This window comes from Rutilus rutilus (genome assembly GCF_951802725.1).
Source record: "Rutilus rutilus genome assembly, chromosome: 5".
Lineage (NCBI taxonomy): Eukaryota > Metazoa > Chordata > Actinopteri > Cypriniformes > Leuciscidae > Rutilus > Rutilus rutilus.
In genome coordinates this window covers 14,676,478-14,816,096 of record NC_140213.1, presented here as the reverse complement: position 1 = coordinate 14,816,096, position 139,619 = coordinate 14,676,478, and the positions used below count along the sequence as shown (strand labels likewise).

General features: G+C 39.2%; 1 protein-coding gene and 1 long non-coding RNA gene across 9 annotated transcripts; one reads left to right on the top strand and one right to left on the bottom strand.

Annotated features, from left to right (window-relative positions):
- Window positions 1-9,516: 9,516 nt before the first annotated feature.
- LOC311290842 lies at window positions 9,517-10,788 on the top strand. The gene is made up of 2 exons (XR_014627459.1): window positions 9,517-9,761; window positions 9,839-10,788. It is a non-coding gene; the product is annotated as an uncharacterized lncRNA (long non-coding RNA).
- Window positions 10,789-19,713: 8,925 nt separating this feature from the next.
- Window positions 19,714-135,161, bottom strand: def8 (differentially expressed in FDCP 8 homolog). Of its 8 annotated transcripts, none has more exons than XR_014627474.1 (14): window positions 134,993-135,161; window positions 118,958-119,077; window positions 79,287-79,384; window positions 67,855-67,872; window positions 67,570-67,719; window positions 64,874-65,015; window positions 63,853-64,017; window positions 63,473-63,600; window positions 56,642-56,755; window positions 56,310-56,390; window positions 35,305-35,445; window positions 33,478-33,587; window positions 20,419-20,609; window positions 19,714-20,270 (listed from the first exon to the last, which is right to left on the bottom strand). XR_014627474.1 is itself a non-coding variant. In XM_084409650.1 (13 exons), the coding sequence occupies exons 2-13, from the start codon at window positions 119,061-119,063 to the stop codon at window positions 20,525-20,527; spliced, it is 1,338 nt and encodes a 445-aa protein (XP_084265776.1). In that variant the 5' UTR covers window positions 119,064-119,077; window positions 134,993-135,150; the 3' UTR covers window positions 19,722-20,524. The 8 variants fall into 8 exon arrangements, 5 of the variants coding, with proteins under 5 accessions (XP_084265776.1, XP_084265775.1, XP_084265778.1 ...); XR_014627475.1 differs by having other exon boundaries at window positions 118,913-119,077; window positions 134,993-135,146; XR_014627476.1 differs by lacking the exon at window positions 118,958-119,077 and having other exon boundaries at window positions 134,993-135,146.
- Window positions 135,162-139,619: the final 4,458 nt, after the last annotated feature.

Sequence of the window (139,619 nt, the reverse complement as noted above, 5' to 3'; positions counted from 1 at the left end):
GTAGGATCCTTCAAATGCGGCCCACAAATACGTCCTTTTTTTTTTTTTTTTATTGCAGAACTTACACATAATTACAAGCTCAGGGAAGTGAAGCAAGGTTGCATCTCTTACAATGAACAAACAATGATACGAAAAAAATAAAAAATAAAAATAGGCCTAAATAAATAAATAAATAAATAACTAGGATTTGCATACAGCACATTGTGTAATTGTACATACAAGAAAAGAAAAGAAAAGAAAAGCATAACCAGATTAAGTCATATCTTTGAATAAATCATCATAATGCATTAAAAATTTTGCACTTTTTTTGTTATTTATAAGTCTAAGGGATGAAATAAAAGAATTAAGGTCAGCAAGAAAAAGAGGGAAGCTCAAAGGAGACTTAAGCCATTTTTGCTTATGGATGAAGAATTTTGCATACAAGATAAGGAAATTAACAACATGCTCAAGGGACATCATCTTTGGGTTTTCATAATAAAAGATAACCTCTTTGAGAATGAAGGTGTGAGTCATCTTTGAAGGGCCAAAAACAAAAACACTCAATTTAGCCCAAAATCTATTGGTTACATTACATTCACAAAATAAGTGGGTGAGAGTTTCACAAATACGTCCTCCTTTTCACCGAATTGGAAGGATGGGTGTGGTGGATCCTTTCCCGTCCTACCTATCCCATAATTCTTTTCGGCAGAGCGTAATGGCGGACGAAGCGAGCGGTATAGTGGAGTGGGAGAGGAGTATGCTTTTCGATGTAAGTTTTTAAAAAACTGGCTTTTCAAAAAAATATATATATTTTTTCAGTGGTTGAATTTTTTTTTTTTTTTTTTTTTTTTTTAATAAGGAATGGCCAAAGCTCAGGCTTGTCATGTATTTGGCTTTTCATTCTTGGATAATAATTGTGAACACCCCCATACTGAGATATAATTAAATTTTCACATTAAATTAAATAAAGTTTTCTTATTGTGGGAAAAGCATATTCTGTCATTGACCCGATTTTAGCAATAACAAAGATAACTGATGGATCCTTTATGGTAATACATATGATATGGTACAACTACAGTGCAATGCAAATAGTAAATATAAGATAAAGTGAGAGGTAGGCTAATAGTAAATAGTTTAGTCAATAAAATAAACAAACAGTATACAGCAAATAAAATAGTAATGAAAAGTATAATTATATAATATCATAAGTACTAATATAATAATAATAATAATAATAATAATATATTGATAATAGCATATAGTTTATGTATAATACTATAATAATAGCAATAGAATATGAAATATCAATTACAGAATATAGACAATAAAAAATAATAAGTTAAATAGTTACTATGAAGAGTAAAATAATTTAACAGCATAACTATAATAGATTGATAATCGCAAGTGGTATATTATTATAATAACAATAATAAATAATGTAAATTTATACATTTTAACATATTATTACATAGGCTATATAAAATAAAATGACGCAACCCTGTCTCTTTTTGTTAAATTTCAGTTTTTAAAAGGTATAAGAAGCTACAAGTCAAGAAATAAAGTAAACGATTCAGTCAAACATACAGCAGGCTACACCGTTAAAGTTAAATAAGCCTAAATATATAAAGTTATGAAACTTCACTTTGCCCTCAGCCACAACAATCTGCCAAGGAACAAATTATAGATTAAAGAAACCAAAGATCGCCTGTTAGATAAACACAAGACGAATTATTCTCACTAGACTGACAGCGGCGAACGTCAGAAGCACTATAGCCGAGGCAAGGCTGTTCTCGGCGGGGTACATGAGCGCTGAGCGCCCGGTGATCGCTGGCTCTCACAACTCCGAAACCGTCAGATAACATTTTTAAAATGGCGCTCTCTTTATAAATAAACCACAGATTTGAGCTTTAAACAACTACATTGTCGACTGAAAAACTCTTAAAACTACATTTCGTGACACAGTAACAGTAGTATTTTTAAATTTCGCGGCCTTTCTCCTCTGAAAATATGTGAAAGAAGGGTAGGCTGTCCAAATTCACAAACACCGACTTCCGGGCTTTGCGGTCGTCGGAGGACCCCTCCTCCTTCAACCGGGTAGGAAGGATCCTAATGAGGATGCAGACCCTGAATTTGGACACAGCCAGCTGGTGTCTGAATAGGCTTTACGCCGAGCGTCACGTGACCAAACCGGAAAACAGGTCTCATTACTTCCGCCTTTCGAAGACAGCGCGGTAACTGCAGTGTCTCTGGTAACAGTATGATTGCAGCAAATGAACTGACGGCAATTTTAAGGTTTCACTTCATCCCTTTGTTCTTTTAATTGGTTAAAATTATTCATATCAGATCATCAGCGAGAAAAATAACGTTCTGTACGAGCTACGTTGATTATGGCGCTGTTTTACTCGAGATGTCTTCAGGAGCTACCGAAGATGAGCATAACTGATGTACATCGCATATGCAGGTTGACATCTAAAACTCCTGCCACCAAAATGGATAAAGGGTTTAAGCTATACGCTTCCTCATACATATGCGACTACGAGGGTATGTACAATATATGAATGTTAGCTAACTTATGATAGCTAAGTTAGCTATAGAGCTATTTCAGGGAGGTAGCTAGGCCTATTTTAGAGCTGTATATTCGTGATTATTTATCTTCATATATATATATTTATATATAAGATCAGTGTCTAACACAAACTGCGAGACATTTAAATTCCTGTAAATGGCGGTTCTGGCAAATCTGAAATGAAATGAAAATTGAATGAATGAAGTGAAAAGTGAATGAAAATGATTATATTTAAATCAAAGCATAACTCATTGCCCTAGTTAGATCTAATCCAAAATGTAATCACCTTGTTTTAAAGTTGAGTTAATGTCAATTCTGATTTTATTCACGTAATTTAATTTGTCCTGTTATTTTTTACTTTTATTTATTACTATGCAGGGAAAGATTTAAAGTAACTCACAGTGTGTCCACATAAAATAGTTGCTTTCATATGTCATACAGTAAAAATAAAGGTAAATGAATATGAACACAACTTAGGTCTGCAACAAAGTCATAACCACAAAGGTATACAAGCTAAATATATCATATGACAAAATACGTACCTGGTATAGAATCTGATGTCATCATCCGATGCTGAAAACCTCTCCAAGCCAAACGACTGCTTCAGTGAAACCTCTTCCAGCCTCTTTTGCAGCTCCTCTATCACCAGCTGCTTGGCCTCGAGTTTCTCGCATACTGTATCCACAGCTGATGGTTCTGGTTTTGCATCATAATCGTAGCACTGAAGCAACAATTCAACATCCATCCTCTTCAATTAATTCCTCCTCTGGTCGTTGTGTCCTCTCCCAGACACTTGGTCTGGCTGCCGGTAGAGAGTAGTCGTTCCAGGCAAACAACACAGGCACAGCCCCCTCTTTCAAGCGTTGTCGTCCTCCTTGAATAACATCCGTGGTGACGAAATGTCTACTACAGACTGTCGTGGTCCTCTTAATTACTAAATCCTTACGTCTCACATTGTGTATCCATGAGTTTCTAGGTTACATCCTTTGGGAAGTGATGGAAGCTTACGGTTGAGTTGAACTTCCCTGACATTGTGCATTGCGGTACACAGCAGAATTCACTGTTTGGATTCTCCCGCTTCTGGTACTTAATTTTTTTTGACAAAGACATTTTTCCTTCACTAACATTCAGATACTATAATCTAATGAAAACGTAAACAATAAGCAATAGCTAGCTAGGTTAGCATAACGATAGCTATCGCCGTCAGTCCATTACTGTAAGCTAATAACGTGATACTGTATTGTTAACGTTATTTTTCTCGCTGATGATCTGATATGAACACAAGATAATAATTTTAACCAATTAAAAGAACAAAGGGATGAAGTGAAACCTTAAAATTGCCATCAGTTCATTTGCTGCAATCATACTGTTACCAGAGACACTGCTGTTACCGCGCTATCTTCGAAAGGCGGAAGTAATGAGACCTGTTTTCCGGTTTGGTCACGTGACGCTCGGCATAAAGCCTATTAGATAATTATATATAACTGGCCACTTCTTGTCATCCACAATCCAAAGATCGTCAGGTATTGCGTAGGGATCAAGGGATTGCTGAGAGTACGTTTTTTAATATAATCGCCACGGTCGGAGGTACTAAGGCTTCCCACATAATCCATGTCAAATCTTTGATTTACAGTAAAGTAACGTTATATGTGTGCAGTCATGAAATGTTGCAGGTCGTAAAGTAACGTAAACAAGGTTAACTTATATAAAAGCAAATTTGGGCTCTATAGATGCTGCACTGCTAACATTGGCTATTACATTACTAACTTAGTCTAACATGATAATTCATACATGCATCACAGTATGTCCGGATTTTGATTCGTAAACAGTTGGACGTTTTACATAATGCTATATTAATATGAAACACAAACAAACAGATCCAACTCTGAAATTGCCGTTTATTATTGAGTCAACATGAAATTACAAACAATGCGAAATCTACGTTAATTACAATGTTCTTTTACAGAACTCGGCATAACAGATGGCGGTTTTCTGCCTCCTGGATGCGCGCGCATCCGGTATTGTTTGTATACAAGAAGCCCATGTATAGATATCCCCCATGTAGCATGTTATGTTTTGTGGTTAATTTTTAATTAGTCATTTGTTATAAAATTATATACTTTTTAAATAGTTTATCCTTATTATTATTTATGGGCCTAACAGTAAATTCATTATAATCAACACCTGCAAGTGTACACTTTGAAGAGTAAAAATGACATAGAAGGTTAGCTAATTCAACTTTATTAAAACTGCATATGGTAATCAAATTGCACTTCCAAAAGTCATACATTTGTGAGAAGAAAAACAAACATATTATACAAAGAGTGGACTAACGTTAAAGGGTTAGTTCACCCAAAAATGAAAATTCTGTCAGTAATTACTCACCCTCATGTTGTTCCAACCCCGTAAGACCTTCGTTCATCTTGGGAACACAAATTAAGATATTTTTTATTAAATCTGAGAGCTGGATCACTCCTCCATAGGCTTCTAAGGGAATGAAACTTGCTGGCCCAGAAAAGTTATTAAAGAGATCGTTAATATAGTCCAAGTGACTACAGTGGCTCAATCTTAAGTTTATCAAGCGACGAGAATACTTTTTGTGCGCAAAAAATAAAAATAAAATAACGACTTTATTCCACTATTCATTTCCTTCTCTCTGGGCCTCGAGTCTTTTCACGTAGTGTTTTAGCGTAGCGCGTCTGTGTTGCACGTCACCAAGTAGGCTCACTATTGGCCGACGCTTGTCATGTGTGTGATGCGTGTGACGTACAACACAGACGCGCTGCGCTAAAACACTACGTGAAAAGACTCGAGGCCCAGAGAGAAGGAAATGAATAGTGGAATAAAGTCGTAATTTTTGTTGTTTTTTGCGCACAAAAAGTATTCTCGTTGCTTGATAAACTTAAGATTGAGCCACTGGAGTCACTTGGACTACATTAACGATCTCTTTAATAACTTTTTTGCACCAGCAAGTTTCATTCCCTTAGAAGCCTATGGAGGAGTGAGACTGCTCTCAGATTTAATCAAAAGTATCTTAATTTGTGTTACGAAGATGAACTAAGGTCTTACTGGATTGGAACAACATGAGGGTGAGTAATTACTGACAGAATTTTCATTTTTGGGTGAACTAACCCTTTAACTAGCATGAGCAAACATGCGACAATCTGGCAAAGAAACGAATGAGACGACAAATCAAAGGAAAAAATAATCAGGTGTGCGAGAAGCTACAAACATTTTTATTTTTCTGTGCGTTTCCAAAAAAAAAAAGTAAAAAACATTAACGTGCAACAAGTAATGTTAGGCGTTGCTGGCTGTTCAATGAGTGCTGAAATCAATTAACGTTACTCATCATTAAAGTCCTTTTGGCATAAAGTTAAATATTTGTCATACCTGACCAGAAGATGTTCAAAAAAATGTCACATCAGATAAGTAAGTTGTAGGTTGTGTTTGAATAATTACGTATCTTATTTAGCTGAAGTGAATTAAACACAATTCTCACGTATGGATTGCTTGATGAAGAATGAGATGGCCCAATGATCAGTTGAAATTTAAACGGCTGATTTTCACGCTTCAGGGCAGTGACGAGTACATATGTTTTAATTATTTAACATATGACTAATTAAAAATTAACCTCAAAACATAAAATGATAAATGGGTGATATCTATTATAGGCCTATCTAGAATAAAAACAAATTGTCAGAACGTCGTCTCTCAGTTGCTGAATGTCGCGTAGCAACGTTGCCACAGCCCTGTTGCGTCTTACAATTCTACGTTGTTACAATGTTGCGAGCACGTAGAAAGCGATGTTGCCATAGAAGAAATGCAACGTGCCACAGACGTTGCCACAACGTAAATGTTTGATTAGTTGGTGGCTGAGAGCTTCTCTTGTTATTGAAGTTTCTGCTGTTTCTGGCTGTGCTTTTCAGCACTCTGGCGAAGACTTTCACTTCTTGCTTGTACCAGCGGGCAATTGATGTCAAATAGACATCAAATTGACGTCAAACATAGTCATCAAAGAATTGGTCAAAAATGCAAATCAAATCGATGTCAAAACTTGACATTAAATTGACGTCAAGTTTTGACATTCATTTGATTTGCTTTTTTTTTTTTTTTATAACACATTGATGTCCTATTCTAGACCACAAGAATAATGACAAAACAGTATTAAGTGCAAGACGTGTTTTATTAATTATTTAATTAATGTAATTAATGTATACGTGTTAATGTAATTAATGTATACGTGTTTAATTATATTTAATGAATAATTCAGCGAACTCTATCCCAACAAAACTGTATTTGAGGTCTGTGAAACATCCCCTGAAACTGCAACTAACAGGCAGGACCAGGCCTTTGGTTCTGATACGGCTGGTAAGCTTTGCTCTGGACTCACTTTGGATCAGGCCATGCATAGAAAGACTTAGGGATGCATACTTTCTATAAAAAATACTTATTTCATTAATTCATAGGAAACCTGAATGAACATACATATCTAGAGGACATTGTGATAATGTGCGATTCAATCTGATCGTGCAACATTGTGCGATCCAATCTGACTTCTGACCTGTAATGCAGCCTGAATCATAATCATACACTGTTCGTTTGTTGGCCAGAGGAGAACTGGCCCCCGGCCCCGACTGAGCCTGGTTTCTCCCAAGGTTTTTATTTTTATTTTTTATTCTGTCACCTGATGGAGTTTGGGTTTCTTGCCACTGTCGCCTCTGGCTTGCTTAATTTGGGACACTTACAGTTTTTCTGAATTGCTGAAACTCTAAACCCCATTCTCTGAACCAAATTCTCAATAGCCTAAACCAATTTGTTGAATAAATCACTCTTTCTGTAAAACATTAAACACGTTCAGGTAGTTAAAACAGTTTGCAAATCTCATGCACTCTTTTTGCAAAACTCTAAACACATTCTCACTCACTAAAACACATTTCGCACTGTGATGCACTTATGTTTCAAAACGCTAAACACAAGCAGGCAAAAGTTAAACACAACTACAACACAGTTGTCATCGTTTACACACAACGACTCAAAATTGTTCACACTTATTTCTAATGATGTGACCAAACCAACTGTACATAATACAAGTCAGTTCAGATGTACTCAAAATGTTGAATGTTGATACCAACAATGGATGGAAACAATATAAGAGGGAGAGTCGGAAGAGTATGAGTAAGAGGTGGTGAAGAATGAGGATGAGGATGAAGAGGTGAACAAGGAGGAAGAGGATGAGAAAGAGCAAGGTGTGGAGAATGTTGTCGAGGCTGGATCTGGCACTAGGGGTTTTCCCTTTGCCTGCAGAGATGACCTTGTCTGTAAAGTGGACAAAGTCCTCCGGCCAGACCCAACATGAAGACATGATGCTGAAGCAGAATCAATCTCTCTCTTGATTTTGCAGTTGCACAACTCTTCTGAGTGTAATGTAACATGCTTTTCATTTAGAGTGTTTTTACTGTAACCTTTGCAGTTGGGTCACTGTATTTTCACAGTATGCAAGTGCTGAATATACAGACATTCAATACTGTACAATATTCATTACAAAACTATACTTGCAGTGCATACAGTATAACATTGATTCACCTTCTCATTCTCATAGTAAGTTGTCATTACTATACTTTTTTTCGTAAATGCAAAATTTGTTTATGTTGTTAAAATATACCTTTTTTTTCTGTAACTGCATGCTTTGGATTCTGTGTTCTCCATTTTTTTTTTATGTAGTGTCTTGATACTTAGTGTTTATACACTCACTGTGTGTATGATCTGAAAGCATTGTTTGATTTCGAGCACAGATAAAATAGTTGAGGCAGTTGTTTCATTTTGCCAGAAAGAGTCAAAGATTATCTGAATGTAGTTTGAAAATTTGGTTTTGTGTTTAAGGTTTTGAGAAAGTGAGTAATGGTTTCAAGATATGTGTTTTAGCAATTCAGAAAAACTGTAATATTCAACAAATTATTGATCTGACTACTGACACTGTTGTATGAGAACTGAACTGAGCTGTACGATTACATCACTGTTTTCTCCAGAGCTGCTATATAGATAAATAACTAAATTAATAACTTTTTTACAACAGAAATTAATCAACGCTGAACTTACTTAAGCTGGACAATGACGCTATTTTCTTCTGGATCTGCTGTACAGCCGAAACAAACTTTCTTGCATTATTTTCCTGTTATCACTGTTAGCTGCTTTGAAACAATCTGTATTGTAAAAAGCACTAACTTACATAAATAAAGGTGATTAAGTTAGACTTGTTCTGACACCTCTCTATCATGGGCAGTAGGCTATTACGTTTTTCAGCAATTTGAGCTCTTCTGTGTGATCAGGCCAGATAGCCTTTGCTCCCAATATAGCCAACATCAATGAGCAAATGAACACTTTTGGTATAGGCCTACTAACACACTTGTCCTTGTCAAAGTCACTCAGATCTATTGCTTGCCCATTTTTCTTGCTTCCAAACTGACAGTTCACTTGCTGCCTAATACATTCCAACCCCTGACAGTGGCACCCACTGTATATAAAATATTCAGTGTATTACTGTATATTCCAGGGGTCTCCAACACGTCGCTCGCGAGCTACTAGTAGCTCATGGCCTGATTGGAGGTAGCGTAGCGCTCGCCAAGGGTCCGTTCACATATCGGGTCTTTTGCGCGCTCAAGTTCGTTATTTCAAATGTAGACGCGCGGCAAGCTCGCGCGTTTTTAGACGCGTGAACGGCCCCTAAAACTTCCTCGTCGTTGTGGAGAGGGCAGTATTTGTATTTATTTATGAACATGCAAATGTAATTACAATATAACAAAAAACAACCAACAATAGAAAAAAAAATCAGGACATCAAAGTTTCAATCAAGTGTGACGGCATCAGGTGATTGACAGCCGTGTCAATCTATCAGCAAGTAGTACCTTGCATTTAAGTCTGATTGGCTGTTACCTGGGAGGCGTCACGTCCGATTTCCCCGTTTGGTTTGCTAGTGTCGACGGTGGCTGTAGGTAAGCGAGCTGTGTGTTAATGGGTGATCATTTTTGGAGTTTTCCTATGCATAACTTTTTAATTTATTTATTGTTAAGAGCTCGTGATATGGCGCTGAAATGGCTGTGTGGGTTTAACATTCTTTTCGGATATCAAATAGGCGTGATTCCCTGTATCCCATTGTGTAACCGGTGGGCATGACCAATCCGTGTCTATTAAGCGTGCTATCAAGCGTGATCTCCTGATGGTAAGTGTTTATACGTTACTATGACTGGGAGTGGGGATAGTATTATGATTGGTAACATCTCCGTTTGTTTGTTATAGGATTCTCCCTCTCGTTCTATGCTGTGATTGTTGCTACTGTCTTCGCACTATTAAAGGGCGGCAGTTAATACGGCCGCGCTGACGCGATCCTCACTAAAGAGAAGGGGACTGCTCGTTTGGTTCTTACCGTGGCATTATCTTTGACCCGTTTCATATTCCTGGATTGTGTGGGGGACTAGTTGGTTCCTTCCACGTGTAGGGGAGCTAGCTGCCCTCTGTGTCTTTGTGATTTGAAACCTCTTTTTGTTTGTTTCCTGTTAACTTGCTTCTCTTTTGGAAGTATAGTTTGTTTAGTTAACTTGATTTTTATTTCCTTTTCACTTCATCTTTATTATTGTAAAGCCATTTAACTGCGTGTAATATTTAATCAGGCCAGTTAATTGCTCGGTTCATGTGATCAACTATCTATAAGTACAATTCTATTTGTGTGTGTGAACCTCTACTGAGTTAAAATTGTCTTGTATTAATCAGGTGACCAACTAATTGACTTCTCTGCGCTTGAATGGTTTTTCTCTTTATTTTTGTCATTGACATTTATTGTTGTGAGGATTTGCTTTCTTGATGTCCATCTGGTAATTTTTATGAACATTGTTATAGTTTCTTATTTTTATTTTGCAGGCGCTGGGGTCCCACGGGTGGATTGCTCTTCCTCCTCCTGGTGGTGGTCCTTTATCGTGTGCAGTGTACACTGTTGAGTGTGTGATTGTGTGATTAAGTGACACGTGTGTGTGTGTGTGTGTGTGTGTGTGTGTGTGTGTGTGTGTGTGTGTGTGGAAGTGTGCTCTGTAAAATCAAATTCCACGTTGCTTCCTGCCGTTGGGAGCCTCAGGCCTGCCGGTATTTAGTTTTTGTTTCTGTATATTTTTCTTATTGTTTAGTTTAAAGTGGGTTTCAGTGTCCAATATTTTAAAAGTATCTTTCTATTAATAAACATTTGTATTTTTGTATTACTCACGTCTCTTGCCTAATTCTATGAGGGAACCGAACCTGTGTGCTTTGCTCATTGTTTGAGTATTTTCCCTGGGGCTAATCCCTAGGGTGGCGTAGTCGGACTTTCTTTATTAGGGAATAAAAACTTGCTCTGGTGTTTCAAAAATTACACCGCCCCGCCACACAAGCAAGATTAAGCAGGAGTCTCACAGAGGCACAGCATGCAGCGTAGGTTTCGTTATGTGTGAAAGCATGATGGAAGGCAGATTGCTGAGAGAATTTATTTTGAAAGAATGTATTGAGTGCATCTCTAAGGATGAACCAACTGTCTTTAGAAAAGTTTCGATGGCATTTGCTTTTCATCTTCCCTGTATAATGCCTAATAAAGACAAAGTACTGTTTATAAGAGATAGGTCTGACTGCAGAACAGCAGAACCATACGTCATAGCAGTGTGAGGACGACAGCGCCAGCCTGACAGCCTGATGCCGGAAGTGGGCGGGTTTAAAGTCTGATGCCGGAAGTGGGCGCAGCAAGGCATTTAAACGATTTAATTGAAAATGTAATATCTCAAATATGATAAAATATAAGAATTATGTTTTGTCCTATTAAAAAAATACAATATACTACTATTAACAAATGTTAATAGTTTTTTAAAAGTTCAAATGATACTTTATCCATTTGTTTTGTTGAGTCAAATGATTAACAATATAAATTGAACAAAGCTTAAAACAAAAAAATAATGATATGAAAACAAAGGTTGAGCGTTTGAACATTTGATTTAATTGCTCCAAATAAATAATAGTAATTAAATACAAATACAAAATCGAACTAAATAATAAATAAGTTATACAAAATAAAATCAAACCAAAGAAAATAAATCTTATAAAAGTTATGCAGGCACACATTTAACAATAATTCTCAAGTGAAAAATAAATCCAATAAATACAAATTGAGTTAATCCTGAGGTGCTTTTCATCGCATTTAACCCTACTCAAACTTATCCTATGTGTTTGCATGTTTAATGGGATGCATTCATAGATATGAATTATTATTATAACAAAATATAAATACAGAAATATATAATTGTTTGTGTTTTGTTAGCTTAAGTTTCAGTGTGGATTGTTTGTGTAACCTTTAGACGTTAATGAAGATAATATTTTGTCTAATTCATGCAGAAAACCATCTAATTCCAAAGGGGCTTAAATATTAAATATGTGTACCTTGAAATGCAATGCAAGTCGCTTTGGATAAAAGCGTCTGCCAATGTAAAATAATATCCACTGTATATTAAAAAATAACTCCAGATGTTCATACCTCCATGAACAACAGCCTTTTAAAAGTGGATTTTAATGTGATTAGTCAATGTCCCGTTTTGTCTGTTTAAAAAAACTACTATCACAAAAAAGGGCAGTGAACATTTCTGCAGCATGTTATGCATTGCTCCAAAGCTGTTAGCGCTGAACCATCTCTGACTTATGTGGTTCTGTAGGTGAAATAAAATACAATTAATGCAATTCTCATGGTCAGAAAATTTAATAAATGCTATAAAATACAACGCTTAACAACAAATTAAATCACAGACCATAAATATGTAACCTAACAAAGTGATACAATCCAACTGTAAAATAACAATACATGATCAAGTGCCATCATCACAATTCTCACTTAGTCACATTTATTAAGTCAAGTCACCTTTATTTATATAGCACTTTTTACAATACAGATTGTTTCAAAGCAGCTTTATTACACGGATCATAGGAAAATAATGCAACAAAGTTTGTCTCGGCAGATCTAGAACAAAATAGTGTCATAATCTATCTTAAGTAGGTTCAGTGTTGATTCATTTCTATTGTAAAAAAGTTATTCATTCAGTTAATTAATCTATATAACGTTACGTTAGCAATTCTGGAGAAAATTGTGATGTTATCATCCAGCTCAGTTCAATTCGCATATAATGTTGTCAATGACAGATCAATAGTTTTGTTGAATATTAACTTACAAAGTACTTAGAGCCGTTTTGTATAAGCGTAACGTTAAGTATGTTGTATCCAACAAAGATATAAATTATTTTTAGCTTCTTCTCTTCTTCTTTTCCTTATTCTACCATGTTAAACATGAACTCCGTCCACTTCCGGCATCAGACTGTGACCCCGCCCACTTCCGGCATCAGACTGTCAGGCTGGAGCTGTCGTCCTCACACTGTTATGACGTATGGTTCTGCGGTTCTGCAGCCGGTTATTATTGGTTTATAAGCAGCGCTGCTGTGTTTACAGAGGTTACCAGGGAAACGGCTCAATTTCTGCTGTTCCATAAGCGCCACCTACTGATGGAGAGTGAATTTACATTTTATTCAGTCTGTCTGCCTTTATTGTTCAGACCTGGTTCAGACGTTCAGACCATGTGAAAATATGACAGAATTTTTACTATTAATTATAAAAGATAAGCTAATGTGCATTGTAAATGTCAGTAAGTTATCTTTTTTGATAAAGGCTGAAATATGTGAGGTTTATCTTTTCATTAAAAAAAAAAACCTGTTAGTAGATAACATGTTGCAAGACACTCCTTTAAAATCTAAAACAGTTTGGATAGCTGATAATATGAGAGTTATGAGACATTATTTAAGATATTTAAGTATTGTATAACATGAGTAGCTCTCGGCCACTTTCAGTTTTAAAAAGTAGCTCTCAAATGAAAAAAGGTTGGAGACCCCTGGTATATACTGTACAGCGATATAATCAATGTTATTCACTTTACCTGTCAGTGGTTTTAATGTTGTGGCTGATCAGTGTATATATATATATATATATATATATATATATATATAAAAGAATGATTCATATGAAGTATTAATATATGAACTTAAATATGTGGTGCTTTTTTCTAACCACCAGACACAGAGTGAAAGTCATCAGTTTTACCATGTTTTAGTTTAAGCCTGAGGATAATAAATGTCCCATTCTAGGTTGGCCATGTACCTGGGCTGATTGAAGGCTACGTAAATTTACTATCATTCATTCTTTATGTATTTACAAAATAACAGGCTGGCCCACATTGTACAGTGGCCGGGAAATCTGGTGCTTAAGATGGCCAGCTGGCCTCTGCAGGGCAGTGTCTCTGTAGGCACAAACGTACTCGGTTACTAACGTAACCTCGGTTCTCTCTAGAAGAGGGAACGAGTACTGCGTAAGTATCTTACGCTAGGGGAAAATCCCTTTTCCGCGAGATATTGAAGCCAAAAAATTATCCTTAATTTTGTATTATTGTAAAACGCGTTGCGGCAGCATACAGACATAGGCAAGACGGCTCGTGTGCCTATTGGCTGTTCTGCGGCAACTGCAGCAGCCTATCAAACGAGGCCTAGCTGGCTCTGTCAGACCCAGACTGCTTCGCGCCCGCTGCGTCACGTCCCGCCGAAACGGGCGTGGCTTAGGCCTATAAATCCAGCTCGCAGGCAGCTGATATCTGTTTTTTCATCGCCGAAGCTAACCAGAGCGTGTGCATGCACGGCAAGATACGCAGTACTCGTTCCCTCTTCTAGAGAGAACCGAGGTTACGTTAGTAACCGAGTACGTTCTCTTACGAGAGGTCTCTCGTACTGCGTAAGTATCTTACGCTAGGGGACCCAATGTAAAACGCCGTGCGTGCTGGGATCTGACACCAAAGACCCAAGGGCGAAAGCCCGGGGTTCATATAGTGCATAATCACCAGGGGAACTCACAGGGAGTCCGGGAAGAGGGAGGGGCGGAGCCACGCTCTTCCACATATAGTAGCGTCCCTCAGACGCAAATTACATCATATAGACAGGGCGGAGTACGGCCTGAACTGATGGAAAATTGTGGGTCTTATTCGTTGCCCATAAGCATTTTGAGGTCAATCAGCGAGCAGTTCTCATCGAGCAGTGCTCAGCAGACACAGTATCCTGAACCGATAGCATCAGAACAGACAGTACTGGTATATTTAGACCGACAACAGCCTGGCCTGTAAGGCGGGAACCTCTAGGTTATAAAACCTTATAAATGTAGACGGGGAGGCCCAGCCTGCCGCCATACATATATCTTGCAAGGCAATCCCACTTGACCAGGCCCACGATGAAGCCATGCTTCTTGTGGAGTGCGCTCTGACACCCAACGGGAACTGCATGCCCCTGGAAGTGTACGCCAGCGCAATGGCGTCAACTATCCATCTGGATAGGCTCTGTTTCGACGCGGCTAGTCCCTTGGAACGTCCGCTGAACGAAACAAAGAGTTGCTCCGTCTGTCTGAAGACAGATGAGCGAGACACATAAGCTCTTAATGCCCTGACTGGACAAAGGAAGCTTGCGTCTCCTTCCTCGTCAGAGACCGGTAGGGCTGACAGGGAAATGACCTGCGCCCTAAACGGTGTGTTGAGGGATTTTGGAACGCAACCGTGCTTAGGTTTGAGTATAACTCTTGAGTCATTAGGCCCAAACTCCATGCACGTTGCGCTTACTGAGAGCGCGTGTAAGTCCCCTATGCGCTTCACTGAAGCGAGAGCCAGGAGAAACACTGTCTTGAAAGACAGGTGTTTAAGATCAATAGTCTGTAAAGGCTCGAATGGGTCACCTTTCATGGCTTCCAGCACCGTAGAAAGGTCCCATACAGGGACTGAGGGAGGTCTGGGAGGATTCAGTATCTTAGCTCCTCTAAGGAAGCGGATGACTAAATCGTTCCTTCCTATTGACTGACCAAGCGTTGTTTTTGAGAACGCTGCTATGGCCGCCACATACACTTTGAGTGTGGAAGGGGTCCTGCCCTTGTCCAACAGCTCTTGTAGGAAGGAGAGAACCTCCGTCACCCCACAGTCTGGGGGCGACACGCCACGAGCTGTGCACCAGCTGGAGAACACTGACCATTTCAAGAAATAGAGACGTCGCATAGACGGAGCTCTAGCCTGCGTGATTGTGTTTAACACTCCGCTTGGGAGGTCAGCGGGTACCCGTTGATGGCCCAAACATGAAGGGACCACAGCTCTGGGCGCGGATGCCAAATCGAGCCCTTGGCCTGAGAGAGGAGGTCCCTCCTCACTGGCACTGGCCATGGGGCAGTGCTCGCTAGCTGCATCAGAACTGGGAACCAGGGTTGGTTTTTCCAGAACGGCGCTACGAGTAGCACTGAGCATCCTTCTTCCCTGATCCGTTCTATCACCTGAGGCAGGAGAGAGACGGGAGGGAAGGCATAGAGCGGGCGGCGGGGCCAAACATGAGCCAGCGCGTCCCTGCTCTTGGAGAAAAATTCCAGACAGTGAGCGTTTTCTTGAGACGCGAACAGGTCTACTTCCGCTCTGCCGAATTTCTTCCACAGCAGCTGGACTGTCTGTGGGTGTAGAGACCACTCGCCTGTCGGAACATTGTTCCTGGACAGTCTGTCCGGTCCTACGTTTAGGAGCCCTGGCACGTGCGCTGCTCTCAGCGAGCCCACACCAGGAGGCGTTCTGTCAGCCTGTGCAGGTTTCAGGACCTGAGGCCGCCCTGGCGATTTATGTAGGACACCACTGACATGTTGTCCGAGCGGACCAGGACGTGGTGTCCTCGTATTTGGGGACAAAAACGCGTCAGCGCGTTGTCTACTGCCAACATTTCGAGGCAGTTTATGTGAAGAAGCTTCTCCCGTTCTGACCATTGGCCGAAGAACGGTCTGCCCTCGAGCAGCGCTCCCCATCCCGAGGTGGATGCGTCCGTAGACACTACCTTCACACTCGAGGAAGTCCCCAGGCTTACACCTGATTGGTTCCAGTCGTTTGCTTTCCAAGGTTTCAGAGCTGCGATGCATTTCTGATTGACCTTGAGACGAAGCAGACCGGAAGCCCACGCTCGGCGCGGTACTCGCGCTTTCAGCCAGAACTGTAGCGGGCGCATGCAAAGCAAGCCCAGCTGAAGTACTGATGATGCTGAGGCCATGAGACCTAGCATCCTCTGAAATTTCTTGAGCGGGACAGATGCGCCGCAGCGGAAAGAGCTCGCTGCGCGCTGAATGTCTAGTACGCGCTGTGGTGATAGTCGCGCTATCATAGACAGCGAGTCCAGTTCTGTGCCCAGAAAATATATTATCTGTCTGGGGAACAGAGAACTCTTCGCCCAATTGACTCTGAGACCCAGATTCTCGAGGTGATCGAGCAAAATGGTCCTGTGCTCTATGAGCACCGAGTGAGATTGAGCTAGAATCAGCCAATCGTCCAAGTAGTTCAATAATCGCATGCCCTGTAGACTGAGGGATGCGAGCGCTGCGTCCATGCACATTGTAAATGTACGGGGTGCTAGGGACAAGCCGAACGGCAGGACTGTGTACTGATATGCCTGGCCCTCGAAGGCGAATCTCAAATATCGCCTGTGACGTGACGCTATCTGTATTTGAAAATACGCGTCTTTCAGATCTATTGACACAAACCAATCTCCTCGGCGAACCTGCGCGAGGATTTTTCTGGTCGTGAGCATTCTGAACTGTCGCTTTGCAAGCACTCTGTTCAGTTGCCTTAGATCTAGTATGGGTCTGAGACCCCCGTCTTTTTTCGGTACCAGGAAGCTGCTGTATAGCCCTCCTTCGCTCTGAGCTTGAGATAACGGCTCTATGGCCCCTTTGCTCAATAGTTTAAAAATTTCGGCTCGAAGTAGGTGTGCTACTTCTGTTTTTACCGTGGTCTCAGCGCGGGCGTCGGCGAAACTGTAGCGAATAGCCTCTTTCTATAATGTCTAGCACCCACTTCGAAACCCCGGGTAGCCTTGCCCATGCATCTGCACGAATGGCTAGGGGTTGAATGCGAAGCGCGCACTGGTCGCTCAGCGACAGAGGGGCTTTGGTGTGCTGCAACATAAGCGTCGCGCTTATGACATTTGAGGCAGAGGGCGCGCTGATAACAGCGGGCAAATTGCCCGCGCTCGACGACTCTGCGGTGGTTAACTGAGAGGGGGAGGGCTGGGCGAATCCCGTAGGATTTGTCATGTCTATGTGTGGATGTGGGCGTGGGATAGCGGGCACATTTACCACACCGAGAGCATTGTCAGCCTGAGCAGAGCGAATGCACGTTGGTTTCGTTTTTACAGAAACCTCGAGACATGCAAAACGTAGTGATTGTGGGCACTGGGCAGTGGGCACATCTGCTACGTTTAATGCGCAATCGAACTGGGTCGATTTTATGTGCGCGAGCCCTGTGTGACGGGCTGTGCTTGTGTGTAGGAATGAGCACTGGGCAGTGGGCATTTTGTCTACACTCATAACACCATCGGCCGTGGCCGGGACACCAGAAAATACGCTCTTTGTGGGATTTATCTGGGTAGCCGTGAAAACGGCATTTGTGTGCAGGCAAGCGGGCAGTGGAACCGGCTTGTTGACTGCAAAATACACTGGAACAGTTACATTTCTTGGAACTGGACGAGCAATGAGTTTTGGTGGAAGTCCGGCCGCGGCGGGACTTGAACACCGTCGTTTCCCTAGGCGTGCTAGGACGACTTCGGGGCCTCGGGCTTTACCGCAATCCTGGGCCGCGGCCCACGCGGGGCGGGGCGGCGGCCAGATGAGCGAGAGCGCGGTCTCGCGCTTCGGGCCTGTCTGCGCTGCGAAGTGGCGGCGGTGGCCGGAGGCTGAGGCTGTGAGCTCTGAGCAGACGGTTTCGCACGGCCTGCTGCAGAACTGGAGCGCTTCGGCAGGAAGTGCTTCATAGCCTGTGACGCTTTCTGTACCTCGGCGAATCTTTCCGCTAAATCTTTGACGGAAGTTCCGAAGAGGCCAGCGGGAGAAAGCGGAGCGTCGAGGAAGGCGGCGCGCTCAGACTCAGACATCTCGGAGAGCGTTAGCCACAGGTGTCTCTCAGTCACAGTGAGAGAGGCCTCAAGTCTGGCATGCAAATTGCATCTGGCCCTTTCTCATCCAGCTTTCGGAGGAGATCGGCCTGGAAAATTTGCAGTGTGGCCATAGTATGCAGCGCTGACGCAGCCTGCCCAGCGGCGGAGAAAGCGCGACCGAGCAGGTTTGACGTCATGCGGCAAGCTTTTGAAGGTAGCGCCAGCTTAGCGCGCCGTCCAGCGGAGGGCGGGCATAAGTGGTTTGCTATTGCTTCTTCGACCGGCGGCAGCGAATGGTACCCTCTGTTGTCCTCAGAGTCGCCATAGGCAGTAGCTCGCAATGAGGGCAGCCGCCGTCAGCGAGCGCGAGAGCTGCATGATCCTCACCCAGGCAGGAAACGCAGATAACATGGCGGTCCCCGTCGCTGAGTGTGGCTCTGCACGAGCCGCAGGAAGGCATCTTTAAAAAGACGCGAGCTCTTTTAGACAGTGTGTGTCGTGGCGGCGAACACACACACAGCAGAGAGAGTAAAGGATATAAGCGCCGGATAGCGCAGCGGGAAGGCGATAGAAGGCGGCGCGGCCAGCGGCTTCAGTGACGACTCGTCCCGCTGTAAAGGCTTCCTCAGACGGCGCGGCTTCTCTCCGGATCCAGCGATGCGTGTGCTTCGCTGAAGAGATGAAAAATCAGATATCAGCTGCCTGCGAGCTGGATTTATAGGCCTAAGCCACGCCCGTTTCGGCGGGATGTGACGCAGCGGGCACGGAGCACCCTCATTGGGTCTGACGTCACGCTAGGCCTCGCTCGATAGGCTGCTGCAGTTGCCGCAGAACAGCCAATAGGCACACGAGCCATCTTGCCTATGTCTGTATGCTGACGCAACGCGTTTTACAATAATACAAAATTAAGGATAATTTTTTGGCTTCAATATCTCGCGGAAAAGGGATTTTCCCCTAGCGTAAGAAATTTACGCAGTACGAGAGACCTCTCGTAAGAGAACACCACAACATACTTCTAGTGGATCATAAGTAATGATTGAGAGGGATTATCATAGACTTTATTCTAAACAAAAATTAAGGTGTAGGGGTCATCTTTACCCCATACCCATAGGGTACTATTTGATTAATGCTAGAAGTGAAACTGGAGATCAACCAAACATGGCCCACTGTTCCTTTTTATTATTTTTATTGATGCTTTGTGTAAAGATATGTTAGTTATTGGACTTCATAACATGTCACAGGTTCTCTTGCACAGTTATTACAGAGGCAATTAAATAGCACTCTGCCATTTAAGCAGATTTAACACCAGGTAATTATAATATTCTTAAATAAGAAATGACTGTTGAACAAACCGTACAAAAACGTCCAATGATATTTTGGATATAACTGAAGTAGTCATTCCCCTCAGATGCATGAATAGATTAGAACATGACCATGTTGATCTCATAAAATGGGAGCACAACATAAGTTTTAGAAAATAATCAACAACATTAAGCCACTGTATATTCTGGGAATATAACTATAAAGTAAAACAGTGTTGCCTTGTAGTATTTTTGCATGATCCCAAGATGACAAGCATGTTACCCAGATTTTTGTGTTGGAATCTTTAGATCAAAATGATCTCACAGTCATCATAGTCATAGTCTTCAGCAGAACATGCCATTGTTAAACCATGGATGATTTCTGTTTGGACTGAAGACATCTAACTGTAACAAAAAATTCCATATGTATGGGAAAACAGAGGGAAACTGATTTTAAAAGCAGTTAGGTTTTCCTGCTATGCTGATCATACCAAATTTATGACAATACAGAAATTGTCATAATTTCTAAGAGTGACAGGAGCATGGTACAAACCTCAGGAACAAATAAATTACAGAGAAGATGAGACAAGACCCACATGCCAGAGTTCTGGCTCTGAAGATTTCACAGTGTTTGTGAGGCATCCATCCGTCAGGCTGATCTATGGGTTCAGAGACTCCTCATTTTTGCGTTCCAGATTTCTCGCACAGCGTGGACATGTGGTCGAGTTATCATAGTAGCAATCCCTGGGCAAGATGGCAAAATAAAAAACAAGAACAAAACTTAGAAAGAATGAATAAGGTACATGAACGCAAACGCTTCTAGCTACACAAGCTTTCAGAAATGTGCAGTTTCATTCAGCAGCACAAGTACATTGTTGTTTACCTTAAATACTCAGCATTGTCACAAGGGTAACTGTAAGGGATAGTTCACCCAAAAATGAAAATTAGCCCATGATTTACTCACCCTGAAGCCATCCTAGGTGTATATGACATTCTTCTTTCAGACAAATACAATCGCCGTTATGTTAAAAAAAATTCCTGTCTCCTCCAAGCTTTATAATGAGAGTGAATGGCTGGAGGAAATTTGAAGACCAAACAAGTGCATCCATCCATCCAAAAGTAATCCACTCCAGGGGGTTAAAAAAGGCCTTCTGAAATGAAGCCATGCGTTTGTGTAAGGAAAATACCCATATTTAAAACTTTATAAACTATAATCACTAGCTTCCGACAGACGGCCATTGATTTACAATGGAAGAATAACCCCTGACCCGACGCACAACGTAATGACAAACGCAGAAGCTCAGAGGAAAGAGCAAAACAAAACACTGGTCACGAATTATCCATTTTGAAGTGAAATGTCAGAGGCCTTTATTAACACCCCGGAGCCGTGTGGAGTATTTTTTATCATGGATGGATGCACTTTTTTGGGCTTCAAATTTTCTCCAGCCATTCACTCCCATTATAAAGCTTGGAAGAGCCAGGACAATTTTTTATATAACTCAGATTGTATTCGTCTGAAAGCAGAAAGTCAAATACACCTAGTGTGGCTTCAGGGTGAGTAAATCATGGGCTGATGTTCATTTTTGGGTGAACTAACCATTTAAGGGACATTTTCTCTTTCAGGTCAACTACTGTCATAGCAAACCAACAGCGAAGACAATATCGCTGAGCAAGTTAGGAAGAGTAAAATATGTTTATATCAATCTACCTTTAGGGCAAGGGTCCCCTGCAAACATGCCCCTGCGGGGCCCATGCTGGCTTTTTGCGGGCACAGTGGGCTAGGGCCAGCCCACACCAAACCTAAACAGGCCCAGTGTGGGCTTGCCCAGGCGAGGCCCACAGCTTTGGGCTCACCTCGGGCTAACTGTGAGCAGCCCACACTAGCGGGCTGCCCACATTAAGCCCATGGTGGCCCATTGTGGGCCAGCCCGTTCGGGCCCAGAGCAGCTTTTGTACCTTTGGGCCCATGCAAGTTTTGTTTAGGTAGCCCACTTTCATTACGTTTTGGCTGCTTTTTAAAATTGAATGTGAAATTCAATAAGACCTTCCATTTATAACTCTGCTCAGCAGGAAGAAAAAGAAAAAATCCATTATTTGCACTGGATTGTGTCTACAAGACAACACATGATCCCTTAAAAACTCTAAGAACAAATCTTACTTTAAAAAGCCTATTATTTTTACTGGATATGATGTTTGTAATGTAATCCAAAATTAACAGTGTACCATGCAATTGGTGGTAAAAATCTGGATGCCTCGTAATTTAAAAAAATCTACCAACCTAGTTAATTTTGAATCCTGCATATCAGGAATAAAACAATAGGCTTTTAATTTATTTGAGAAGGTCAACATGTAAAGTTATTGATGGTCCAGAGATATGAAGAAGTTATTACTAGTTATTATGATATCGATCACTCTGGCAGAGTTCGCTGAGTTTAAATTAAATTTTAATTTTAAAGTTTAAATTAAACTTCTCTCTTCTTTTTGTCTGTTTTTATACAATTTCCCATAGACGTATAGGCCTAATGCCATTTATATCATTCTAATATAGCTAAACATTTTCAACAATAAAAATTAGATTAAATTGAAAGAAAAGACAAGTTCACATGACTAATAACACCTCAGTCGAGTCAAATAAATGTTTATTCATTATAGTTGCTTTTCACACCATACAACACTCAAAACAACATTGGAGATCATAAGTTTAACTTTAGGCTATACACTCAATTTTTAAATATTTAGAAGGAAAATGTCTGCCGAGATAGAGATTGAGCGCTCTTTGGAGTGCTATTTTTCATGTAATTTATAGCCTATCTTTTTTGTTATTAACTTATAAGAATTATTTGTAGAGCATTCAATGCTATATATACAGTGCTATGCATAAGTTTAGGCACCCATGCTAAAGTTGACTAAAAAGAGGAATAAAAAATCATCTTTTGGAAATTGAACTTAATGCCTTAATTTAAAAAATTAGGAAAACTCCAACCTTTAAGGACACCAATTTTCTTTGTGAATGAATAATGTATAGTAAATAAATAAATGTTCTTCCTTAAAATACAGGGTGCATAAGTTTGGACATCCCTATGTTAAATTCCCATAGAGGCAGGCAGATTTTTATTTTTAAGTATTTAAAAAAATTTTTTTTTAGGATACTATGCATCCTGATAAAGTTCCCTTGGCCTTTGGAATTAAAATAGCCCCACATCATCACATATCCTTCACCATACCTTGAGATTGTCATGGTTTTTATTTCAGTTAGCCTAATAGCTAGTTTGATTTGCATTGCTCTCAATGGGAATCAAACTAGCTATTAGGCTAACTGAAATACAACCATGCCAATCTCAAGGTATGGTGAAGGATATGTGATGATGTGGGGCTATTTTAATTCCAAAGGCCAAGGGAACTTTATCAGGATGCATAGTATCCAAAAAAAAAAAAAAAAAGAATACTTAAAAATAAAAATCTGCCTGCCTCTATGGGAATTTAACATAGGGATGTCCAAACTTATGCACCCTGTATTTTAAGGAAGAACATTTATTTATTTACGATACATTATTCATTCACAAAGAAAATTGGTGTCCTTAAAGGTTGGATTTTTCCTAATTTTTTAAATTAAGGCATTAAGTTCAATTTCCAAAAGATGATTTTTTATTCCTCTTTTTAGTCAACTTTAGCATGGGTGCCTAAACTTATGCATAGCACTGTATATATATATATATATATATATATATATATATATATATATATATATATATATATATAGTATTAAATATATACATTTATGTTTACATTAACAAAAAAAAAAAGGTTTTAAGTCGGTTATTTATTTTGCTGTAGTGTGTCAGTAGGAAATATCAGTTTAATTTCCAAACATTCTTTTTGCCATTAATTGTAATAACCAGTGAGATTTGTGTATGCACAAGGAATCTGACAACAGCCGGTATGATCTGATCTCACCATCATCGAGTCTGATAAGAAACAGAAAAAAACTGGGAAGGTCTCCGAGATGCTTGAAGAAACCTTCCTGCATTTAATAATTAATAATAATTAATATAATTCATCTAATGAAATATATATTTAAGTATCTATTTTTCTATCCTTAACTCGGCATTACAGTTTAAATTACATTAAATAAAAGATTAATAAATGCGTGTTAAAAGTATCCAATTCCGCGCATGCGTCGAACATCAACTACGTATTTGATTAATCATCGCGCTACAGGCTGCAGTCGTCACTTTCCGCCTTCCTAACGGTTGTTTCTGCCTTCACAGTGGAATTCTCCTGACTCTGAGGTGAGTTTTAATTGTAAATTGAGTATTATCTTTAACAGTAAATATTTGCTATAGTGTGTGTGTTCTGCTATTATTGTATTTTCAGTAATTAATGTTTTTTTTTGTTAATCCAATTTTTGTCGAACAACAACGGAGTAACGTTAGCAGCTAGGTTGTCAATAAACTAACGTTAGTTAGCTTATATAGGCTAAATATGGTCCTTTTCACCTCGTTTACCATATTCTGTATGTTACCACGTCAGATTGTCACAGTAAACTGCTAAAGTCTAAGGAAAAAAAGTTATAAAGCTATAACTACGTTCGTCTAACGGCTGTGCTCGAATTTTGAACGTGGACGATTAAAATGGCTCCACGATCTGCTTTTGAAGATGGTAACGTTAGTATCAGTGCATTCAGTTGGTTATGGGATATGTTGTGAAAGTAAACATTTGAGAGAAAACTACTCGGTTACTATCGTAACCTCAGTTCCCCATACACAGTGGGGAAACTCCTTTTCCTTGATTTACTGTAACGTTAGCCTATAATGTAAAACGCATTTTTGCTGCGGCACAATGGCGCGGGCGCCTCTGACGTGTGCGCCAATGAGCTAGCATCACGCCATTACACGTCAGAGCCCGCCCAGGGGAGAGCGGCCTTGGCCTATTTTAGTCCCCGAAAAACGCCATTTTAGCAGAAAACATTTGAGAGAAAACTGGATGCGTGGCTGTATATAGAGCAGCATACTGGTCTTAAAATGACAGCATCCTAATATTAAACATGCTGCCGCTTGTCCTTAAAGGGATAGTTCACCCAAAAATGTCAAATGTCATTATTTATTCACTGTAATGTTGTTTCAAACCTGTATTAATTTCTTTATTGTGCAGAACACAAAATAAGTTATTTTGAAGAATGTGGGTAACCAAACAGTTGCTGGTCCTTCCAATGTAGAAAAAAACATATACTAGTCACTGTGGACCAGCACCTGTCTGGTTACCCACATTCTTCAAAATAACTTTTTTCAACAGAAGAAAATCATTAGGGTTTAAAACAATTTGAGAGAGTAAATGATAACAGATTTTTTGGGGTAACAGTTAACTATCCCTAATATAACAAAACTATAAGAACTTTAACACAGTAGCTTTATTAAGAATCTATGTATAATTTATACAGTGAAGTCTAGTGTTTTATTGTTATATTTGTTAATTTAATTTTGTACCCTCCACCAGCGAGCAACCCTCCACCAGCGAGCCACCCTCCACCAGCGAGCCACCCTCCTCCAGCGAGCAACCCTACACCAGTGAGCCACCCTCCACCAGCGAGCCACCCTCCACCAGTGAGCCACCCTCCACCAGCGAGCCACCCTCCGAGCCACCCTCCATCAGCGAGCCACCCTCTGAGCCACTCTCCACCAGCGAGCCACTCTCCACCAGCGAGGCACCCTCCACCAGCGAGCCACCCTCCACCAGCGAGCCACCCCGAGCCACCCTCCACCAGCGAGCCACTCTCCACCAGCGAGGCACCCTCCACCAGCGAGCCACCCTCCACCAGCGAGCCACCCCGAGCCACCCTCCACCAGCGAGCCACCCCGAACCACCCTCCACCAGCGAGCCACCCTCCACCCCGAGCCACCCTCCACCCCGAGCCACCCTCCACCCCGAGCCACCCTCCACCAGCGAGCCACCCTCTACCATAGAGCCACCCTCCTCCAGCGAGCCACCCTCAATTAATAAATTGTTACTTTTTTTGTATGTTTTGCTCACATCAGGTGCACAGTGGTTAAAGACTCCAAGTGTGTCAGAGAATATACTGCAGTGCACACTACAGAAGACAGCTGTCTATACCCTCACCAGTCAGCACTTACACTGCAGTGAGTACACACTACAGTGTTCAACACCTGTTATAGATGATGTGTAAACGCATGAATAAATCGTTTACAACACATCTAAAGTGTACACTATTCATCACTTGGAAAATGTGTTACACATCATTCGTAGATAAGATTCGTTGATCTTATGCTTTATTGATTCTTGAAGTGGTAATCTACGAATGATGTGTAACACATTTACAAGTGATGAATAGTTTACACTTTAGATTAGGGGATGCAGAAAGTGTTTTAAATGATTTATTCATGCATTTACACATTGTGTTGAACACTTACCTGTTACAAATGATCTGTACGTGTATTCAAGGCATTTACAACACTTTCTGCACCCTCTAATTGCTACATACATACAAAAAAAATAACAATTTATTAAACATTTATGAAACGCATATTCATGTTTTGTCAATCATTAACTAATCAAATGTAAATGACTTATAACTGAATCTACAAAACATACATACAATAATTAACATATCACTTTTTAATCATTTATGAACGCATAGTCATGTTTCGTAAATAATTAGTTAATCATTTGCTAATCACTTGTAAATGGAATTTACAAAACATACATAAAATGTTAGTATATCACTTGCTAATCATTTATGAATGTTTTGTAAATGATTAGTTCATCGAATGTTATTATAAAGTGTTACCAGTATTTTTTTTATGTTTATTTGAATTATTTTATATTTGTATAGAGAATTTTTAGTCCCTTTCAGAGTGTTAAATTAGCTTTATTAACCTGTATTAACCTGAATTGAATGTTTTATATTTTGTAATTAATAAATACATTGATTTGAAATCCCTTTGACTACTGTACATTTTTTGACAAGACAGACATTAGTTATGTGGTGACTGCATCCATTTCAGATGTATAGAATAAGTTATAGTAGCTGAAAAGTATTTATAGTTAAAAACAGATTTATTGTTGTAGATTAATAGTGCGGGCCCTGTGAGGGCTTCCTGGGGGCTAACTGTGCGTTCACACCGCCGCCGACTTGAGCTTCCAAAGTTACCGGAAGTCATTCATTTTCAATGGAAGCTGGCTTCTCTCAGCTGCAAGGAGCGTCAAATCCATCGGCGTCGCGTTTTGGGCGGTTTGAGCGTCAATCTGAAAGTTGAGAGAAGCTCAACTTTATGGTAATGAGCTATGACGCGGTTCAGCGGCAAGCAGCGGCAAAACGCCAGCAACCAATCAGAATATAGACGTCCTTCGCGCTTGCTGATTCCGGAGAAACATACGATGTAAACTTTCGTTCCTACCAAAACATTAGTTCCGAGAAAATGGAGGAGAAACTGATAATCGCTGTTGCTGGGTTTCCTATCATTTATGACGAAATTTATGACGTTATTATATAAAATTTATGACGTTATTTTCATATAGGGACCAGTTACAAAAGAGAGAGAGCCCCGGCCGCGCGCGCGCACTCACTCACCTTCACCGTCTTCAAACAACACGTCTTGCTCGCTCTCCCTCGCGCATATTAATCAAAATAATTTGTTCCCGACCAAATGTGACCAAAACGGTTATAAAAATGCTGTCATTATAAAAGGTTTCTAGTGTCAATGTATTGCTTGTTTTTTTTTCCTGTTTACATTTCATGGTGTGACACAGACTTCAGAGCGGCCAAAGCGTCAACAAGCTTCTCCGTACTTTTTGACAAGCGTCCTTGACAGGGCGGCCAGAGCTTCTTTGCAGCTCAAGTCGGCGGCGGTGTGAATGTACAGTAAGTGAGGGCTGCCCGTGCAGGGCCAGCGCTAAGGGGCCAACGTTTTGCCAATGAGCAAATTCTCATGGGCCCAGCGCGGGCAGCCCGCTGGGGGCCCTTAGGCTAGCCCTAAGTGGGCCCGTAAAGGGCCCGTGCTGGCTTGTTTGCAACCCTTCTCCTGGAGAGCTACCTTCCTGCAGACTTCAGTTCCAACCCTGCTCCAACATTTCTACCTGTCATTTTCAAAGTAACCCTAAACACGTTGATTAGGCTGCGTTCACACTGCAGGGCTTAATGCTGAATTCCGATTTTTTGAAAAGATTCGATTTTTTTGCAAGGCCGTTTACATTTCCAATTAAATGCGACCTTTTGTGATCTCCTGTGTGAACGTGAAATGACACAGAAGTGACCCGCATGCGCAAAAGAGTACTCAACGGTCAACGACGTCACTTGTTGTTTGCGGAAGTAGCTAAACGTCAACTTACTGTGATTCACTCACACACACACACACACATAACACACGAGCGCGCGCAGCGACCGTTACACAAGAGCCAGACAGCAGCCGCTGACCTATCTAATATCAGCACAAATAAGTTAAAATAACGTTAGTCTGCTCTTATTCACATTGGATATATAATGATGGTGGCCGTGGGCTTTTATTTATTTTTTTAATTAACGGGCTCGTCGAGGTCGACCCGTTCGGCAGATTTACCTCAGCTCGACGAATATGCAGTCCGTTTTCAAACCGACGACTACCAAAGAGTATAGAAGTACTTCTATACTCTTTGCGACTACTTCAACGCAGACTTATGACGTTTGTTGCGTATCAATGACGTGCGGGTCGGATACATGCGACCTGGCCGTTCAGACTGAAGTCGCATTTCAAAAGATCGGATTTGGACCACATACCCAAGGCCTCGTTTACACTGCAGGTCTTGATGCCCAATTCTGATTTGTTGCCTAAATCCGATTTTTTTGACTGTCTGTTTACACGTTCTTTAAATTGTGACCCATATCCGATTCATATGTTTACACTTGCCATGGCTAGTAGCCTATATCTGAAACATATCGCGCATGCTTAAAGGGTTAAATTCTCTTGCACAAATGGACGAACACAAAATATGTTTCATGCTCTGCGATATGCAAAGTTGCCAAACACCACTTTTGAATAAGAAACAATGTCTATAAAACTCGTTATCCACGAATCACAAGCGTATCGGTGAGAACACTCGTTAAAACAACATACACACACCCGAACTTGACTGCACATCACATATTTGAGATTACTGATACTGCTTTCATTCGTAATGCAACGGACCGATCTACGGCACATAAATTAAGGGCTGTTCACTGTTATACAATAAAGAGCCTGCACAGCGACAAGAAATAGAAATTAACACAAAAAAACTGTCTAGAGCCTTTACTTACACAACACTGACAGTGGAGTTGCGCTCAGGAGTAGAGCAGCTATGGACAATTTTCTTTTTCTTTTTTGAGCGGCTGCGGACAAATTCTTTCTATGCACACACAATATTACATCACAATCTGCGCGCATGTTTTAAAAATATAATTGAACATGTAAATAGTCCTAGCACTTTTTAAATTTAAATAGCCCACTTAAAGTGTTTATTACAAATAAATTATTAATTGCTTAAAATGAATAAATGTAAATGAACAAAAATTTTCGTTAAATTTACAATCATGTGAAAACACTTCCCGTGCCCCTCTCCACATTCCTCTCCTACAATGACACAACGTTTCGTCGGGCCATCCGTCCCTTTGTAGATGTGCGTCGGGGTTTCTCTCGTCATTAAACCGCGGAGACGTTGCCTAATGCCTCAGAAAATCCGATCTGCCTGTTTACATGACAGTCGCATTGGCACATATCCGATTTATTTCCACATATGAATGAGGCCTGAAACCGATCTGGAAATATCCGAATGCATGCGTTTTTTTCCTGTTTACACTGTCATAGAACACATCCGATCTGTGTCACATGTGAGCAAAAAATCGGAATTGGGTCACATTTCACTGGCAGTGTAAACGGGGCCCAAGTGGCCTGGGTCGCATTTGAAAAGATCGGATCTGTGTCGTTCAGACTGTCATGAAAAGATCAGATACAGGTCGCATAGGGGCAAAAAAATCGGAATTGGGTCGTTTCAGCCTGCAGTGTGAACGTAGCCCGATGTTTCAGGTGTGTTTGATTGGGGTTGGAGCTAAACTCTGCAGGATAGTAGCTCTCCAGCAGCAGGGTCACAGACTTCAAAGCTTTAGGGGATAAGCTATGGAAAGGCACAGACATTTGTAGGACTCTATCACCCTCTTATTGAGATTTACAGTCAACACTGTAAAATTAAAAAGCATAACATTAAGTGTAAAGTAGCAGTTTATGGTGCCTGGGAAGGGACAGTTTGGCTCACTCTCTTCACACTTTTGTTTCTCAGAGAAAAAACTATACAGGGAGAGTACACGACACAAAGGTGAGTAAATTATGTAAATGATGATGTCATTTTATCACTGTAAAGCTGCTTTGAAACAATCTGTATTGTAAAAAGTGTTCTATAAAGTCTAAAGGTGACTTGAACTTAAAAGCATTTTCACTTTTGGGTGAACTGTCACTTAAAGAATGAACTTCGATGCCTTCTGACCTATCACAATAGCTGTGTCCCAATGTAAAGGCTGCATCCTTCGAAGGCCGCGGACTTCAAATGATGCAACATGTAGCCTTCGTAGGATTTCATAATTGCAGCCAGGTGTTCCCGATTACCGCTCCAGGCGCCAAGCAACGGTGCGAGAGTATGCTGCTATCCTGATAATTCATTTTATATAATTGAGTAAACAGCTATGGAGCCAGAATTGGCTATTGTCATTTTTATGTTTTATATTTTACTGGAGGACATGGTACGGATGTTTCAGGCCATGTACTTTCGGCTTAGCCGAAGATTCAAATCTTACTCTGATGTGATTTTGTAGGCTAGTGTATTATTTTTATTATGCACATAAATAAACCATGGTAAATATATTTACACAGGTTTTCAACCCTATTTGAATATAAAACCCAGTTGAATATAAAAAGTCCAGTGCGAATGTTACTCCCGCTCTTCATCGACAGCTGTCAGTCACTGTTGCTAGGCGACAAGAACAATCGTCCGTAGGCTAGACCGGTCCGAGCGCTTCAGATGCGCCCTTTGAAATGGGACGGAGCTGTAGTTAGCAACAATTTGTTAATTTTGTGACAATAAGCCTACATTTTGTTACTTTAATTTTCAAAATAACCAGTGGTGATATGTAAGTTACTACATACTTTGTTAAGGCTACTCGAAGTAATTTTCCCACACAGGACAGCAACACTACAAAATTGTTATTTTACAATATGATGCATTGTTTTACATTAAACTACACAAAAGTATATAGTTTAAATGTATCAACCTTGAAAATATTCAAAGTAAAATGCAACATATGCAGTAATATAAAAGCAGAACCATCATAAAAACCCTGACAAGGTTTTTTTCCTGCAGAATTCCTTTACTTTTACTCTTGATGCCTTAAGTACATTAGAGTATGAAAGATAATTTAGCTTAACTAAGGTTTGAAATATATGACTAGTAGTTTCCCCCAATGTGGTATTAGTGGTTATTAAAAGTACTTTAGTGTAATAAAGTATCTTAATATTTATTCCATGAGTTAGCCCTGCAAACCTGTTGGTAGACAACTTAGTGGATAGTGAAAATATGCAGTCAAACACTCTGGAGACCATCCCAGATGATGTCCTACCAGCAGGAGGCCTTACCAGGGTCTTTAATGTTGAGCCCATCCCGGTCCAGCAGCACACCAGGGTCTCCCACTCAGCTGAATAAAAGTCTACATCATTTTTTCTTATTTTATGTAGGCTACTGTAAATTTAAATGTTTATGTTGATTTTGAGATGTTTAACGTATGTTGTAAATAGTTGGGGAAAAAAAAGGTATAGAAGAATTTGTTTCATGCAGAAATTATGACTGTCATTACAAAAATAAACAATGTCCAGAGCAATGAATTCTCTTTTATTTACACATTTAAAGTTGCATAAAAATAAATAAATGTACAGAAATTTTTTTTTTCTTTTAAAAAATATAAGTGAAAAAAAGTTAAACAAGAATATATACTGTATATATATATATATATATATATTTCTCAATCATTCTTTCAAGAAGAGAAAACAGCCTGTCCATTCTCTCCCTTCTCTCCTGATGCTGATGCTGGTGCTGCCCCTGGCTCCTCCTCTTCTTGGTCACACACTGCTGAACTCGGCCCTGGTCTGTCCTCAGGGATTGAGGCAATGAGGACAGGGGGTTGGTGTAATGCCTCTGTCCCAACACCTCATCCATGAGGACAAACCAGGGCCAAGTTTCAGCAGTGGGTTCCCACTCACACCCTCACCTGTCCCAGGACACGTGCAATCCTAAGGCAGAGCAAATTAACCATGGCTTGTTAACAACAACAGCACAATACATTTCAGCAAAGATGTGATCTCAACTTTCTTACTTTGTATTTTTAAAATCATATTCAGAAATCATATTTATGAATACTCAAATTTGGTTAAAACCTTTGTAGACATAGCTTGCATGACAGCACTACAAAAACACATAAAAGTGAAACGCCATTGCCTTATCTACTGCTTTTCTTAGGTTTGTGGGCTTTATAGGGTGATATTTCTTATTTACACAAGTTAGACAGACTAGTGCAAATATTACAATACATTTTAATTTAATTTATTTAGTTGATTTATTATTTTAATTGCAATTTAATAAATTGGGCTGTCTGCTCCTTGCTCCCTGAAACAATTATTAAACTAACATTAGCACAAGTTTTGCCTCAGACCACCTGACAAATGAAGCCACGTATGGTGACGAAGGAGTTAAGATGAAGTTTATAAGAAAGAAAAACTTGTGGCTTTTAACTCAGGTTTCACTAGGTATTTGAGTAAATGAAAACATAATACTTACATTTAAATGTGAATTTGCCGTCTGCCACCGAACTCTCGGCCGTCATAAAAAAAAAAAAAAAAAAAAAGCTGTCGTCACCGGCGCGCGATGACTTATGGGGTAGAATAGTCCGCTAAGTGTCCATTTATGTATCCTTCCTTTCACGGGGAAACGAAGGGTGCATTTGGCGTCGCTTTAGCCTTCGTCGCGCAGCGATGACGCAACCGGCCTTCGAATACGGACTTCGGAGGATGCAGAATTGAATTGGGACAGCCTTCATCGAGCCGCGGTGACGCAATCGGCCTTCAAATGCGACCTCCGAAGTGTGCAGCCTTTGAATTGGGACGTCCTTCGTCGCGCCGCTGTGACGCAATCGGCCTTCAAATACGGCCTTCGGAGGATGCAGCCTTCACATTGGGACACAGCTAATATGTAATTTCTAATTTAAAATAAATTACTTCTTCTTCTTTCTGATTATCACACATTGCTGTAGTCATACAGGTCTGTTTTACTTATTAAACTCATGGCCATGAGAAAAGGATATGGTTCCCTCATCATAGGATCTCACGGTCATGACTTCACACTGCATGGTCACGAGGTATGAATGTTATTTTGACTAAATTAATCTTTATGGCCTCAAAATAATATCTTGTGGCCAAGAATATATAATCAAGTTCCCTAGAGTTAATATGATTAGCGAACCAAATCTATGCCTTTCCAGGCCCTATAACAGTGCATATGGAATGTGGTAATTGGAGATGTACTGTATCTGATGTGTTCAAAAGCAAACCTGTGGAAAACAGCGAAGCAGTCGTTACAGATGGAGGTGTGGCTGTCGAATGGGAAGAGAATGTCACCCTCTTTGCACAATTCACACATGAAGCCTTTGGCCTGGCATTTCTGATGGTATAAAAAAAGAGAGAGTTCAGACAGAGATGCTGGCATAGTGACAAAGCAGAATTGATTTCACTTCAGAAGCTGCTCACTTTCAAGGGGTCATACCATGATAACATTTTTCTTTCAACTTTTGAGACATTTAATTCAGAATTAACTGAAATTGCTGGGGTAGATTGTTTTACAGAGCACAGAAAACAAACAATTTCTAGCCATGAAATGAACTGAACAAAATATGAACAAGATTTAGTTTTTCACTGTAAAAATGTGTTCTATTTGATTTTGATGAATCAGGTCAGGATTTGTGTACTTCATCCACCCAGGTTATCCCCCAGTTTCACAGAGAAGGCTTAAGCCTAGTCCCAGACTAAACTGCATTTTTGAGCTGTTCTAACTTAAAGGGCCCTATTTTAACGATCTAAGCGCATGGTCTTAAGCGCAGGGCGCAAGTTCACTTAGGCCGTGTCCGAATCCACTTTTGCTAGTTTAACAACGGTAAAAATGGTCGGCGCGCCAGGCACATGGTCTAAGTGTTGTCCCTATTCTCATAATGAGTAATGGGTGTGTTTTGGGATTTACGTGTGTTAAACCAATCAGAGTCTCATCTCCCATTCCCTTTAAATGTCAGTTGCGTTCGCGCCATGGCAGATTCGCTATTTACATGACGGAATTTGATAGTGGAAAGACCGAACGCGACTCCAGAGCCCAAACGGAGCTGCTCGTGCGCGAGGTAAAAGTGATCGTCCAGATTGTCGCTGCATTGCGCCGGGTGTAAGATAGGGCCCAAAATATGTCAGTGCCATTGTTTTGTCTCAAGATGCACACCAGTAATGTTTTTTTTCTAAGGCACCTTTATAAAATCTACTTAAATGTCCTAATTGAACTAAGGCCTAATCCTGGCTTAATCTAAGCCCTGTCTGTGAAACCAGGCCTATATTATATAAATTATGCTGAACTCAACAGCATACCCACAGTCTGTGTGTGAGCGCAGCAAAGAACTTCACACATGAAGATGGTATTTACAATACACCGAAGTCTTAAAGAAATGATTCTGTCATAATTTAGCCTCATGTTGTTTCAAATCCGTTTTTTTTTTTTTTGTGTGTGTAGAACACACACACACACAAAAAAAAAAAATTAAAGTCAGTAGTGTCCAAACAACACTGGACCCTCACTGGGAAAGAGGGGGGAAAAACAATAAAAAGAACACATTTTTCAAAATATACTTTTTTGTGTCTAGCAAAAGACAGAAAGTCAGGTTTGGAACAACATGAGTGTGAGTACATGGTGACGTGACAGAATTTAAATTTTTGGGTTAACTAAACCGTTAAAGTTTTACAGTCTGTTTAATTTAACAGTTCACAGAGGTTGGTAACAAGATATGGTGTGAGAAACCTTGACTAATATTATCAAGTCATGTCAAGTCACCTTTATTTATATAGCGCTTTATACAATACAGATTGTTTAAAAGCAGCTTCACAGTGATAGCATGAAAATAATACAACAAAGTTTGTTTCTAGAAGAAAATGGTGTCATAGTGCACCTTAAGTAAGGTAGATCAATAATATTGTTTAATATTAAATGTCCCCAACTAAGTAAGCCAAAGCTACATTATAACTGGAACAAAATGATCTGACCCCTTTAAAGACTTTGAATAAACTTTGTTAGCTTTTTTTCTTCATTGTCTATGCTTCTATGTTCAGAGCATCACCCACAAACTTACCTCACAGTCCAGTTTAATATGTTTGGCAAAAGTTGTGTGAATTTCAGTGAGGGAGCAACTGAGATGCCCACTGGAGGTGTCAATCAGGTCCTGTAGGCTGTACATGTCATCATTCTCCACAAAGTGCTGACGGTCTTGAAGCTGTGACATAACAGTTATACCATCAGTTATTTAAAATTCCACCATCTTTACCCTATTGCTAACTAGATGTACCGCATGGCGGTACAAAATATGACCGCCGCTCAGGCCTGCACTGGCTTTCCACAAAAATAAATAACGTGGAGCAATTTGGCTGTATTGCGTCTTTATGTATATACCTAAAAAAAGTAGTAGTATGTGCATGTCTGTCTGTGTGTGTGTGTATGTGTGTGTGTTTGTGTGTGCGCATGTGTGTTTGTGTGTGTGTGTCTGTGCATGTGGATTTGTATGTGTGTGTATGGGTGTGTGTCTGTGCGTGTGGATGTCAGTGTGTGTGCATGCTTGCGTTTGTTTGTATTCCTGCATGTGTGTGTGTGACAGTATCATCCTAAATCAGCAACCCTTCGCTCAACAGCACCATCTACAGGCCGATGAGTGTACAGTCACTAAATGTGCACATAAATGAATTTATTTTATACCCCCCCATGGATGAAATTCTACGAAACTTAGCATACCCCCAGAGGATGTCAAGTTAATCATACACATGAAATATGGTGCAGTTCTGAACATCTCCACTGAAGATAGGGGCGATTAAAGCAGAATAATATTGCATTTTCATTTTTTATGGGAGGGGCGCAAATCACAAATGAGTGATTATGGGCTAGGTTGATGTGGGCCCTTAAGACCAACATACCATAAAAAAATTTTCATCCTCGGTTCCACTTTCGCTAGCTACGCTAGCGGCGGTCATAATTAATGATAAGTTATTTAAGGTTCAACATTTCAAATAATTCATATGCAAGATTACAAAAAAACAGATGTGAAACTATTCATTTTAGGGACCGTTCGGTATTTATGGAATGGACCATCGGAGGAAAATAGGGGAGGGTCATGTCTTTTTATTCTTTGTTGAGGGGAGGGTCATCCAACTTCTTTTGGTCTAGGGGGAGGGTCACCCAACTTTTGTATTCATGAAAACAGCAAAATTTTGTCCGTACACGCTCAGAAAAAGTGCATCATGTCAGAACAGAACGCCAATGAAATGTTTACTCTCGGTGTTGAGAGCACTTTGGGTACATAGCCATGCTTGGGTCTGAGGGTGACTTTGGAGTCACCAACTCCAAACAAGAGGGGCTCACAGAGAGCGCCTGCAGATCCCCCACTCGCTTGATAGAAGCCAGTGCCAGCAGGAGAGCAGACTTTAGTGAGAGTAGCTTGAGATCAACCGACTGGAGCGGTTCAAAAGGTGGTCCCTTCAGGGCCCCAAGGACCGTGGAGAGGTCCCACGACGGCACGGACGGAGGCCTGGAGGGGTTCATCCTCCTGGCTCCCTTAAGAAACCGTAAGACCAAGTCGTTTCTTCCTAGCGATTGGCCAGCCACCGGAGCATGATGAGCTGCAATGGCTGCCACATACACTTTGAGTGTGGACGGGGAGCGGCCCGCGTCCAACAGCTCTTGAAGGAAGTAGAGTACGACCGATACCTCGCATGGCTCGGGTTCGAAGTGTTTGTCCGAGCACCAGTTGGAGAACACTGACCACTTCAGAGCATAGAGGCGCCTAATAGACGGGGCCCTAGCCTCAGTGATTGTGTTCAGGACCTTCTCAGGGAGGTCCCCGGGTACCCGTTGAGGGGCCACACATGGAGGGCCCATAAGTCGGGTTGTGGATGCCATATCATCCCGTTCGCCCGCATGAGGAGATTTCTCCACAGCGGGACCGGCCAGGGGACTCCTTCCGTCATCTGAACCAGCTCTGGGAACCATGGTCTGGATTCCCAGAGGGGAGCCATTAGGAGGACTGGACATCCATTCTCCCTGACCTGTTTGATGACCTGGGGGATCATTGACACAGGGGGAAAAGCATAAAGGGGACGGTTGGGCCAGGGGTGGGCCAGCGCATCCCTGTTCTTCAAAAAGAACACTGCGCAGTGAGTGTTGTCTTTCGAGGCGAAAAGGTCGACTTTGGCCTGGTCAAACACACTCCATATCAGACGCACTGTCTGAGGGTTCAGGGACCACTCGCCTTGGGGAGTGTTGCCCCGTGACAGCATATCCGTACCCGTATTCCGAATGCCAGGGATATGCGTTGCTCTCAGAGAGCTCAGATTGGCTTGCGCCCAAATAAGGAGGTCTCTCGCCAGGGCGTACAGGCTGCCTGACCTGACACCGCCCTGGCGGTTTATATATGACACCACTGACGTGTTGTCCGTTAGAACTAAGACCTGGTGTCCCCTGAGGTTTGGCAGAAATGCTTTGAGGGCCAAACAAACTGCTTTCATTTCCAGACAGTTGATATGTAAGCTCTGCTCCGTGCTCGACCAGAGGCCGGAGACAGGCCTGCCCTCGTGCAGCGTTCCCCAACCTCGGTTGGAGGCGTCTGTGAAAACCACTTTCCATGCGGAATTCACCCCCATGGTCACGCCCTCGTGGTACCAGTTCTGAGCCCGCCAGGTAATCAGGGTCCGTAGACAACCGTGATTCACCATGATGCGCAGGCTGCCTGACCACCATGCATGGGCTGGCACACGGCATTTGAGCCAGTGCTGCAGTGGGCGCATGCGCAGTAGTCCCATACGGAGTACTGACGATGCAGCTGCCATGAGACCAAGATGTTTCTGAAACTTTTTCAGGGGTGAGCACTCGCCTGCCTTGAAGGAGGCTGCCAGCTGTTGAATAGAGAGCGCGAGACCTGGTGTGGTCTTTTTAACTCGCCGGGTCCGCACAAGCACGAAGGTGCGTACGGCAAAAATGACCTCATTGCGGTGTGTACGTTTTTTTTGTAACAACGCACGTGGCTCCACATCCGAAGATGCACGACTTCGAGACGAATCTGGCTGAGCACGTACGTCTCACCGCACCGGCACCCAGTTTGTGCATCTTAAATTAGTTGCTTACATTTACAAAATGAGCCTACAGCAGACGTAAGCCATTTTAATAAAAATAAAGGTCCATGTTTTATAAAATGTCCACGAAACGTAATGAAATGTTTAGTGAAATTAGAAAATATTTAAGAGATTATGGGATCAATATCCCGTCTAAAGTATTGCAGCCACGGATCAAAAAATAATAAGTGTGAATCAAAAATTTTAAAACATGTAAAAATATATTGCACAAACTGAAAAAAATAATGCAAAATGATCAGATTAGCAAACAACGTGGTTACGGATCAAAATATAATAAGCGTGAATCAAGAAATAACAAGCATGAATAAAAACTTTAAACGCATTAAAAGTTATTTTGCACAAAACTTAAACTTATGGTCATGCTTTCTTAAAAAGTATGTTTTCCTTGGTTTTATTACTCTGTACTTTGTGCTCTCTTGCATTTTCTGCTCATATTTTACTCTTTTGTACGTGCTGCTTGTGCTGTTTTTCTCGTCGTTCTTCTTTCTATGTTCTGCGCTTGCTTTCCCAAATGTTGCAGTTCGAGTTTCATGTAAATTAGGGCGGCTTAAGTGTCAGCATTGGTCCACTAGTTCTAGATTGACAGCTACTCCTCTAGCCAATCAATCGAAGAGGGGAGTTGACGTCACACCAATGCGACTCGTGGCTACTGATGCTTACTTATACAGGGGAAGACGACAGTTTAATTTAACTTTACAAAGACTTTCAAGCAGTAAAGCTATCTGAACTCTGGACATAAATAATTAAATTCATCTTTTTTGAGATACATGAGAATGTTAATGTGCACACTGGTAATTGGCAGGGTTCTCAAGTCTCACGCATTGGCCGTGAGACACACGCAATTCAACCAGTTCACACGCTCACACGCCACACCGTGTATTTCTCACGCTGAAAAGGCAATGCCAACCAAGTTGTCCTGCAAGCTTTATATATTACGTTGTATACGAGGCGCAGGCACACAAAGTGAAGTTTCCTGCCGCCAGCACGTATCACGGCCAGATTGCGTTTGTTACTAGGCAACATAGATGCGCGAACACACGAAAGTCGACGGAACATTCTCGGCCACCGTACGTTCGTTACTAGGTGACCAACAACATCGCGCGAACACACGTCGTGATGGAGAAGGTAAGTTGGAAGAAAGCTCGTCTAACATTTTTAGGCTAGAACATTTAATATATAGCCCATCGTATACATTATTATTGATGCAGTCAAAAACTCTACAACTACTTTGCAACCAGGCCAGAAGCTTTGGCTCAGTTTGGCTAGCTTACGATATCTGAAACTAAGGGAAATGTTAGTGGGTATGGGAAGGAATGAAGATGTATTTCTTCATTTTATTTTAAATATTATATAATTTTAGATATTATACTGTAGTAATAGTCTTTCTAGTTACATTAAGGCTACATGTATTAAAGCAGAGTGCTCTGGGTAATATTTTAATTTAAATGTCTGGCATCGAGCCACAGTGCTTCAAGTGGGAGCCCCCTACCCCTGTGTTATCAAGGCATCAAAATGTGCAACAAACACTTACAACACAAAACACATTACATAAGCTGGAGTGTGTACTCTTGTGTACACACACACACACACACACACACACCTTAATACTCTAATATGTCATTTGTTCACAATGTCCCACCACACAATAAATCGTTATACCATTTCGACTAGACACATTCAAAATTCAAAAAGATTTGTTTTTCCAAACTGTTTAGAGCAATTTGTTATATTTTTGTAATTTTGAAATATAACATTAAAGAGTATATTTGATGTGATGAATTGCTCTGACATTTATCAGATTTACCAATTGTTATAATTTCAATTTGTGCTGGTTAATTGTGAACAATGGGTAAAATTGGGGGGCGGGGGCGGGGCTCCATTAGGGCTCCTCCCCTAACCGCATGTGATCTCACTCCAAGCTTTTGATAAAACTTGAGAACCCTGAATTGGTGTTAAACAATATTACTTGGCTCATGATGTCAATATGCTAAGGCTGCTGTAAGTGAAACATCCTGAAGTTATGAAACGCTACAATTCTTTGCAAAAACTAAGTTAAAAACGGCCATTGTCTGAAGACTTTAGGACTTTGACCTGTCACCGCTACGCATTGCCTACCTTTTTTATTAACTACGCAAAATTTGACAAAAGATTATTGAAAATGATTGTGTTACAGAGAAGATATACAGAAACAAGTTGGATTTAATATACAGTGATTTATTACATACTTATTGTGTTTATTTACATAGCTACATAATTGCATATTACTTTAGAATTAATGTTTTAAATATAGCTTAAAATTTGAATACAGTAACTAACATCTCCATCAGGGATAGGTAACGTTGTTTCTGGAGTGCCAACTCAGATAAAAACCTCACCTGTCTGTAGTATTAATTATCCTAAAGACGATGATTAGCTGGTTCAGGTGTGTTTGATTAGGGTTGGAGGAGCTAAACTCTGCACCCAGGACCGACATTACCGACAGTTTAAAGGTGTCCTGCCACGGAAAGATTTTTGCCAGCTGAGTTGATGGTCGTCTTCCCCTGTATAAGTAAGCATCAGTAGCCATGAGTCGCATTGGTGTGACGTCGACTCCCCTCTTCGATTGATTGGCTAGAGGAGGAGCTGTCAATCTAGAACTAGTGGACCAATGGTGTTGCTTAAGCCCGCCCTAATTTACATGAAATCTGAACTGCAACATTTGTGAAAGCAAGCGCAGAACATTGAAAGAAAAAAAGAGAAAAACAGCACAAGCGTACAAAAGAGTAAAATATGAGCAGAAAATGCAAGAGAGCACAAAGTACAGAGTAATAAAACCAAGGAAAACATACTTTTTAAGAAAGCATGACCATAAGTTTAAGTTTTGGGCAAAATAACTTTTAATGCGTTTAAAGTTTGTATTCATGCTTGTTATTTCTTGATTCACGCTTATTATATGTGACCACGTTGTTTGCTATTCTGATCATTTTGCATAATTTTTTTCAGTTTGTGCAATATATTTTTACGTTTGTTTTTAAATTTTTGATTCACACTTATTCTTTTTTGATCCGTGGCTGCAATACTTTGCTGATCCCATAAGAGATCGTTAATTTAGTTGTATAGCCTACATACATGTGACATTAGAACAAAATATGTGGATATAAAAACAAGTAATAATCTCAGGATTTACTGGATTTTACACGATTCTTTTTGTAGTGTGGTATTGGTGGTGATGTACTAAAATAAACATTGCCACGTGTGAACCTTCCTTCTTCTCACCGTTGATTCCTGATGGTTAAGAGGACAATTACTTGAGTTGCCCCCTATCTTTTCACAGAATAGTAAAACAGCGAGCACGTCTAGTATAAACGCCTCGTCCGTTTGGGGAGGTGCTCGCGCAGTCTGCGGAGACTCGCGCTGCGGATCCAGGCGAAAGTATAAACAAGGCTTAACCCTAACTCCTATGTTGTTAATTATTATTACTCCTCAATTACTCTATACAAGGACACCTTAAAATAAAGTGTAACCTAAATTAATATCAATGTCATTTAATAGAGCACAATTACATCAACAGCGGTTGACAATGTGCTGTACATAACATAGTATACAGATAAACACATACAAACAACCACTAATAGTCCTTGGTTTGAGGATCTCAGAGACTGATCAGTGTATAAACACTATGTACTGAGGGTACTCAACCAGAATGTGTTTTTTGCCGCCAAGGTTATACCACCGCGGTTGCGGCGGGAAATCCATTTCTGCTCTTGAACGCCAAGTGGCGCAATAACTATAGATTTTCACATGTTTCTCGAGTAGCAGACAACTGCACCATGTGAGTGATAGATTAGTTTTCTAATAGGCTACATGAGTTAAGCTCTGCATGGGAGTATTAGGAGTGATAAGACAATAGCCTAGTGGGCAGCACTACTACAACATGTGGCTTCTCAAACCAACATCATAGTTAGGTCACAAAATGTAGCCTCTAGTTTAATATTTGTGACAAATAAAAACGTTTGAAAGGTACATGTGTTGTTTCATCTTTTACTCCCTTGCTGACGCATGCCGGGTCTCTCTCTTTTAGGTAATGAAATAAAAAGTTTCAGGGAAGACACTTCATATTATATTGTAGGCTAGATAATAATATTGTATATGCCTGCGCCTGGACGCGACAACAACGCAGTCCTTAAGTGTCAACTAGTCTTTCCCCTGTGAAGACCTATGGAGTTTCATTTGTGTCTTTTTTATTCAATCAAACATACTGCATTTGAGAGTAAAACTAATTATTTTGTAATTAAAAAAATTTAAAGATTGCAAAAAAGTCTTCTTAAGGCTCAAAAATAAAGAAGAAGATACAATTATTTGCAGTGCATGTAAATCTTTGAAAGCCTTTATTTTACTTTGTGCATTTTGAACACTTTTCATCACAAATGCTCAAATTTTGCTATCTTTTCTGCTGTCTCGTGCGGGTCTAAATCTTTTGCTTGCAAGTTGAAAAGTTCTGCTTGCCAGGTGAAAAGTTTTGCTTGCGAATGAAGACACTTTTCTATTGGTCACCCTGGATCGAAGTGACAGGTTAACCACACCCACTAGCCTACGTATTCCCACTGCTGCCGTGCAGATGACTGATTTAATATCACTGTGGCGAGCAGGACGAGGCCGGTGGCGTGATTACTGATGAGCGACACCTGTGTGACGCACCGGTCTCATGTCTCTCACGGAGGAGCGGAAACATAAGAGGAAGAGCGATGACAGTGTAGATGCAGAGAGGACAGGCCTGGAGTTTTGCGTTTTGTTTTATTATGTGTGACAGCAGTCGTCCATGAGGGACTGCTGCCTTTACTTTCGTTTTGTATTTGTTTATTTATTAATTAAAGTATTTGAACGTTCGCCGCCTCCTTCCCACAATAACGAACTGTGTTACAATCACAAACTCAGTGACAAGTGAACTGAATTATTCTCTTCTTATGCTTTCCCATTTAAATACTTGGCTAAACCAGTCTGTTAGTTTTACCGCAGAATAGATTTTATTAACCAACACAACAGCATAGCTAGCAGCCAGAGCCACCAATAGTAGCCTATACAAAAATTGGTTTTAAGTCAAGTCAAGTCATCTTCATTTATATAGCGCTTTTAACAATGCAGATTGTTCCAAAGCGGCTTTACATTGATAACAGGAAATTGAAGTAACAGAGATTGTTTTGGCTTTATAGCAGCTCTAGACTAAAGTTATTGTCCATCTAAAGTTAGTTTTGATTGATTCACTTCCGTCGCAACGATCATTAGTTGTTAACTTAGGGGCCGCTAACACAACACCGTTTTAACAGAAAACTCTGCGCAAACTTCAAAAACGCGAACCCGTGAGAACGCTGATGGCGTGCACATGCGTATTACGATTTCAGTCTATAGGTATGCGCGTTTGAATATATGTGCGCAGATGTGAATATATGCATGCAGGTAGTCCTTCCCTACAAGCCAACCCTCAACAAACTACTTGTCCGGCCTTAAAATTTATAATACAGAATTTTTTGTGCTTCCACGTAGCCACGCAAACCGGAATTATCCAGACAACACTTTATCTGTAGAGAGGTAAAGGGAGGCCTTCACAGGGGAGAGACTAGTTGACACTTCAGGACTACGTTGTCGTCGCGTCCAGGCGCAGGTCCTTCATCAGATCTGGATACAGCCTGGATCCGGCGGACTGCGGTAAACCTCGGGATAAACAGAGAGACTAATATTAGCGTAGATGCCACTCTTCTTATGATGTAACGAGTACATCAGGATTTATAGGAAGTGTTCCCAGTTCCAGCTGACCTAAACTATGCAGCCTAACATTGATTATAGAAGCCTATAATGTGTTATGTGTATGCTAGGTGTATGCAGCACTAAGATCGAGTAACACCAATAGCGAGATACAACCACGATCGGATGAGAAGAGCAAATCATTTGTAACTCTGATGAGAGCAGTCTCAGTACTATGGTACGGTCTAAATCCTGACTGAAAATCTTCACAGATATATTTTTTTTCTAAAAAGGATCATAGTTATGAGGATACTGCCTTTTCTAGTATCTTTGACAGAAAAGGTAGATTCGAGATCGGTCTGTAATTGACTAATTCTGTACACTCAAGTTGCGTTTTTTTAACAAGCGGTTTAATCATAGCCAGCTTAAGATTTTGGTACGTATCCTGATGACAAAGATGAATTCATGATATTAAGAAGAGGATATATGACCTCTGGAAGCATCTCTTTCAGTAGCACAGTCGGTATAGGGTCTAACATGTTGTCGATTTAGATGATTTAACGAGTTTAGCGAATTCTTCCTCTTCTATAGCAATGAATGAATCATATTTTTCCTTAGGGAGACTTCAATGCACTGCCTGATATGATACTGTAGTAGACGGTTGCATAGTTATAATTTTCTCCCTGATGTTATCAATCTTATAAGTGAAGAAGTTCATAAAGTCATTACTGCTGTGCTGCTTGGAAACTTCTGGGCTTGAAGCTTTATTTTTCGTTAGTTTAGCCACTGTTTCAAATAAATACCTAGGGTTTTGTTTCTTTTCTTCTAATAGGGTTGAAAAATAAGCAGATCTAGCAGCTTTTAAGGCCTCTCTGTATGCAATCGAGCTCTCTTTCCATGAAATGCGAAATACCTCTAGTTTTGTTTTCTTCCAGTTGCGCTCCATTTTAAGCCAGTTATTTTTTATATATCAATATTGTTAGTAGGGAATATCAATTTACATTTCCAAACATTTCAAAATTAGATAATGCAACAAATATATAGCATTCAGAAGCATTTATATTTAACTGTGTACTTAGTTTTTGACTAAATAAAAATTCAGATAATTGATTACAAATTATAATCACTGTTATTTCTTTACTAAAGGTACACTATTTAACTTTTGGTGCTCTAGAGACATGCAGTTTTGTTAACAGACAGATTGTGCACATGACATATAAACCAGCAGCTAACAGTAGCAAGTCACACTAAGCAACAGCCGGATTCTTTTCTGATAGTCAGCATTGTTTAAATCTCTACTTAAGATTAAATATGAATATGAAAAAGTTTAAATGCACTTACATAACAGCAAAAAGTTAAAAACTGCTGGGAAAAATATCTAAAACCTGTCTTGCTAGATAAGTGCATGTAAAACAATTTAATCTATATATCATTAACGAAAGAAAACGTGTGAAGTAATTTATATTTATATTATGTATTTTATGTACCTATATTATCATTATAATTTTTAAGCCTAATATTGTTAAAAGTAAATGTAACATCTCTTCTGCTGCTAGCACAATCACGGTTCCGAGTAGTCTAATGAAATTATCCGGAAGTTATGGCAGATCAGACATGATTACCAAAACCCGACCCTTTGGCCCAACTTCACTGGTTTAGCCAACATTAAGTATTTAAATGGGAGAGCATAACAAGTGAATAATTCAGTTCACTTGCCACTGAGTTTATGATATTAAATCAGTAAAGGACCTGTTGCTCGCCATGTTACAAGTTCGCTCGCTCTTCTCTCAGACACAGCAGCGGAAAACGAAGTGACACACTGTCACTTCGATCCAGGGTGACCAATAGAAAAGGGCCTTTCATCCTGGTTGGTAGAGACCGCCCACTGAGACACAGCTTCATTCACAAGCAAAACTTTTCAACTCGCAAGCAAAAGATTTAGAACCGCAAAAAAGCTCTTTAGAAGAGCAAAATTTGTGATGAAAAGTGTTCGAAATGCACAAAGAAAAAAAAAACGTTTTTTTAAAGATTTACATGCACTGCAAATAATTTTATCAACTTCTTTATTTTTGAGCTTTAAGAAGACTTTTTTGCAATCTTTTATTTTTTTTAATTACAAAATAATTAGTTTTACTCTCAAACACAGTATGTTTGATTGAATAAAATGACACAAAGGAAACTCCATAAAGACCTCCCTCCCTTCCCTTTACCTCTGTACAGATAAAACGTTGTCAAAATAATTCCGGTTCGCATATGGACATGCAGAAGTAAAAAAAAAAAAAGAAGAAGAAAATTCTGTATTATGAATTTTTAAGGCCAGACAGGTAGTTTGTTGAGGTCAATTTATAGAGAAAGACTACACGCCTGCGCACATATATATATTCAAATGCACATACCTATTGTTGTGAAGCATCAGAGTCAGAGAGATCCATTTGCAGCTTAATTTACTGAGCAGAGTAGTCAAACAGGCAAGGGTCAGAACCAGCAGATACAGCAGTGAAGACAGGGCTAAATCGTAGTACAATACCAGGCAGAAGATCAGGGCAGGCAGCAAACAGGGAGATATCCAAAATGGGTAGGGTCACAAAACGATCAGGCAGTCACAGGAATAAACGCTCAGAAATGTTCACAATAGCAAAACAAGACTTCGCTCAGAGTGTTGTGTGAGTGTGGCTTAAATGAGTGTTTAAACATGAGGTGCAGGTGTGTGTTTAACCCTTTGATGCGCACACTATGGATACCCCTTCTAATGCACAACATGGGTCTAAAAAGACCCGTATTCATTTCCTATGTTATTTCATGCATGGCTTGGCATTTTTTTTTGTTTCACCTTTTGAAATCACTTTATTTGAGCATTTACTATTTCATGATCTATTAATTTCATGATTTATGAATATAATTTTTATTTTATTTTATGATCACAAATTCATATTTTAATATTTTTTTATAAGTTTTGTGTTAAAACATCAAGTTTACACATATGGGTCTAAAATGACCCATCTATGCAAGCGTGATAAAACAAAAGAATAAAGAAAACTTTTTGTTAAAATAACCAATGTCACAGTTGTTTAGATCAACACATTTACTGTAACACTTGAAATATGTTTATTGGCCACTTTGTCACACATAACACGCATATATGCTTAACCGATAACACTGAAATTGAACTGTAGTGTAGTGCAACTGTAGGGGGATCTCCTCAACCACCACCAATGTGCAGTATCCACCTGGATGATGCGACAGCAGCCATAGTGCACCAGAACGCCACCACACACCGGCTTATGTGACCGATAGCATTGATTTATGACCACAAATAAAAATGAATAACGGTACAAGGTTTCTGCCCAACAGCGACAATATATACTTTTATATATAACTTTCTATTGCAAATTTTATTTTATTGACCTAGCTAACATTAGATAAAATAGAATGTCGACGCAAGCTAGCTAATGGTATTGGACATGTTTCTCTTTCACACTAGTAATGGTTTTCAAGGTCAAGGTAACCTTAGCCTACAAGGCTATATCTATATTTTTCTGTAACAAAAAAGTGTTTTAAATAAAACTTACATGCATGAAAAATACAAAAGCAGCCGTGTTGAATTGTGAAATGTGTGGCAGATGAATAGTTTTCTGCAGTAAATATATTTATACATATCAAAGGTTCCTATACGGGTCATTTTTGACCCATGTGTGTAAAATGGATGTAGAAATACAAAAATCGTGTTTGTTTATAAAGTAAGAAAGGAAAAATAAACATAATGATTTTTGAAAATCAAAAACAAGATATTTAATGAACACCTGGATTAATAAATTATAAAATACATTTATTTCAAAGATTCAGCAAAGAAACATGAATACGGGTCTTTTTAGACCCATGTTGCGCATTAGAGGGGTAGTGACACAAAAACCATTTTTATTCGAAAAGTAAGAAAGGAAAAATTTAAATATTGATTTGTAATGATCTAAAACAAGTTAATTGAGGAATACCTGGAATACTGAATGATTAAATAAATTTCTTGCAAAGATATAGAAAATGAAAACTCAGTCTTTTTAGACCCATGTTGTGCATCAAAGGGTTAATCAGTGCAATGCAGGTGTCTGGTGTAATCAATCCAGGGAGATGCATGATGGGAAATGTAGTGTGTAGAGAAAAAGTCAATATTCAGGCGAGGGTGCCCTTTGATGGCTGGAGAGGGAGGTTAGAGAGTCTGTGATCGTGACACCTATAGACTAAACACGTAATACACATGTGCACGCCGTCAGTGTTTTCACAGGTTAGCGTTTTTGATGTTTGCGCGGAGATGATAATTTTTTTTCCCCAAAATTATTCAACGCCTGCACCTTGGAACCTATTTCAAGGTTTGCGTTCTCGAGCCACCAGGCACTGTTGTTGTGTGAATAAGCAGGTCGAGCGTATTAAGGGTTTTCTGTTAGAACAGTGTCGCGTAAGAGGCCACTAACTTAATAACTAATGATCTTTGCAACGGAAGTGAATAATAACATTGTCCAGAAGCTTTGACAATAACATTATTCTAGAGCTGCTGTAAAGCCAAAATAATCTCTGTTACTTTAATTTCCTATTATCACTGTAAAGCTGCTTTGAAACAATCTATATTGTTTAAAGCGTTATATAAATGAAGGTGACTTGACTTGACAGCGTGTCATCTATTCAAATTACAAAAACCAACTGTAACAAATTATTTAGCCTTTGTTTCTTAAAAGGACTGAATGCCTTGTTGAATTCACCTTACAATAAACAATAGGTTGAAAAGAGCTCTGTTACCCCCTGCTCCACTCGCATTCGTTTCTATAGATTTGATACACTGTAAAAAATTATATGATCAATAAGTTATGACAACATATGTTTTTACATTGCTTTAACTCATAAAAATAAGTTAAGCAACATTTTTTTTTTTTTTTTATGTAATTCAAGTCGAAATTACTTAAACATCCAAGTTTGTTTCAGCCTTTCATCAGGCATGGTAGTGGGCTTGTGTTTAGTTACGCACTTCATTCCACCACGCGTTGTTTGTTTCTTCTAACTTATTAAAATTCAGATAATTGATTAACAAAACATTGATTCAAATTAAGATACAAATTATACAAAACAAAATACTACAAACCAACTTATGAAGTGGTCAAAAATCGTCTCTGACCCACTCCATTTCTCCCGACATATTGCCATTCAATCAAATTCCACGCCCTTTATGACGCATATAATTTACGCTATTTTATTTCTTAATTAACATAGATTAAATTAAACCAAACAAATAACATTATAATATTGAAACAAAAATATGAAACCAAATAAATGTTCTTAAAAATTTAAGTATTTAAGGCAGTGCGTTCCTCATCCAGGGCTCCAGACTGCATGAAAGTCCATTAAGTCTAAAGTCCATTGCATATCCAACCATTTTTTGAGAATGTGCGAGTTAAAATTTGACATGGCAATTGTGAGTGCATGGTCACGTACTTAATCGGTGTCTGCCTACCTGCACTTGCATTAGGGACTGATCATGGCTTGTCAGCATTGCGATTCTCTTTGTATACACTCTTTCAAAGACATTTAAAGCAATACATTTAAACAACGTTTTCATTCAATTCATTATTACGTTGCTCATGCAAAGTGGCAAAACATTCAAACATAGGCTATGTTAAAATCACAACATTTTAAATTAAAACTTACAATAGACAAAAACAGCCGACTCTCGTCTTTTCTTTCACTTTTTTCTTTGCACTCCGCTACTGGTTATTTCTGACATTTTGGCTGAGTGAGATTCGCCTGTTTTGTCGTTGCCGGAGTATCCGAAGCTTGTGTAAAGGATCCGCCCTCTTCTGAAAGGGGGCGGGGAGCAGCAGCTCATTTGCATTTACAGGGACACAAAAACGGCGCATTTTTGCTCACACCCAAATAAGTGCAAATTTGAAAAGCTATAATAAATGATCCGGGGGGTATTTTGAGCAGAAACCTCACAGACACATTCTGGGGACACCATAGATTTATATTACATCTTGTGAAAAGGGGCATAATAGGTCCCCTTTAAATGAGTTAAAAAGTGTTAAATGAACGCAAAGAGTTGTGAGGACATCAGATGCGTGACAGATCTGGATCTGTCATGTGCTTCAGATCTTAAAGTGACAGCAGCCTAAAAAAATCACTACTGTGATTTCTGTCATTAATGTAAATCAAAGAACAAAAGACATAGTCCATGAGCCAGGGGGGTTGATCGGTATCATCGGGGGGACAAATGCTATCTTTATTTTTTGGCAAGGTATACACCCCTAGTACTAGAAAAATCATAATAGCAGTGCAGGGGTGGTAGCGAAATCACTTTTTTCAGCTTATGAAGTTACTAACCCCCTAAAATAAATTCCGTTTTTGAAATCTGGTGTATATCTGGTTTAGGCTCATGCTAGGGATATTGTCAATATTCTATAATATGGTGCTTGGTATCGTTGGAAAGGGGACCTTTTAGGCTTTCATTTAAGCCCAGTACTGAATCTGTCTGACAAACACAGAGGTCACATGACTTCTTTAAACCAGAAATAACACACATTTTTTCACAATTTCCGCCTAAACTGTATGCTTTCTTTTATCCCTGTGGCATGAAAGAACACCATGGACACAAAACTCAACAACTTCAATACTCAAGGCACTCTGATGACTCAGAAAATGTATAATATACCCATACTATTTATTTGTGAGAGCCTTAAATTAGACTTGTGCAGCCAGTACAAGTCTTCAAAATAGAATAGAGCCAATAGAATGGACAAATAGAATACCCTATTAGTCCAGGGCCAAATGGCCTATTTATTCATGTACAGTTGTAATAAAAAGTAATTGTTTCAATAGTGTTGTCAACATAACACTTGTAAGTGGTTTAACAAAATGTTTCTATCATGTATTTTGATATTCACCCACTTTCAGTTAGAATGTCAGAAAGTAGCTCATGCACGGAATGTTGATGGATTTTGACAGTTTGACAAGGTTTTGTCAGTTTTGTGAAAAGATTGTTGGTTCAGTTGACTGGTTATAACAACACTACCAACTATGCCATCTTCAATCAACTTCCATTGAGTTCCAGGGGTATTAAATGTAAGTACAAAATACTTTTTCTCTTGTGCTTGTGAATTGGTGGGGAATAGTAGCAGTAGCTAATGTAAGCTTGGTGTTTTTAGCAGGCTAGCTATCTAGCAGGCTAGCTAGCTTGCAGGTTAAAAAGTGTAACAGTAACTGCTACAGTGCAGTCAGGGCTCTCAAGTGTCACGTGACAGTCACTCATTTCGGTCTTTTGTCACGCCCTCTCGCCACACATTGTATTTCTCACGCGGAAAAACTATTTATAATATATTTAATATGCCTTGGGCACATATCCTCCGGGTTCCTGGAGCTCTACGTCGGAGGTGGAAACCCGAAACTACGGCAGAAATACACGGAGCTCAAACGCGACACATCTGCCGCAGCATCTCCACAGCAGCGCGCGTCCATTATAAACCTGAAGCTGCACAGACCACGGACGGCGCGCTGCTCATCTCTCTATTTTTACAGCGATTGATTCCTGCCGGTTCCATAATGAGACTGGCGCGGCCAGAGACATTTTGGGCGCTGCGGCATATTAAATATATTATAAATAGTTTTTCCGCGTGAGAAATACAATGTGTGGCGACAAGGCGTGACAAAAGACCGAAATGAGTGACTGTCACGTGACACTTGAGAGCCCTGACTGCACTGTAGGGCTGTCAATCTTCCTCTATAATACTATTCGAATTCCATTCCTTATTTTATTTAATATTCGAATAATATTCGAATATTAAATGCTCAAATTCATCCTATTATTAATATTTACGACATTACACAGTCTTATGGATCGCCAATGCGTGATGTTGATCGGTCTCATATCTTCACAGATAAACCGTCAGTTTGTCTGTTATTGCCTTTTGGCGGACAGCTGGTAGCAGTTGAGCCCCGTGATGAGGAGAGAGAGAGAGAGAGGCAGAAATAAAAGTAATTCTTGCCTGTTTTAGCGGCGGTTCCTCGGACAGATCGCCTAGCTTGTCAGGTTGTAAATTGTCATAAAAAAATAACGTATATTTTCCTCTCCGTTTTGGCCTTCCGTCCACAATGAGACGGCGTTTTTATTAATGAAAACGCACTCCAAAGTGGATATATTTGAAGACGCCGTTTTCACGTTGTAATGTGGACTGAGAATCAAATTGTTGATCTCCGTTACCGTGGAGACATTCCTCTCCGCGACTTTTGACAGTTGTTATGATGATACAGCGTGGATAACGTGCACAATTGTGTTACGATTCAAAAACTTTATTGTTTATCAGACGAAACAAAAGCATTTCATTTTCACATGTGTGTGCCAAGGCGGCGAGAAAGGCAAGATTGCATTAAAAAATATATAAAAAAGCAATATTCGAATAGGAACTTCAGCATTCGAATAGTATTGATTTTTTTAATATTCGAATTATATTCGAATTTCGGAATTCGTTCCAACAGCCCTACTGCACTGTAGCAGTTACTGTTACACTTTTTAACCTGCAAGCTAGCTAGCCTGCTAGATAGCTAGCCTGCTAAAAACACCAAGCTTACATTAGCTACTGCTACTATTCCCCACCAATTCACAAGCACAAGAGAAAAAGTATTTTGTACTTACATTTAATACCCCTGGAACTCAATGGAAGTTGATTGAAGATGGCATAGTTGGTAGTGTTGTTATAACCAGTCAACTGAACCAACAATCTTTTCACAAAACTGGCAAAACCTTGTCAAACTGTCAAAATCCATCAACATTCCGTGCATGAGCTACTTTCTGACATTCTAACTGAAAGTGGAGTAATATCAAAGTAAATGATAGAAACATTTTGTTAAACCACTTACAAGTGTTATGTTGACAACACTATTGAAACAATGACTTTTTATTACAACTGTACATGAATAAATAGGCCATTTGGCCCTGGACTAATAGGGTATTCTATTTGTCCATTCTATTGGCTCTGTTCTATTTTGAAGACTTGTACTGGCTGCACAAGTCTAATTTAAGGCTCTCACAAATAAATAGTATGGGTATATTACAGTTTAGGCGGAAATTGTGAAAAAATGTGTGTTATTTCTGGTTTAAAGAAGTCATGTGACCTCTGTGTTTGTCAGACAGATTCAGTACTGGACTTAAATGAAAGCCTAAAAGGTCCCCTTTCCAACGATACCAAGCACCATATTATAGAATATTGACAATATCCCTAGCATGAGCCTAAACCAGACATACACCAGATTTCAAAAACAGAATTTATCTTAGGGGGTTAGTAACTTCATGAGCTGAAAAAAGTGATTTCGCTACCACCCCTGCACTGCTATCGTGATTTTTCTAGTACTAGAAGGTGTATACCTTGCCAAAAATCACTATGAGACTTTGTCAACCCAGATGATACCGATGGACCAAATTTGGGGCCCTGGCTCATGGACTAACAAGGAGAAAATCACTCACTGCTCTTAACTGAACTTTTGTAGCTTAAAAAAGGATTTATCTATATTTAATTTATAAATTGTATGCAGTGAAGACTGTGTTTGATAACTTTATTAAATTTCTGTATATTTCCTACCTGTTAGATCAAATATTTAATATACTGTCTTCATGTGAAATGAAGAATATTAAAAATGTTAATGTTTGGTGCGATTAATTGCGATTAATTACAGAAAAATATTGCGATTACTTAGTTCATTGTTTTAATCAATTGGCAGCAGTAATAAAAATATAGTCAAACATTAAAAAACATGCATGGTGTTTTTTTATGTTTTCATTTGATAGTTAAAAGATTAAAACATTTTGCCAACATGAAGTTACTGTCAGTCTTTTTACATCAGTGCAAAACTAGGCTATGCAGATTAAGACAACTATTCATCAGCATGCATTGATTAATCCCATGTTGTAGAAAAAAAAAAGGTGTTTCAATCATGTGCTGGTGCGACCAACTGAGAAAGTTGGTAGCACCAGTGCAACCAGTGGAAAAGTCAGTCTGGAGCCCTGCCAACAGTTAATGTTTAGACAATGCCAGATTGTTGACAATCATAACACACTGCTCAAATATCCTAAAATCCTACAAAACCAATTGAAACACTTGGATTGAACACTTCAATGGATACATTTTTTTTTTAATGTAAAACCTTTAAATCCATTACAATATTTATAACTTAAAGCAGAACTCGGCAACTCTAGCGAACTCTAGTCACGCTGATTTTCCCTTTTGTTGTCGCATGTTTTCCCCACGAGCTCCCCCTACAGCTGTGGGGCGTATATTTCACAACATGGTCGTAAAAAACTCACTTGCAGCGGCCTCCTCCCCCTCTCTACCGCTGCTCATGTGCGTGTGTTATGAGCGGAGCAAGCCAACTGTATCGTGTGGAGCTATGTCTACCGAGGTGGGTAATCTGGAAATACATCATACATGCGTGTGTGTTTATGTCGAATTGCCGTAAAGCAATTCGTGTTTCGCGCTCGTTCTCGCTTCTCATGAGACTTCCAATTTCTATCTTGCCGGGACGGTAGTCCCCAAGTTGCAAGGTTGCTTTTCCGCCTGGGAACGCTGGGGGGAGCGGGGAAAGTCACCAATATCACCAGAACAGGTTGTTTAACCATCCAAATGATTTCTAGACAGTTTTATTAAGTTAAAAAAGTTACCAAGTTCTGCTTTAAAGGTGCCATAGAATGGAAAACTGTATTTATCTTGGCATAGTTGAATAATAAGAGTTCTGTACATGGAACTGACATACCGTAAGCCTCAAACACCATTGTTTCCTCCTTCATATGTAAATCTCATGTTTGCAAAAGACCACTGAAAAATGACAACACCGACTGTGACGTTGCAGTCGGGATCATTAATATTTACGCCCCCAAAATTTGCATATACCAGCCCATGTTCTAGGCCAGGCAGTATCACAGCCGAATCATCAGAAGTTCTGCAGGTATTGTGAAGAAGCAAGCAAGGACAATAGCGAAAATGGCAGACCATGGATATAAATGTTATGCTCCAGGCTGTGCAGGAGATTTTAGCACTTTTCACACCCTTCCCACAGAACAGAACTGTCAACAGGGATGGTTGATGTTTATCTACAACAGGATACCGGCACCATTTTAATTCAAAGTTGTTAGTTTGCTCTGCCCATTTCACCACTGACAGTTTTTCTAACCTGGGACAATATCAAGCAGGCTTCGCTCAGTGTTTGATACTGAAGAAGGGGGCAATTCCAACTATATTGCCATTACAACCCCTAGCGCAAGCAGCAAGTAACGTTAGTGATTTTATCCACTTCTTGACTGTTGAAGCCATTTCTGTTTAAATCAAAAGTTTCTTTGTGAGCTAACAAGATTAACGATAATTTACCCTTTGTTGTCGAGATAGAACGCAAGATGCTAGTACAGTAACATTAACCTTAGCTAACTAGCAAGCTCCAAGTAACGAGCATAGATAACTAAATAGTATGACGACCTATTTACACGGAGGTTAATATTATTTCCGGCCAGTGTTGTCATATACATCTACAAAATACAACTGTAGATACATCTATGTCAATCCCTTTTGTCGGGTAGTATTATAATTTAGCCTATATTTCATCAACAACACATAACTCAGAAGCTAACTAGGTTAGTTTGGTTGCTTACAGATAGCTCACTCGCTCCTTCTAGCTAACGTGACCTTCTCCACCACTTAAATTGAAACGATTGTCATTTGACAGTGCATCTAGTCATTTTGTTAAAATATTTTTTTGTTTGAGAACTGAAGTATGATTATTTTGCATGTTTGTATTTCAGAGTACATCACAGCTCATGCGCTCACAGCTCATGTTTTGTCATAAATGTTTATTAATTGTTAAATATTTCATTATTTCAATGATTGAAAAATTAAAACAGATTCAGATGCTTTTGCTTTATCAGATGATTTAGCAAACACGCTAATGTTCTTTGCGCCATGAACAACATTTTCAACTTGATAATTACATTCCATGTAAGGCTCTGTCCCAAATGAAACACTGTTGTATGTGCGTGTCCGTGAAGGCTGTAGAGTGTCCACTTTGTGCCCCTGATGCATTGACAAGTTTTCGATGATGCAGGCTCCACCGCAGACTTCTGCTCGATTTATACACCCTTATGCCTCTAAAGTTTAAACTCGGAAGACAACTGAAAAGGTGTAGGGGTGCCATTTGGGACAGGGCCTAAACGGGTTGTATCTTAATCACTTACGTGCAATAGGAGTCGGGCCTCCATGGCCTCCTTGCAGGTGATGAAATATGGCTTCATTAGCAAGATATCTTGACGTAATTTCTGCAGTGCAAGAAAATGATCCGAAAATTACTTTAGATTGCTTTTTATTGAATGATGTTTATGTTCAGCAAATATTCTGCTCATATACTTCATAAATTAAACAAACAAATAGGTTTACAGTGTCATAATTTAAAAAAAGTTGCATGATTGAATTGTTGGTTACAGTCAAGAAAGTCAAAACCTCAGAACTTGAACAGGTGAAAAAATCACTATTTTGAGGTGGGGTGGGGAGGTGTGGATATTTTACTCACTCTGATCTCCACCAGCTCCTCCACAAAGTTAAAGAGCAGAGGGTTGATCTCTTTCAGTCTGAGCACAGGCCTTGACATCATCAGAGCAAGATAGCGCATGGATGAACGACACACCTGAACACATCAATACACAAACCAAAATCAGAAGTTTTTATCAAACTGAAAAATAGCGAAAGGACAGCACTTTGGATGGATATACACACACACATACATACATATACATATATATATATATTTGGCCATAGGCATGAGGCAATCACAGCTGTGCTTAAGTGTCTTAACACTTTTTTAAATGTCTTGTGTGCGTAACTACCTTCTTCTGCCATGGATTCAAATCTCAAGTTGACAGTCTCTGTTACTAATATGAAAATACAATCAGTGCCATATAAGTGTATTATTGAGATTATTAAAAGTATTATTAGATAGACCGACTAAGGGCCCTATTTTAACGATCTGAAACGCAAGTGTCAAGCGCAAAGCGCAAGTAACTTTGTGGGCGGGTCTTGGGCGCTGTTGCTATTTTCCCGGCGGGATAAATGACTCTTGCGCCCGGCGCAAATCTAAAAGGGGTTGGTCTGAAGTAGTTTCATTATTCATAGGTGTGGTTTGGGCGTAACGTGAAATAAACCAATCAGAGCGACATCTCACATTCCCTTTAAGAGCAGGCGCGCTTGTTCTAAAGCGGATTCCTATTATAACGGCGGATTTGCCAGGCGCACGCGAGGAGCGGTTCACAGCCGAGGAGACCGACATTCTCGTCAGGGACGTTGGGGATGGAGAAACACACCCAAATTAACTTCGGTTAAACAGGCGTATGATAATTTGGGTAAATGTGTAAGCTAGATGTATGCTTTTATAATAAAATGTCTATCTATCTATCTATCTATCTATCTATCTATCTATCTATCTATCTATCTATCGTAATAATGTATGATTCGCAAAAATGATAACTACTGCGTCTGTGTGTAGATGAGAGAATCAAAGTGTATGCGCGTTGTGCACACGCTACATTGATTAAGGCCAAGCATGCGCCCTTAAAATAGCATATGAATAACATGCGCAACGCGTAACATGCAGACTTTAAACTGTTTTTTTTTTCGGTCAGTGGCGCAATTGTTTTCTAAACCTGTAAAATAGCATGAGGGAACGTTTGCGCCGGAACACGCTTCCTCTTTGCGCTGAACCGCCCCGGGGAGCGCAAGTGTATTTCTTAGTTAACCGACGTGCGTCTGTGGAGGGAAAAGTCCGCTTTGCGCGGGTGCAAAATAGGAATGATACATGCGTCGGTGTACAAAGTCAATTGCGCTGAGTCATCAAAGTCATTCCTACACGCAAGCACAGCCCGCCACATTCCAGGGCTCGCACACATAAAATCGACTCATGTCGATTGTGCATTAAATGTAGTGAATGTGCCTACGACCCAGTGCCCACAAACACTGCACACTGCATGTCTCACGGTTTCTGTAAAAACGAAACCAACGCACATACAGTCGGCTCAAGCCGACGGTGTTCTCAGTGTAGTAAATGTGCCCGCTGTCCCACGCCCACATTCACTCACAGACATGACAAGCCCCACGGGGCTCACCCCGCTCGCTCTCTCTCAGCAAGCCGCCATAAGAGAGTTGAGAGCGGGCAGGCTGCCCGCTGTGATCAGCGCGCCCCCCGCCTCGTACGCTGCAAGCACGGCGTCTATGTTACAGCATACCGAAGCTCTACGGTCGCCGTTATGTCGCGGCCAGAGCCCAGATTTCACTCAACCCCTAGCTATTCGTGCAAGTGCATGGGCAAAGCTTCCCGGGGTATCAGAATGAACATTATAAAAAGAGGCTATTCGCTACAGTTCGCTCGACGTCCCCGCCGTTATGCAGCGCGAATCGAGACTACGGTAGAAAAGGAAGTAGCACATCTACTTCGAGCCGAAATAGCGAAACTGTTGAGCAAAGGGGCCATAGAGCCTTTATCTCAAGCTCAGAGCGAAGGGGGTCTATACAGCAGATACTTTCTGGTACCGAAAAAAGACGGGGGTCTCAGACCCATTCTAGATCTAGGCAGCTGAACAGAGTGCTTTCGAAATGCCGGTTCAGAATGCTCACAACCAGGAAAATCCTCGCGCAAATTCGCCAAGGGGACCGGTTTATGTCGATAGATCTGAAGAACGCGTATTTTCAAATACAAATAGCGTCACGTCACAGGCGATTTTTTGAGATTCGCCTTCGAGGGCCAGGCATATCAATACACAGTCCTGCCATTCGGCCTGTCCCTGGCACCCCGTGCATTTACAATGTGCATGGACATTGCACCCCTGAAACTTCGGGGCATGCGAGTTTTGAACTACTTGGACGATTGGCTGATTCTAGCTCGATCACACTCAGAGCTCATAGAACACAGGACCATATTACTCGAACATCTCGAGAATCTTGGTCTCAAAGTCAATTGGGCGAAGAGTTCGCTGTCTCCCAGTCAGAGAATATCTTTCTGGGCACAGAACTGGACTCGCTGTCTATGACAGCACAACTATCGCCACAGCGCAGACTGAATATTCAGCGCATGACGAAAACCTTCCGCTGCGGCACTCTAGTCCCGCTCAGAAAGTTTCAGAAAATGCTGGGTCTCATGGCCTCAGCATCATCAGTTCTCCAGTTGGGTCAGCTCCGCATGTGCCCACTGCAGTTCTGGCTAAAGGCGCGAGTACCACGTCGAGCGTGGACCTCCGGTCTTTATCGCCTCGAGGTCGATCAGAAATGCGCCTCAGCTCTAAAATCTTGGAGAGCGACCGGCTGGTACCGGTCAGGTGTAAGCCTGGGGACTTCCTCGAGTGTGAAGGTAGTGTCTACGGACGCCTCCACTTCGGGATGGGAAGCGCTGCTCGAGGGCAGACCGTTCTTCGGCCAGTGGTCAGAACGGGAAAAGCTTCTACACATCAACTGCCTGGAGATGATGGCAGTCGACAACGCACTGAGGCGCTTTTGTCCCCAGATAAAAGGACACCACGTCTTGGTCCGTTCGGACAACATGTCGGTGGTGGCCTATATAAATCGCCAGGGAGGTATCAGGTCCCGAAACCTTTACAGGCTGACGGAACGCCTCCTGGTCTGGGCTCAGCACAATCTGCGCTCGCTGAGAGCCACCTGAATGTGGGACCAGACAGACTGTCCAGAAACAATGTTCTGGCAGGAGAATGGTCTCTACACCCGCAGATAGTCCAACTGCTGTGGAAGACATTCGGCAGAGCGAAGGTAGACCTGTTTGCGTCTCAAGAAAACGCTCACTGTCCGGAGTTTTTCTCCAGGAGCAGGAACGCGCTGGCCCACGTCTGGCCCCGCTGCCCGCTCTATGCTTTTCTCCCCGTCACGCTCCTGCCTCAGGTGTTAGAGCGAATCAGGGAAAACGGATGCTCAGTGCTACTTGTGGCTCCATTCTGGAAGAACCAGGCTTGGTTCCCAGTTCTGATGCAGCTGACAAGCACTGCCCCATGGCCGATACCAGTGAGGAGGGACCTCCTCTCTCAGGCCAAGGGCTCGATCTGGCATCCTCGCCCAGAGCTTTGGCCCCTACATGCACGGGCCATCAACGGGTACCCCACTAACCTCCCGGTGGGAGTGTTAAACACGATCACGCAGGCTAGGGCACCGTCTACTAGACGGCTCTATTCCTCGAAATGGTCTGTGTTCTCTAGCTGGTGCACAGCTTGTGGCATATCACCCCTAGACTGTGGGGTGACGGGGGTTCTCTCCTTCCTGCAAGAGCTACTGGATAAGGGCAGAACCCCATCCACACTCAAGGTTTACGTGGCGGCCATAGCAGCGTTTACTAGACCGACGCTTGGCCAGTCACTTGGGAGGAACGATCTGGTCATCCGCTTCCTTAGAGGAGCTAGGAGGCTGAATCCTCCCAGACCTCCCTCAGTCCCCATGTGGGACCTTTCTACGGCTTTGGAAGCCATGAAAGGTGCCCCATTCGAGCCAATCCAATCAATAGATATCAAACATTTGTCTTTCAAGACAGTGTTTCTTCTGGCTCTCGCTTCGGTAAAGCGTATAGGGGGACTTGCAAGCGCTCTCAGTGAGCGTGATGTGCATGGAGTTTGGGCCAAATGACTCGAAAGTCATACTCAAACCAAGGCACGGGTATGTTCCTAAATCCCTCAACACACCGTTTAGGGCTCAGGTGATTTCCCTGTCAGCTCTGCCGGTCCATAGTGAGGAGAAGGACGCGAGCTTCCTTTGCCCGGTCAGGGCACTAAGGGCTTATGTGTCTCGCTCGACTGTCTTCTGACAGACGGAGCAGCTCTTTGTTTCGTTCAGCGGACGTTCTAAGGGACTAGCTGCGTCGAAACAGAGTGTATCCAGGTGGATAGTGGATGCTATAGCGCTGGCTTACGCTTCTAAGGGCCTGCAGTGCCCGTTAGGTGTCAGAGCGCACTCCACAAGAGGCATGGCCTCGTCGTGGGCTTGGTCTAGTGGGATTGCCTTGCAGGATATCTGTATGGCGGCAGGCTGGGCCTCCCCGTCTACATTTATAAGGTTTTATAACCTAGAGGTTCCCGCCTTGCAGGCTAAGCTGCTTTCGGTCAAATAAATCAGTACTGTCTGACCCGATGCTACCTGCTCAGACTACTGAAACTGCTTGAGCACCGCTCGCTGATCGATTAAATACCTCTATGGGCAGTGTGTAAGACCCATAATATTCACCAGCCCAGGCCAAGTTCTTTCACCCTGACTGTGTGGAACACTGTTGATATAACTTGCTCCTCATAGGATGCTACTTGTTATGGGAATGATGCTATTTTAGCCCCTCTTTCCCGGACTCTCTGCGAGTCCCTGCTGATTGTGCACTATATGAGCCCCGGGCACCTGCCCTTGGGACTTTGGTGTTGGATTTCAGCACGCACAGCGTTTTACACTGTGTTCCCCTAGCGTAAGATATTACGCAGTACGAGAGACCTCTCGTAAGAGAACGTACTCGGTTACTAACGTAACCTTGGTTCTCTCTAGAAGAGGGAACGAGTACTGCGTATCTTTGCCGTGCATGCAACACACTCTGGTTCGCTTCGGCGATGAAAAAACAGATTCTACCAGCCTGTCGAGCTGTATTTATAGGCCCAAGCCACGCCCGTTTCGGCGGGACGTGACGCAGTGGGCGCAAAGCGTCCCCATTGGTTCTGACGTCACGAAGGGCCTCTCTCGATAGACTGCTGCAGTTGCCGCAGGGCAGCCAATAGGCGCGCGAGCCGTCTTGCCTATGTCTGCATGCTGCCGCAACGCGTTTTACATTATTTCAAAATTAAGGATAATTTTTGGCTTCAGTATCTCGAGGAAAAGAGATTTTCCCCTAGCGTAAGATATTACGCAGTACGAGAGACCTCTTCTAGAGAGAACCGAGGTGTTTCTTTCAGTTCTTTGTCAGTTCTATGTTGCATTAAGTTGGTTGTTCTGTTCATGTTCCTGAGCATCTGTTTTGTGAAGTTTTGAATTTGTTTTCTGAATAAAGCTGCTGCACTTAGATCCTGTTTCATCTCTGCTGCAACCAGCCTGTGACAAAAAAACAAACTACAAAGGAAACATGGTGCAAAACAGGAAATAAAATAAAAGTCCACACAAGACAAGGGGAACACAAGACAGGAATCATGACAAGCCTATTAAGTATCTAATCTTTAAGTATTTGGTGCTGCGATGAACACCACTGTGAAAACAACAATCTGAAAGGCTGTTTAAAACATTTAAAGACTGTTCAGAAACAGAAAGTAGCATTGCTGCTTTGTTTACAGGGTTACCGGGGTAACGGCTGCATTCTGTTGTTCCATAAGAGCCATCTGCTGTCAGAGAGTGAATGTGCATTTTCATTCAGCACATCTCCTTCACTCATTCCGCCATGCTTCTCGTCTGTGTTGGGTTTGTTTACATCAGAGTAAGCATGCCTCGATACAGCATAGAGCAGTGTTGTGCATTTTAACCGGTTGATGAGAAAAGTATTCTTAAAATGGCTTCTAAAAATCGGAATAATTCTTAATAACTATTCACTGTATTTTGAAGTGCCTATGATAACAATAAAGTGCATATTCGTTATCGTGATATATGGTTATATATCGTGATATATCGTACTACCGTATATCGGCACATGTCTACAGCCTAACAGGTATTTTGAAATCAATAGTGCCTAACAGGTATTATGAAATCAATAGTGAGTCAAGTCTCAAATTTTCTGCCTTTGTAGAGTGTTCCATATTAGCCACTTATAATAGCCACTTTCCATTTCAGTCAAGATTCAGCCATCTTGAAGGATATCTCAATTCTCTAATTGCACTGTGAGGAGGCGAGGATCGAAGAGTGATGAGGCTTCCTGAGGAGTCATGAGCAAGGATACACAGGTGTATCCTATGCGGAAGAGTTTTATCGACTAAAACATGACGCACGTATCAATTCTCCTCCCCCTTCACATCGGTCATAATCATTTTAATTTATATTTTACCTTTGCAGTTTATATAAACCACACATCTCACATATTTCAACAGAGTATTTGCTTTATTATTATTTATTATGAATTTCTTAAATAAACAAACTTCAACAACATAAGGGCAGATCCTTTGAGCGCTGCTGATGACGCTGTGAAGTGACGCTCGAGTGATCAAGTATTCCAATGTATAAAAAAAGCTTACATTCGATTCCTCCGTCCTCCTTTTCTTTCCTTGCAGCCTTCCCTCGCTTCCTACAAGGGTTGGAGCTGAGACGCGAGGAAAGGAAGCGAGGAAAGGTAACAAGGATGCACAAATAAGAATTGAGAAGCACCTTTGGATTCAGTATATTTTCCCACTAAGATTAAATGTTAGTGTACCTTACGGGGCTCAAACTCCCAGTTGTGTATGACTCTAGCTGGAACGATGGCTGTGTCATTCCAGTGGCAGCTGTTGCAGTAATACTGACCCGTATAATCACACTGTCGTGCCTCATTAGGAACACCCCCTACAAAACACAACACAACACAACACAACATTAGACTACTTCCTGTGCCAAAAGTGAAGTTATAACTCACAATTTTTTCCTATTCTAAAGCAATCATACAACCCTGAATCTAACACTTCTGACAATAACCACATAAAGAGTTCATCAAACAAAAAACTAAAAATCTGTTTACATTCGTGTCGTCATCAGAGAAAAAGATAAATGCCAGAAAAACAAAAGAAGCCGTGATGCATGTTTGGAAAAAAAACTCACGCAAAGAGATGGGTGTCCGGCACTCAGCACATCTGTAGTCTTGCTTGTCCAGACCGACCTCAGGACAGATGCTGAGTTCATACTCAGACTGATGGCTGACCTTTGACCTCACACATGGTTTGTTGATAAGATTCATGCACTTGCTATGGCAACGGTAATAACAGCCTGGAAAGAGAAATGGAAAGCAATTTATGATAGTTTTGAAACCAAATGTTAAGTTCTGTTCCTCATAATCAAAGATCTGAATCCATCCATTTATCCATTCTCCAAAATGCTTGTCCTGTGTAGAGGGTTGCGGGGATGCTGAAGCCTATCCAAGAGTCTCGCAGCGAAGGCAGTAAGCAGTAAGATCTGAATGTGCTGAAGCAATTAAAATAATAATTCATCACAGCCCAGTGTCAGAATAAAAAGCCTGAAGTGTGAATTACTTCACTCAAGATTTGTCCAAGGTTTTGTGAACAGTGTACCACAAATCACACTAAGTAAATACACATGATTGAAACATCAAGGAATGGTCCACCCAAAAATGTCTCATTATTAAAAAAAGTCTCTCAGTATTTACACACCATCTTGCCTTTCCAAACCTGTGTGCTATTTTTTTTTTCCAGTGGAACGCAAACATCAAAATGTTTGAAGAATGAAAACGCAATATGGCAATACACCATTTTTAAAATTCTAAATGTGATTTCTGGCAAGATACAAGGGGGAAAAGATAACGATTATGGGTAAACAATCATTTACATTTCTGTCTGTTCTTTGTAGAACACAAATAGCATCAGAAGGCTTAAAATATAGCGGACTAGTCATATGGACTACTTTCATATAGATATTTATGATAGTTCTACTGTACTTTATACAATAGAACTATTTGATCTTTTGGGAGCTTCACAGTCACTAGGAACTTTAAGCTGGAAATTTTTTTTCTTTTATGTTCTGGTTTGGAAAGATAGTATAATAATGACTAAGTCATGTGTCTTCTTGATAAAATTGTTTGCATTAGGTTCAGCTAAGATGGTCTGACCTGTGCAGGTATACCAGGTCTGAATGAGACCCCATATGATGGTGCTACATTTGTCACATGTCTGCTTCACACTCTTGCTCTTCTCCTTTGAGAAGCGATGTTCTAATAGAACCTGCAGGTTTGGCTCATCTTCCTCTGGGTCCTGTTCAAATCCAACACAACAGTAAAACACAAAATTACACAATTTATGTACTAGCCAATAGTTTGGACACACTTAATGAATTTATATTTCTCATTAACACAAACATGTTTTGATCTAAATCAGGCCAAGGATCCCTTTATGGACAGAGAGACATAGCAGGTACCCCATAACATATTCTTTAGAGCAGCCTTTCTCAAACTTTTTTCCATCAGGGCACCTTTCAAAAGTGCATAAAATCTCAAGGCACCCCAGTGTAAAATATAATTTAAAAACACTGCATAACCCAAATGTAATGCAAATTATATATATATATAAAATGAATTTACAATTTTATTAATCCGTTCATATGTTTAACCCTTTCACACGTAAATTTAAAATATTCTGGCTGACCCCCCAGCGTGAGTTTTTCAAGGTGACCGTTATTCAGAATGTGTCACTTTATGGTTTCCATGGTGACGCGTCATTGCCTGTCACGTGAGACACCGCAGCAACAACAGAGCTGAATGAATGATGATCTGCTTTTATGTCATTTTTCCTTTTTTATTCAAAATATTCACAAATTTGTTAGATATGGCATGAAATATCTGATATTCCGATTGTCAAATATATGCAAGTGGAAGTGTTTTGTTTTTTGAACACCTTTATAACGATCGCGTTAGTTGAGCTGTATGCGCGATGGGCGCCGCCATGTTAGTTTGTGCCGCAGATGCAGTTCAGAGAATCGGATCTGTTGGATTTACAACAAGTGAATTCATCCACTTCTCCCGAAATACATAAAAGTAAGTGGCAGGTGAACTGGGAGAAGAACAGAGTAAACTTTAAAGTTACTTACACAATGTGTATCTGATATGAATAAAACTAATTATAATGGAAAGGATTATTATTGCCTCTTCCTTTGACATCAGTGTGTATTTTACAAACTCTAAATGTATTGTTTTTTAGTACTTATGTCTGAAACCTAAAACAAACATTATGTGGATGAAAACACTGAAAAGTTGTGATATATGACAGCTGAGCGCGTCTGTCTCTGGCTCAGCGCCAGCCAACACGCGAAAGCACATTTGAATTTAGCAGTTGATCACGTCATGCACTCACTGACCGTTCTCACACCGCTGCTCCAGGGACCAGCCTAGACTGATCACACCGGTGTGGTCGTACGTGCGAAAGGGTTAAAAAGAAGAAGAATGTATTTATGTAAATTCAAATATATTTATATATGAAATGTAAGATTTTTTTTTTTTTTTTTTTTTTTACCTACGAAATTTTTTGGCGGCACCCCTGACACAGTCAGGGGGCACCCACTTTGAGAAAGGCTGCTTTAGAGTAACACTGAGTAACACTAACTAAGTTTACATGGACACCTTTTGTTTCAATTGGAATGAAATCATTCTGATTTATGAATACAGACATACGATTTACATGAATGCTAAATAAAGTGATTGGGTTGATGTGTGTAATGTCGTAAGCTTCAAATTGGATTGTTGTTATGACTTGCGCATACTGCAAAAAGTTCCCCGCTGTTGGCACATACTAACCACTCTCATACCACTGCTTCTTTTCTTTGTTTTAATAAGCAGACTTTTTATTTATCTATTTCGGGTCCCTTCCGGGAGATGACAGGCACACAAAGCTTTGTGCCGTGCTGCTAATCAAGTGGTAAAAAGGCCCTTCTTGCACCAAAAACAAGGCATCTGTGTATGAGAGTCCAAAGCAAGACGTGGGACAACGTTGTCTTGCAATACTTTACATATGATGAATGAAAGGAGAATATTAGATTGACACGACAGTAATTTATAACACTACATTCAACAACAACAACAACAGTTCATTACGTGCGTCATACGTCATTACGGCATTTCTACATCATTGCATATTCGTAGAACGTTACAGTTACGGTTTTCAATCTGATCAAGTGTTTACATGTCCAATCGAATGGATTAGAAAATGTTTAAACCACCCCTTATAATCCGAATGAAAATTAAATCGGATTTGACCCATTAATTCTGATTGACGTGGTTAAATGTGGCTTTTTGGTCACACTATCTTTTAAGGTGGCATTGTTACAGTGTAATTATACATTTACTGTGTACTTACATGTACTGAGTAATATTAAGTGACTACATGTACTTACTATAGGGTTAGGGTAGGATTAAGATTTGGTTGAGGGTTAGTTGCATGTAATTATGCATAATTTACTGTTATTACTATGGTAAGTGCATGTAACATAGGTAACAAGGACACTGTAAAATAAAGTGTTACTGACTTTTTTATTCTGACTGTGCTACTAGTCCGATTACAATTGGATTATTAGGGTCGATATAAACGCAGCTAATGTAACGTGTATAGTACCATATTAATGTATTTGCATATTTTTAGGATGCTTACATTGTATTATTGTAAAATAATAAGTATGTACAAAGTCATGTGTACATTACAATTTAATTAATGTTTACATTTTAATATGGTAGACAAAACAAACATTACAAACTCAACTTTAGTTTTGACTTGAACTTATTGTCTGGTTATTTTTTAAATCAATATTCTGCGTGCAAACCTTTAGTTCCTGTAGTTTGAGCCGAAGGTGGATTAGTTTGACCACTGTGTCCTTCTGTTTCTCAGAATGTTCTGGCAGTTCCAGGATCAGTCTCTTGCACTCCTCTATTGCCTGTTTCAGCTGCTCTACATCAGACGCCACAAACGAACCCTGTGCAAACATCCACACACTTCAGTGCTTCAAAAAAATAGGATGATCAACTCTTTCTGAAACAATTACTTTATGAGAGGTTTCAATACTTGAAGGAATAGTTTATCCAAAAATTTAAATTTTGTCACCATTTACCTTCATGTTGTCCCAATCCTGTATGACAAAAAAACAAAACAAAGATATTGTGAAGAAAGTTTCACCTGTTTTGTCTATACAGTGAAAGTCAGGTTTCAAGTTCCAAAAAGGACATAAAGATTTAATATACTGTATTACTGCAGTGATCAATGCTAAAAAAAAGGCCCAATCTGTTATGACAACAACATTTTATAAACCAGTGAAATTTACATTACAAAAGATAGCAAAAACAAATACAACAGAAAAAAGATAGCACACATACGTCTGCAAGATGTCTGTTAAAGATCACTTCATCTGGAAAGCATCTGCTGTTTACTAACATCTGATAGACATCTTTAAGATGTCAGTTAAACATACATTCTAAATCATTACTGTAACGAGGTATGTTGTTACGGGAAGAAGGAGGCGGGAACCGGCGAACATTTAAAGACTTTTAATGACAAAAATAAAACAAATACAAAAATGAAAGTAAAAGCCAGCAGTCCCTCACGGACGACTGCTGGCAACACAGAACATCAAATAAAACACAGGCCTGTTCCTCTCTCGCTCTTCACTGTCGTCGCTCCTCCTTTATGCTTCCGCTCCTCCGTGAGAGATGCGAGACCGGTGCGTCGCGCACGTGTCGCTCATTATCAAATCACGCCACCGGCCTCGCGCCGTCCTCCCACGGCCCTCAACCTCGTCGTGCTCGCCACAATTACATCTTAAAGACATCTTCTAAACGTCTATTTGACATCTGACAGGAAACGTCCTATAGACGTATTGCAGATGAGCAAACACTCTAAAAAATACCAGACGCAAATCTAAAATGGGTTGGTCTGAATTAGCTACATTACTCATAGGTGTGGTTTGGGCGTAACGTGAAATAAACCAATCAGAGCATCATCTCACATTCCCTTTAAGAGCAGGCACACTTGTTCCATGGCGGATTGCTATTATAACGGCGGATTTACTAGGCGCACGCCAGGAGCGGATCACAGCCGAGGAAACAGATGTTCTCGTCAGGGCCGTAAAAGACAGAGAGGTGACATTGTATGGGGATGGGAGAAACCCACTCAAATAAGCTTTAAACAGGCGTATAATTTGGGAAATGTGTAAGCTGGATTTATGCCTATTTTTTCACATCTTCATAGACACCACAATGATTCCCTCTTGTGGAATATTTTTCCTTGTAATTATGTATGGTTTGCAAAAATGTCAACTGCTGCGTCTGTGTAGATGAGAGAAGCAAAGTGTATGCGCGTTGTGCACACGCTACATTATGGCCAAGCATGCGCCCTTAAAATAGCATCTGAACGCCACTGAAAATGCGTTTTTAAATAGGTTTTTCCTGGTCTGTGGCGGAATTGTTTTCTGGAACTGCAAAATAGCACCAGGGAACGTTTGCGCCGGAACACGCCTCCTCTTTTCGGTGAACCGCCCCCGGAGCGCAAGTTCATTCCCTAATTTACCGACGTACGTCTGTGGAGGGAAAAGTCCGCTGTGCGTCGGGTGCAAAATAGGAATGATACATGCGTTGGTGTACAAAGTCAGTTGCGCTGGGTGGCCAAAAACAGCAGAAACATTCTGTCATATATACAGTATATATATATATATATATATAAACTTTTTTGCTCGCCAGCCACTGTGGCTAGTGGTTTTCCAAAGTTACTAGCCACTCAGCATTTTCACTGGCCACAATTTTGACATTGATACCATAGGGGAAAACTGCCATATAGATATTTTTTATATTATCTCATAATTCGGAAGCCGGTATATTCAGGGGCGGATTAAGGTGGTTAGGGGCCCCTAGGCTGCTCTTTGTGAAAAAAAAAAAAGGAAAAAATTTAATATAGCCTAGTCTAATTTTGTCAATAATTATAAAAAAAAAATCGACAAAAAGCTCATAATTTTTGCTAAAATAGTCTAAATGTTTAGTTTTAAAAACACATTTAAAAAGCTGGTTATGTCTATTTTGATGTTTCTGCGCAAGTTCAGCAGACAGTGGTTCGGGTTTGTTCCGATAAGAGCTTGTGAGCGGAGAGCGCATTTCTGAATATTCCGCTCCGCTCACTCATTCTCGTGGCTCGCTCAACCCAGAATGTCCTGCTGCCTGGCTCGAAAATATGTGAAATAAGGGCTGCTTCCAAATAAAAAAAAAATTCTAGTTGACTAGTAGTTGTTCATTTAAGCCATTCGTGGACAAATCACCGCTTTATATTAATTTAATTAATAAAGACTAATATATAGACTAATAAATTAGTCTATATACCCTATAGATAATGAGCGTTTTCGTAATCAAAGCGCACGACCGCACGCATAAAGCTTGCCACAAAGAACCGGTAAAAGTAATGATTATGAATGTGTCTAAAATAGCAAGGAGACATTTAATTATTTATTAATTAACTGGTGTTTTCTGTGTCGCTGCAAAGATGCTGACGATGCAGACTCGCCATGAACGCCAGAGAGAAATGCACATTTCATATGGATTAGGCCTACATAATCAGAGAGTAGCCTATTTATTTTGGTTTTGAATATTTTTGTTTAAAAGTAGACATTTCAAGCTTTCTATAACAGATAGCCTATATTTATCAAATCTGTGAAGCACAGACTTAAATTAACACAAGCTGAGTTTCGGCGCCCTTACAGTTCACGTGCAATGCAAGTGATCGTGTCGGCGCCTTATTACATTGTGTGCTATATATTTGCTTATTATATCTTAAATACAGGCAATTGGTTGATAAAACATTGATCAAAATTAAGATACAATTTATACAAAACTAAAATCTTTTAAAAAGAGACGAAACAAAACTCAATGAAGTGGTAAAAATCATGTTTTACCCACTCCATGTCATATTGCGCATCTCAAAATGTATCATATCTTTCTCATGCTGCATGCTCACTGCTTGCTCACTTTCATAATCAACATTGATTAAATTAAAAAACATCATAACGTCAGATATTTTCCAACCCAGCCCTCAGTCCTGTTGCAACAGTCGTTGTTTAAGTAGGCTACCTTAAACGCGCACGTTCAGTCTCGGAGTCATCGCTGCAACCAGGAGATGAAGAGAGCTGAGATCCACATCACCTAGCACATCTTCGTCTCTGCCAACCCAGGATGACCAGCGCCGTTGCTAGAAGGGCGCCAGCGCCTCTGCTCTCAGCGCCTCTGCCTCACGAGTGGATGAAGACGCCTAGCAATGGTATACCTATAGTGGTAGTATACCTTTAGTTAAGTTATACATTAAGAGTCTTCGTAGCGCGCTAAGAGACAACGTTATCGGGAAACGCAGCCCAGGTATGATGCGTAATGGAGATTCCAAAGCGCTCTTCTTTGGTCAGAACCATGGAGAGAGATCGCGGATAGGTCCGTCCTATGCACCGAAACTTTTTACAATGCAACAAAATATTTAAAGAGCATCAAGCTGTATTATGTATACGCACAGATAATATAACAGTAGGCCATATTAGTCAGTAATTTTTATTAGGTTAAACAGTGATTGGATGACGTTTTTAATTTAGCGTTTTTAATTTAAGGCCCACCCACAATTGGTCTGGCCCATCCAAAACTGGAATCCTGGCGCATGCCTGGTTCGCGCTTAAGTAAAAAAAAAAAAAAGTCTGGCCAATCCGAGACCCCTGCACACGTGGGGCCCCTAGGCTGCAGCCTATGCAAGCCTGTGCATTAATCCGCGCCAGGGTATATTAGGCTACTGTCACGTTAAGACCTGATACACGGACCCATTATACTGTTTTATCTAGCCAATAGGACAATACTTCTCTTTATGTGCACGCACTTTGGGTGTGAGCACAAAATCTGCGGGAATGAGTAAAATTATGCTGAATACGCGCAATCCCACGGCAAAATTCAAGCCCCGTAACAGCAACATCCGGGGGAAATGCAATGAGTAAGTATGGGGTGAAATGAGTGAGTGGGTTTGTGTGTCAGCTCACTGTCGGAGAGATTAGAGAGCGAGAACGCACAGCTGGTATTGTGTCTCCTGCAGAAGAGTTTCAGATATATACTTAGTATCGTATCGGAAAATCGATATTTTTGATAAACCCGCCAAAGTGCCTGGTAGGAGTGGGTTGGCGGGTGTTAATGTCAAGCCCTCTATATATAGCTCAAATTTAGAACAACATGGGGGTAAGTAAATTTAAATGTTTGGGTGAATTATTTGAAGTCAAGTTATTGTCATTCCGCTACATGTAGAGACACACAAAGGAGTGAAATGCTGTGCCTCAGAGGACCACGGTGTTACATATATAAAAATATATAATAGAGATACACCAATTGCAATATTTTGTACGTTTTCGCTAGAAGTATGGACTTTTGTCAATACCGATTTTATTTCTAATAACTAATTGACAGCATATACAAACAAAAAACTTTCCTTTAATGCAAAACTTTATTTTCATAAAAAAAAGTAAAAAGTCATTAGTAAAATAAGAACAAATAATCAAATAGCAAATAACAGCACAGATAAATAAAATAGAATAAAGAGAAATATGAAATAAACACAGCTATACGTTTTTCAGGTGGGTCTAACAGTAGGTTCGTATTCAGGTAAGAAATACAACAGAAAATAAAGTAATCCCGTGAGAAGACCTTATCGACATGACAGCCATTGGCACAGATCTTCAGCAAAGACCACAAGAACCAGACAAGTCCTCTGTACAGACTCTTATGGACAGCTTCATCTAATGCCAAGTTCACACTGAACGATTTTAGGCCCGATTTTTGCACACCAACAGGTTTTGTGAGATCGCGACAAATGCCAAAATCATAGGCAAACTCGTGAACGCGAGTGACAATCACGCAGTGTGAATGATCAAAGACGCGATCTGAGAGAATCGCCGACGAATTAAAACAAAACTAGAAAGAAAACAAAACTAGAGGTATTTCGCATTTCATGGAAAGAGAGCACGACTGCATACAGAGAGGCCTTAAAAGCTGCTAGATCTGCTTATTTTTCAAACTTATTAGAAGAAAATAAACAAAACCCTAGGTATTTATTTGAAACAGTGGCTAAACGAACGAAAAATAAAGCTTCAAGCCCAGACGTTTCCAAGCAGCATAGCAGTAATGACTTTATGAACTTCTTCACTTATAATATTGATAATATCAGGGAGAAAATTATAACTATGCAACCGTCTACTAAAGTATCATATCAGGCATTGCATTGTAGTGTCCTTAAGGACAAATTTGATTCATTCATTGCTATAGACCTTATGCACCAGAGAAACGAGGGCGACGCCATCTTTAGAATATTGTCTTTTAACTTCCGTTTTGCGGTCGCTCTGTATATTTCTATGGCACTGCTGTCCAGGAGTAAGTAGCTTTTGAAGTGGATTTACTTAATGTAAAGTTAACGAAAGTTATCATGAGGACTGTAATGTTTAAAGCAGATGACTAAACAAATGTCAGTCGACCGAGAAGATTTTAAAACGAGCCGTTCATTAATAAACACGCAAAATCGCTGTGGAAATGCAGACCGGAAGTCAAAAGACAACGAGCGCAGCGCTGAAAAGGGGCGGGGCTACATAAGGTCTATAGGAGAGGAAGAATTTTCTGAACTTGTTAAATCATCTAAATCGACAACATGTATGTTAGACCCTATACCGACTAAGCTACTGAAAGAGATGCTTCCAGAGGTCATAGATCCTCTTCTTAATATCATTAATTCATCTTTGTCATTAGGATACGTACCAAAAACTTTTAAGCTGGCTATGATTAAACCGCTTGTTAAAAAAACGCAACTTGATCCTACAGAATTAGTCAATTGCAGGCCGATCTCGAATCTACCTTTTCTGTCAAAGATACTAGAAAAGGCAGCATCTCCACAACTATGTTCCTTTTTAGAAAGAAATGATATCTGTGAGGATTTTCAATCAGGATTTAGACCGTACCATAGTACTGAGACAGCTCTCATTAGAGTCACCATGATTTGCTCTTATCATCCGATCGTGGTTGTATCTCTCTATTAGTGTTACTCAATCTTAGTGCTGCATTTGACACTATCGACCACAACATTCTTTTAAATAGACCTGGAAATTATGTTGGTATTAGTGGAATTGCATTAGCATGGTTTAAATCATACTTATCTGACCGTTATCAGTTTGTAGCAGTAAATTAAGAGATGTCTTATTCATCAAAAGTTCAGTATGGTGTACCACAAGGCTCAATAATAGGACCGTTGTTGTTCACTCTGTACATTGGGAGATATCATTAGGAAGCATGGCATTAGTTTTCACTGTTATGCTGATGATCCTCAGCTCTATATTTCTTCACACCCTGACGAAACTTACCAATTCACAAAATTAACGGAATGCATAGCTGATATAAACAAACTGGATGACTAGCAATTTTCTACTACGTAATTCTGAAAAAATAGAGATTCTAATTATTGGACAAAAAACTTTGTCACGTAATAACCTAGAATACTGTCTAACACTTGATGGCTGCTCTGTCAAGTCCTCGTCGTCGGTTAGGAACCTGGGCGTGCTCTTTGATACCAATCTTTCATTTGAAAGTCACGTGTCTAGTCTCTGTAAAACCGCATTTTTTCATCTTAAAAATATATCTAAATTACCTCATATGCTCTCAATGAAAAATGCAGAACAATTAGTTCATGCGTTCATGACATCAAGGCTAGATTTTTGTAATGCTATTATGAGTGGTTGCCCGGCACGCTTGATAAACAAACTACAGCTGGTCCAAAATGCAGCAGCTAGAGTTCTTACCAGAACCAAGAAGTATGACCATATTAGCCCGGTTCTGTCAACACTGCATTGGCTCCCTGTTAAACATCGTATCAATTTTTAAATATTGCTGATTACTTACAAAGCACTAAATGGTTTAGCTCCCCAGTACTTGAGCAAGATCTTAACGCATTATAGTCCTTCACGTCTATTGCGATCTCAAAATTCCGGCCAGTTGATAATACCTAGAATATCAAAATCGACTGCTGGCGGTAGATCCTTTTCCTATTTAGCACCAAAACTTTGGAACAATCCTCCTAACATTGTCCGGGAAGCAGACAAACTCTATCAGTTCAAATCTAGACTAAAAACACATATCTTTGGCCTAGCATACACATAACACATTAAAGACTTCTATAATTCAATATTAGGCTGTATAGATTAGGTCAACCGGAACTGAGAACACTCCCCATAAATCCTGATGGCGTCTACGCTAATATTAGTCTCTCTGTTTATCCGAGGTTTACCGCTGTCCGCCGGATCCAGGTCGTATCCAGATCTGATGAAGGGCCTGAGCCTGGACACGATGACAACGCAGTCCTGAAGTGTCAACCAGTCCCTCCCCTGTGAAGGCCTCCTTCCCTTCCCCTTACCTCAGTACAGATAAAATGTTGTCGGGATAATTCCGGTTCCCGTGGCTACGCAGACGTGCTAAAAAAATTCTGTATTATACATTTTTAAGGCCAGACAAGTAGTTTATTGAGGGTTGATTTGTAAAGAAGGACTACATGCCTGCGCACATATATATTCAAATGCGCATACCTTTGGCCTGAACACGTAATGCGCATGTGCGTTTTCACGGGTTTGTGTTTTTGAGGTTAGCGCAGAGATAACGGATAATCGTCTGCACCTTCGAAACCTATTTCAGGGAGTGCGTTCTCGAGACACCAGGCACTGACACTGTTTGTGCGGATGGGCGGCCTGAGCGCATTAAGGGTTTTCCTGTTAGAATGGTGTTGTCACACGTAGGAGGCAGCACAATCCTAGCAACCTGCGTACCTTTCTGGTTTCTTCTAGTACTTTATTCTCTTTTCCCATCGGTCTCTGGAATTGCCAGTCCTCTGTAAACGAAGCTGATTTCATTACATCTAATTCTAGTCATTCAGGTCTCAGCCTATTGGCCCTGACTGAGACCTGGACCAGACCAGAGGACGCTGCCACACCTGCTGCCCTTTCCACTAACTTCACTTTCTCACACACCCCTCGCCTGACCGGAAGGGGTGGAGGTACTGGTCTTCTCATCTCAAACGATTGAAAATTGTATCATTTACCACCTCATTTGAATCGCATTCAGTTACCATCACTAGGCCTATTAAAATCCATTTTGTAGTATCGTCCACCAGGTCAAATTGGCAGTTTCTTGGAGGAGCATGATGTGCTACTCTCATAGGGCCGTGCGATATAGCAAAAAAATATTATCACGATATAATGTTTCATTGTTCAATGTATCGTTCGTTTTTTATTTATCCACATTATTAAGGCAAACAACAAATTGTATTCGTTTTAGCAGGCAAAAACAAAATTAAATGTAAACAAAAATATCTTCTTTATGTCTTATATTAAGATAAAAAAGTATGTGTTAAAGAAACTCTTGAACTTAAAATGTTACAAAATGTGTGCAATGTTAAAGTGTAAATGTAGAACAATCAAGGCAATCTTTGAGGTATCAACATCTGAAATAAGTAGGAGTGTAATGGTTCACAAAATTCACGGTTCGGTTCAGTTTGATACGACACAGTGGTGTCACGGTTGGGTACGTTTTCGACACAGCAAAAAGAAAGAAACGCCAGAGAAATTTCCTTGATTTAAAAAAGAAAAGAAAAAATGTATTAAAAGAAAAAATATTTTTTTAAGCTGTTTTACATAATAATAGTTTTCTTACATATTGAAACGTTATAAATGGGGGTAATCTTTGAAGGATGAACAAATAATGTTTTGGTCATCACATTAAAAAATAACATTTAAATTTGACAATATTTGAGTTTTGAAGTGCTGGAAAAAGATGTGTGACATACTTGAGAGCATTTTACTATTCCTGCCAAACTTAGAATAGAATAGAATAGAATCGGGCATTTATATAGCGCTTTCATATGTACTACTGTACACCCAAAGCGCTTTACAATCATATCAGGAGATCTCTCCTCAACTACCACCAGTGTGCAGCATCCACTTGGATGATGCAACGGCAGCCACAGTACAACGGCGCCAGTGCGCTCACCACACACCAGCTATAGGTGGAGAGAGGAGAGAGAGTGATAGAGCCAATTCACTCTCTCTCTTCTTAGATTTAGAATCCCCTTCTTTCCACCACCTGATCAGCTCTCCACACTAGATACTAACAGTGCAACTGATTTTCTCCACTTTAACATCCTGCTTAGACAACTTCTGCCGCCTTTCCTCCAGGCCAGCCTGCACCACCCCCTCTGCCCCCTGGTTATCTGGTGTTCTCCGCGAACATCATTCTAAACTCAGGGGTGCAGAGAGGAAGTGGCGCAAATCGAAAGATCCTACTAACCTTGGTCTTTATCATCCCTCCTCTCTTCCTTCTCTGCTAATATCTCTACTGCTAAAATGACTTACTATAACAACAAATAAAAAAAAAATTCTGACTCTTGCATGCTTTTCAAAACCTTCACCTCTCTTCTCAACCCTCCTCCTCCTCCTTCATCAACACTAACAGCTGACGATTTTGCCACATTCTTCATAAATAAAACAACCACCATCAGCGGCCAATTTACCAAACCACAAACTGACACACACATCTTACCAGCTAACACACACATTCAACCCTCAGTCTCTCTGCTTTCAGAAGCAGAAGTCTCCAAACTCCTCATTTCCAATCGCCATACTACCTGTCCGCTTGATCCTATTCCCACTAATCTACTTCAAGTCATTTCTTCCTCAGTTGTACCTGCACTCACACACATCATAAACTCCTCTCTTCACACAGCATTTAAGCAGGCTTGGGTAACCCCACTGCTTAAGAAACCCACTCTAAATCCAACACATCTGGAAAACACTTGAACGAGTTGTTTTCAACCAGATCTCTTCCTTTCTTAAACAGAACAACCTCCTGGACAACAACCAGTCAGTTTCAAAAGTGGACACTCAACTGAGACTGCCCTGCTCTCGGTAATTGAAGCTCTGAGACTGGCAAGAGCAGCTTCCAAATCCTCAGTTCTCATCCTGCTGGATCTGTCTGCTGCCTTTGACACAGTTAACCACCAGATCCTCCTTTCAATTTTAAAGACGAAGGGCATCTCGGGAACCGCACTACAATGGTTCAAGTCCTTCAGGGTGTCGTGGAGGGGTGAGATGTCCAAGACCAAACATCTAGTTACTGGGGTGCCTCAGGGCTCAGTGCTTGGACCACTTCTCTTCTCCATCTACAAGACATCACTAGGATCTGTGATTCAGAAAAACATGGCTTTTCCTATCACTTCCATGCTGATGACACACAACTCTACCTCTCATTCCAGCCTGATGATCCGATGGTTGCTGCTCGTATCTCAGCCTGCCTGACAGATATTTCTGGCTGGATGAAGGACCACCACCTTCAACTAAACCTTGCGAAGACAGAGTTGCTTGTGGTCCCGGCCAACCCAACACTACACCACAACTTCTCCATTCAGCTAGGTTCATCATCCATAACTCCATCAAGGTCAGCCAGGAACATTGGAGTTGTGATTGATGATCAATTGAACTTTACAGACCACATTGCTAGAACTGCCAGGTCCTCCAGAATGCCTTATACAACATTACGATGATCAGGCCCTTCCTATCAGAGCATTCTACACAACTCCTTGTCCAAACACTTGTTCTATCCAGACTGGATTATTGTAATGCTCTCCTGGCAGGTCTTCCAGCTTGCACTATCAAACCTCTGCAACTGATCCAAAATGCTGCAGCTAGAGTAGTCTTTAACGAGCCAAAGAGAGCACACATTACTCCTCTCCTCACGAAATTGCACTGGTTGCCAGTTGCCGCTCACATCAAATCCAAGTCACTGACTTTTGCCTACAGAACAACCACTGTCTCTGCTACTACCTACTAAACTCATTTACTCAGTACAACTCAAACTTAAACTCAGTACAACCCTACTAAACTCATTATTTCAGACTTACCTGCCATCCAGAAACTTGTGCTCTGCAAGTGAACGCCGTCTTGTGGTGCCATCTCAAAGAGGCACAAAGTCTCTTTCTCTGACCTTTACCTGGTCTGTTCCATGCTGGTGGAATGACCTGCCCAACTCAACCAGAGCTGCTGAGTCCGTGGCCCTTTTCAAGAAACGGCTGAAGACGCATCTTTTTTCGGCAACACTTAATCCATTAATAATAACACTTTATCTTCTATTATACATCTATTATCTTTATTTTAAAAAATGTAATAAAAAAAGTACACGTACTGCGTTAGATTAAACTGGGATGGGTTATAGCACTTGCATATTGCTGTCCTTTTGTTAGTTTAACTGCTTCTATGGTTCTCATTTGTAAGTCGCTTTGGATAAAAGTGTCTGCTAAATGAATAAATGTAAATGTAAATGTGTACATATCATTTGCTAATATTAAATAGTTTTATGTATATATCAGCATTATAATGGCCATCCGCAGCATATAGATACTGGTAAGCCTATCTGCAAACACTATCAGTCAGGTCCTGCTTAAGCACAATTAAAAGCAATAAGTGCTTACCACAGGTCGAGAGAAGTGGTCTTCAGCCAAGCCCAGATCCATTGCACGGTCTGAACTCTGAGTTTTGGATTCAGAGGAAAAGATCTCCGACCTCACCTCTGTGGACACAGGATATTGATTCAGATCACACACTGATCTTTCCGCTGAGCAAGAGCTCCTGTTTACAACGGTGTGCAAAATAACATAAATAAATACTTGTACTGTACATAAAATAATGATTTGAGCTATTTGAGTTAAATTATTTTAAAATGTACCTGTATAGTATCTTTGTCATGTCTTTCCTTCTTAGCAATAAGAACAACTGACGACTTGAATTAAAATAAAATGAACCATTTACTATAATGAACTACTAAAATGAACTATTTTACAAGTTTCTAAACAGTATTACATGAGGATCATTCAGTGCATATTGAATCATTGACTCAATTCTAACAAAGCATTAAAGGAAAATTAGGTAAAACTTTACTTAGCCAAAGTTAAAATTCATTATAATATTTGCAGATTCCTTGTTACATCTGAAATTGGTTGTTTGTCATGTGTTTTAATGCATGATACTTTCTAAAGGTGTGTTCAATTAATAGATAGATACATAACATATTATAATATTCCATATAATATAAACTGATCAGTTTCATCTCCTCAGCATCCCAGATAGCTTAGAAGAACTTGATATTGCGACAGAAACTTTTGATTCTCTCTTTTCCATAAAATAGTCCAACGCCGTGGTACAACGAGCACACTCGGACCCTTAAGAGAGCGGCCAGAAAAATGGAGCGCAACTGGAAGAAAACAAAACTAGAGTTTTTTTCACATTCATGGAAAGAGAGCACGATTGCGTACAGAGAGGCCTTAAAGGTCCCATTGCATGAAAATTTCACTTTATGAGGTTTTTTAACCTTAATATGAGTTTCCCTAGCCTGCCTATGGTCCCCCAGTGGCTAGACATTTTGATGGGTGTAAACCAAGCCCTGGGTATTTTTGAGAAAATGAAAGCTCAGATGGGCGAATCTAGAAATCTTCCCCTTATGTCGTCATAAGGGGAAAGGTTACCTCCCCTTTCTCTTCTTTGCCCGCAAAGAGAATTTGGCCCGCCCATGAGAAAATGAGCTGCGCAAAAGCGATATTGGTTTTTCCTCGAGAGACATCATGGCTTGCAAACGAGCGAAGCATGGCAGTTGCTCAGTGTTTGGATGTACTGTAAGAATTGATAAATTAGGAAATTCCAGACAGTATGTTTCTGGGTTGACCAGACCCTGAGAGGACAAAAGGACCTCTCTGGAGATTACCATTTGAACTGGCCCTCGTGCACCATTGAGACGAAAGTCTCACCTCCGAGTCATCCTAATCTACATCTCTTTCCCTCTCCCCTCACCCCCTCTCTCTCATGCTCAGATGATCACCTGGTTTCTCCCAAGAAAATGTATAGTTTAATGTGAATGATTATCACAGAGTATTTTCATGTTTGGTATCATTTAAAATGTCACAGTGCGACTGGTACAAATGTCCTATTTCCAGAATAAGTAAAACACAAGGTAATAAGGTTTTTGAAGGTTTATGGATAACTAGCATACAAGGAGGGGTTGGCCTCTAGACAAATGGTCTCCCTACACCCAGAGGTGCTACCTCTGAATGCAAATTTCTTTTGTTAGTACATGTTTACATGTGAAAGAGGTCTGGCTATTTAATGAAGTGCAGCAGGGAGATCGGGGCCCCTTTTCTGTACTTCAGATTGGCCCGTGAGGCTGAGAGATAGATCTCTCAGCCTCACGTATTTCTTAAAGTTGGGTTTGCATCTTCTCTCTATTCCAGAGCATTTGATGTTTTGTATCGATTATCTTTGAATTGATTATGAAATTGGCATGATACATTTACCTGACAAAATAAATCCTTATATGTGATTATTCTAACTGATCTTGACATCGTTCATTTAATGGTTAAAAGGAATAGTCAAACATTCGCTCACTTTTAGTGAGGCACAGATATTATTAAAACCTTTCATTTATGGAGTCAGATGAATTAACGAGTAAATACATATGATTAATGTATTACGAATTTAACCAACCAATACTTTGCATGAGTGAGGACAGAACACGTGATAACCTTCCCCGTGTATTGGCGAACCGGCAGATTGGACCAATATAGCGGGCCTTACAAAATGGTGACCTCGAGACGTGATCTCAAAACAGATCAAAACAGTTTCACGAGAAACGTCCTCTCCAGCAAGTATTGGGATTTTAAAATCAACAAGAGGTTTGAACATCTTCTCTTTCTTCCGCGGTTGTGGTAAGTCAATTTTCTTTGCATTTTTAGAAGTGATGAAGAAATGTTTGCATTGTTTACGGGTCGGAATTAAAGCCCTTTGTTTAGAAATGTGATGCCGCAGCCAGATGAAGAATGATTCGATTTTAAAGATCTTCTTGCTTTGCCTAAGCAACAAGAAACGAAACCTAAAGTGAGAATAACATCTTCCAAATAATTAGTAACTCGATGAAGAGCTGAACATGTAAAGCCTAAAAGTTTTAAAAAAATCAGCCGCATGTTTTCCGGGCCGGCCATTGTTGTATGGGCTTAAAACTAACCAGCAACACGTGAAAAGAATGAGCAAACTAACAGAAAACAGAGAAAGAAAAATCTAAGTTTGTAAACGATCGGAAAACACGTGATTTTATAAATAAAAAGGCAGATTGATGCATTGTTTATGAAAAGAAAATTTTGGGAAAACAGGATGATATGATTTACAGGCTAAAACTCAAATATCAAGGATAATGCTAAATGCTATTGTCAATGCTAAGCCATGCTGCGCTCAAGGCTAATGCTAAATGCTATTGTCCATGTTGCTTTCAAAACGCTCAAGGCTACGCTAAATGCTAAAGCCATGCTGCATTCAAGGCTAATGCTAAAAGCTTAAACTTTAACACCGATGGGATTAAGAAGTATGCAATGATTCTGTTTGGATTTTCAAATTTGTAGTTGTGCTTAACACATTGTGCTAGAACACACTTTATAGTGGTTTGTGCTACGAAAATGTGCACATAGGCTAGTTGAGTTTATATTACCACAAGGTTGCGTCAGAGATTAGCGACGGCTAAAAACTGATATCAGGAAGTGTGCGGGCTGCTTGGATGAGAGGATGGGTTAGTTTGACTAGGATCAGCAAGATGCTGGTTGATCAGCCTAGCTTGAACGCTTCCGATGACTTCTGTTCTAATTTAAAGTTACTCTAGAAAAGTGTGCGTGAAAAATCACGGGCTTGGCTAATTCAAAGCTATTAAAGAGAAGTAAAGTTGATCTGCTGGCGTCTTTAATGGTGGCCAAAACTTACTAAAGTAAAACGATTGAATTAAGTTCCTGAAGGGCATCCAAGAGGGCTACTGAACATATCTTTGATTGTTGCGCGTGTACGGCAAAATCCTAGATATTTAGCCATTGCCTCAGCTTCTGATCTTCGGGACTGACCACTTGTGTCATGCATCCTTAGGAGAAGGACTGCAAAGCGATATAGTTTCCTTATCTATAAACAGAAAGATATAAAGTAAGAGTAAATAGAAGAATCAAACGTTAAAATGGCCATTTAAAAAGACTAAATGAGAAGAAAAGGTATTTGAAACCTAGCAAAGAAAAAAGAGAAACAGCAAATGTACATCTTATCAGCCCTGAGCCAAAAAAGCCCTTTCATATTCAAATGTATTGACATGAGAACAAGCTGAGATTTGACCATGCGTTAAGTTGTTCCGGAGACTCTTAAGAGACCGAAAACAATATAATTGACTTGTATTGTTAGATAATATAATTATATTATAACTTGAATTATAATAAACATTATATTACACTCGCCGAGCAGAACAACAATTGGAGAAGTGTGACTTTCGTCATTAAAACTGAATTTATAAAACAGAATTTAATTTGTGTGCTACCCAGTGCCAAAAAAGGGGAGGGGTATGCTTTTATTTTTCACCGTTAGAAAACACGGCTAGAATTGTGGCACAGGTAGTTTGCATTGGTGAAAGCATTAATGAGAGTACAGAAACTGTGTTGCAATGATAAGATCTTCATTCACGCGATCAACAGGCTGTCATCTGCTCAATGCTCATCACTGCAACCTTTTATGTGATGGGAATAGATCTAAATACTTAAAAAACTTCTCACGATTTGTTAATTCCGATAGCTATAATAGTAAAAACGTATAATAGCTGTAATAGTAAAAGTTTTCGAGAGAGTTCCACATGTAATGCAAGATATTTCATATGCAAGCATGTCAGCCAATCACAGCAGTGGGCGTTTACACTGAAGTCTCACAGCAGACACGCCCCTTCAAACAGAGCGTTCAAATCAGAGGCTTAAATCAGGCTAAGAAATACGCCTTTTATTTCTAAATTATAACAACTTTTGATCTGACTTTTGATACTAACATTATAAGGGCACCCCAGGAAACATTCTCAAAATAATAAAATAACCCATGCAATGGGACCTTTAAAAGCTGCTAGATCTGCTTATTTTTCAACCCTATTAGAAGAAAATAAACAAAAAGGTATTTATTTGAAACAGTGGCTAAATTAACAAAAAATAAAGCTTCAACCCCAGACGTTTCCAAGCAGCACAGCAGTAATGTCTTTATGAACTTCTTTACTTACAAGATTGATAATATCAGGGAGAAAATTATAACTATGCAACAGTCTACTACAGTATCGCATCAGGCAGTGCATTGTAGTCTTCTTAAGGAACAATTTGATTCATTCATTGCTATAGGAGAGGAAGAATTTTCTAAATTATAAATCATCTAAATCGACAACATGTATGTTAGACCCTATACAGACTAAGCTACTGAAAGAGATGCTTCCAGAGGTCATAGATCCTCTTCTTAATTTCATTTATTCATCTTTGTCATAAGGATACGTACCAAAAACTTTTAAGCTGGCTATGATTAAATTGCTTGTTAAAAAAACGCAACTTGATCCTACAGAATTAGTCAATTACAGGCCGATCTCGAATCTACCTTTTCTGTCAAAGATACTAGAAAAGGCAGTATCTTCACAACTATGTTCCTTTTTTAGAAAGAAATGATATCTGTGAGGATTTTCAGTCAGGATTTAAACCGTACCATAGTACTGAGACAGCTCTCATTATAGAGTCACAAATGATTTGCTCTTATCATCCGATCGTGGTTGTATCTCTCTATTAGTGTTACTCGATCTTAGTGTAGCATTTTATACTATTGACCACAACATTCTTTTAAATAGACTCGAAAATGATGTTGGCATTAGTGGAATTGCATTAGCATGGTTTAAATCATACTTATCTGACCGTTATCAGTTTGTAACAGTAAATGAAAAGATGTATTATCGATCAAAAGTTGGCGTATGGCGTACCACAAGGCTCAGTACTAGGACCGTTGCTGTTCACTCTGTACATGCTACCCTTAGCATGGCATTAGTTTTCACTGTTATGCTGATGATACGCAGCTCTATATTTCTTGACGTCCAGAAGAAACTTACCAATTAAAAAAATTAACAGAGATTCTAATTATTGGACAAAATACGTCCTCACCTAATAACCTAGAATACTGTCTAACACTTGATGGGCTGCTCTGTCAAGTCTTCGTCGTCGGTTAGGAACCTGGGTGTGCTCTTTGATACCAATCTTTCATCTTTCATTTGAAAGTCACATGTCTACTATCTGTAAAACTGCATTTTTCCATCTTAAAAATATATCTAAACTATTTCATATGCTCTTAATGACAAATGTGGAACAATTAGTTCATGCGTTCATGAAATCAAGGCTGGATTACTGTAATGGGTGGTTGCCCTGCACACTTAATAAACAAACTACAGCTGGTCCAAAACGCAGCAGCTTACCAGAACCAGGAAGTCAAGTCAAGTCAAGTCATCTTCATTTATATAGCGCTTTTAACAATGTAGATTGTTTCAAAGCAGCTTTACAGAGATAAACGTATAATTTAAGGTAACAGAGATTGTTTTGGGTTTATAGCGGTTCTTTAATAGTTATTTTCCAGCTAAAGTTAGTTTTGATTGATTCGTTTCCGTCGCAACGATCATTTGATATTAAATTAGGGGCCGCTAAGACGACACCATTCTCTTTACACAGACTTTAACTCGAACCTGTGATAAATGCTGATGGCGTTCACATGCGCATTAAGAATTGGTTCTATAGTTATGTGCGTTTGAATATATGTGTGCAGGTTTGTAATTCCCTACAAACCAAGCCTAAACAAAGTACTGGTCTTTCCTTATAAATTTTGATACAGAATTTTATTTTATTTTGTCACTTCGGGGTAGGTACGCGAAATGAATTTTCCCGACAACGCTTTATCTGTAGAGTGGTAAAGGGATCCTCCATAGGGAGAGACTAGTTGGCACTTCAGCACAGCGTTGTCATCGGGTCCAGGCAGAGGTCCTTCGTCAGATCTGGATACGGCCTGGATCCGACTAGCTGCGGGAAAACCTTGGGATAAACAAAGACACTAAAATTAGCGTAGATGCCATTCTTCTTATGATGTAACGAGTACATCAGGATTTATGGGAAGTGTTCCCGGTTCCGGCTGACCTAATCTATGCAGCCTAACATTGAATTATAGAAGTCTATAATGTATTATGTGAATGCTAGGTCAAAGAGATGTGTCTTTAATCTAGCTTTGAACTGACAGAGTGTGTCTGCTTCCCGGACAATGTTAGGAAGACGGTTCCAAAGTTTTGGTGCTAAATAGGAGAAGGATCTACCGCCAGCAGTCGATTTTGATATTCTAGGTATTATTAACTGGCCGGAATTTTGAGATTGCAATAGACGTGAAGGATTATAATGCGTTAAGAGCTCGCTTAAGTACTGCGGAGCTAAACCATTTAACCAAAACCTAGCATACACATAACACATTATAGACTTCTATAATTCAATGTTAGGCTACATAAATTAGGTCAGCCGGAACCGGGAACACTTCCCATAAATCCTGATGTTCTTGTTACATCATAAGAAGGATGGCGTCTACGCTAATATTAGTCTCTCTGTTTATCTCGAGGTCTGCCGAATACAGGCCGTATCAAGATCTGATGAAGGACCTGCGCCTGGACACGACGACAACACCGTCCTGAACTGTCAACTAGTCACTCCCCTGTGAAGGCCTCCTTCCCTTTCCTTTACCTCTGTACAGATAAAACGTTGTCGGGATAATTCCGGTTCATGTGGCTACACGGAAGCGATAAATTCTGTATTATAATTTTTTAAGGCCAGACAAGTAGTTTGTTGAGGGTTGGTTTGTAAAGAAGGACTACACGCCTGCGCACATATATATTCAAACGAGCATACCTATAGACTAGACATATAATACACATGTGCATGCTGTCAGCGTTCTCACAGGTTTGCGTTTTTGAAGTTTGCGCAGAGATAATTTTTTTTGTTTTTTTTTCAAGGCTTGTACCTTGGAACCTATTTCATGGTTTGCGTTCTCGAGCCACCAGGCAACTGCTTTGTGCAAATGAGCGGCTGGAGCGCATTAAGGGTTTTCTGTTAGAACGGTGTCGTGTAAGCAGCCACTAAGTTTATAACTAATGATCGTTGTGACAGAAGTGAATCAATCAAAACTAACTTTAGCTGGACAATAACTTTATTCTAGAGCTGCTGTAAAGCCAAAACAATCTCTGGCACTGTAATTTCTTGTCATCACTGTAAAGCTGCTTTGAAACAATATGTATTGTTAAAAGCGCTATATGAATGAAGGTGACTTGACTTGTTGGTTCCAGAATTATTTTTTTCCGTTCATTTCACCCATAGAAAAAAAAAAAAAAAGTCTTTGTTAAAGAGTTATAGACAATGAACCAAGCCAACCAGCTACAAGGGTAATTACAAAATTACAAACTTTGATTTCAAGCAAAAAAGTATTTGAAAATCGAAAAAAGGTACAAAGGTGTAAGTATTGTGCCAGTAAGTATTGTGCCAGTATACGGTAATACGATACAGTATATCACGATAATGAACATGCACGATATTGTTATCGTGGGCACTCCAAAATACCATGAATAATCATTTATTACTACTTACTCTTTTTTATTTTTTTTACTCTTACTATTTTTAGAATGCATTTTAAAAATACTTTTACCATCAACAATTTTAAATGCACAACACCGCTGTATGTTGCGTCAAAGAGGCATGCGCACTCTTGTTTAAACAAACCCAACATGGATGAGCAGAGCATGGCAGAATGAGTGAAGGAGACGCGCTGAATGAAAATGCAGATTCTCTGATATCAGATGCCGCTGACGGAACAGCAGAAATGCAGCCGTTACCCCAGTAACCCCGTAAACAAAGCAGCTACGTTGCTTTCTGTTTCTGAACAGTAAATGTTTTAAACAGTTATTCAGATTTTTGTATTTGCAATGTTGCTCATCGCAGCACTTAAATACTTAAAGACTTTTATATTTTTTAAGATTTTTATATTTTAATCTGTACAACAACATGCCCTAGATATTGATTGAAAATGCTGTGATTCTTTATTATTGTTCGGTAACACATTAAGGTTCCATTAGTTAACATTAGTCAATTCATTAGTTAACATCAAATCAAATCAAATCAAATCACTTTTATTGTCACATCAATAACAGCACGTGCCGTGTGGAGTGAAATTCTTGAAAGCGAGCTCCAGACAGTGCCGAAACATACTTGTAGACAACAATATATAAATGTAAATGCACAATATACAATTAGATATGCTCAATATACTCTACATAGATTACAATTAGACATACTTTATAGATAACAGTACAAATTATACATAATATATACACAATAAATATAAGAAAAGTACAGATTATACATAAAATACACTTAAAAAAAACCACACAAGTACACATAATGCAGTATAGCAGTATAGATGTGAATTGGATTGGGATTGGTGATAGCAGATAGATTATTGTATTAAAGTGCAATGTGTGCTACAGTAGAGTCCTGTATGTTGAACTGTGGTGTTGGAGTTAAAGGGTAACTCTCGCCAAAATTGAACCTAGGCTCTTTTTATTCATCTACCCGAGTCAAACTTTCGTGTAAAAGCATAATTAGAATGGAAACGCCACTTTTAAGATTAACCGTATTTCCGTTTTAGGTCAAAATGCCTTTTGAATGGGAGTGTGTGGGGCACTTCTATGATAGCATAAAAATTTTGACAAAATTTTGTCAGTCAAAAGTAGTTGATCTCTGAATGCAACGTAACATGAGGAGAGTAAAGATGGAAAGCTCCTAAAGCTTGTTTCCATATAAATTCACGGATCATTTTTTATCTAAGTTATCATGCTTTTCATTGAAATTACAAGTTCATGACATTTCCTCATTCAGTTCATTACGTTGCATTCGGAGATTGATTACTTTTAACTGACAAAATTCCAGTCACCGGAAACACTAACTGATAAAGTGGGTCGTACAAAACCTTTCTTTTTAGTAAAGTTTATGTACACAAACAATGTAGTCAATGCTCAGGTTCATGTATAGAGCCCCTGGTGATACTTCGAGCACAGTTTTATGTTGTGTCGAGCCTTCTTAGTGTTTTAAAAATAGCGATTTTGATGCTATCATAGAAGTGCCCCATGCACTCCATTTCAAAAGGCATTTTGACCTAAAACAAAAATACGGTCAATCTTAAAAGTGGGGTTTCCATTCTAATTATGCTTTAACACGAAAGTCTCGGGTAGATTAACAAAAAGAGCCTAGGTTTAATTTTCAGTCTTCTGAAATCCACCACCAGCTCCTTGGTCTTGTCGATGTCGAGTGAGGTGGTTCCCTGGCACCATTATCTCAGAGTGCGCACCTCCTCTCTCCTCTCTCCTCTCATCGTTGTCAGTGATCAGGCCAACCACCGTTGTGTCATCAGCGAATTTGAAGATGACGTTGGAGCTGTGTTTAGCTGCACAGTCTTGTGTGTACATGGAGTACATGAGTGGGCTAAGAATGCAGCGCTGAAGAGCACCAGTTATATGTTATTGTCCATTCTGATCACCTGACGTCTGCCAGACAGGAAGTCCAAGATCCAACTGCACAGAGATCTGCTCAGGCCCAGAGCTTGGAGCTTCGCAACGAGCTTGGCAGGTACAATGGTATTGAATGCTGAACTGTAGTCCACAAACAACATTCTCACATTAGTGTTCTTATTTTACAGGTGGGAGAGAGCAGTGTGAAGGGTGAAGGTAATAGCATCATCAGTGGGTAAACGGTAAATATAAACTGAATGAAAAATACTTCTAAAGCATTTATTATCTTAGTTAATGTTAAAGGGTAACTAAACCCCTGGTCAGAGCCTGACTCCACCCACTGGCAATATTTGAAAAATGCTGGAAAAGTGGGCAGACGACAGTGGAGATAGAGGGGACGCAAAGTACATGCATCTCATGAGTTTTATCGAGTTGATGTCAATAGCGCGCGCTCTCTGTATGCATATTCATATTTTGCCGCTATGTGGAAAAAATCCAGCAAAATGCGCCGGCGCGTTTGTTGACCCCAGAGGATTAACTTTAGCCTAACCATAAATTGTGATTATATACTGTATAATAACACTCACATCAAGACGCCGCTGCGGTGGTGGAGTCCATGCAGGAGGAGCAGTGTTTGGCACTGCGTCGCTTTTCAGCGCGAGCTGTGTGGAGAAGCCTATTTCCACCTCTATTGCGTTGGAGAAGCAATCCCGCGTAAAATTCAGGTTGCACACTTGAGCTCCACTGGCGCCTAATTTCCAGTGCCGTTGCAACCAGCAACACTACACCTACGTACCCTCCTGACCACTGTACCAAATACAGATAAATCTACGCTAACTTGAAGCTATCCTAACTGATGCCATACTATGCGTGGTAGCTCGTACCAAGGGAGGGCGTGGTGAGCTGGAACCTGCTTACGTCACGCAGTACCGCTTGCGTCACGCAGCACCGCAAACATCCAATAGGAAAATTCAACTGCAGTAGCCACCATTCAACCTGAAGAGGGCAGCACTCAGACGTTTTTAGACCATATATTGTAGAATTAAAACACTTTATACCCAAATATCAAAAAAATTACTCGAATCAATGAACAGCACTAATAAAGCCCCAGTCTTAGAGATCATTAACTAAAAAAAGTTGGTTTAGTTACCCTTTAAGCAATTGCTCATTGTTAATGTCAAGTGATACCTATTGTTGTTTATAATTCTATTGTTCTTTAATCTGTTTGAAACATTTATTTACTTCATATATTTTTTTGAGTGTTGCTTTATTGTATCTATATGTTCAATTATTTTTGTTAAAAGAAAAAAGTTATTAAACCTGTCATTGTCACAGATTCTTAGTTTCATTATCATGGACTTTTAGTTTATTTTCACCAGTTTCCTGTCTTCATTTGTTCAGTTTTCCCACCACTCTTTAGTTGTCATGTTAATTCATTACATTAGCACAGGTGTTTATCAATATTTCATTCATTTGGCTTGTACTTAAAGGGTTAGTTCACCCAAAAATTTAAATTCTGTCAGTAATTACTCACCCTCATGTTGTTCCAACCGCGTAAGACCTTCGTTCATCTTCGGAACACAAATTAAGATATTTTTGATGAAATCTGAGCCATGTTTCACTCCTCCATAGGCTTCCAGTGTGACCGAAACTTGCTGGCCCAGAAAAGTTATTAAAGAGATCGTTAATATAGTCCAAGTGACTCCAGTGGCTCAATCTTAAGTATATCAAGCGACGAGAATACTTTTTGTGCGCAAAAACAAACAAAAATAACGACTTTATTCCACTATTCATTTCCTTCTCTCTGGATGTCTAGTTGGTTCGCGTAGTGTTTTTGCGCAGCGCGTCTGTGTTACACGTCACCACGTAGGCTCACTATTGGCCGACGCCAGTCATGTGTGTGTTGCGTGATGACGTGCAACACAGACGCGCAGCGCAAAAACACTACGAGGCCCAGAGAGAAGGAAATGAAAAGTGGAATAAAGTCGTTATTTTTGTTTGTTTTTGCGCACAAAAAGTATTCTCGTCGCATGATAAACTTAATGTAGTGCCACTGTAGTTACTTGGACTATTTTAACGATGTTTTAATAACTATTCTGGGCCGGTGAGTTTCGGTCACACTGGAAGCCTATGGAGGAGTCAAAATTCTGTCAGATTTCATCAAAAATATCTTAATTTGTGTTCCGAAGATGAACGAAAGACTTACATGGTTGGAACAACATGAGGGTGAGTAATTACTGACAGAATTTTCATTTTTGGGTGAACTAACCCTTTAAGTTGCAGTCTTTTCAGTGTTCTGTGGTCCATTCTCATTAATGCATGAGTTGAATTATGTCTGTATTTGTTGATTACCTTCTGAGTTTATTATTAAAGACTTTTAACCTCTTCTATTCGTATTCATCTGCTTTTACTTTTTTTTTATAACTTTGCGTGACAGTTATAGTATGACAACACTTTTTTTGCAACTTATTTCAATATTGTGATTATACCGTATACCATGATTAAAGCTCCAGCAATTATTGCAACATAAATTTTTATACTGTCACATTAGTTGCAAGACAATGTACTTCTCGGCTTTAGTGAGGAAAAGAACTACAATCCAATGAAGTTTTGCAAAAAGCATAAATCGAATTAAAAATATTGGAGAAATATGAAACTACTCATTTAAAAAGGTTGATTATATATATAAATCAAGTGCTTTGGCCAACGTGTGACTCCTCAGGTCCTACTAGCCCCGCTCTGTGTGTGCCGAACCTGGGTCCGCATATGTTACAGCACCCTTTAGTCTTACAGAATCTTGCAAGTGCTTTGGCCAAAGACACACAAAGCATCATCCCATTTTCATCAATTTCCTCCACGCAAGCCTGTGTACGGATCTAATTCCATCGTCAAGTTTGCAGACGACACTACGGTGATTGGTCTCATCAGCAACAACGATGAGACTGCCTATAGGGAGGAGATCAAGCACCTGGCCACATGGTGCACCGAAAATAACCAGCTCCTCAACACCACCAAAACGAAGGAGCTCATCGTGGACTTCAGGAAAGTGTCAAGAGGCACACACGACACCATCCACATCAATGGAATGGCTGTTGAGCGTGTCTCCAGTTTCAAGTTCCTGGGGACCCACATCTCGGCGGACATGACCTGGACAACCAACACCTCCAGCCTGGTCAAGAAGGCTCACCAGCGCCTCTTCTTCCTGAGGACACTGAGGAAGAATCAGCTTTCCTCCACTATCCTGGTGAACTTCTATCGCTGTGCAATAGAAAGCATCCTGACCAACTGTGCTACAGTGTGGTATGGGAGCTGTTCTGTTGCAGAGCGCAAGGCACTGCAGCGGGTGGTGAAAACCGCCCAGCGCATCACTGGGACTCCACTACCTGCCATCGAGCACATCCAGAGGAAACGCTGTCTGCATCGAGCTCGCAGCATCCTTAAGGACTCCTCTCACCCAGCCCACAGACTGTTTTCTCTCCTGCCTTCCGGCAGGCGTTTCAGGTGCCTCCGGACCAGGACCAGCAGACTAAAGAACAGTTTTTTTCCCCAGAGCTGTCTCTTTATTAAACTCTAACCCTCATTGATCCCACTCCCCTTATATACTGATTGACTCTCCTCTCCCTCCTCACACCTGCCTCCATTTTGTTATTTGCAATACTATAATGTTCATTTGCACTGCTGACTGTTATTACAGTAACAACTGTTTACATATGCATCTTGCACTACTACCTTGACTGGAATATGCTCATTTGCACTGCCGACTGTTTATTTACAGTACCGACTGTTATATATACATTGCAATATCGTACCTTAACTGTAATATGCAATTACTTTCCACTGCACTCACTCGGATAGCTTCTGTCCAAACTTTATTTGCACTACTTTAAATCCATTGTTATACTGCTCATTAGCCTAACTTATACATATATCTATTTGTAAAATTCTGTTTATAGTAATATCCATCTGTATATTATGCTCACATTCTGTTTATAGTAACAGCCATCTGTATATATATTCATAGTACATATCTATCTGTAAAATTATGTTTATAGTAACAGCCATCTGTATATTATATTCAGTACATATCTATCTGTAAACATCCTGTTTATAGTAATAGCCATCTGTATATTATTATATTCAGTACATATCTAGCTGTAAATTCTGTTCACAGTAATAGTTATCTGTATATTATATTCATAGGACAATCTATCTGTAAATTTTTGTTTATAATAGTATTCAACTCTATATTTATTCAGTACATATCCATGTTCTGCACTTATGAACCACTGTATATCCTGCACTTGCTGCTATTGCACTTCTGGTTAGACCTAAACTGCATTTCGTTGCCTTGTACCTGTACTTGTGTAATGACAATAAAGTTGAATCTAATCTAATCTAATCTAATTTGTCTTTCCGTGAAGCAATATCAGTGTTGCAAAAGCACATTTCTGTTTTGTGTGATGAACTGTCACAGAAAAGGGAGTTCTGTATTCTGCTCTGACCAGTGATTTACAGTACTGCAGCTGACGGCATGTGATTTTTCTGCTTCTCTTGACGAATCTTGTTTTTATAATGGCTTCTGGTAGCTTTGGCTGCCTTTGGGAATACTTGGCTTAATCAGTTGTGTGGTCTTTCCTCTGTTCAGAATTTCAGAATCATAACTTCTGAGACCTTCCACTAATTTCTTAAGTGCATATTGAATCATTTACTCAGTTCTAACAAAGCATTATTAAAAAAGTATTCTTACAGCTGAACAACATAACATCAAGTTTCAGTTATTATTATTTTTTTAAAAAGATTATAAATTATATTATTATTTAGGGATGCACCAAAATGAAAATTCTTGGCCGAAGCCGAATTTCAAATGCAGTTTTTCAAATTTTTTCCATTTATCAAAATGTTTTTTACTATTTTGTCTTACTTTTCGGGGCAGTTGTGGACTAATGGTTAGAGAGACTGCAGGTATTGAGATTCGAACAGAGGTGCCCTTGAGCAAGGCACCTAACCCCCAATCGCTCCCCGGGTGCTGCAGTGAATGGCTGTCCACTCCCCCGCTGCTCCGGTATGTTCACTACTCACTGTTCCTAATGTGTGTGCACTAACTTGGATGGGTTAAAGGCAGAGGACAAATTATCAGAGTATGGGTTGCCATACTTGGCCTTTACATCACTTCACTTCACACTTCACTTTCACTTCACTTTCAAAGAAAAAAATCAATTACAAAACTACAATTTAAAAATATTAATTTAAAACAGATTTTTTTTTTTTTTTTACATTCCAGCAGACATTATACCAAAGCACAATATAACTTAAAATAAATAAATTAGTCAAATAAAAATATTTTTTATCTGGCCATCCTTTTTGAGCCCCCTTCTTGAATAGCCTATTAGGCCTATAACTGACTGCTGAAAGAATGTAACATACTCTGTACGCCTACAACAAAAAAGTGCATTGAAGAGTACAAAAAACGTGGATGAACCCACAACAAATTAATAATCGTCCTAGACAGGAAAAGTGGCAGGTTCTTCTTTATGAAACGTTGCTTCTCTGTTTTCTCACATGAAAGTTGGTTCCTCTTCTCATCGGTGACATGAGATGCAGCGCTAAACAGTCGGTGCCTGACTGTGCATGGAGCAGACAAGTACTTAGGACCGGAATTGTTAAATATTTAAATACTGCAGGTTTTTTTTTTACAGTTGTTCATTTCAAAACAATGATGCCTCAGAGATAATGAAATGGTTCAGCCACAGATGGAGTGGGTGTGCTGGGACTGGGAGGAGGAACTTTCCTTTTCTTTTTCAGAAACTGATTCCACACTGCCGACATGTTAGCTGCATTTATAAAGCATGTGCGTCTCTCACTCTACGTTGGTTGCTATATGAACGTGTCATCAAAAGCATCATTGTTCTGTCAAATTTATTTTCCTATTTTCGGCCGAATCATTTCGGTTGCCGAACATTCAGTGCATCCCTAATATTATTACGATTTTATATCGATTATTATTACTCTAATGAATTTACCAAAATCTTAAAGCTTCAGCTATTTAAATAGTCCATTACAATGTACAAAACAATCAAAATTAAGTATTCCAGAGAATAAGAATTAGTACACCAATATCATAGAGCCAAAGTACTGTGTGTATATGTAAGAGCTCTTCCTCAAAAGTATGAATTTTTTACTTTATAAGTATATAAAAGTATATATAGTGTGAGCAGAAATATGTGAACTGCACACAGTGTGTAATGATGTATATGCTATCATGTTTTATTTGTTTTATGGTGATACTTTTTCATGATTTTTTGATGAATAGAAAGTGAGGCCACGGAGCTTGGCCAGCACTTTCCATCCGTGCCCACTCTAATGCTGAAAACCCCAGTGCTTACAACGTTCGCCAGAGCTGTCATGTCAGAACCACCAGTAGCCATTGCAGTCACGTCAGAGCCGCCAGTCACCAATATAGTCACGTCAGAGTCGCCAACCGCCAGCACAACCTTGCCTGAGTCTTCAGTGGTCAAGATCAGCAACCCACCCAGATCCTGGGTGTCGTTGACGCAGCGATTGAGGATGCAAAGGCTTCCTATCCACGTTGGGGCTTGATATCTAAGTTGGCAGATCTACCTCTGAGAACGGTCAGAACAGCCGGCTTATCAAAGCAGCTATCATCGAATATTTCTGCTGACGCTTCTCTAATCCCAGAGTTCATCCTGTCTTCCTCTGTGCTTTCAGTGATGGCAGTGGCGCTGTGGTATGTTTGGTCGACGTTCGCCGAAATGGCTTTGAATAAGATGGCTGCACATAATTCAGAGCATGTTCCAGTATATAAGTCTGTTCCTGAGCTTTTCCTAGTCTGCAGATCTGTTCCTGAGCCTGAGGCTGTGTCTGAGCCTATTTGAGTCCATGAACCAGTCCTAGTCTGCAAATGTGTTGCTGTGTCTGTTCCTGAGCTAGTCTGCAGATCTGTTCCTGAGGCTGTTTCTGCACCTATTCGAGACCATGAGTCTTTTCCTGAACCAGTTCTAGTCTGCAGATCTTTTCCTGATTCTGTTCCTGAGCCTGATGCTGTTTCTGAGCCTGTTCTAGTCTACAGATATGTTCCGGAGCCTGTTCAAATCTATGAAACCATTCTGAAGTCTATTCCTGAGCCTTTTCTAGTCTACAGATCTGTACTTGTTTTTGAGTCTGTATGCCGTATCAGCTTTGAGAAGTCTGTCTGGCCCTGGTTTGCTGCTGATCCACCTTGGGGGTTTCTGGTCCCATCTGCCTGGCTCTGGTGTTTGTCGGCTCCGCCCTGGAGACCCTCTGTCCAGCCTCAGCCTGTGCCGCCTTGGTTGCCTGTCCTGCCACAGTCTTCAGGCCCTCTTCCTCTCCATGGTCCTGGCCCACCTTCCCGCCCCCGGATCTGCCTCCGCTCCACCTCCCACCTGTGTTGGAGCATCTGGAAGCCGCTCCTTTGAGGGGGGGCTATGTTACATCTGTCAGCTGCAGGTGCCATCTACCAACTGATGGCAGCCTAGTCCCTCACTGTTTCAACAGACTCTGTTATTCCTGGACTTCATTTCCCAGAACCCTCTGCTCATTAGTTTGTTTCAGCTGTGTCTTGTTTCATTTGATCGTCACCCTGTCTATTTAAATGCCTTTTGCCTTCATTCAGTATGAAGTCTTGTTTGATTGTTTGTTTTGGTTCACACTCTCTGTCAGCATTTTGAGCAGTTCCTGGTTTCTTTATATTTTCATGAGTTTTGGATTTCTTGTTCCCAGCTGCCTCAGTGGATTGTATTTGTGTTCGGACTGATTAGTCAAGTCATCTTCATTTATATAGCGCTTTTAACAATGTAGATTGTTCCAAAGCAGCTTTACAGTGATAATAGGAAATTAAATTAACAGAGATTGTTTTGGATTACATGTGCTTGACCCTCTGCCTGGTATGGACTATGACCTTGGATTATATTTGTTAATAAACTACGTTTGGATTCTCTCTCTCTGCTGAATGCTTTCTTACCACCACAACCAAATCATTACATTATTATTAAAGCATTTATTAAATAGAAATCTTTTGTAACATTATAAATGTCTTCACTGTCACTTTTGCTCAATTTAATGCATCCTTGATGAATAAAAGTATTAACTTCTCTCTTTTTTTAAAAATCTTACCACAAATGTTTGAATGGTATCATTGTTTCCTCAAGTGTTAAGCAGTAAAAACTGTTTTTATCGTAGATAATAGTAAAACATGTTTGTTGAGCACAAAATCAGCATATTAGAACGATTACAGAAAGATCATGTGACATTGAAGACTAGTGTAATGATGCTGAAAATTCAGCTTTGTCATCACAGGAATAAATGAAATGTTTTTATGTATTAAAATAGAAAATAATTTTAAATTGTAATTTATAATATTACTATTTTCTATTGTATTTTTGGTTAAATAAATGCAGCTTGGTGAGCATAAGAGTCGATTAAAAAATAAAAAGGAAAAAAAAAACTATTAAAAAATGTAATGTTCGTTCAACTTTTGACAGGTACTGTGTAACATCTGGACCAATCAGACACACACAAATTATTCATTATATTTAATGAATAATCAAGCAAACTCACTCACTCAACAAAGGTCTATGAAACTTCCACCAAAAACTAACATCCCAAATGAAGCTAACACACTGGCAGAAGCCTGTTACGCGACACATTGAGACTGATACGAATTTTACGACCCCAAAAGGAATTTGCAGGGAATTGTGACTCTCACTTAATTCTTGCTGAGAAGGAGAAATAAACCCTTTTAATCCTATATATTCTATATATATCCACGTGAGAAATGTATTAACATGCATCTAATTTTCCCATCTCATGATTTTCCTTTTATGTGGTTTGGCCTATGTCTTCATTTTCTCTTCTAAACTCTTTTGGATTAATGTTTCAGACTTTGTTGCATACTATGGTTAACCAAAATCATATGTGTGGCATGTTTAGTCTCTATAAACTCCAATCTTCGTCCCCCATTTGTTAATTTACATTACATTTTGCTAACTTTGTGACGCATTAGTATTATAAGAATCTTGAAGATTCTTTTTCTTGAACACCCAGTGAAATTACATATTCAAATGCCCTGCTAGAACACAAAGGGTCGTAAAAATCTCCCTCCAAAGAGAAAATTTCTTATTGGCTCACACACCTCCAGAGGGTGTGACATCTTCATGCTTTAAAAGTCACTGATCACAAGATCACACCTCTTACTCTCTTCCCTTTCTGAAATCCTGATGTGAAGATTAGGGCTGAAACGATTAGTCGACAATAAAAAATTGTCGACAAATATCTTTGTTGTCGAGTAGTCGTTTGATCTCACGTGACCTAATGTAAGGGCCTGCAATATCGCGATTTGACCGCTACGCCGCTGTAGCACTAGAGTGTAATGCAGTCGTTACAAATGCTATTGCGGTAGAAGAAAACACAGCGCGAATTATGATGAGTGCAAACGAATCCGAACTAGCAAGGTGTGTGAAAGTTTCACAAAACTTCAAACCAAGACTGCTGTCATGTGCAATACATGAAAGGCAGAACTTGCTTTTCACGGGAGCACAACATGCATGTTAAAGCACTTAAAGAGGAAACAAGAGGAGTTGGTGAGAGGTGAATGTTCTCCAGCTGGAGCTAAATAACTAGCAGTAAATCTCTTTATTAGAGAATGCAATACTACTAATAATAGCAATAATATTAAAAATAATAATATAATTACAGTAATGTGATGATTTATTTTTGCATAGAATAAAGCTTGATCGAGCTTAGGAGTCAGGGCTGTTTTTATTATTGTAACACTATTAGGTATTACAGTCTTGTCACTTCCCTGTATTTTGTTTCATATTCATGAAGACTTACAAAAGGAGATGTTATGAAGATTATCATGTCAGTTACTTTTTCATACTGTAAATTAAAAGGTGAATGAGAATGTCTCTGTCAGATCAATTATCATGTCAATTTTTTTTTACATTTTTATTCTTATAATTGTTTGCAGTTTAAATTTTTATTTTTATTTTCTATTGAAAGAGAACAGAATATTTAACCAATGCTTAGAGAGCATTTGTGTGTGATTTGAGTTGGACAGAAATCTGAAAACTTAAAGAGAATGACCTGTTTAGTTGGCTCAAAGTTCATTAAAACAACCATTTCAAAAGCTGAAGTGATTTTCTTTTTTTTATATTATAGTTAGAATATGTATAACTCAGTGTTTTAACTAATTGAAAAAGCTGAATAATCATTCCAAACTTACTGATTAATCGGTGAAATAATCGACGATTAGTCGATTAATCGTTCTAATAATCGTTAGATTAATCGATTATCAAAATAATCGTTTGTTGCAGCCCTAGTGAAGATGATGCTGAACTAGAAGTTTTCTAAGGACCCCCAAGCTTGTGCCAGGCTGCGGCCTTGTCTTTCCATTCACCAAAGATCCTCTGACTCCCACTGGTTCTCTCTCATCAGGACCACATCAGCAAAGATCAACTGGAGCCTCAACAAATTGCATCAGGACAGTTCAATTCAAATACATGAGACATGCAAGTTTCAAACTTAGTCTCATTATTTGATACATTAAGTATCCTTACCCCTTTTAAAGAAGGGTGTGTTAGAACTAAACTGATGGTTTGCTCAAGGCAGTTGATCTGCTGAATTTCAAACAATACTATAACTTCTTGCTTTCCTGTATTCTGCTTCAGCACTCTTTCCCTTGGTAAACTGTACGCATGTATGTCAGAGTAGTTTAAGTGTTTAGTCTAGTTAATAAAGTCTTGTTCATGTCACACGTAAAGTTGTCCGTGTCTCAAGCTCATATCTGGAGTCTCTAATCAAAGATTTTGACTACTTGCTAGTAGTACTGTAAAGTAAGAAAGACATTTCCCATGCCCCGGAAATGTACATTTGTCGAGTTCACGCGCATAGGTTTAGTACCTATGATCGCGCGCGTGAACTCGACAATCGACTACCGTGGACTTCGACCGAAAACAGGATGTAAATACAGGTATGTGTGCTGGCTGAATAAACATCATTTTTTATATATTTCTTTCACATCTACTGCAGTCAGATTCACCCGCATTCACTCAGAAGGAATCACTCACATGACCTGTGCACTTGTAATGACACATCAAGGATGTTAAGAGGCTAAAAGCAGGTTTAAAACTTGCCCCATTGAAGTCAACAGGGTGCAAATTTTAAAACGAGGATAACACGGTGTAGGCAACACCGATTTTTGTCGTTGTTCTCTGTACTGACAGCACTCCAAATGTACAAAAAAATGAGCTCAATGTTAAAATTGACCGGAGTTCTCCTTTAATGCATATATCTTTACTACTGAAACATCAGTTATTTTCGCAAGCTTTAATGGTGTGGTATGTATATATCTTGAACTAACAATAATAATCATTGTGTGCTTGCTTTCATTTGAGGTGCTCTCAACACGCATAGTTTCCAGGTTCACATTTTCAGCCCAGTCCCAGAGTTCTGTTCCAACAATTTTCACAGTAAGTAATGTTTCATTATTCAATACAGTAAGCAATTTGTTGACCGATTAAATAAATTGTTAAATTAAATAAATAAACATTCATAGTGCTCTGTAAATTACTATCATGTTACCTGGATGACCCACAACTGTTTTTTTGTTTTGTTTTGTTGTTTTTTTGCGACCATTATATATCTTATCTATGGAAGCTTGTTTCCGCCACAGAATAAAACATTTTACGAGATAATTGCGACTTTTTATCTCACAATTGCGAGTTTACATCTCGCAATTCTGACTTTATTTCTCAGAATTTTGAGATATAGTCAGAATTGCGTGAAATAAAGTCGCAATTGCGTGTTATAAAGTCAGAATTGCGAGATATAAAGTAAGAATTGCGTGAAATAAAGTCGCAATTGCGTCTTATAAAGTCAGAATTCTGACTTTTTTTCTCGCAATTGCGACTTTATATCACGCAATTCTGACTTTATAATACGCAATTGGCAGATATAAAGTCAGAATTGCATGATATAAAGTCGCAATTGCGTGTTATAAAGTCAGAATTGTGAGATATAAAGTCGCAATTGCGAGAAAAAAAGTCAGAATTCTGACTTTATAAGACGCAATTGCGACTTTATTTCACGCAATTCTTACTTTATATCTCGCAATTCTGACTTTATAACACGCAATTACGACTTTATTTCAGTCCGTCTTTTTTTCCCCCTTAGAATTGGACTTTATATCTTACAATTGTGAGTTTATATCTCACAATTCTGAGAAAATATGTCAGAATTGCGAGATATAAACTCGCAATTGTGTGTTATAAAGTCAGAATTGCGTGATATAAAGTCAGAATTGCGTGATATAAAGTCGCAATTGCGAGAAAAAAAGTCAGAATTTATAACACGCAATTGTGACTTTATTTCACGCAATTCTGACTTTATATCTCGCAATTCTGACTTTATAACACGCAATTGCGACTTTATTTCACGCAATTCTGACTTTGTATCTCGCAATTCTGAGAAATAAAGTCAGAATTGCGAGATGTAAACTCGCAATTGTGAGATAAAAAGTCGCAATTATCATTTTATTTTTTTTATTTTGTGGCGGAAACAAGCTTCCATACTTATCAGTTAAACTGCCCACTGTTTCTTCAGAAAAATCCTGCCGCTCTTGCTTTTCCAGCATATTCTACAAATATTTGAACACTTTCAAGGAGTGAGTCTGATTCTGAAATCAATCATTTCACACTGACATACTCAAACAGCTCTTACAAAGGTTTAAATGTTCACCAATGCTCAAGAAGGCAACACGATGCATTAAGCTGGGGTATAATTTATTTTGGGTGATCAGGGTAAATTGTAATTTGGTTTTCTCTGAAACATGAAAGTATATTCTGTAGCTTCTGATGTGCAGCGCTAAATGAAAAAATTATAATAAATATTATATATATATATATATATATATATATATATATATATATATATATTTTTTTTTTTTTTTTTTTTTTCATTCAGTGTATGAATCCATCAGTTGTCTGTTGACAAACTGATAGACTTGACAAACAGTTATGAATCAAAAAATAATGTCTAATAACAGTTTCTTTTTATTTAAATATAGGACAGTCAAAGAGATGACTTCTTGACTGACCTGACAAACATCACCATGGGCAAAAAAGGAAGGAGGAGTTCTTGGAGACTATGACGATATTGGAGTTGTTGTTGACAGAGTAATGATTCTTGAGGAGATCAAATCTTTTGCACAAGCCTATGTGCTTAATTTGGCATAGGGCTGGGCGATATGGCTGAAAACTGTATCACGATATAAGTGTTTCATATCGGTCGATATCGATAATTATTGATATTTTTTATGACATATTTAAAATAAGGACCAGTCCAGGAGACAAATACATTACATTTAAAGATTTTTTATTTTTATTTTAAACTTTCTGATTATAATCCCATCAGTTATAAAGGCAGAAATGTCAACACGACCATGGAAAACACTCACTCAAATAATTAGTCTAAAATCTGAATGAACACTTAACAATTATCTCTTAACATTAAGGTGCAAAATTAAAGAATACGTAGGAAATGCTTTGTAAAGGGGTGGGCGATATGGCAAACATATAATATTACGATTTTTTTCAGGAAAATCACGATTAATGATTTTATCACGATTCTTTTTTATGTTGGTTTTACTATTTTGTGGCTGTTTTTAAAATATGGACATTAGTTTGGCTGTAATGCTCAAAGCCTTAGGTAACAAAATGTAAAATAAAAAAGAATGGCAGACAGGGGCGAAGATAAAAAAGTTCTCATTATGTTCTTTGTTATTAAATATTAAGATCAAAGATACACATTACACGTACACACAACCGAATATACAGATTAAATAAACAGTGCTTTATGTTTTCAGCTACAGTAGGTGTATTTAACAGTAGCATTGAAGAAAGTAATTAAATGAACAAATATGAAAATAAAACAAAACAGACTTCACTGTATAAATTATACATTGATACTTATTAAAGCTACTATTAAAGTTATCAGTCAAGAGCAGTGAATGATTTTCTCTTTGCATTTTGTTGTTTTATTAACATTAAAGGGATAGCTCTGTTTACTGTTTGGATAGCCACATTCTTCAAAATATTAATATTTGAAAATATAAGAAGGAAATTAATACAGGTTTGGAACAACATTAGAGTGCGTAAATAATGAGAGAATTTTTTATTTTTGGGTGAACTATACCTTTAAGGACAAGCGGCAGCGTGTTTACTATTACTATACGGTCTCTTTAAGAGCTGCGCGCGACGCGTGTAATATACACGCATTTGACAAGCAGATTTTCTCTCAATTTTCTCAAGTTTGCTTTCATTTTAGACATATCCGACTAGTTTATGTAAACCTTGTGTGTATATAACAGTATTAGCACAATAAGACTCGAAATATAGTCCAGTATCCAGGCGCTGGTAGACAGAGTGCATGTGAGCTTCACATGTACGCGCTGAGAAACGCACACGTTAAAACAGCTCATAAGCACGCGAATAACAGAGAAACTGACGATGGTCTTGCATAATTTGCAGACGACATGGTCTGACTACGGTCAGTCTACGGTTTTCCTGTTTTATCAACAATCGCTGTATCACTACACGCCGGTTCTGTTACTGAAGAATCCAACACGAGACAACAATATTGCGCAACCATACTGACTGGCTGTTGAGTGTCACCCCCTACGTTGCAAGGTTACCAGAGAGTTGAGTGCCTTTGTTAATGCAACCAAATTTGCTTTCGCAACCTCTGGTTTCTTCCGACAAAGAAAAAAAAAAATTATCGAACGTTTTATCGAACGCATTTTTTATTGATATTGATTACGTGTCTATCGCGATACATATCGTTATCGTTTTATCGCCCAGCCCTAATTTGGCATACCCAAAAGAACTAAAATACTACTATGAATTTCTTCAGAAAGTCCTTATGCAGATGGATTCTGAAAGACTCACCCCTAAAATTCTAGGACTGAAAAACAGTGTAAAGGGGGTCGCACATCGGACGAGAAGCGCAGCGCCATTTCTTTAAAATTCGAACACATTATTCTCTATGAGTGTACACACACCGGCGGTGCCCAGCAATGGCTCAGGACCTTGTTCAAAATCCTGCCGTGCCACAGAGCACCATTTACATAGTTTTATATTACATTTACATTTATTTGTCTCAAATCGTCGTTAATGTATACTGACTTCATTCTGTGCTGCAATATACATTTCGTTTTACATTCATTTACAGAAATCAGCTGCTTGAATGAAAATTGCTGATGTTATCGGATTTTCAGGTGATATTCTCAATCAATCAGGTAAAGGGCCCCTATTATGCCATTTTAAAGTTTCCTAATGTTGTTGTGGAGTCTCCTACAACATGTTTACATGCATCAAAGGTAAAAAAACTGTTTAATTTCCTCATAATATACATTTGCACATCATCACATTTTCAATGATTCTCAAACAACTCGTCAAATTAATCAATCATCTCTCCCGCCTTTCCGTGAGCTACTCTGCTCTGATTGGCCAGACAGCTCAGTCTGTTGTGATAGGCCTACCGTGTACAGCGCGTCAAAAACAAAAACGCCCATTGCTATAACAACGTCAGCTCTGCTTGTCCTGAGGCTTCCTACACTGTAAACTAAACACAGTAACGAACGATGACGTCAATTTTACCATATCAATCCGAACGCGAGTCCAATAATGAAACACTGGAAGAACTAGTGATTCAACCCGAACCTCCATTACAAGGACGACTCGAGCAGGATGTTTCTCAGCAATATGCATATAATGTACCTCAATTTGAGGTACATTATATGAGATGTTACAACTGTAATTCATCTCCATCAGCATTAAAGGAGAACTTGGTAACTTTTTTAACTTAATAAAACTGTCTAGAAATCATTTGGATGGTTAAACAACCTGTTCTGGTGATATTGGTGACTTTCCCCGCTCCCCCCAGCGTTCCCAGGCGGAAAACCAACCTTGAAACTTGGGGACTACCATCCCGGCAAGATAGAAATTGGAAGTCTCGTGAGAAGCGAGAACTAGAACGAGAACGAGCGCGAAACACAAATTGCTTTACGGCAATTCGACATAAACACCCACGCATGTATGATGTATTACCAGATTACCCACCTCGGTAGACATAGCTCCACACGATACAGTTGGCTTGCTCCGATCAAAACAAACACACATGAGCAGCGGTAGAGAGGGGGAGGAGGCCGCCGCAAGTGAGTTTTTTACGACTGTGTTGTGAAATATACGCCCCCCCCCACAGCTGTAGGGGGAGCTCGTGGGGAAAACATGCGACAACAAAAGGAAAATCAGCGAAGAAGTGACTAGAGTTTGCTAGAGTTGCAGAGTTCTCCTTTAACAAGTTTATGTCCATCAACAAACCGATTATTTTACTTGTACTAATTTATTTACAGAGTATTTTTCTAATATATGGCAGTGAATACGTGGAAACTGTATCAATCACAGTGCATGTAGGCTATGCAATGTATACATTAGCCGAGCCCTAGAGTGAATGATCTGATGTAACATAAACATTGGTAAAACAAATATTTCCTCAAAGTAGTGAGAACGACAGACAATCTGCATTAATAGACACAGTTATAGGTAATAGTGGCCCACAACTGATTAGCAGAAGTATTTCAGTAAGATAGTGATAACGTGAGTTAGCCAGTTAGCAGGAGACCTACACAATATAAAAATCTTTCAAGAGCAAGCGGTTTGTGAATCCTGCATTGAACTCCGAGATTTTGAGAAGCAGTCTTCAGTAAAATAAGGGAACACAGCAAAAGTTTAGGATTATACTGCTGTGATATAGGTGGTAAAGATGAATTTGAACCACTGATTCTTTACATGCTCGTCCTTGGGCAGTGAAAAAAAAACTGGCTTTACCGTCACATTGTAGAGCACAGCGTCTTCTCGACATGATGCTGTCCAGTATCCACAGGAATCAGCTGCAGTGTCTGAGGAGGTTCAAGTTTTCCCTGGTGTCTGCGTGCGCAATAAGTGGGCGGGCTATATGCTAATGTTTCGTCTTGACGTCACAACGAAACGGCTTATGACTCGTTTGAAAAACAATTAATTTCAGCGACTCAGAGTCAACTCTTACTTTTTAAAGACAATAACTTTATATACGGTGCACTTTCAGATTTAAAACTTTGCAGGATGTTTTCATTCACTTAGAGCTATGTTACACACTACATGAAAGGTCATTTTCAAAAATCCATAATAGGGGCACTTTAACGATCGCTCTGAGGTAAAGTGTTCAGACTGCAGACTTAGCAACGATTGTATTTAATTGTACAGTACAATCATAACATACTACAGACATTATCTTAATTCCATAATGTCCTTAAACATAACAATATTGCTGGCCATAAACTGAGAAAGTGCGCATCCGGTGTGCGATACCTCGAGTTGTCCTAGACGCGGCGCTGTGCTTCTCATCCGGTGTGCGACCCCTTTAATGCTGTAATTTTGCAGCAGGCATGGATGTTCAGGCTTATCATGAAATTTGTTCAGATGTCACGGCCTGTATCTTGCACTTTTATTTCCTTTCAAGACCTCTATATTTATAGGTCAAAAGTAACATTCAAAAACTACCATTGAAACTACCATTCAAAATGCAATTTGCTGCATGAAATGTAAACACTTTGTTTTTAGCAGTTTTAGCATTCATTTTTTAATGTTATTTAACTCAGCACTTTTATATGCAGTTTTAGCACTGTTGTATTAGGGATTCACAAACAAATTTATTGTGGGCTAATCCCACCTGTGATTTTTTATTTTTTTATTTTTTCTTATATGAATGTGCAATTTTTTATGAAATTCAGCACTTCTGTTTTTAACATTAATGGAGTTTTAGCACTTGTTTTAAGGATTCACAAACAAATGTTCTGTGGCCCATTGCCAGATAAGGGCAATGTTGATATGCTGGATATTTATGTGGCCAATTGTACAATGTGAGTTTTAACATTTCTACAGAAAGGGTGTTGTATTTTTTTTATGGCAGCTATTAAAGATAAGATTAAAACAAAGTAATTTCTGTGTGTATTTGAAAGACATTTAACAACCTCTCATACTGTCAATTAAATACTGCTGTATATGTTTAACTAGTAGATTAAGCTGGATAATTTTGAACACTCAAAATAAATAAATAAATAAATAAATAAATTAAGTAGAAGGAACAATTAAATAGGGGTGGAATTATAAAATGTGTTATACTAATGAAACTAAATAAAATTGATTAAGTTCAACTAAATGTGTTAAGTAGAAGTAACAATTAAATAGGGGTGGACTTACTACTAAATAAAATTGATTAAGTTCAATTTAATTGATTTTACCTACATTTAAACAAATGCATTGAGTGCAACCACTTACGATAAAAAAATTGATTAAATTCAACGAATAATTTTTTTCAGTGTATTTCATAGAGCTAATTTGCTACAACTGTAAACAGAAAGCAAACAAAACTAATAATAATAGTAATAATAACACCAGGAGCTTTAAATAATAGAATCTATCATGTTTATAATACACTGTGTCAGTTTGTCAGCATAGATTATATAAACATATACATAACATAAAAACATACTGCAGAGTAGAGAAATGTTCCATTATGAATATATAGGGTTGTTTTGACTAACCTGCATAGATGTCACAGCACAGCATTTTGCCACATACACCTGTTTAGAGATGTTACTGAGAATGTCAAATATTCCAACTCAAGAGCGAGACTGAGTCTTTGTGTCTTTTTGTAAATTTGCATATTTGCTGCTTGATCTAGGAAGTGATACAACAGTCACCACTTCTGTCTTCTGGTTCCAATTCCAACTGTTCCCTCTCACAGTTTCACATCCCTTTACAATTGATTGTCTCAAAGGCATTATGTTTAAGTGACCTGGCAAACATCCATTTTGTCATTCTTTTACATTTTCCGAATAAAATATGATAACCATATATACAGTGCCTTGCGAAAGTATTCATATCCCTTTATTTATTTTGTCACATTTTGTTATGTTGCAGACTAAACTGCTTTAAAATGTCATAAAACCCTCCTGTTTTAGCCTGGTCATTCACACCTCAGCTTTGAAAAAGACTAAAAAAATAAATAAAGCTGTGGAAAAGTGGGAGTGTAGAGGGTGAGAAGAGGGGAGAAAACTATCAATAAAAGACCTGCAACACACTCATTATTCAGACAAATGAATATTAAAATATAAGCAGAGAAAAAAACAAACAAACAAACAACAGAGTTGGGGGAATAAAGAATAAAGTTACTTTTTTGTAGGGTTGCAAAATTCCGGGAATTTTCAAGGCTGGAAACTTCCCATGGGAATATATGGGAATTAATTTGAATAAACTGGGATTTTAAAATTGCAGGTTAGCCTATAACAGGGAACTTAAATGTAGTTGACAAGAAATCTTGCAGCATAATCTTGGTAAAAACAACCAGATTTAATGCAATTTCAGTTGAATTTCTACCCTGCACATTCTTCAATCCCATGCACACAGCACACTTCTTACTGCAGTGCTACTGAGGCCACACTACCTGCATGCACTGTGCATTCCTCCATAACATGAATAACATGCACATTCATGCAAAAACAGCAATATTGTGAAATATTATTACAATTTAAAATATTGGTTCTCTATTTTAATATACTTTAAAATATAATTTATTTCTGTAATGCAAAACTGAATTTTCATCAGCCATTACTACAGCCGTCAGTGTTGCATGATCCTTCAGATATCATTCTAATATGTGGATTTATTATCAATGTTGGAAACAGTTGTGCTGCTTAATATTTTATTAATAACCTGTGATACTTTTTTCAGGATTCTTTGATGGGTCACACTTTAGATTAGGGTCCAATTCTCACTATTTATTAACTATTAGCTATGACTTTTGCCTCAATAAACTCATAATTACTTCTTATTAATAGTTAGTAAGGCAGTTGTTAAGTTTAGGTATTGGGTAGGAATTGGGAAGGATTAAGGGATGTAGAACATAGTCATCCAGAATGAGGCATTAATATGTGCTTTATAAGTACTAATAAACAGCTAATATCCTAGTAATATACATGCTAATAAGCAACTAGTTAATAATTCATTTAAAATAAAAAAACTTTTGTAACAATTTACACTACCATTCAATAGTTTTTTAAGAAATTAATACTTTTATTCAGCAAGGATGTATTAAAAAGTGATAGTAAAGACTTACATTGTTTTTTTTTTATATTGACAAGAATTAGTTTTCACTGTTATGCTGATGATACTCAGCTCTATATTTCTTCACGCCCTGACGAAACTTACCAATTCACAAAATTAACGGAATGCATAGCTGATATAAAAAAACTGGATGACTAGTAATTTCCTACTACTTAATTCTGAAAAAACAGAGATTCTAATTATTGGACAAAAACCTTCCTCACGTAATAACCTAGAATACTGTCTAACACTTGATGGCTGCTCTGTCAAGTCCTCGTCGTCTGTTAGGAACCTGGGTGTGCTCTTTGATACCAATCTTTCATTTGAAAGTCACGTGTCTAGTATCTGTAAAACCGCATTTTTCCATCTAAAATACGTCATATGCTCTCATTGACAAATGCGGAACAATTAGTTCATGCGTTCATGACATCAAGGCTAGATTATTGTAATGCTATTATGAGTGGTTGCCCTGCACCCTTAATAAACAAACTACAGCTGGTCCAAAACGCAGCAGCTAGAGTTCTTACCAGAACCAGGAAGTATGACCATATTAGCCCGGTTCTGTCATCACTGTATTGGCTCCATATTAAACATCGTATAAATTTGAAAATATTGCTGATTACTTACAAAGCACTAAATGGTTTAGCTCCGCAGTACTTGAGCGAGCTCTTGATGCATTATAGTCCTTCACGTCTATTGCGATCTCAAAATTCCGGCCAGTTGATAATACCTAGAATATCAAAATCGACTGCCGGCGTAACACATTATCGACTTCTATAATTCAATATTAGACTGCATAGTTTAGGTCAGCCGGAACTGGGAACACTTCCCATAAATCCTGATGTACTCGTTACATCATAAGAAGAATGGCGTCTACGCTAATATTAGTCTCTCTGTTTATCCGAGGTTTACCGCAGTCCGCCGGATCCAGGCCGTATCCAGATCCGATGAAGGACCTGTGCCTGGACATGATGACAACGCAGTCTTGAAGTCCCAAACAGTCTCTCCCTATTTACTGAAGTCAGCTGGACCCCGGCCGTATCCAGATCAGGGGCCAGTTGCATAAACATAGCCATTATGTTAAGACTGTGTCTTAAGAACTAGTATGATCAACTAGAAGTTAATTAGGGGTAATCAGTCTTACTGTTCGGTGTCAAATTAGACCAATCTACGTTTTTATGTTACTGACTTTAAAAAGTTATTAACAGTTTTAAAGAATAAAATTGGATGACTAACTTGTAAGACTAGTCTTAACAGTTTATGCAACTGGCCACAGATGGTGGACCTGCACCTGGACCCATCCATGACGCATCCCTGAAGTGCCAGCCTCATCAGCCCTGTGAAGGCCTCATCGACACAACGAATCTGACTTCTGACCTGTAATGCTGCCTGGATCATAATCATACACTGTTCGCTCGTTGGCCAGAGGAGAACTGGCCCCCGACAGAGCCTGGTTTCTCCTAAGGTTTTTTTCTCCATTCTGTCACCTGATGGAGATTTGGTTCCTTGCCACTGTTGCCTTGGCTTTTGGCTTGCTTAGTTGGGGACATTTAATATTCAACAATATTATTGATCTGCCTAACTTAGGGTGGACGATGACGCAATTTTCTTCTAGAAACAAACTTTGTTGTATTATTTTCATGTTATCAATGTGAAGCTGCTTTTATACAATCTGTATTGTAAAAAGCGCTATATAAATAAAGGTGACTTGACTTACTTGACTTGTTTTTGATAGTATTATATTGATTGATTTTGAATAATTATGTTCATTTGAACTTTTTATTCATCAGTAAATCCTGAAAAAAAGTACCACAGGTTCCAATAAATTATTAAGCACAATAAGCAGCACAATGTTTTCAACATTGATAATAACTGAGTATCGAATCAGCATTAGAATGATTTCTGAAGGATCATGTGAATCTGAAATAAATAACACATGCACAACAATTTCTGCTATAAAAATACATTTTTAATAAATTTGAAGTAATTAATTGGAAAATCTATCAATATGCACAAAACAATTACTAACATGTCTGCTTATGACAAAACAAAATGTTTGTATATGACACAGTTTATTTTCCCAAATTTCCAATTAATTCCCATAAATTCTCATACATTTCCGTAAATTCCTGTTATGTTTCCAACTTGTAATATATCCAAAATTCCCCAGATTAAGTTCCGCCCCTCTGCAACCCTACTTTTTTGCCCATTATTCTTTGAATTTTTGGTCTACATTATTGTCTTCTGTATATCAGAATAATCCATCTTGTCATAGCATTCATGATCAAACGTACCGCTGTATCAGTGTCATTATTTGCACATATATATTTCATTTAAAGACATGATTAAATATGTGCACATACATAGTGCTGGTTCATGTTTGGAGCAGGAGAGTATGTGAAATATGTCATTTGAAACACGCTTGCTCTGGTCCGGATATGAACTGTGATCTGCATTTCCAGTATTGTTAAACTCATCAAGACTTTCTGTGCATGTGCCGCTCTCATGTGCGCACACAAATTAAATATTCTAAGAGTCATATTTTCCATGTGTTGGTAGTCAAACTCCTGAACTGACCTCTAATGCAAACACCACTTTTGTGTTACTGTACTGAGGAAACATACACTTTGCGTGTCCAAATGCAAAGCTGAACTGGCAGAGGTGAACGAACAGTGCCGAACCAGTCTTGTCACATTTGAATTTTCTGCTGTAATGTGATCTCATGTGTAAAACAGCGCAGTGATTGGATTAAATGAGCCTATTCTCATGAATAATATGTAGAAACTAATGATGTAGACATGTACTCTCCAGCCACAGCAGCCAATCACCACACCGAATTAATGCATATACCTCACTTGTTGTGACGTTTCAACTTTGCTTTTTAAACCGGAAGAATGAAATAGCTCAGAAAAATGGAGAAAATAAAAAACACTTTTCCCTTAATAATAAACATTATGAGTGTTATTGTTATTTTCATTGACTTGAACTGTACATATCTGTTAACATCTCAAAAAAATTGAGCTTTCATGACCCTTTAAATGCCTTTTTTTCTACATCAATCTTCACTCCATACACCAGGCATCCTCATATCCTCGCTATATCCTCTAATAGTTGTATCTAGGGCCAAATGTTCTAGGGCCATTCATGCCCTTAAGTTTCCACTCCGTGCAGGTTGCTTCACTCCCCGCTGAAGACATTAGTGAAATGACATGATGTGTAGCCAAGTATGGTGTAACTGGCCCTATGCAGTGAAGACTCTTCTAGGATGGGTGGTAAATGTATGATATGTTATGGAGCCTATCCTGATAGTTTTGGTAAGCCTCACATTTAAGTAAACAGAATTTCTATAGCTAAAATTGAGGATTTGCTAGTGCAGCAATACAATGAGGACTTTGTGGAAGAGCTATAGAGATAAATGTGAAATGTCCTTTGAGGACAAACAATTCATGAAGATTGTTTCTGACTCTGCTAAGTTAAGAGATGGACACTTCTATCTGAGCTCATGGAGAAACAATTAAAAAAATGGCCATTAGGGGGTGTCAAGGGCTAAACAAAAAAGGCTACCTTGGTTCTAAATGCTGTAACTTTTGATTACTTTATGCCATCACCAAATTTGATCCAGATGCAGCTCACATGTAGGGTAACTTTACCAAAAAAAAAAATATATATATATATATATATATCAGGGTTTCCGTTGTCCGGTAATTGCCGGACATTGGCTGAAAAAAAAATGAAATGTCCGACAAAATTAAATCTCTCCGGTCAAATTGTCCGATTAAAATTGCCTAACACCGTGTCCTATCTAACTACACGCGACGCCGCGACACGCGATAAAATGTATCTTTTCCATGTTAATCAGAGTTTGTCCTGACCAGACGCGATGGCGACACGCGACATTTCTAATTTAGAAACGGTTTCTATTTTTCTGCGACGTCGCGCTGGAACATCAAACACAAAGTGTGGCAAACTGGCAATGATAATCTCTGGTAGGCTACTGTTTATGTGCTTTATTTAATGTTAAAAGCGTGAAATCAGACTTTGAATATCATTTAGTGCTCCAGCTTTGTAGCTGTAAAAGCAACAATGGATATAATTCACCTCAGATCTTGAAATTAAACAAATGGAAACATGAACGTTAAAACTTAACAAACAGGTGTAGCCTATTATTTGACAAAGAATGTTTTAGTAACTCAGTAGCCTATGTATTTTTTAAATGGTGTAATATTTGTGAATTTTAGCTACTTATCCATTTTCTTGCGAGTGCCGTCAAGTTTACTCTCTAGTATGGATGTTAACCGATGACTGTTTGATCGATGGTTGACCGTATCAATCAACGTTAACCGATCAAAGTTGTCGGCGGTCGGTAAAAAAAAAAAAAAAGTGATCTCTAAATTATAGGCTATTATAGGCAGTGGACTAAACGCTACTACAGTTAGCCATCTCATTCCAAGATCTTTTTGTGTGAAGTGAACAAATCCCTCACACTCAATTTTTCATAACGCTCTCTCTCTCTCTGTTTTCGGTGCTGATCGATGCAGTGACGCGTTCATGTAAACGGCACCTAAAAGCTGTCACAAAGAACCAGCAAAAGTAATGATTATGAATATGTAAAATATTGCAGTGAGACATTTTAATTGTCTATTAATAAACAAGTGTTTTCTGTGTCGGCTGCAAAGATGAAGTCTGACTCGCGATCTTCGCAGTAGTGAACGCGCCGGAGAGAAATACACATTTCATACGGATTACATCGTTTTATTTAGTTTTGAATGGTTCTGTTTAAAAGTAAAGATTTCTGTAGATAATAGATATATTTCTATTTTTTTTTTTAGGTGTGTGAGGCGAGTAGGCTACCTTATACGTTAAATTTCGGTTCATGGATGATAGCTTAACGTTAGCTCCAGTTCAGGCGCTGGCGCCTCCATGTCGTGATTATTTATTGTCTGCTATATTTACTTTTTATTTATTAAATCGAGAAAATTGGATAATGAAACACTGATTAAAATTAAGATACAATTAATACAAAACGAAATTCGTTTTAAAGAAAGGCTTTGTGCTTTCTGTTTGAGGTCTCTGTGAAAGTTTTAAAGCAGTCTTTTAGTGCCGCTTTGAACGGTCGCGACGCGTCCGTAATGGAGAACTGTCACGTAAGATGGTAATATTATTATTATAAATAATAAATCGTGTAATAATCCCGCCCTCTTAATTAAGAGGCGATATTTGACCGGCATATCATCAAAATGTCCGGAAAACGAAACCTCTGCCGGTCACTTTGACCGGCACCATTTTTTTCTAGCGGAAACTCTGATATATATATATATATATATATATATATATATATATATATATATATATATATATATATATATATATATATATATATATAATTATTTTTTAACAGCAGTTTCTCAGCATAAGAATGTCCAAATGTACTGATTTATTTATTTTTTTTCTAAAAATTTTAAACGATTTCTATCAAATAATACCTACATTTTGACTCTCCTTGCTATAGTTTTAAAGATATATCTCTACTTTTTTGTATGTCACTCAGAAGAAACAACTCTAAAAATGCCTTCAGGGCTTAACGGGTTAAAAAGCAAAGTTGAAACAACATCATTAAAAGAGAGCTATATGCATTAATTCGGTGTGGTGATTGGCTGCTGTGGCTGGAGAGTACACTTTTACGTCATCAGTTTTTCCGTATTATTATCACACATTACATGATCGCATTACAGCAGAGAATTCAAATGTGACAAGACTGGTTCGCACTGTTCGTTCACCTCTGCCTTTTCAGCTTTGCATTCAGACACGTGTGTCATTAGAGTATGTTTCCTCAGTACATTAACACAAAAGTGTTGTTTACATTTCCCCTATGAAGAGGTCAGTTCTGAAGTTTGACTACCAACACACGGAAAACATAAATGGCATCTGATGCTGCATTAACGGCGCATATTCTCTCAAACGACAAGAGATTAATCTACTTCAACATATGCTGATAACGGTACATATGCTGATAGCGGAATATAACTGTCTTAATTTATTTTCTTAATTTTTCTCTTGTGGCCCATACGTAGTGAAAAAATATTCTGTTGAACAAGTTGTTTTTGAAAGTGGGTGTTTGAAAGCTCTCCTTAATTTCCATGGATGATTGATTATTGCAGTGATTGTACATATTAAAGACTGTTAATCATTTTAATTATAGGCCTATAATTCATTGAATAACTGACCAAAATGTTTTAAAACATTTTCTATGAGGAGTAAGCTAATCTGGGTGGTGCAGTGTGGGCTGTCAGAGTACCGGCAACAAGTGAGAAGTGCCGGTACGCAAGAAAAAGTGAAGGTACAGATTAAAAAAAATAAAAGTGTTAGTACTGTATACCGGCATATTTTCAGGCTTTTGGCATTGAAATACTTTTGTGTAGAACTAAGTATCTCCCTTGCAAACATCCCAAGCCTCCATTACTAATTCTAAAGTGTTATTTAAAACTAGTAATAAAGGCTTGAGCCACTGACATGTAGTTATTGAAAAAAAACCTAGAGATTAAGGGCCCTATTTTAACGTTCTAAGCGCATGGTCTAAAGCGTAGGGCGCAAGTGCACTTAGAATCCACTTTTGCAAAAAAAATGGTTGGCACGCTCGGCACATGGTCTAAAAGGGTTGTCCCTATTTTCTTAATGAGTAATGGGTGTGTTTTGGGCGTAACGTGAAACAAACCAACCCGAGTGTCATCTCCCATTCCCTTTAACCCTCTGAGGTCGACAAACGCTCCCGCGCGTTTTGCTGGATTTTCTTCACATTGTAGCACTATAAACTTAAATTACTCCGTCATTTATGGTCATACAGAAAAAAGAAATATAAAAAAATTATCTGTGATATTTCTACTTTTGTATGTGTCCACTTACAATCAAATCAAAACATTGTGTTTTTGTAAAATAAAGAAAATAAACAGGGTGTGCTTTCTGCCTCCCCGTCGCGGTGAACTTTTTTTTCTTGAGCACATCTATAAACTGAAACCAAACTCAGCGAATACTTGTCACACATTTATGAGCCATATACCTTTATAAACATTTAAGTGTGTACTTTTAAATGATCGGATTCAAACTGAAAACAAATATTCTCTGTTTAAGTAATTTGTATAAAACCAACAAGATGTCCAGCTTCTCAAACGCTTCCTAATTATTTTTTAATTTGACCACGCCTACGAGCGCAAAAGATATTCACATGCAAATCTCCACATGGAACGCGAACGCGCTCATTACCTCAAAAACAAAGCACCAACAAACTTCACAAGTCTCTGCTTTTCGTCGAGTTTGAAAGACGCGCCGTGAGCTTACATTGGATTTAGGCTACCTCAGAAGAAGAACGCGATTTGAAGACAAGAAAGATGTAAGGTAAGAAATTCTAACATATTAGTTTGTTATTGTTGCATAAATTTCACATTGCAGTTGAACTGTTGCTAGATATATGGTGAATATTATAATATTTAGACCCGTGTTTACTGTTACTGTGTTTGTGGATATCTGCTCAAACGTAGATATGTATATGGTAACCATAATGTTTCATATTTTGGAGCGAGCTCTGGTTTTGAATGTATCATATTTGGAGCGCGATCGCGTTTGAAACGCACTGTGCATAGCCTACTGCTTACAAGGCACAAAAAACCTGGTGTTCATTATATTATATATTGTTGGAAACATTTGTGTGTGTGTGTGTGTGTGTGTGTGTGTGTGTGTGTGTGTGTGTGTGTGTATTCTGTGAATTTTAAAAAGCAATTTGAACCAGAAAAATCTAAAATTTATTCCCAATACATTTTAGAACTATATTCCCTATTTCTCTTGATATCAGTATGTTCACTTTTTTTTTTTTTTTCTTTCAGGGCCCAGATGCCACTGAGTCCTGCTGACTTCAACATTCACATGAGTCTCTGTACATGAACATGGTAAAGTGAAAATCAAACACCTTGGAAATGAAAGGTATGTACAATGTTTTTAGGAATGGCAGAAAGGTCTCTGTCTTTGGATCATTGTTTTCAATAAGTGCTTTTTTGTCATTTGTTGTGTATATTTGGATTATGTTGTGTTGTAAATAAATCCAATCAAAAAGCCATTCTTTTTTAAATCTCCTCATTCTTTGTGCAAGGTTGCTCAGAATGACAGGGCCTGTTAGCTCCTAATAGGGCATTAGGGAGTGTCTTTGTCTTTCTCATGTGTGAAAAGCTTGCATATTAATGAGATGATCCGCCCCTTCGCATATTGCTTTTTCACACAAAACACGTCTTAGAAATTTTAAATCAATATATTGTCTTCTCTGAATGAGCAGTCAGGGTGATTTTCACATAGTTTTGGAGCAAATATTCTAGGCTACGTGATACAATTTTCAAAAGTCTTGTGAAGAAATAATCAGTATGGGTTTCATGACCTTATTTCAGTGAGAATTTTTTTTTGTATTTTCACAAACCACGCATAAATGTCATTATCTCAAAACTACAAACTTTTACATACATGCTGCTGATATATTATTGTAGCAGAGTTTGTGCTGAATACAGTGTAATCAGACCATGAAAATGTCACAAGTAACAGAAATAAGCACAAATGTCAGAGCATGTCAAAACACCTCCAGGGCCCAGAAAACAGCTCAGACCCCAGAGGGTTAAAAGCCAGTTGTGCTTGCGCCATGGGGGATTCGCTATTTACATGGCGGAATTTGCAAGCGGAAAGAACGAGTCTCCAGAGAGCAAACGGATCTGCTCGTGCGCGAGGTTAAAGGGCACAAGCAGACCATCTACGGGACAAGCCGGATTACACCATATCTTTATGTACACAATATTAATATTTTACATTGTAATTCTTTTATTTTTAATGTTTGTGTGCTGCTGCGCATGTGTGTGTGTGTGTAATAAGCAGAGTGTACACGCGTTGTGCAACCACCAATAGGCGCACATTACTAACGTGCTCTTTAAATAATAAAAAATAATTTAAAAAACTGCGCCATTGACTTTAGACCAGGTTTCAGTTGGTCAATGGCGCAGTCTATTTCAGTTGCCTCAAAATAGCAACGCACCAACAATGCGCCTGAACACCAGCGTTTTCAGACCAGCACACCCATGGGCGCACAGATGGGGGCAAATGCATTTGCTATTTAAACAATGTGACGCAGGACGTGAAAAAGACAACTGCGTCGGGCTGAAACTAGCAAAAACCACTTGCATCGCGCTTAGCGCTGCATTGCGCCGGGTGTATGATAGGGAAATTGTTTGTCATTTTTATCCTGTTGTATGCCATATTTATTTACCTAGTCAGTGTTATTGTGTTTTGCTGTGGTATAGGCTACAAGAGCATACATTGTGTGACTCACATGATCTCATTCACAACACAAGAAATGTCCTTCTCTGTAAAAACTGTATAATATACAGTGTATATTGACCTGTACCTTCAGAAGAGGAGGAGTGCATATTCAATGTAAAAGTTGACACACCATGTTTAGGAAGATTCTTCCCCTCAGTGCTGCTGTCGTTCTCTCCCCTGTCAAATGGGTTGACAAGACCCTGACGAAAGCGAGCAAGTCTTTCATTATATTCCATGACACTGGTTACATCTGTAGAAGACAGACACATAATCAATGTCACATAATACACCTAAAGGGATAGCTCACACAAAAATGAAAATTCTATAGTCATTTCATGTCACATCTTACTCTCTTTTTAGATTCTAGTAAAGAACAAACTTTCTGCTCTTTGAGAAATACGTATATGTAGGCTTAGGCTTATGATAGCGAGGATGTGCGCTAAAATCAAGAGAGAAGGTGCACTAAAATAGATTTTTTTTAACTCTGATATCATGTGTATAAATAGTGCAATCTCTATATGGGATAGGTGATTGATGACACACACACACACACACACACACACACACACACACACACACACACACCCAAGGATCAGATGTATGAAAGAAGACCCGGAGTCAGAATCTATCTATCTATCTATCTATCTATCTATCTATCTATCTATCTATCTATCTATCTATCTATAAATTACAGAAACGTCTGTCTGTCTGTCAGTCAGTATGTCTGTTATTCGCATATCTCTCGAACCGTTAGTCCGATGGATTTCAAATTTGACAGGTGTCTTGCTACAGGCACGAGTAAGTGCAGTGCCAAGTTTGACGTTGTTTGGATTAGAAATGCAAAAGATGTTGTTAAATATATCGGTAAAAGAAGCACTTAGAAGGTTGTGGTTTAAAAATAAACATTCTGACATAAACACTCTATCAGCTAAATTGTTTGTTAACATGGACAAACGCATAATTTAATTATGTATGTGCTAATTTGCATAAATACCACAACAGATCTAAACATTGGGTATAGCCAGGTGAAAATGTCTTGTTGAATCTTGTTGACACATAACAGTAAAATACTTAATATTAAGGTCTGCATGGAACCCATTTAGGCTACCCATGAGCATTAATACATAGAGGCAGGAAGAAGTACTTTAAACCAGCCTTTATTGGTTTAATTGGCACCGCATACGCACTGCAAACGGAGTATGTGTGAAATGGGCGTAAGTCAGCTACGCTGTCTACTTCTGAATATTATATCTATCTATAAATTACAGGAACGTCTTTCTGTCTGTCTGTGTGTGTGTTTGTGTGTGTGTGTGTGTGTGTGTGTGTGTATGTTATTCGCATATCTCTCGAACCGTTAGTCCGATGGATTTCAAACTTGACAGTGTCTTGCTACGGGCACGAGTAAGTGCAGTGCCATGTTTGACGTTGTTTGGATTAGAAATGCAAAAGATATCGGTAAATATATCAGTAAAAGAAGCACACATTGGCTTTTGCCGCTCTAGCCGCTGGCCACTCCCCCTCTCGCACTGACACTGAGTAAGCACAGTGCAGGACCAGAGACAGAGAGGGTCGAAGAAAGCAGCGGAGCTTAAAGTCCCTGTAAAGTCAAAATTAAGTATGTGTTCTGAGTTTGTCACACCACAGAAACATGTGTTAGCCACCCAGCCAAATTTGAATGATAAAAAAAGCCGGCAAGTACATAAAATAAGCTATCAAAATCTTGAAAAAATGAGCAGTAGTCTCTGCTCTCAAACACTGGGGGCGTGTCCGCTGGCTGCACTGAAACCACGCCCACTCGCGGGAAAGCTGCCGTCGCCGACTCGCCACACTTAACTGTCACCGCTACAGCCGGAATGGATGCTCCTAGGTTTTACAAAGCCATGTTCGAGCCTGGACTAACGTTACCTACTATAATTCTAACATAAGCACACAAGGCAACTTACACTCATTGGTGGGCTCGCACTGCCGACGATGGCACCAGTTGTCGGCGCGACGGGAGGTTGAAGGCCGAGATGGGAGATAATCGGTTCGGCCCCATTCACCAGTAACAGCGGATTATCTGTGAATCCCAGTTGTCTCCGACGAAAGTTTATAAAACTATCCCGTGTAAAATTATCACTACAGAGGCGGGTTTTGGCGGTGATCCTCAGCTGTCCATCAAGGTGGCTCTTCACAAAATTAATCCACCTCTTCTTGATGTGATCGTTTTTCGTAAATTTAAATAAGGACACCGATCTGTTTTGTACGTGATCGCATCCAGGTAGTACTCATTTCCGTGACGAAGGCATAGCTAGCTAGCAAACTGTAGGCTGTAGTAACTAATAGTACTGACAGTAACTCGCGATCGGCAAACTGATGTGAATGAATGTGCTATATTGTTAGGGGAGGGGCAGCGTCAGGGGCTCCAGTGCGTCATCAAGTAGGGGCGTGTCCAGGAGCTCAGGGGCTTCAGTGCGTCATCGAGCCCCCGTTTTAGCCCCGCCCAAAAAATCCGGAACACAGCATTGGTGAAAAACTGTTTAATGGTCTAACTCGACAATTCAGTACTTCACAGTTCACAGTCTTTGTAATATGTTTTAGTAATACATTTCTAACATTTATAATGTGTTTAGAATTTTTTTTTAGAATTGCCTTTACAGGGACTTTAAGTAGCGTTTTCTCTGAGTTCACTGTGTAGCCTGCTCCCTGAATCGTTGTGCTTATTCATTTGTGGATGTTAAAAGAATCTGTAAGTCAGCTACACTGTTTATTTCTGAATATTATATTTTATTCTGGTGCGCTTAACATTATCGCTACTGTGTAATACTAGCCTATGCCAGTGGTTCTCAAAGTGTGGTACGTGTACCACTAGGCTCCGTCTAGTGGTACGCAGAGGAATCACTGAATTTCGCACGTAAGATCAAACCAGTGTGATCTTTTACTGTCTATTGCGTGATCAGTCTTGGCTTGTCCCTGGAGCGTACGATACGATTACACCGGTGTGAGTAGAACGGCCAGTGCATCACGTGATCAACTGCTAAATTCAAATGTGCTTTTGCAGTTGGCTGGCGCTGAGCCAGAGACGGACGCGCGCCACTCAGGCGCTGTCAAATATCACAATTATTCAGTGTTTTTAACCACATAATGTTTATTTTAGGTTTCAGACATTTAAATTCATATAAGTACTAAAAAAACAATACATTTAAAATACACACTGATGTCTATGGAAGCGGAAATAATAATAATTTCCATTATAATTAGACGACACATTTTATTCATATCAGATTGTGTACGTTACACATTGTGTAAGTAACTTTAAAGTTAACTCTATTCTTCTCCCAGTTCACCGGCCACTTACTTTCATGTATTTCGGGAGAAGTGGATGAATTCACGTGCTGTAAATCCAACAGATCCGATTCTCTGAACAGTGTCATAAACGGCGCACATAGCTCAACTAACGCGATCGTTATAAAGGTGTTTAAACAACATAACACTTGCACTTGCATATATTTGACAATCGGAATATCAAATATTTCATGCCATAGCTAACAAATTTGTGAATATTTTGAATAAAAAAATTAAATAAAAGCAGATCATTAGACATGAAGACAACTAGACAAGAATTCCAAGGCACTCGAATGTTAGTGAAAAAAGTTAAAAAGCCTTTATTTCATTCATGGCTTACTTAAAGAATTGGTGAGAAGTACACCTACGCGTTGCGGCTACATGCCTTCATCAGGGTGTCAGCAGATCATTAGTCATTCAGCACTATTGTGGCTGCGGTGTGTCACGTGACAAGCAATGACGCGTCACCATGGAAACAATAAAGTGATCAGTTCTAAATAAGAAAAACTTGAAAAACTCACAGGGGTCAGCCAGAATATTTTAAATGTACGTTTAAAAAGGTTAAATATCAATACACAGCCTGTGTTTTTTTTTTTTTAAATGAAGTACAATTAATATTTTAAGTACAGTAGGTTAAAGTTTTTATTTCACTTTTAGGTGCAATACATTTGAATTGAATCATTATTTACGTTTTTTATTTACCTGTATGTAAGCAGCACAGTGCAGTGTTAATGTTCAAACTGTGTTTTTACAATGTTTAAACACGGCTGACAATAATAAATATTCTTATTAGAAATTAAGATGCCTCATTTTTGAGCTGTGCATAACCGTAGCTGAATAGTTAGGCCTACTACGCTACTGTATTTTCATATTGGTCATTATGGTGGTACTTGGAGAGCCAAATATGTTCTGAGGTGGTACTTGGTGTAAAAAGTTTGAGAACCACTGGCCTATGCTATTCACCAACTAAACATATCCTATTCAATGCGTTCACAGTCTCTTTCATATGGAGGGATTATTGGGTCAGATTTAAAACTAAAAGTCTAAAACTAAAAGTCTAGTTTCAAATTTAGACTTTTAGTTTTCGTTTAAGACTTTTAGTTTTAGACTTTTAGTTTTAGGATTGGGAATTTGGGGATTTAGGATTGGGCATTTGAGGATTGAGGATTGAGGAGTGTATGCAAATAAGGAGGCGGGGCCCAAATACTGGAGGTTGGGTTTGAAATGGCTGGTGCGCAGAGGCACCTTATGGACAGCAGAGGGAGCTCCCAGTGCTAAGGAGCACACTGTAATGAAACCAAACAGAGCGAATGAGCAGGGCTGGAGCGAGTACTGTACTTTATAATGTGATAACTTCAACTTAATGACAGCGTTGTAACATTTATGTGGCCTCACACACAAAGTCACCAGTGAAAGGAATGCTATCGGTCTGACTACGAGAATAACTATTATTATTATTATTATTAATAGTGAGTGCGCGCGCATGCGCGCGCGGCCGGGGCTCTCTCTCTCTCTCTGCTCATTCTTATATATAACCTGTCAAGCGCGCCCTTGTTAAACTGACATGCAAATGATAAACTTTCACTCTATGATGGTTAAACTGTGCAATTAATCCGATAATGATAGGAACCACCTGTTTAAGCAGAAGTTGTAATAGACAGCACACAGGTATAGTAATAAAGAAGCTGCTTGTCTCTTGCCACGGCTTTCACAATATCACTGTGTACTGTGTACTGTTACAATAGATCTGCGCACGCGCGCACTCACTATCAACAACCGTTGTCATTGTCAACAAGCGTCAACAAGCTTCCCCGTACTTTTTGACAAGCGTCCTTGACACGGCGGCCAGAGCTTCTTTGCAGCTCAAGTCGGCGGCGTTGTGAACGTACAGTTACTGTTTCCTAACCTTGTTTTTTCTGATGTGTTGCGTTAAAATATATATTTTTTTTTTACTTGGCTTGGTTGAATTCCAATGTAGAATGCGGTCTGTTATTTCTTGATAACAGACCGCTGCGAAGTATAACACACCGTTGCCATGAAAAACAGAGCGTTGCTATGGACTTATGGAATTTGCTAGCGGAAGCAATACAATCGTTTTAAAATCAATAAACTCCTTTTTAAATCAATATTTTGTGTCAAATTATTTATTTTGTAGGTAGTAAATATATACTATATATTTATATATAGTATATATAAATACTATATTATATGCTTTGCGTCGGGGTCCCGTTCAGCCTGTCGGGGTTGTTATTCGCTATAACAACCGCCTCGCTATACATTATCCCTTACGTTAAGTACAGTACTCGCTCCAGCCCTGCTCACTCGCTCTGTTTGGTTTCATTACAGTGTGCTCCTTAGCACTGGGAGCTCCCTCTGCTGTCCATAAGGTGCCTCTGCGCACCAGCCATTTCAAACCCAGCCTCCAGTATTTGGGCCCCGCCTCCTTATTTGCATACACTCCTCAATCCTCAAATGCCCAATCCTAAATCCCCAAATTCCCAATCCTAAATCCCCAAATCCCCAATCCTAAATGGCTAAATGATTAAATGCCCAATCCTAAATACCAAATTCCCAATCCTAAATCCCTAAATGCCCAATCCTAAATCCTAAATGGCTAAATGACCAAATGCCCAATCCTAAATACAAAATGCCCAATCCTAAATACCAAATTCATTTTCGACTTAGACTTTTAGTTTTCGACTTAGACTTTTAGTTTCAAATTTAGACTTTTAGTTTTCGTTTAAGACTTTTAGTTTTCAATCTGACCCAATAATCCCTCCATACTTTCACGGCCATCATTTGTAGTAGCCTATTCACAAACTGTTTGCTCAAGCGTAGCGTTTTCTCAGAGTTCACTGTGTAGCCTGCTCCCTCAATCGTGTAGTTCAATTTTCCATATTTATTGTATGTCATTATGTCAGTAGCAGTATTTGCTTTCTACCATGCACAAATAAAAATGTCACTGAACTTTTGCTGTGTAATTGTAGTGAGCACTCAAACACACCAAACCAACAATTACTAAAAACACACACAAAAACTGATTTTGCACTAATTTGCACTAGTTATAATAAATTGAAGAAAAGTTTTACTGAAGATAGTTTGCAGTTTCATCAGCAGAAGTCAGCTTCAAGACTCACACAAGAGTTCATAGATTAGTTACAAAGATCACAGCAGTTATACCCTACACCAAGGTCTAAGCTAGAATGCAGTTTCTGATTGGCTAAGAAATAGATAAACATAGTAATTTTCCACACATACAGATAGACGGAAGCATATCTCTATCGATAAGGCAGCTGACACTCGGACCCTGAAGTTAGGCACGTCGTGACCTTCCTGGTCGCAGATTCGGGTTGCTGGGTGCCAGCATGTCCCGAACAACAACCAATCTCCAATAATGCCAGTGGTTCCTTAACCTGTAACCAAGAAGACTAACACACACACCGACACACAGCTTTTCCAAGGTTGGATTTGACCAGGCTCTAACTACAAACAAGAGAATCCTCTCAAAACATCAAGATAATGCGTTCTTTCTCTAAAGGAGAGCTACACTGGAAAGTAAGGCTTTAACAAAGAAATGGTCCCTTAAACTATTGGCTTCAATTACCCCTATATGTTTGAACGCATTGAAGACCTCTCTCAAACACAAAACAAGTCCCTATTTTATTTCTGGAAGCCGGGCTAAATAAGCAAGCACTGTTACTGCATTCAGATATCAAATACAGACATTAAAGAATACATGAAAAGAACATTTCAGTAATCACACTGGTAACTTCTATAACAAAGTAAAATCTCACAAGCTTAGAGAAGTCATTCAACTTGTGATATTTAGAAGGCAAAATATTGATTAATACCTTGATTATAATCACTCATTACATATACATTGAAGCAGCAGTGGATTCCAATCCACCCCCTTCAACATCAATGTAAAAGAAACACACTAAAAAAAACAGCAACTATTTAAATCAAAAACTATTTAAATACCAACAACTCTTTGCTCTACTTGGTGATATATAGTTATATCAACCTGAAGGCTTAACAAGCAATAACATCCAGGTAAACAAAAACACCTGAAACTATGGGTGGACGATTAGTTATTTGTATTATTTTTATTGAACTTTGTTATTAAAATGAGAACAAAGAGGCAAATTACAAACAATAGGGCAAATACAACAAACAAACAAATAAAACAAAGATACAAATACAATTAAAGCTGCAAGCAGCATTTATCGGGGTTCAAGCAGTTAAGGCCTTTAAGCACACAAGCATCAAAAGACATTACGTTTTATTTAGCAAGCATTTAACAACTGCCATCATAGATGAAAAAGTCAATTTACAGCCAATACAGGCAGTTTACCATAGGAAATATATGGTTTTAAAGCGTTTTTACAGTTATAGCACCTTTTTGCCTGAGTCTTCTTACAGTCTTGCCTGATCTCCACCACTTTTATTAGTAGTACTCAAAGTGTGCCCATATATATGTGTCAAATTTGTTGTAAATATGTAATTTTGATAAGGAGTTTAGACAATTATATTCAGTGGCGTAACGAGCCAACACCGGGCCCTTAAGTAGGATTATCAAGCCCCCTTGATGACGCAATTGATGACATTGATGACGCAATGTCCGCGTGTAGGCTACCATGAATAGGGCAGGATATGATCATACACAGCATATAAGAGATGAGATGAATAACAAAATCAGGAGGAGCCTACGATCACCAAAAACAAAACAAAAACAAACAAAAAAAAACACTGGTGACAGTGCACCATAACACATTGTTAGGCCTAGGTCCAAATACATAAAAAAGATGCTCTCTTACATTATAGCAGGATTTTCCGGGCTTTCCTATGTGCTACTGCAAAATTGTTGATTGGATTAGGATTTTGCGCATGGGCATTCGCAATTGACCCTTCGCAGGGAGTTTGATTGACAGGCGATCTGACAAATCATAATCCGCCATTTTGTCCCACAAAGCAGTCAGGAGAGTTAGTAGATTAACATTGGAGGATTTAAATTTGAAAAACAAAGTGTGCTGACGTCTTAGCACTTTAAAACAACATTCCTTTTATGTTCATTCATGTTTATTTTAATGCTATAAATTAACTAGAAGGAAGAGATGATCGGTTCACGAGCATCTTTAACTGAGCCTCGAGTCTACAGCGATCTGTCAGACACATTAAAGAGTCACAAAACGGTATTTATTGTTTTTATGTTTAAATGTCTCTAAAAAATTACTACATTTGAAAGGTGAGACTTTTGGCACTTTTCCATTACCAGTACCGTCTCGACTCGACTCGACTCGACTCGCTTTTCGCTCCGTTTTCCATTGCAGATAGTACCTCCACAATAGTACCTGGTCGTCATAGCGACGCCGCAGGAAACTGCCGTGACAATCTTCTACGCGAGATACATCCGCTGCCACACACACAGGACAATGGAGGAAATCAAGTGTATGTTGTTTTTGGATGTTTTTGTTTTTGCTGTTTTTTATTCAGGATACTCCGTCTGGCGCGTGCAATGATGACGCAGTGAATAGTGACGATTCTCTCTGACCAATCCGCAGTCTGCCGTGTTTTCACGTTACATTTTAGTATCGCCTCAGCTCACTTAGAACCTCGCCGGAGGTGGTACGAAAAAAAGTACCTGGAAGCAGGTACAGGTACAACTTTTACACAGTGGAAAACCAAACAAAGCCGAGTCGAGTCGAGTCGAGCCGAGCCGAGCCGAGCTGGTACTGTGTAGTGGAAAAGCGCCATTTGTTTCATATCAAAAGTACTTGTCTGTCAGCGCGCAGTCTCCTCTCTGATCCGCAATGTATTTTTCACTGCGTGAGAACTTGGTGTGGTGTGAGAGTGGTGTCGCTTGTCAGACATAGCAACAGTAACTAAAGTGGGCGGGTCTTTGCGAATGGTCATTGACAGTATGGACGGGGATTCGCCAGTCCCAATTCAAAACAAATTTCATCACAATCCATCATTGTTCGTTTCAAACATGTGAGAGCATCAAAATGATCCATGGGTGAAATTGATTGGATTTAATAAAAAAATTTGTCAGTTCCTATCATAATTTTAACATTTTGGCATTATTGTTTAGCTATTTACCTATGTTTTCAAATTTCCTTAGTTTTTTTGTTGTTGTCTCGATCGGACTAATGGCTTTGAAGATAAACAATTTTTTAAAGCTCTAAATGACACTTACAAAAAACGTAAGGCGAAACCTGGCATGTTTGGTATTGTTGGACTCGGCAAGGATTCAGGAGTCTTAGGAGGTCACTCCTGTGAAAAAACACTGGCTTGAAACTTCTAAGGCTCCTTCAAGGCATTGTGCCAATGACGTATACTGAGTTTTTTGAGATACACCAATGTTCTCATAGACTATCATGGCACCCTGGACAAAGACACTGTGTGCCAATTTTCAGTAGACTAACAGTTGGGTGCGCTTATAGCTATTTTCATGATTTTTTTCACTTTTATAGCGCCACCAAGTGGCCAATTGTCACGATTTTTTTCATGTCAACTCAGATTGATCTTATGAACATGTGTCCTAAGTTTAGCGAAAATATCTCTTTCTGTTCACAAGTTATAACCGTTTTATAGTGCCACCAAGTGGCCAATTGTTGCGATTTTTTTCAAGTGATCTCAGATTGAGCTCAGGAAGATGTATCCCAAGTTTAGCAAAAAAATCTCTTTCCGTTCACAATTTATAACCGTTTTAGTAAAAGTGGCCCTGGTGCCATCAAATATTTTGGTTCCCCTTATCGACCGTTAATTGAAATTTTTTATTTTTTGGATGATTATTGATTGTCAGACTCCAGAGAATATTCTTGCAGTGGTTTGGTTCCGATCGGGCCAAAAACCTAGGAGAAGTTCGCAAAAATAGGTTTTTCAAAAAAATGCAATTTACTCGAAATTGGCACCGGAAGGGCGAGCAAATCGGAGATAGCCATTTTGTCCGACTTGAGCCAAGGATTCCAGCGGTATAAGACACTTGATCCTGGGACAAACGGTCTAAGAGTTATGGGCAATTTTGAACTTTTGGTTGCTGCAGCGCCACCTATGGGCCAATCGGGGTCATAGTCTGATAGGTTGTCCCCAAATTGAGGCCTACCATCTGGCAAAGTTTCAAGTCTCCAGCACTTACGGTTTGGGCTGCACGATGCGTTTTACGGCAGAAGAAAAATAATAAAAATCCTTACAATTACAATAGGGTTTCAGCACTTCGTGCTTGAACCCCTAATAAAGAGTGTTTTAAGCTTTTCAGGTAGACCTACATTAGATCTATTTAACAGCAACATTCATGTAAGAAACTATACAGAAACTGAATAATCAAATGTAAAAATAAAACACTGCATAGTCTTCACATTAAATAAATATACATTGACTCATGTTAAAGCTACAAAAGTTATTCAGTCACGAGCAGTGAGTGATTTTCTCTTTTTGTTTGAAAGACAGCAGCAGGTATACAGTATTAGGCTGCTGTCACTTTAAGACCTAATGCACGGATCCTATTGACACACATCCAAATTCTTTCCTAACTGTTTACGTTCACTTAAGACATAACCGACTGTGTTACACTACCGCCAAGACAGGCAAATTGACATAACTGTCTGTGTGTGTATTTGACCGTTGAAGTGCAATAAGCTGTGAAAGAGAACTGAATTCAGGATCGCACGCTGTCCGAAAGGCGGCTTTCTGTGTGCTTCAGATGTGTGTCAGACAGCACGAGTACCGCAATGTGTTGTCTTCCGCAGCTTATTGTGCTTAAAGGGGTGGTTGATTATGATTTAACTTTTCTAACTTTAGTTAGTGTGTAATAGTGATGGGGACGAGACCGCCTATGCCGAGTCCGAGTCAAGACCGAGTCATTGAAGGGTCGAGTCCGAGTCGAGACCGAGTCCGTTGGTTTTCAAATTCAGTCGAGTCCGAGTCAAGACCGAGTCTTTGAGGAAGCCAGTCCGAGTCGAGACCGAGTCTTTAGGAGTCGAGACCAAGACCATAAAAACATGTCAGTTTTCATATTCATGATTTAATATCACCCCAGTTAATAATCAACAGTTAGGCCTACAGACTAAGCTAGATTGGGAATTGTTTAGAGGAGCAGTCTTAACGTCTTAATATGGACTATGCTTTTACTATCATTAAAAAAATCCCTACCACATGCATCATCTTCTGCCTATTTTTCTAAACTGCTTCAACAGTGCTGCTCTGTCATCAACATGTTAAGCCCACCCTTTTTTAATCATAGTTAGGACATGCAGAGCAAATAAAAAATTTTCTAGTGGTATGTATTCTAGTGGACTAGTGATGGGGACGAGACCGCCTATGCCGAGTCCGAGTCAAGACCAAGTCTTTGAAGGGTTGAGTCCGAGTCAGGGTCGAGTCTTTGAAGGAACAAGTCCGAGTCGAGTCCGAGAAAGCAGAAATCGGTCTCGAGACCGGACTCGAGTACTACATCACTAGTGTGTAATGTTGCTGTTTGGGCATAAATAACATCTGCAAAGTTACAATGCTCAAAGTTCAAAGCAAAGGGAGATATTTTCTTTTAAAGAAATTGCTTTTTAAGGACTACAACAAATGACTGGTAGGACTACACGACATTCCTCCCGGGTTAGTGACATCACGAACCCTACAATTTACATAAACCCCGTCCACGGAACATACATAAATTCATCAACTAACCAATCAGAAATGTTGTCTACATGTTGTCACTTCTTCTTGACTCCGGGTATGAACATAAAAGGCTAAAAGTGTTTGAAATGTTCAGTGCATGTCTGTGTGAGTGCAAGCTGTCGTAGCTCCGTCCTCTGTGCCTGGAGCAGTAGCTCATTTGCATTTAACCCTTTAACAGACACAAAAACGGTGCATTTTTGCTCACCATCAAAAAGTGACAATTTTAACATGCTATATAAAAATATCTGTGGGGTGTTTTGAGCTAAAACTTAACATACACACTCTGGGGACATCAAAGACTTATTTTACATCTTGTGAAAAGGGCATTATACCACCCCTTTAATAACTATTTTTAACACCAGTAATGCCGAGTTCACACTGCACGATTTTCAAAGTAGTCGGGTCATTGTTCTTTTCACACTGCACGACTATCTGGGGTAACATTCAGTTGCTGCTGTGTTCACACTGCACGATGGATTGGCGACAGGGGGTTTCACACTGCATGACTTTACAAAAGAAAGAATCGCTGACAACTTCTGTCTGGTCCGCAAACTACGTTTTACAACCAAACACACGCGAGAAGTGATAAGGAAATAACACAAGATTACGCGTGCGTAAGACCGGAGTTCTCGCGTGAGACTGGAATTGTTATTAAAAATGATAGCCTGCAAGAAGATTGCAATCCAAATTGTCTGTGCGCTGATTTGCAGCGAAAAGGAGAAAAAGAAAAACAGATTATGCAGGAGGAAATGGTTGGGTAGATGAGGGGAGCAAGGATTGTGTGTTCTGCAAAGAGAGTTGGGGGTAAATAAATTATTTTGCAATGTGCTGCTGTTGCTGCTGGTCAAGCAAATGTTTGTGCTTTGTTTCTGTTTGATATAATTGTAAATATATATCTATTAAAATACTGATATTTTGGTCTATAACTCCTCCCCGAACTCCCCGCTGCCCTGTATCTTGCTATTTCATTGGCTGTAGGTCATCGCCGATGTAATTGTCAGTCAGAACACATTTCACACAGCAGGATTTTGAATCACCGACAGGTCCAGATATTTAGCATGCCAAATATCTCACGGGCGTCGGCGACTCTCTCAGATCGCGTCTTTGATCATTCACACTGCGTGTTTGTCACTCGCGTGAACAATCATTTGCCTGTGATTTCGGGCATTTGTCAGCGATCTCACAAAACCTGTCGGCGAGCGAAAATCGCCCTAAAATTGTGCAGTGTGAACTCTGCATTAGTAACAGCCACGTGCCTAGTCTATTCTCTGACATATGCGTCAACCTAAAACTTTTACTTTTCTGAACTTTTTGAAGTAGCCTATTAAATCATTCATATATATCGCTATATTTACATTTGCAATTTTCGATAATTTCTAAATATCTATCTATCTATATATGAGAGAGAGAGAGAGAGAGAGAGAGAGAGAGAAACGGTACAACGGGGCTAAGGCGCACCGGGGTAAAATGTGCATTTGACTTTATTCTCTTTTAAACCACTAGATGGCACAAAAATCCCGCTCAGCACTTTTCTTAACAACCACTTTTGATGATGCATATGGAAATTTGGCTGATCCTTGATGCGATCGCGGACAGCAACGCAAAGTTGATTCTGCGCTAATTTGTTCTAATATTTATTGTTTTTTTTAAATGTTGTAGATTTATGTAGCAAATGAGAACCGATCAAATTATTGACTATATTTTGAGACAAAGGTCTTGTTAATGTTTTTCAGTTTTGTTCAAGGTAATTAAAGCAACAGTTTTTCAATAAAGGAAGAATATGTAAAAGTAGACCATTTGCGGTAAAAGGCACCCCTGCTGTTGGGGCGAAAGGCACAATAATTAACATGATAATAAATAGCTGGCTGACTTTTCCATTTGTTGACATGACATGGCATTCAGATTGTAATTATCATATATCAAGTTGGGTGTCCTTTAGTGATAATCACCATATTTATAATGAAATACATCATATTTAAAAATATGATATTGTCATATAATAAAATATATTTATTTGTTACTATTGTAAAGCTATATTAAATTATTATGGGATCTCTTAATGCTTTTAGAACCTTTGTTTTTTTTAAATAATTTTATTTCTGTATTTTTAAAATGAACATTTTAATAACAGTATTTTCATTGAATAAAAATTTATTATTTTATTTATCAAAATAAACCGAAAATAGTACAAACTTTGCTAAAAGTGATTGTTTTGAACAGGTATTAACTTAGACATTTAAAACATTCATTTATTTGTATCAATACTTTGTGCCTTTTGTCACATGCTGGTGAGCCTTTTACCTCATGTGTGGGGTAACCCACCTTGCCACCTCATTCATTTATACGATTTTTAAACAAACAAACCACTTTTATGATTTATTTTTACACAAAATCTGTTGCTCCATCAATGTTTAATAAAAAAAAAAGTCTGCATTCATACACTATGGGAGGAGTGAAAAGCACATTTTTCTTAAGGTGCCTCATTGTCCCCTATAATTTGTCTTGTTAAACTTAAAATGTATGGAAAACCCGTCTTTGTAGGGAAATTAAATTACTGGTACTTTGGGTGTCTTGTTCATCATATGTGTCAGGACCATAACCAGTACATGGTGAGATGCAAGTAGCTAATATTTAATTTTTGACAGCTGTAATGATAGAAATGTAAAAAAGACAAGAAACGTTATGCATTTTCAACCTATTGAAAATTCAATATTTCCTATTCCCCCTGTGGTGAAAATCAAGCTTTTAATGTTGTTTATATGTCTATGTGGTGTTTTTAATATGCTTTAAGACAAACCATGTACAAATTCATACGTCAACACCATTGCTGAATATTTTCTCCTTAAAACTGGAGTGAACTAAACCAAAGACAGTCTCAAAAATGCAGTTTGAAATCACTGGTGTTTCTGACGTCACAAACTACATTGTAACCAATCACGACACAATGTGTGATTGTCAACAAGTGGATCTCTGAGCTGGTGCGGGTGAGTGGAGACAGGGCTAATTTGCATATTCATACAACCGCGTAAATGAGGCACATTGTGAGTGAGTATGAGTGTAACATGAATCTTAAAATTCAAGCTATTTTAAGCATGACCAAAAAAAAAAAATAATTAATGTCATTTTGGTGATCAAAGATTACTTTTAAGGGATAAAATCTAAATAAACTTTAAGACATATGTGTTTTATACATGTATAGAGTGTATTAGAAAGAGTGAATGTGTGTATATTTTAAAATAAAATATTCTTTAAAAGTTAGTCAAATAGTTTAAATTTATGTTTGGGTGGAGTATCCATAGAAATTGCATGTGATATGAACTTTACGAATAGATCAGATATAAACTTATTACGAATTACAAATATCTCTAAAACTGAACAGGCAATCACACTACCCTTGCTTCAAACCTGTAGCAAAATTACACCAACGTATCAATTTTCAGGACTTTCGGTTAGCATGCATATCCCATAACATGTGAGCACAGTAAAAACGGAACAATACTGTATTTGAACTAACAACCAGGCTGAAACAGCTAAAAATCAACAAATTCATTCTTCCGAATATTCTTGAGACTGGTCCAAACAAAACAATTTATGAATATTATGCCTATATTGAAAACAAGTTAATGCCTCACTTTGTTTGCTTTATGTTTAGCAATTTTTTTTAACTTTTCATTTTAAAACATGTATTTGAAAATACTGACTAAGATTTGTACATTCACATGTATCCAAGGTACAAGGAAAATATGTAAGACATATAAGATTATTAAATAAGGAAAGTATTTCACTCCCATACAATGATGGCTTTTAGCTCTGTGGTGTTCATAAATGTTCATGTTTTATGCAATGACAGCAGGATGAAATCTGAATGACAGCTGGCGACATTCTCTAAATCAACAAAATAAATAATATATTTATACTGAAACTGTAATATCATGCAGTCAATTAATATCAGCATGAGCTGCATCATCATCATTATTTACCAGACACAACTGAAAATAACACTGACAGTGTTCAGCTTGACATCAGTACAAAATAGTCAAATTGATGAAGAATAAATGTTTGTGTAATACACAGTTTATATGACGACAGCCAAAAACAAGAAATTTAGCCAGCGTGCTACTGCTAACCGCTTAGCATCACATCTTAATAAAATGTGTGATATTGTTTATCTTACGCTTTACACAGCTTCAGCAGCGCATCTTCATCATCTTCATCATCATCACAAATAACAGGCTGATAAATAATCAATGGTAGCTGTCATTTTATCCTTCGATATGTTCTCTATAGCTTTTGTGTTGTTGTGACGCTTGCTTGTTCAATGCGAATGTGATTGTAGCGACCTCTACATGATGGGAGAAACGAAGCTTTTCAAAGCTTTGAATTGCCGCAAAATGATTCACTTTCGAAGTGTTCGAACACCACACGCTGGTGACGCCTGCTGGTCAAAACAGTGCAACCAAAAAAAATCATGCCAAACATGCAAGAAAACAGCTTTTGGCTACAACACCCAGGAACCTGCAGAGAGTTCCTCAGGGGCAGGGCTCAAACGTAAAAAAAAAAGGGGCATATATACAGACAATATAAAGGTACCAAGTTTGGACACATTACTGCTATTATTTTTGAAAAAATTATCTCATCTTATGCTCATCAAGCCTGCATTTATGTGATCAAAATACAGAAAAAAAAAACTGTTGTGAACAGTCAATACAATTTAAAATAATGCTTTTCTATTTTAATATACTTGTAACCTTTGATACTTTTTTGAGGATTCTTTGATGAATAAAAGGTTAAAAAAGAACAGCATTTATTTAAAATATAAATTGTTTGTACCAATATACCGTTCAAAAGTTTGGGGTCAGTAATTTTCTTTTCTTTTCTTCTTGAAAGAAATTAATACTTTTTATTCAGCAAGATGAAAAGTGATAGTAAAGACTTATAAAATAATTTCTATTTTAATGAAATGCTGTTCTTTTTAATTTGTATTTATCAATGAATCCTGAAAAAAGTATCACAGGTTCCAAAAAAAAAATATGAAGCAGCATTGATAATAAATCAGTATTGATAATCAGATAATAAAGCACTGATAATAAATCAGTATATTTGAATGATTTCTGAAGAATTGTGTGATACTGAAAACTGGAGTAATGATGCTGAAATTTCAGCTTTGCATCACAGAATTAAATTATATTTTAAAGTATATTAAAATAGAAAATCACCGTTGGCACCGATAGCCTCAAGGGCAGCGCACACCAACATCGAATCCTGGTTCTTGGACCTTTCCTGATCCTGTCCCCCACCTCACTTCCTGTCCACTCTATGCGGTCCTATCACAATAATGGCAAAAATCACCATGGCAAAAAATAAAAAATAAAAATAGAAAACCATTATTTTAAGAGACTTCTTTAAAAAACATAAAAATTTTTGACCGCTACTATACATACTATTTTATATCTATATCTATATCTATAGCTGCATAATCATCAAAAATGATTATATAATAAAGTAATTGAATCGTCACACTACCTTTGATTATTGAAAAAAAAAAAAGTTTATTTTTTCCTGCCGTCGAGCCATAGGTACTACTCAATGGAAGAACTATATTTGGCTCGAGAGCAAAGGGTTCCCGAGTGGACTGCAATACCTACGTTTACACTAGTACGTTTTCATTTTAAAACACATAACTTTTGCTATGGTTACGCCTACTGTCCACACTACTCCGGAGTTTTCGACCCTCGAAAACGGAGACTTTTGAAAACGCTGCAGATCCCGTCAGTCAAGACCGAAGCAAGACACATGCAACCAGTGCAACCTGTTGAGCTTCCTCACGGACCCTTTCAGAAGGTTGCGGTGGATATCATGGGACCGTTTGAGAAAGGGAGGTATGATTGTCATTTTGCCATATGTTTGGTTTGCCACTGATGTCACTGCTACAATCCCAACCCTTTAGTTTAAACGTGCACATGTGAAATACCTTTTGTGATTGTCTTATGTTTGTTCTGAGAATAGACTTTTTTTTTTTGTCCTCACTGGAATTCCTACACAACTTGTAATATTATAAAACAACATTCAGACACAAAAAATAAAATACATTAAGACGATTCTAAGATGGCATTCTATACGTTTGTCATGTGTACAAGTCTGTCAATCATTAGAGCGTTACCCTCAGGCTGAATAATGCAAGGACATTAGAATTCTACCAAAAGTGTATCCGATGTGTTTAGCGATTAGGATATAAAGCTTACAAAATGTTTATCATAAACTAGTGCTGAGACCCAGAATCTGCCCTACATAAGTTTATGGCCAGGAGTTTTGATTGCTACTGCCATCCAAATTGTTTTCATTGCTGCAGCAGTGTTATCTCCTCTGCTCTTGAAAGTTATGCTATGCTTGACACACACAGATATCAACAATCAGCACATTAATCTCAACAACGGAGACAATCAACAAAATATTCAGATAAACAGAGCAACTCTGAACATCACAAAAAATCTACTAAATGTCACAACAATAACAACAGCAAAAAATAAAAGCAAATATTTAGAATTAAACAAAATAATAGGACAATTCAGCTGCATAATTTATTCATGCTGCAATGCAGGCTGGGAGTTTTGTACTATGCTGGTACCCAGAATGCATTGCAGCATGGCACTTTTGATTGTCACCATTGTTGAGATTCATACGCTGATTATTGATGTCTGTGTGTGTCTGCATGTCATTGTAGATCATTTTTTGTGGCTCATGTTTGTTAAAGTCTTCTTACTAATTGTCATAATGCTGCTGGATTTCCTGTTGCAATAGCACTGGGTCGGTAACCTGAATATATTAATGCACAAAACAATTGTTAGATTCAAATGACATCAGGCTGACAAAAGATGTAATAATACAAGATAAGAGCCCAACTAATGGAAACACTAATCACCATTATATTGACTTCAAATTAAACATTAGAGTTAAACCTTTGTTAATTCTCAATAACAGCTTCTGTGGACGTCTAAAAGAAATAAAGTCAATCTGGTTAGTAATAAGTTAAGCTGGTAATGCTGTTTGTGGAGTTTGTTTAATCCTCCTCTGCTGAGATCTTGAGAGATTTAATGTCTTCTTTTATCTTCAGTTGATTTCATCTAAGGCTGTGGCTGGAAGTCAGTTGTTGTTCTTGTTGGCTTATTAAGGCGGAGATCACTCCAAATTTAATACACAGATTTTGCGGCTCAGATGTCCAGTTATGGTTTATTTCTTTGCTTTTGGCTGACATGTGGCATTGCTATGGCCTGCTTGTGGCCCAGATCTGGCAAACAGGAGTGAGCCACCCAAGGGCCGTCATTTCACGCTGCATGTGGGCCAGATCATCATTCTACATATGCCAGATGTGGGCCAGATCATCATTCTACATATGCCAGATGTGGGCCAGATCTGGGACGTCACAATAGCCGCTTTCCGACCAAGTAGTTACAGGAACTTAGTTCTAGGAACTGTCAACTTCTAAACAGTTCTAAGAACTACTCTCCCCCAAACTCAGTTTTGCTGTTTGCGTTCGCACTGGCCAAGCGGCCATAGGAACTGGTAGGAGGGGTAAGGGAGTGACGCAAGCACGGTGACTTTTATTTTGACGGCGCGACGTACCTTTATTTTGGCGGCGCTGAGAACGCCAGAGCAAACAATGCTCGCATTCTCTGTGTTTATTAGTTAGCGATCTGTCTAACAGTACTGTTTAATATGTTATTAGATAGAACTGTTATAGAAAGTAGACAGTATATTAAAAAAAGGTTATTAGCCTATGACGTGTGGTTGATGTCCAGTGTTGCTAGCTGGGCAGATAAACATTTAATCATGTTTGGCTTGGTCCCCTCAAAGTTGCGTTGGATTTTCTCTTCAGCATAAAGGTTTGGAGGCCCATCTATCACTGTTTTCCATGTTTGTATAGTTAGTTTCTGGAGTAAATATATAGGCTATAATCTGTGTGTTTACATTCTAGCTGTTTTAAAAATGGCAGGTGCTGGTGCTCCGCGTGCGTTCGGTCAATCAGCGTACACTAACGTCAAGGGTAGTTCCTATAGTGCTGGTTTAGACCCTACTCTGAAGTAGGACCTAAATTAGTTCCTCCAAATGGAGTTCCTAGAACTAAAATCGTTCCTAGTTCCTGCGGTGCGAACACGCCGACATCCGGGTACTTTAGCCAATAGTTCTAGGAACTGTGAAAAGGTTCCTCCGGTCGGAAAGTGGCTAATGTTGCTATGTGGGTTCATGGCCACAGCAGCAGTGTTATCTCCTCCACTCCTTGCAGGAGTTTTGTTTCTCCTTCCAACTTGCTTGTTGGATAGTTGGAAAGCAAGTTGCTTTCACTGCCATAGAAGTGTCATCTTCTCCGCTCCCGCAGGAGCCCCGTTTCTGCTTTTAACTGTCGCAGCAGTGTTATCTCCTCCACTCCTAAAGGAGCTTTGTTTCTCCGTCCAACTTACTCGTTGGATAGTTGTAAAGCAAAGCTGTAAAGCAATTTGCCTCCACTGCCACAGCAGTGTTATCTTCTCCACTCCCGCAGGAGCTCTGTTTCTCTGTCCAGCTGGCTTTCACAGCCACAGCAGTGTTATCTCCCCCGCTCCCGCAGGAGCTCCGTTTCTCTGTGTAACCCATAGACAGTGTAAGAAGTGGACAGAGCCATCTCATTGGAACTCAATTGAGACAAGTGAAGCCCATTTTCACGAGTTCACACTTACATATAATTTGAAGGGGTAAAGTTTAATGCGTATTTGGCGTGCTGTCCGGAGGGAGGGCTCCGAGCTCGGAGTTCGGCCCGAACCCAGAGT

Excerpts from the sequence above, each read along its gene's own strand:
- def8 (XM_084409649.1), bottom strand. The coding sequence starts at position 119,063 with ATGGAATATAATGAAAGACTTGCTCGCTTTCGTCAGGGTCTTGTCAAC. Across the intron at positions 63,601-63,852 it reads CCGGACACCCATCTCTTTGC|GGGGTGTTCCTAATGAGGCA; the intron begins GTGAGTTTTTTT and ends TGTGTTTTGTAG. Across the intron at positions 56,391-56,641 it reads AGGAGCTGGTGGAGATCAGA|AAATTACGTCAAGATATCTT; the intron begins GTGAGTAAAATA and ends CTTGCACTGCAG.